The sequence below is a fragment of the Tenebrio molitor genome, chromosome 8 (assembly GCF_963966145.1).
Source record: "Tenebrio molitor chromosome 8, icTenMoli1.1, whole genome shotgun sequence".
Taxonomy (NCBI): domain Eukaryota; kingdom Metazoa; phylum Arthropoda; class Insecta; order Coleoptera; family Tenebrionidae; genus Tenebrio; species Tenebrio molitor.
The window spans coordinates 14,645,707-14,756,184 of NC_091053.1; the positions used below are offsets into that span (position 1 = coordinate 14,645,707).

The following is a 110,478-nucleotide window of genomic DNA, read 5'->3' on the forward strand; positions in this document are numbered from 1 at the left end:
TATTTTTACTTGAGCTGGATTAAATTTAAATACAGGGTGTTAGGTATGATCTGTCAAAATGTAAACAGTTCATTAACAGGCAAAATTGGGTAGATTTTTCCTCTACTATTTTTTATTTGGATACTAATTTCGTTCAAAATGGGGTGCGGAAAAACGGTATCCCATCGTTTGAGAATCACAATTAAGAAAAAGTCTCGTTTCCAAGGATGTTACTTACATTTTTTACGGTAGTAGTGGCTGCAATAATACAATTTTCAGTGGTTCTCAACGAGGTGGTGGTTTTTTTGTCAACAGATTTAAAATGAACTGTGCAGCTGAGCCAAAAACGACTAAGGACTTTTTGAATCTGATCAGCATTCTGATGCTCTCTTTAAAGTTTGGCAGGACATTTACCTAACACCCTGTATATGCCTGATACATTTCACAATAAAGAATTAAATGCCGGAAACTGCATAACGCTATCTCTCCTAATAATTGAGATAATTCAAATATATTGTGCAAAACTGGTGGAGGTGCCGGGATATTTATAAATTTAAATTATAATTGATAATATCGCGTGTTTAAATGAAATCCTGGGCTGCGAAGGCGTTGGAAACCGTCAATTGTTGTGCTTTTTTAAAGCGTAGATTAATTGGAGCATGTTGACAGCTAACCTAAAATTTAGAGCCAAAAAAATTGTTCGTTTTCTTTTTTTGCAATGTTTTACATTAAAAATAGAATAACTTAATGATTCGTCTTCTCGAAGCAAATATCTTGAAAACAAACATGTTCAATCATGTCCCGATTAAACATAAACAAATGTCACTCAGCTAACAAAGAAAAGCAATATATTTTTTGTGAAGGTAATAACGGTGCCAGTATGCGTTAATTCAGGGTATTTCACGAGTGATAATAATAAGCCCGACTGAATTGCATTTCCAAAGTTAAAATAGATCCGTTTTTTGATTTAAAAAACATAAAACAAGGTGGTAATCTTAACCTAACAGGTATGTGCATAAATCAAAATCCTGTCTGTTTTCTAATCGTTGGAATACATTTTAATCGTTGCATTTTAACTTTTTCGTAAATGTCAGTTGTGACAAATTAAATTAGTGGAGGCAAAGCCATCCTGGATTCACAATTTCATTTTAAAACATTACGATATTTAAAATAGCCACGCCCACTTTGGAAATGTATTGTGGGTTGCATTTTCAATTCCGCTAGGTTCTCTTTTTGGTTGAGATAAATTAAATTTTTAAAGTTTTGCTTAATATATTTTACCAAAGGGAATCGATGCTGCAGACTGCACGACACTGTCTCTTTTAGTAGTAAGAACAGTCGAAATATATGTATTTTGCAAGAATGGGGGAGGCGCCAGGACAATTTTAATTTATACGTCGATATTTCTGCTTTTGTGAAAGCCAGATCAAGTCTATTGTATAGAAAAGACTGTTCTCTCTTTTTGAAATCTGGTAAATAATTTACAAATTTTCGAAACAATTTGTCAGCTAAGACATCAAAAGAATTATTTGTTTTTCCCGGCGCCTCCACCATTTTGATAATCCTTTCGAATAAAAGCTCTAATGAAATAATCAAGACGTCGTAATCGGTAATTAACACTTTATTAAAATATACAACTAGATATACAAATATAAATTTTATTATCACATAAAAATATTAAGTGAAATACATTTTAACATCATACAATGCTTAATAAAGTAAACAGCTCGACCTCTCCGGAACGGACTCCGCGAAGTTTCCTTCGACATTATTCTCACCAAATAGACCGTTCTAATGTATGTACAAATGCAACTTCAACAACTTACATTAAAGAAAGTAACAATATTGACTAGAATAACGTGAGCAGCGGACAAGGAGCGGCAAAAACGTTTAGCGATCACTCTTTCCAGTGATTGACATTCCTGTAATGGAAAAGCTTTTCGAAAAAAGTTCTCCCGCGCAAAATTTGATGATAGCATGCAATTTACACCCGGTAAAAAACTGCTTTATGTACACCGTGGACAAGAAAAAATCGGAGTGTCCTTCAATCACTACAACAAAAGCTCGGATTTAATGTAAATAATGCAAAGTAAATAAAAACAGTCACAAACTTTGCACCCATTATTTGAAATAAATGATGCAAAAAAAATATTACTGCAGTCAATCCGAGCTTCACCAGGACAGATTTACGAGATACAGAAATTATTGTTTTGACAGCCCGCCCCATCCCCCCTCGTCACCACCCTGGCGCCGTACTGCTAGCTGTAGTACTCCCTCCTCTTCACCTCCTTCATGTAGGTGGTGAGTTCGTCTTCGATGGCGCCGTTCTCCACGTCCTTCAGACTGCTGTTGCTGATCTCGCAGGGGCTGGTGCAGCGCGTCGGCGTCCTCTTCGGGCTGGTCTCCAGCTCCAGGAGGATGTTCGGTTCCTTGACGGGGGAGGCGTAGTAGGCCGAGAGACGCTTTCCGTCGTCGAAGGTGCGCCGAGCTATGCACTCGAAGTACTGCCAGAACTTGTTCATTTTGCGGGGCGGCTCCGAGGGGTTGATCTGGATCGAGATGAATTTGGTGCTGGGGGTGGTCGCCTCCGAGTGGGTCTTCCGCAAGTCGGCGTTCGACGCGTCCTTGATCCAGTCCACGTTTTGCAGGTTCTCCTCCTCGATGTCTGCCCCGCGGAACGTCGAGAAGGTCTTGTTCCTGCAAAGGATTTCGTTAAAAAAGTTGGAAAAATCTCTTTGAGAAAAAAGTCCCGTAAAAATTAACTGAGCATAAGATTGTGTTGTGGAGCACATCTGGGGACTTTTTGTAACATCAGGATACCTGAATCCTTACGACTCAATAGTGGGAAAAGCGCCAACAAAAAAAGCTCATAAAGCTCTGAAAAGTAATTTTACAAGGAGCACGAGTCTGCCTGACTGATATGAATCTAATTTTTGTGATATTTGCAATAACGTATTTACGCCGTATCTCCATAAAACTGAAAAACGAGACGCTTTCAAAATAATTTCTCTTAAAAAAATCCATTTTGTGGAGCTTTACACGACATCACGTCCCACCGATTCCTTTTCTTACAAAAAGCTGCGTAAACCATTCGTCGACACGGTCTAAAAGCAACGATTCCAACGTCCTGGCAAAGCTTTGTGTCAGCTTTAACATATTCGGTGCTAATTCATCCGAAACGATTCTTCAACTCGTAACCTAATAGTCCTGACCCTGAGCTTCGCTTCCGTGTGCTTAATTAATTAGCATCAGGTATCTGATTATCCTCCCCAGGACTGAATCGAGCTTCGACATTTGTCCTGCGGGTCCTTTGAATCCCTCCGCTTCATTCGCATAATTCAATGATCGACTGAGTTTTATTGACATCGAGAATATTCTCGAATTTCAATTTAAAATCCGGAAACAAGCTCCGGAATATTGCGAACACTTTAGAGCTTAGCGCTTAAGTTTGTCTTTTGTTTTTATTCTCTGGTGCTCTGATCCTGGCACGAAGTTGCTCGACGCTTCTTCTGTTAGGAAAAAAAAGTGCGATAGAGGAATTGTGAAAGCTTGGAGTGTACTGAATAAAAAATATTGAAAGTATATTTGCAAAATTGACGTCAGTAAAAAAGCTCAATTCGGTTTATTTTTGAAATATTTATTTGATGTTTTTGTGCTGGAAGCATAAGCGCAAATAAATTACTTTCAAATGTGAAGTGCTGAAAATGTGATTTGTAGCTTTTTGCGGATTGAAATAAAGCTAAAATAAAATCGTGACACAGTAGTTGCTCTTCTGCAGCTTGCAGATATAAATGTTTCATGACGAAGCTTTCAGACTTTAAAAATGTTTTATCTAATGAATGGATTGATATATTAATAAAGTATGACGATTAGAGGAAATGGGAAAAGTTATACTTTTATAGACTTTGGCAAGAATATGAATTTTTACACAAGTTATTAAAATGAGAAAAGTTGGGAAAACGATCTTGCAAAACATTTTATGTAGGTATATGTTTTTAGGTTAGAGTTCAAATAAAAATAATATTAAAGAGGCTTTTTTATGTTAAAATACAAAACAAAATAAAGAAGAATGTAAAATAATATTACCTGGTTTACTCCAATAACTAAAACCTTAAAGTGTGTCAAGGAGCCAAGGAACAGAGGAATCAAAGAATCAATCAAGAAAGTAATGAAAAAATCCAAGAATCAAAGAATCAAGGACTCAAAGAATTAAAGAATCAAGGATTCAAGGAATCAAGGAATTAGGAAATCAGGGAATCAAAGAATCAGAGAATCAGAGAATCAGAGAATCAGAGAATCAAAGAATCAAGGAATCAAGGAATCAAAGAATCAAGGAATCAAGGAATTAGGAAATCAAAGAATCAGAGAATCAAAAAATTAAAGAATCAAGGAATCAAAGAATCAAAGAATCAAAGAATCAAGGAATCAAAGAATCAGAGAATTAAAGAATCAAAGAATCAAAGAATCAAAGAATCAAAGAATCAAAGAATCAAAGAATCAAAGAATCAAGGAATCAAGGAATCAAGAAATCAAAGAATCAAGGAATTAGGAAATTACGGAATCAAAGAATCAGAGAATCAAAGAATCAAAGAATCAAGGGATCAAGAAATCAAAGAATCAGAAAATCAGAGAATCAAAGAATCAGAGAATCAGAGAATCAGGGAATCAAAGAATCAAAGAATCAAAGAATCAAAGAATCAAAGAATCAAAGAATCAAAGAATCAAAGAATCAAAGAATCAAAGAATCAAACAATCAAAGGATCAAGGAATCAAGGAATCGAAGAATCGAAGAATCGAAGAATCGAAGAATCGAAGAATCGAAGAATCGAAGAATCGAAGAATCGAAGAATCGAAGAATCGAAGAATCGAAGAATCGAAGAATCGAAGAATCGAAGAATCGAAGAATCGAGGAATCGAAGAATCGAAGAATCAAAGAATCGGAGAATCAAAGAATCAGAGAATCAGGGAATCAAAGAATCAAAGGAATCAAAGAACAAGAAACCAACGAACCAAGAAATCTAGGAATCAAAGAACCAACAAATCAAGGAATCAAGAAATAAAGAAATCAAGAAGTTTCTGATTCAAGGAATCCAGAAATCAAGGAGTCAGAGAACCAGAAAGTCAGGGACTCAGCGAGTTAAGGAATCAAGGAGTCAACGCGTCAAAGTATCAAAACAATTAAATAACCACTTAATGAAGTAAACAACTAATCAAGGAGTGAAATAATGAACTAATTAAAGAATTAGTAACGAATTAGTCAAGTGAACACGTAATGAAAGAATAGAGAATAATAATGAAATCAATTAATTATAGAATGAATTAATCAAGAAATTAAGGAATTAAGAAATCAGTAAACCAATGAGTCACAAATCAAACTGCAAAGGAATCAAAAGATTCCACGAATCTATGATTGAAAGAGTTGAGGGATCTAGGAATGAGGGATTCAAGTATTCGAGGAGCCAGGGTATTAGGAAACCAGAGAGTCAGAGAGGCGGAAGTCTAAAATTCAAGAAGCCAAGGAGTCAAAGAGCAAAGCAATTAAGGCTTAAGTAACAAATAATCAAGCCTTAGAGGAATCAAGGAATCACAATTTAAAGAATTGAAGGAATAAAAACATCAAAAAAGACAGTTATATCATTACAGTTTTAGAGGATATTTGGATTTAGAGATTTAAAAGGGATCAAAGGCATCAATGAATCAAAAAACGTCAGAGAATTGAAGTTTAATGGAGACAAAGTGTGAAGGGAAATCGAAAAAGTCAAAGTAAAAAATTAAGGAATAATAATCACTGAATTAAAAACAGTATAATTCTTTCATCTGATTTAATTTAAAAATATAGTAAAAAGAGACGCGTTCTTGTTAAATTCAGTAGAAACTGTCTAGACCATATAAGTTCCACAAAGATTATTTCAGACATACGGAACCCTAATCAGCTTAAAATAAACAGCAAACTTGGTGCAGAACATCTTATACACGACATTCTGCATTACCCAGCATCTTTGAAAGCAGGTATGTACGTCCTGAAGAGCTCAACTTAATAATTTCATCTGAATCAGACTTTACAAACTTGAACGTTTCATTCATACCCAATTTAGAATTTAGATTCTTATAAAACTTTTGAAAACAACTGAAGGAAAGGAAAACATATTGTCCTCATATTCTCGAATATAGATAATATGTAATTGGGGACGAATTTTTCCAATTCCTGAACGAATTGCTCGACAAAACTTCCACAGAAGGAAGTATTATTAAAAGAACGTAATTGCTCCCACCCGGGTGTGCTTAGCGTTCTTTATCGAACCGTAACTCCGAAAACTCGTGTAAGGATCAGATTGTTGAGTACTGTCAAGGTTAAAAAGTTTGCCGAACTCCTTGTTCGACCTTGTTTGACATCTGTCAAAGATAACCTCAAAATTTAAAATTGATTAATGTTTTTTAAGACTTTGCCCAGACGAACATGAAAAATGTTATTCAATATTCGTGCGCTGTCATTTTTCAGGTTGAGGCCAAAATATGAAGCACGAGGCGTCAGCCGAGTGATGCAAAATAGGCCGAATGTGACAGCACTACTCATACGAAAACAACCATTTCAAGCAAAATAAAAAATTACTTACTCAAGAAAGCCTTCAACACTCAAACTACACTGACTATTTTAATAGTTATTTGTATATCAAGGTCGCGAAATCATTCTTTTACATTCTAAACGCCAGTCTTAGATGGAAACTCTGATTTGTATCAAATATTAAAATAACGTTTACTTTAACGGCCGTCGTTAAAAGCAATTGTAGCGAAATTGGATTTCGCGGTCTGTTTTAGGTACGCGAAGTGCTCGTTTCGCGTACGGTTGCTCAAAAAATTTATTATTTGCTCATTTATATAGGTATCTATCTCATAACTGTGAGAGAAATTAATTCGAGCAGCAGGAAATTGGCCCATAAAGGGAGGACATCTGTCCCTTTTTCCGTCCTGTTGACGGTCTTAAAAGGATCAGGAATGGGAAAAATTCGGGCTTGTATCGACTTAACCGGGATTTCTGTTGGCCATTAAACAACAGAATTTATCCCTTCAGCTGACACGTTCACCGATTTATGTGCACCAGGGTTGTTCTCTAAATTTACTCTCCTGTTGTATACGAACAGGACACAAAGGAAGTTTAGGAGTCTATAATCAACGCCCGAAGTGAATCACTTTTACTCAATACTCTGATTCGAACTTCTCTGTACAAATCAATAAACGATTGTTCAAATGAAATTCTGCAAATGACAATTCAGATCCCTAGAAAGACAGAAAAGAGATTTATTTTTTATTTTTGGCGTTTTTAAATCATTATCTGCCAATTTTACAAGCTTCAACGCAATATCGATAAAAGGGAAGAATTCGACATAAAAAAAATTACTAAGAGCTTACGTAAGAAGAACAAGAGCCCTTGAAATGAAACCTTGAATCTGTAAACCGTTTTTCAAACACTTCCCGAGATCCATCGTTGTAATTTCCATAATATCGGTCATTTCCATTCGCCGCTTTGCGCAAATCGTCATATTTTATTCCCTCCGTGAAACATAATTGCTGATCAATTTGAAAAACAAATCATTAAAATCTACTCACAGTCGAAGTGAAAACTCCCACGCTGCAACACGCAAAAGCAAATCCCTGTTTTCTGCATTAATAACGCATTTTCCCTTGACACAAGTCTAGTAATCGAGAACTCAGTTTATTTTCCAAGTAAACTTTTCATTTTTGTTGCAGCGCACACGCATTCTACATCTCTTCCTGCACCCTCTCCACATTTCCTGCATAATACACAAATCGACCGCCAAAACGGCTACATAACTGCCGAAAAATATCTCCCTATTCATTCTTTAATTTCCTAACCGGGTTCATTTCCAGGTGGTGAAGTTACTTTAACCAAAATATTTATCACCGGTCTATCTTCATAAAGTCACGCTTTCGCCATTATGTGCGTTTATGAGACCCGAGCTTGCTAAATATTACATTCTTACGTATCAGTTACATAACGTAGTTCCGGTAAACAGGAATTTAATGAATTTTTTATCGAATAATCCGTTTACTGTTTGGAATTCCTTCGATCGCTATTGCCATTATGCCTATGGGCCCCTTAATGTAAGACAGGAAATTGAACATTTAAAATATTTACGGTTGACTTAACGTTAACAGCCTCACAAAACTAGTTCATCTGAATTTATGTTGGAAGCTTCAATGGGGACGATTCAGTTCATTCATGAAGTTGATAAGTGATGTGGGATGAAATTGTTTGCCACTGCACTACAAGAGAAGTACATGATGTGATGTTTCTGGCGTAAAATGGAGTGGCGTGTGTTTGGACAAGCAACCGCAAATTAATTTCTATGTTAGTGGAGGAAGTCAAGATTTTAAGGGGATTAACAATTTTTCGAGTCGCACTTCATCAAGCTTCATTTTAAAAAGCTTCCTCACCTAGTGGCTCTCCTAGTCTGTTTGGCTACACTGGGTGAGAGTTATGATGAGAGATGGGTTCGTAGGTAGTTTACCAAGGTGTGGAGATGCTGGTTTGAGCATTGCCTATCTGCGATAGGCACTTATTTTCGCAATGGAATTAGAAAAAAACTCCACACCTCGCCTGGCGGTGCTGGGATTCGAACCCCGGACCTCCCGAGTGCAAAGCGAAACCGCAAGCGCTTGTCCACAACACTCGGTAAGCTTTGTTACTTTATAAACTGATTTCTTTTTACATCATTGCCTCACGCAGCTTTCACCCTCTTTGATCAAACATCTGCGCGGTTTTCCCTTTGACAAACACGATCGGCACCCTCAGGAGCGCATCCGCCCCTCGAAGCGACCAAGTCAAAGACATACAAACCTCCTCATGCCCGGATGGACCCCGTTGATCGACTCTACCGAAGTTTTCTGAGTAACGGAGGAGTGCGAGTGTAGAGTAGGGTCATCCCTCCCGGAGTCTGTAGAATCAGGGCCGCGTTGAGCAGAACGAGAGAGAACTGAGTAAGATCGTTGCGGTCGGGTCGTCTTGAAGTGCCCCAGGCCGCAACAGCGGGAGAAGGTTTCCTGAAAAATATGGACTAGAAATGCTTTAAGCTATGAGGCGGCATCGCACAATTATAGGTGTAGCTCACCTTCCAAAAAAAAAATAATGAAATAAATTAGTTATTGCGCTGATATTAAAAGTATAAGTTGGGACGTGGCGAGCCTTAGGGGATGACGCAGGTCACAGGTCAATCTAACTTTGAGAGTAAAAAATTAAATTCGTCGCGTGTTGTTGTCAAGTTGCAAATTATTATTTTAAAAATATTTTTTACTACAGTCCACTGTGGATATTTTTAATCAAAACAAATCAAAGATAAAACCTTCTTAAGGTGGACGTTCTCAACTCAGCAACTTCCTAATACTCTAAAATTTAATTTACATTTTTCGGAAACCCTGCTGCGGCGAGTTGACGAGGCATGCGGCTTTTGTTCGAGTAGAAAATTCTCCCTAAATGTCTACCCACTGAAAACGAATTAATCTGATCATACTATCTCTCCTAAGCCAGCCGAGTAATAATATTACTGACAGTTTCAGTTACATTAATCATCTCGGTTGGATGAGAACTAGCGCGTTTCGCTTTTCACAGTTTCGCTAAACTAGTACTGAAAGAGTTTTTTGCACGGTTTTAATGAATCCAAAAGAGAAATTATTTAAATGATTTATGCCCGAAAACGTCAGCTGTGAATTACTCTTCCACAGAAAAAAAATTAATCGTTGCTGGTACCCTTCATCCCTTGCACGTCTTATTTTTGTTGGTAATTAAATTATCCAGATGTTTTTTTAGCTAGAGCTGCTTAGGATCTCTCCGGGAGGGCTCACAACCGCCTCTTAATCTACTTACATCGATAAAAAGCTTACCTTGAAAGCTTCCCGGAATTTCACCGACATGATATTGTACAAGATTGGGTTTATTGTTGCGGACATGTAGTAGAGAATTCCGCTTATGTACGTTACGATTTCATATATTTTCAAGTAGAGGGAGTGGTTCTCGGCGTCGGGCTTCGTCAGGGTTGTGTACATGCTGTACAAGCGCTGGGCGTGGAAGGGGGCCCAGCAGATGAAGAAGGCCACCACTACCGCCACTGAAAAAAATTATTATGTTACTCAAAAGAAGGTAAAAATATGTTTAAATACAAGTGTTCGTTTATTCGCTCATTCGCTAATTCGTTCATTCGCTCGTTCGAAAATCAAATAAAAACTTGATGTTGTTGGCATTATTAGATGTTGAAGATGTCATAAATGCGAGATGTAAAATCGAAAATTATTATTTTCTTTGTATAATGAAATAAAAAAAAATAGAACTTATTAGCATAAATCACGGATTTAGTACCAGAGCGCCCCGTACTAACCCTTTCGGAGCGCTACCGTCGCCAGCGAGAATCTAATCGCTGGGCCCCTACCATCATCATCAGCTGCGCGCCGTCGGAGCGTGCCGCATCATCCCCAGCCAGGCTATAAAAGGGATGCACGCATGGACAAATCAATCATTATTCATATGATCATTCGAACTCCCTCAAGAGTCTCACAACAAACCTTTATTAACTTTGTTTACCTTTATGTAAATAAACAATTTACAACACAAACACTGTTAAAAGTGGCTCCACAACGTGGGGCCTGCTGTTAAAACTTTATAATTTCGTTTTAATTCCAACTAAATATAAATCTGACATTTGAAGAATACTTATTGATGTCAAGTGTTTGTTAAAATGCGAACATAACATTATAAATCCTCTGAACGACGTTTGTGCTTAAAGTAAATTATTTCAATGGCCAAATTTATTTACAAACTAATGCCAAGGGCATCTGTGCAAAACAAGTTTTAACAATAAAAAACTAAGATCTTTGTCAATATACCAAATTAAATATTCAGAAGAATCAACAGGAAATTTTGTACTTGGGAAAAATAATGATTGTGATATTTTTTAGTAAAATGGATCAAAATGAAAAATCGTAATAAGAATGGAAGCGCAAGCGAGAAAAATGCATCTTTCAGAGGAAACTTTAACCTCATTCTAAGGGTGATCTGTCACTCCAGGAGTCTTCTATTCAGGACGATAAATCCTTCGTAAATACATAATGCTGAGTTTTCATCGCGAGTTGACCTTACATTGTACAATTCCATTTAGTTTAATCTTAATTTAGTATTCAGACTTTTTCACACGTGTTGTATTGTTTTCTATCCTCTAATAAATTTTAAAAAGTACTTCGCGACGAATTATTAATTAATTCGCATGGACGTATCCATTTTGCACACTAATGCTAGTTACACCGATGACTATGCAGAGAGAAGGTGCTAGAAAGAGTATTTTTCACAATAACCCGTTTAGAATTATTGTTCCTACAGTAAAAATTGTTACCTAGCTTAGTAAATTTTTTTTAAAATCTACAAGTTTTTTATCTTCAAGCGATCGAAAATCGCTCATTTGTGTATCTCCACAGAGACGGTTAAAGTGGCATTTTTTTCTGAGTAAAAATACTTCAAGTCCTAAGAGTATTAAAAAAGGCCTCTAAAAAAGTGAAATAACGAAATTATTACCCAATATTTAATCGGTTCCACTGTGGCGTAAGACGAGTCGTCCATTGTGGGCGTGTTCATTGATGTCAAATAGCGCAAGATGGCCCTTTATTGTTAAAAAGTAAACAGTTGTAAGTTGTAATCGTGTGCTATTCACGTTTTGATAATTTTTATTATATTTAACGAATATTTGAAGTATGACCGATGCCATTGAAAACGAAATGCATTCCACCCCTCGAGAATTGACGCAGATCGCGGCAAACTATGTAGGATCTAGTTCCACGAAAGGCCCCGAAAAATGTATGATTGCTACATAATGCTCATGATGAAAAGAATCTGGCTACAAAGTCCCTAGAGGAACAATTATAAATTATTATTGTAAGTTATGTCTGGCCGGCGCTTCTGATGCGATGAATTCACCAATTTGACAATGAGAGATATCTAAGATTTGGGCTCTGGTATCTTAGTAAAAGTTCAGGATACTAAAAATTACAAATCGCGATCATTCACTATTTTGGGGAAGTTTTACCTGGAAATTTGCAGACTTCTCTAGGCTTAGCACAAAAAGACTCACTTCTACTCTTTATGATATAATCTAGTATTGTACGACTGAGACTTTCTGAGATCCGACGGCTGATTTGTTGATTTGTTTACGACGCCAATGTAAACTCACCTTTGGTAACGGCGCCCGTTATTCGTATTACTACCACATTTATTACTTAATTTTTAACAATATGTATGTTTTCGTATCTAGATCGAATGCTCTTTATGATTTGCGAAATTGTGATGGCGTGTAAATTGTAAAAGTTATAAAAAATAGTTAGAATTTAAACGATAAAATACATTTTATGAATGATACACAATTAGTTTTCAAACCTTTTGAGACGGATAAAAAACATTCTATTAAGGAATCCATAATGTATGAGTCTTCGTAGATGAATTTCTTTCGAACTTTTTTTATTTCAATTATTGTTCGATTTTGTAAAAAACCAAAGATGGATATATCAAGGCAAATAAACATGTCATTTTTGTATGTACACAAATTGAAAGATATTTGAGTTAAAAAAAATCTAATTTGTCTTGTTATATGTAGAAATGAAAGCAGATGGAAAAAACTCGAAGCCTAAATATGATAGAAAAATGTTTCACAATAACAAAATAACAAATAACAAAAATTGCACAAAGTTTATTACAATTTCAAAATTCAAAATTAAATAAAATTAAATTAATTAAATATTGAAAAAAAAGATTTTATTATTTTTGTCTTTTAAGTCGATGTAAATTATAAAAAGGAACTTAACGTTGTGAAAATAAGTCATGTTGTTGGATCTTGTGTAACACAACAAAAACGTTCGAAAAGAACGAGAAACAAGATGACACTGTAAGTATCGAAGTAGATAAATCGGATAATGAACTCAAACATCCATAAATGATTCGGTCCAATTATTATCAAATAAAAGCACTCGACTGTGTCTCGTGCTCTTATTTGATAATAAAAAAGTGCAGAACACTCCAAAAATAAGGATAAGATAATAATTCAATTAATTAGAGGATGAAATAATGAGAGGATGAGATTCTGAGATGATGAGATGACGGGATGAGCAATTGAGAAGATGTGAAAATAAGATGAGAAGAGAAGATGACAACAAAAAAGATGTGAAGAAGAGATCCGAAAATAACACCACGATATGATGAGTAAACAAGGAGATGAGAAGATGAAAAGATGAGGAGATGAGAAGATGAGAAGATGAGAAAATGATAAAATGAGAAGGTGTGAAAGCAAGAAGGTGATAAGGGCAGAAAATAACAAAAGAGAGAGAAATCAAAAAATGATCCCACAAGAAGAGAGGAAATGAGAAGGTGAAAAGATGAGAAGGTGAGAAGATGAGAGAATAAGAAGATGACAAGGTGACAAAATGACAGGAGATGATGAGATCTGAAGATGACAAAATCAGAAAATTACAAGACAACAAGATGAGGAGATAAGGAGTTGAGGAGATGAGGAGATGAGGAAATGAGGCTATGAGGAGATGAGGAGATGAGAAGATGACAAGGTGACAAAATGACAGGACAACATAACGAGATGTGAAGGTGACAAGATCAGAAAATTACAAGACAACAACATGAGGAAATAAGGAGATGAGAAGATGAGAAGGTGAGACGTTGTGAAGATAAGAACATGAGAAGAGGAGAAAATGAAGATATAACAAAATGATCAAATCATAAGATAATCATATAATTTAAGAGTAATAATTTATTTACTCCGACAGATTCAACTTTAACTCCTTGTCACTTGGAGCTAAAAAAAATCCAATGAAACGCATCAACAACGTTTCGTACTCTATCGACTCCTTAACGAGTTTTTTTTAGATCCCAGTTAGAAGCTTCTTGAAAATAACTGTCACAAAATGTGTTGTTTCGTAAAATTCATTTTACAGTTTAAATTCAAACTGTTATAACTTTAGCAATTTGTGAGCCATTACAATTTTACATATACTGCCATAAAGATCATTCATCGTAGATGCTCAAACATGCATATCGTTGAAAACTGATTAATAAATGCAGTAAGGCGAATTTAACGAGCGCCGTGATGAAGAGTAAGTATTCGGTTGGCGTCATAAACAGACTAACATATTAACGACCGTATTGCAGAAACTGTTAATTAATTAAATTTTTGTAGAAGAAACTTTGTTCAAAATTTAGTAAGCTACAAGATTAGTCTGAACTATTTTATCATTGGAACAATTCTAAATGTGTTTTTAGAATTTGCGTCTCTAATAGCTCTATTATTGTATTCAATTTGGAGTCGTTTATGGCTATCTATTAAAGCACTCGTAGTTTAATAGATCTCTAAGAAAATTTTTATCAATATTTCAGTGTATTATTGTCATTTACACCAAAAAACTTCCAATATTAATGTTCAAACTCTACTTTTTAACATCTGTTGCAGATGTAGTTGCATCCGTTACCTTGAATAACCAATTAATACAAAATTCCCTACAATTTGAAAATTTAATTTTTTTATTTAAAAATTAAAACAAGGTTGCAAATTCTAAAAAATAACATTAAAAACTCGTTTTATAAGGGCATTGGCGCACTCGTCCCATAGAAAACTCCCCTACGGCTCGTTTTCTACACCTGGGACTCGTGGGCCAAATCAACTCTTATAAAACTCGTTCTCTAATATACTATATTGTTACTTTTTACCTGCGCCACTGGGACGTGTTATGTGACTTATGTGAACATCTAAGTCAACAAAACTACCAAATAACATTTCTCTGCCACTTCTTGTAAAGCAGACCTGGCGACTGACTTTTTCTTTATTTATTGAAACCATTTCTTTCTCACCTGGTCACATATGATACTAATTTGTTTGAATTTTTCCCCCTCCCCATATCCTCTTTCCCCCCCCCCCCCAAACTGTCCTTTTTGCAACCGAGACATTTAAACTTCACTAATTTTGGCGTTTAATTTAACAATGGACTATATTACGACGAGATAACGCCGGAGCGAGGAAGCTTTTATGTGAAGTTTAACTTCCAAAGCTTCACCGCTGACATTGATTGAATTATCTGCAGCTTAACCCTGTTTTAAGTCCTCAGCTTACGTGTGTGTCATTTCACGTGGGGGGTCACCCCGACTAAATAATTCCAGGGTCTCATTAACCGCACTCTCTACCCTAAACAAACCCCCAGAAATTAATAAAAGCAAATAACGAAATATTTATTACCTATCACACCAGAGGGAAAATTCATTCATTCAAACAAGTGACCGCATTAATGAGATGGGGACACTTTGTTTTACCACTTTACGAAATTCGTTTTCCTTGTTCCGGGGTACTTTTTGCTGGGGTGGGGAAGGGATTGCTTCCGGAAGGGTGGACCGCTGGAGGCGTAATTTAAAATGGAGGATAATTTGGATTAGTTGTTTCCAGTAAAAAGGTGTTTTATTCGTTTGTGTCAAAGCTGCACAATTGTGAAATAAACAAAAATAATAAACAATAAAGATAACAATAATTAAATAATAATAATAAGGTGGTCGTGTTACCTGAGGGTACTATTTTATCATTCGATCATACAAATTAAGCAATGCTGCTTGCGGTTGTGATATGGATGGGAGGTCAGCACACAGTAACCACATCGTCTTTTTTTATTACTTTTTTACCTCTTTGTGAAAATACGTCGCACCACCTGTTCATTAAAGATGCTACAGAACACCCCTTTACCTTTGATCTCCACAGCACAGCACAGAACAGTTATTTAAGCACACCTTAAGATTAAATTAAATTTCATTCCAACCAAAAACAGATGGTGCCTAACTAATTGCCTCCATTACTGTTAAATACTTAACTCCGATTTTACATTTTGTATATTTATTAATTAAATTTCTGTAAATTGTCTTGAGCGTCTAGACGCTTTAACAGCTTAATCAAAATAATTTCTCCGTATTCTTCGACGGTGTTGGTTAAGGCGAGGTTAACAAGAGCGCAAAATGACACGCGATAGTCTTATTAGAAAAGAGAAATGTCAGGATCGAGGCACGCAATACAAACGACAAAAAATAAAAATGGAAAAAGTTGTAATGTCAAATCGATGAAATGTATTTTCGAATAAATACTGTAATTATGAAGCTTGTTTTTCACATTTTAACACGATGATCTGTATCTGGACGTAAAAAAGCTCTTGCAGGTATAGACATGGGACGAGGTTAATGAATGATAAATAAGCAATGGTTTAAATGATTAATGATGTTTTAAACAAGTTTTTCGGTGCATCAACAATTTTTTCATTTAGCTGCGAGCTTGGGGGATGTCGGATATATCACATAAAAAATTAACAGTGAAGGTTTCATCAATAAAAACGGTGGAAAAGCTATTTGATGTAGTGGTCTATGAATCAAATATGCCAGAATTTATTTAATACTAGGCATGTGTAAATCGATGGATTTTTTGTGAGGACTTTTCATTTATAAATGAATGTACTACATTTTAAGTTTATTGAATATAGATGTTTGTTGTTTTGAATGATTAAAAAAGTTAATTGAATTTTGTGTTTGCGTCAGTGTCATTGTTTTTCATCCCGTGTTGTATTTTTCACAAAAACAGTTTATTGTAAAAATTAAATGGTTTACTCAACTGAGCACAAAGCATTCACGATCGAAAGTTATTTTCGCAACGGTCATAACGATGAGTGCCATGTTGTTTTCAACAATAGTTTCAATTTGTACAAAATGTCATTGATTAGAAACAATTTAGGAAGTGTTTTAGGCCTATTGTGAAATTGTGTTGGCACACTGGAGGCAGAACAAATAAAGAAGTAGCGAAAGATCAACAAAACGTACGTTTTCAAAGACACTGCACAAGTGAAAAATTGTTTAGTTGTGTGTTCCATCAGAATTACTAAAAAAAAGTATGTAATCCCATTTGAAAAAAAATATTTTGACAGTTTAGTCTTGAAGCCCTTAGAGCTATACATGAATTTAGGAAGCCGTTTTGTAGCCTATTAACAACCATTTAATTTGGTGTACAGATAATTAAAATCCTCCGATAAATAAGGAAGCTATGGACTCGTCTTTTTTTGGGGACACCCTGTATGAATTCACAAAACTTGTAAAACGTGAGAAGCTTGGTGTGTGGTAAGACACTAATAGGACGAGTTCTCTTTGATGGTAATAATGCAAGTCATTGCAAGAAGAGACACTTTGGATGCACTAAGACATTTTTTTTCATAATTATCTTATCAGTAGAAATACATAATTCCTTGGCCCCCACGTTCACGTGACTTAATTCCTTGTGATTTCTATCTCTCTAAAAAACAAACTCAGAATGTGTTATGAAGAAGGCGGTGCACACTGTCAACACCTTTTACGACAACATACAGTTTGACAAAAACAGCTTGGCACACGAAATGCCCGGTAGAGGAAACGAAAGAGTGTCTGTAAGAGAAGGATATGGTTAGTGTTGTAGGTACGGTACACTCAATGAAGCAAATCTGCTAAACAACCCGGAGATGCTGTCCACTTGAAGCTTGAAACGGTTTATTCTCTTTATATTTTTTTAGACCTATGAGGTTCGTTTAAATTTAGATAAGCAACACAGAAAAAGCAGTAGCTCTGAAAAGAACAGATTTTTATCTTATCAAGAAGCTCTGATTGTCGCCTGTTTGTACAGTTTTCTCAATTTCGTTGTAGGTCGTAAAATTGTATTGTATATTAGGAGCGATTAACGGTTGGGTTTGAAAAGGTTGGAAAGCAGTGCGTGTCATTTGCCGTACAATGCAAATATGCAAAATGTACAATACAACTCTGCATAAAATATTACCTGCAAGATCTTTAATAACATTTTACGACCTACAACCAAATTGAGAAAACAATAAATACCTTGACACGCAACTAACATTTGCGCTCTTCTAGTAGGAGTGATTTCTTCCTGCTTCATTTCCTAATCTTGCAATGTTTAATGAAGTTATGTTTCCCTTTGACATAATTTTCTTTTTTTATTTCTTAACCAGTTTTATTTTTAAACGCCCGTTAGATTCACCTATTCACAATTTTAATTAAGAAATTGTATTTCTTATCCTGCCACGAACGAATTCTGTTTCAGTCATCTTCTCAAAGTATTCTTTTTGTTGTTACTGTGTTAGATAAACACTGAAAAGCTCAAGTTTATCTCGACTTTATGACACAAAATACCCGAGACCAGACAAGAATTCCTTCCAACTGTTTCAAAGTATATCGCAAAGATATCACATTCGTCTCTGAACAAATTAAATACTTATCCTGCCTTGAAAGAATTTTTCTCTTCCAATTCAGCTCCAACCCCATTTGCATCAGCCGCGATTACACAACTGAAAAAATATTCAGATACGTATTATTGAAATTCTAATTGGCTCGCTCACAAAATTTAATCGCCCCAACCGAATTCCGATCCGGATTCCTTGTAAATAATTCACCAATCCCGGAATTTTCCTATCGTTATGTAAATAAAGACAGAGCTGAGGCACAATTTTTCATGCAATATACATGACTGTCAATTACTGGGGTGTCATTTGGGAAATTGTGAAACACCCTCCCGGATTTTTGTTCAGGGACGAACACTTAAAACAAACCGAAAAAGGAATTTTCCGACTGAACGGAGGCCAACAGGGTTGTAAAAAAAATGATCGGGGTGGATTCGATGATGCGAAAACAAATCGAGACTATTGTTTAGCGAGCCGCCATTTTACCGCTCTCACGAATTAAACAAATGGAGATTTTTCACTGTTTACATAATTTGATTGCTCTTTTTATGAGGTGAAGCGAAAAAATCTTCGCCTGGCTGGAAAAATTCACACAAACTTTTCATGATCGAAGTGTCAACTCGCACCCCTTCAGGTAATAAACGACACTATAATTGAATCAGTTGCACCCTCTACACCCGTATTGATGTTAAACAGAAAACGGCGTGTTAACAATGGGACGAGGGTGGACTCTAAAAATTAATCTGAGAGGGGTGATTAATTTTAAATATTAATCAGGACAGATTAAAATGCTTTCTATTGTTCCGATCTAGAGACTAATTTAAGAGAATTAAAAAATAATTAAAAGACAGATTGGGATTGATTTTCATTTTCGCAACCGACGAGTTCGTTGGCCAATTAATATTTTATGTCATTTCATCAATGTTCTGTAGTACGAGGAAAAAGCGCGCGGAAAATGCGTGTTAAGAAGAAAAGAAGATTCAGATCCACCACCAGACTGGAAACAAGTATGAAAAATCTTTGTTTGAAATAATCTCATTAAAACTGTTAACACAGCATGAACATTTGCACTTGAGACTTTCGTTTCCAAATCAAACAATTTTCCACACCAGGGAAATCAACCTACTCGAATTAAACGCTTTTCCAAATCAATTCTGCTTCTGATGCAAAAACTAACGGGCCTTCAAATAAATTTATATTTAGAGCAACTTATGGAAATTCAATTGTTTGCAACATTTTTCCAGCTTATAAAATGACACAAGAAACGTTTGACATTTTAACGAAATAAAATTAGGTTAGAAAATATTTTAAATTTTTGTAGTGCATTCTCCCTATTCCCCCTCCACGGAATATGACAATATGAAATTGGGAAAAAGCTTACTATGGAACCTGTGTAACTCCGGAGAATAATTGGTTACCTACAAAAATTACTTTACACTGTTAACAGAATTAGAATGTCGCCTACGCCTACTCTAAATATATATTTATTTGAAGGCCCGATACTTCGTTTTTTAAAGCGACTTCGCTGAAAATTCATCAATAATTTCGTTCTAGTTTTACGTCGTAAATCACCTTGTGATAATCCCACAACTGTCAAGTTTGCAGATTTACGATGCACCTTACTAACGTGACAACTAAACATTCTCCCGAAACTTTGACAACTTGACAGCTGGAATGCGCATAAATAACGCCCAATCGAAATTAATTTGTCCATCATTTCAGTAGTTAGGTAGTGTTCAATTTGACCCAAAAAGCAAACAAATTTGTCTGTGTTGGAACCAGCTAAACGCAAATGTTGTTTGTTTTATGTGTTTATTTAGATAGGACCTACGAACATAATGCCGGGCATGCTGCATGTTTATTAATTGGATTGCACTGCACATAAATCCCACACTTTGAGTAAACTTCACTCCAAATAAGTAAAGTGCTGACAGCATTTTCAGGATTACTTTATTACCACATCGATTACTTACTTTGTTGTGTACACTACAATTGAGCAATTTTTTCTAACTTTGTTTGCACTCTTTCTAAATAAATGTTGTAAGTTCAATTCAATTTCAACAATTACTTTAAGCCTTAAAATAACATTTTACTTTCTAACCTAAAAATGACATGATGCAAACTAAACTAGTTCGTTTCAACATGTATGCAACCAGCATTGCAACCCTGTTGAAAGTGTTGCCGGAGCCGGATTATCTAAATGCGAGCAACACTGTGAGCAACTTCTTTTTCCACTCTTCGCTTTCCAAACTTCCATTTCCAAATTACTATACTGCAACTGCAAGTTGTGTTATTAATTTAAGACTCCACTTGTGCGGGTGTGTTCCAAACAGAGCCTGAAGACACCACATGTAGCAGCTACCTTACTGCTGTGAGCTTTAAGCTGCAAGGAAATAACTTTGAACTTCTGCCCTAAGTCTTTGTGTGCAACAAACAAAGCGACTCGATACAAACACAACAATAAATCCTTTTTGCTGAAAAGTTCTTGTATTGAATATATTCGCCTGGCAAAAGAAACTTTTCGAGTAGCTAAAAGACAAGATTATGCTCTCAAAGTTCAAAGTTTGTGCCATTTTAACATTTAAATCGAAATCATCTCCGCGACAATATTGTTCCAGGCAATAAAGTGCTCGGCGTAGGCATCCCCTTCCAGAAACAAATTTTCATAAAAATATTTTAACTTTTTAATACAACTCCGGAAGAAATGTCAGACTGGGATGTGAACTCTAAAGTGAAGCTTAATTGTCACAACCGCCTTGGAACGAGCAACCGGTGGCAAAAAATGTCCTGTAAGTAGTCGCATCCCCGAGAGCTTTCGTTCACCAGGTTCATTTACAATTTCTCGTGTGCAAACAGCTTCCGTCGGCAAACAAAAACCTTTCTCTGCGGTAACATTTCTGGAGGCGTTCCACCTCTCTGTCCTCAAACAGATTCCTTCCGATATATTGCGCTTTTGTGCTCGCACAGCAAACAACGACTCTATCAAAAATTTATCTCGACTGCGAATGATCGGAGGACATGGTGGTGTTATCAGCGCTTAATCGCTCCCCAACACTAAAACCACCTGTTGAATCGGTGGTGAGATTTTATCAGCGAACACGACGACCCGCCAGTATTTTTAGTTTCACGAATGACAGTCCAATTTAAGCTGACGAAGAGCAAATTCCTAATTAAATTTGTTCTCAGATCAACGCTGCAAAAAAAGTTAATTTAAATTTTCGAGGGGGTGTGAAAGCTGTTTTACTTAGTGAGAGGGGGAGGGGAGGAAGATGTTTTCAAGTGGATGAGAAAAAAACAATCAATAAAAAATGTCGGGAAGGTTTTACAGTCGACCATTCGTATGACGACGTTCACCAAGTTGTACGGGAAACTGTTGAATTATTTGGGGCAAATTGAAGTATTGAGAGAAAAACTAAGAGCAAAAAGTCTTAGTATCATTAGACAAGTGAAGAAACAAGTTAAGACATACTATTCTTTGTTGATAGCCTACCTTGACAATTTTTTTGATCCAGAAACAAAATCGTTTTAATGCAAACTAGAAAAAACGGTATCATTATTATTATGCGAGGACTCATTATTACAAAGAAATCCGGCCTAGATGCCGTGCCCCCCTTATTTGTATTAGTCGTAGATTTCTTCTAGATGAACTTCTACAAATGAGAAAAATATTAATGAGACTTTATCACATTACCAAGCAAAGTTTTCCTCCTTCCTTGTGTTGCAACTTAACCGTGATGGTGTTATAATGAAAGGATTTTGTCGGGCGGAATGAAAGTGTCTTTAAACCATTATAAGTTAATTAAGAACACGTCTTAGGCAGTTTGCATACCAATCATTGTCTCTTTAGTAAATAGATTCAAAAGCTTTGATGACTTTGCACGGTTCTGAACTACTTTATCTTGACGAAATTTACCTAATTTACAACTCCAAAGAGAACTTCTATTTAGCAAAAACAATTTGAATTATTAGCAATTTGTTAATCTAATTAGTAATTAGCGATATTTGTTTAATTAGATTTTTTAGGCCTGACTTGTGAATAATACATCAGTCATGATGAGCTACAGAGACGAAGTTAGTTTCGAAGAGCAACAAACTTTGTGCAATTAAGGACAAATTGAGGAGGACCCTACTTTACCGATTAATCTAAAATGTGCTAATTAAAATTGAAGCATCAGACTATTGGCTCGGCAAGAGTTTAAAAAATATTTTTAAGTGTAGTTACTACATATCATGCGTTCAAATGAAAACCTGATCTGAAATAGGCGTTGAAAAAGTAAACCATTTGGAAGAGTGTAAAGTTTGAATTTCCCGCCGTTTGCCACGAATGAGATTTGTTTGTTTCATCGGCACGTGATTGAACATGTTTGTTTTCAGTAAAAGGTGCCGTTAGATATTTCCTTCGAGAATAGGAATAGCTAGTTATTCTATTTTTACTGTAAAACATTGAAAGATCTTTTAAATAAATTTCAGGTTAGCTGTCCAAATCTTCTAATTACAACTGTCAATTTACACTTTAAAAAAGCAAAACAACTGACGGTTTCCAACGCCTTCCCAGCCCAGCATTTCATTTGAACGCCCGATATTTTGAATTAGACAAATTAATTGGCTAGATTTAAATTTTTTCGCACAAAAAACCCTCTCTGTGTTTATTTTTTTGCATCTGACATCAAGAAAATATTCGTCTTAACATTCTCATTATATTTTTTTGTGTGCACCGCACAAGAAATCTTGTCCTGGACGATATCCAAATTCCAAAACTTTTTCGTTTGTAAGCAAAACGAGATTTTTTACAAAAGACGAAGAGATAAAAGGAAAAATTTTATTTCATCGTCTTGACGCCTGTCTCTCGCATCAAGTTTTTTATTCACGTGACAACCACATCACAGCCATTCTTCTGTTAAAGTCTGCAAAAAAATTCCTTTTCGTAGGACTGATAATAAAGCTTCAAAGGATCCGCCTGTAACGCCTACTTCCTCTTCTTCTACATTCACATTTTCTCGACAGTAAGGTGTTGCCAGAAACAGTTTAAAAAATCGCATCGAAAACGTGGTCTCATTTAATTTGATGTATTGGATATGTCAATACTGTCAGATCTACTGCAAAGAGAATGTTAAATTGTCTATTCTGTTTACGTTGGTTTAAAATTAATGCAAGCTTCAACTAAATAAAATACTTAGTGTGTTTAAGATTGCTTTGATCTGTTTCTATCCAGTTTAATTAGTTAGTTTGATGTTGAAATCTAGTTGACAAAGCTTCAGCAAACAATACAGTAATAAATAATTAATATGCTACTGAATATTTTAATTTCTGATTAAGAGCTCTTTGACAGAAATTTTCTCGTGTCACGTATGTCGTAACTTACAAAGTGTCAGAGGTCCAGTTTAGCCTCAATCCTTGTGTATTTATCAGTGTTATTGTTTTTTTATTATGTCTCATATTTCATTAAAAAAATTTTTTTTTCAACTAAAATCATTGGTAATTGTTCACTTTAACTACTTCTGGAATTTTTGCGTTTTTTCTGGCTAGACAGCCTCAGGACGTCCTCCTACATCGTTTCCCACCAGTCAAACCTTGTGCAAATGAAAATTTTCCTTACCCTTTAGTTATACTAAGACTTGGCGCGACCTTGAAACACAACAAGAGAGAAAAAAAAGGCATTTGCACAAGGTTTGAATGGTGGGACACGATCTAGGAGGACGCCCTGAGGCTGTCTAGCCAGAAAAAACGCGAAAATTCCAGAAGTAGTTAAAGTGAACAATTACCAAATCATTTAGGTACTCAACTGAGCAAAATGAAATTATTTTTTGCAAGAATTTCAGCTTCAGTTTGCACAAGTTATCGTTGATTATAAACAATTTGAGAAGTATTTAGGTCGTACTGTGAAATTGTTTCGGCACATTCGATGTTCTTCGCTGTTTATCTCAACAAGTGAATACTTCTGTGCAGCGCAATATTACAACATGTTTTATATTTATATTCTCACTGCATGACTTCTCTTCCAAGACTGTTACATATCTGGGGCACTTTTTGCACTTTTTGCACTAAAAATCGTTGTCAAAGTTGACTTTTAGTGAAATGACAGAATCGTGCCATAAAACTTTTAGTGCACGCTTTTATGGCACAGAACTGTCAGAATATGTACAACAATACAATTTGTTGGAAACATTATTTAAAAGTAGGTTACTAAACGACGTGGTTCTCAAACGACTTTGGTTATTCATAAAATTTGTTGCACTCACATCCTTTAAAATACTCCCTCGTACTTTGGTCGTATTTTAAACCCGTTCGTGCAATAAAGAATAACTTACTGGGTGTCTTAAAATTATCGTATTCCGAGTTCGGGGCTTAGTAGGGGACATCCTGTTGACCAAGTAAAAATGTTTAAAAAAAATTGCACTGTGACTTTGGAAAAAATATCAAAGTTGCCAATATTTGTTCAAAAGTACCTGATTAATATTCTAGCTATTTTGTACTTCCCATTTGAACAAAAATTGGAAAAACAAAACTTTTATTTTTTCGAGATAAAGCTGTTTTTTCAAGAAATGTCTTTTCATTTATATTTTAATATTTTACATAATCATCCTCACCATATTTCAAAATGAATGTCAATCATTTATATTTTTTATTTGAAGAAAACATGATGAAAAGTTTGAATCTTCCGACCCATATATCTTTGTAAAGACCCCCCTATATTTTTTATTTTATTTTTTCGAGATTCCTGATTTTTTTTCCTACAAGACCCCCGACTTGGAATACGTTAATTTTGCGACACCCTGTATATCTTAAATAACTATTAAATACACAGAAAGATGATTACAATACTTTTTACTGATGAAGCTTGGTTTTATATGGCTATAAATTCACACAACGTGCAAATATGGAATACATAAAAGCAATATTCTACGTTGAATTCTCTTTACACCCAGAGAAACTTAGTGGTAAGAGACCAATAGAACCAATTTTATTTATAGATACATTTTGAATTTTACTGAGTTGTGACACAAATTGTACAATTTATAATATTAATCTAACAATAAAATTAATTACAGTGAGACATCTTAGGCGTGATTTTGACCTAGAAGTAGCGCATGGCTCTCTATTAAATTATTCATCTTATCTTAAAAAGATAATTGTATAAACCCTGAATATTGCATTTTGTAATGCTTTATTAGGGCATAGAAATGGATAGTTTCATTAAAGAAGAAAAAAAAAGACTTATTGCTTTTAGAAGTGGCAACTTTAACACCAGTTCGGTATAACTGGTTGCCGCCCACGCTAAATTACATTTTCATTTGAAAACTCTTTTGTGATAATCTCAAGCATCAATCCCCGTTTAGCTCCACCATTTGGCGTCGAATTGCCCTCAAATTAACCGCGCTCAGCACCACCCCCTGCTGCTTACTCAAGTGATTTCGAATTTATTCCTCCGCTGGGATAGTTCTCATCGCGAATTCCCTATTCCCATTTTAATCATCGCTGCATTATTCAGATCGTGTGAATTTTAACCGAAGCACGCATTTTAGTTCCCGATTTATTCGTTTTAGGTCTAGTACTCGGGGATTTCCCGAACTAGCCAGCGATTACAGAGCAACGAAAAAGTAAAAGAGAGTCGTCCATCACGGAATTTTCCTCGGTGAGAGTGGACAATCGAAGGTCAGAAGACCCGTCGGTCCAGCTCATGACCTACACCAACACCGGTTCATTTAAAACACAAAAATAATGAAACGCCTGAACGCGAGGTAAGCGAGCAGGGGGCGTACAAGGATGTACAGATAATTATCTTTTTGTGGAGATAATTCGTGCCATCACCGTTTCAATTCTGTTTATGTTTTGTCTTCGGAGGACAAATCCAGCAATGGCGAGTCTAATTAATAAGGATTACGGTGCAAGACACGCTTTTCTGTGAGCTGGAAGGGCAAAGGATCAGCGTTCGATATGATAAAGGTGGTCTCAGTTGGCCCTGACAAACGATATTCGATACCTACTATGCATTAATCTTACACGAAATGACACTTTGCTAGTACTAAATGGGACAAGGGTTGCGGTGTACATTACCTTCTAGACCTCGAGAGGTCACGAAGTGGATATGTTTGTCGAGAGGACTCGGCTTTTAAAAGATTTTTTCGAACACACTGTATATTTGAGTTTTAGTTTCTGTATTTAATTGTATCGTGTGTGGAAATGTTTACAATGTGGACTCACAATTATTGTCATGTCATTGGGACAAAACTATCAAGGTAGGTATAAATTAGTGTGTGTAATAAAATGCGTGTGTTGTTTGTTAATAGCATTTTATGAATAGTAAAATGTGTGTTCAAGTTTTAGAACAAAGTAGGGGGGATTTTTAGAAAATTGGAAATGGCATTTTGTTGTTAGAGAGGGATTAAATTAAAGAATAGAATGCAAATAAGAATTGAAAGAAATTATTTTATAATAAGTAAGAAATGAAGAAGAAGACTACCGAATGAAAAGAATAAATATAGAAATAATAAATAAATATTAATGAAGCTAATGACAATGTTTTGCTATAAGGCTTTTTGCAAATGAAGGAAAAAGAACTGGGATAAATTGAGAATTAAAAAATTCGTGTCAAATTAAAAAAAAAAACTGAAACCAACTAGGTACATTTATGTTTAATTTTTTTTTAAATAAATATAAATGATCGACGAAGGCGATGAAAATGTATAAGTGGTTGCGTTTCAATGTTTGTAAGGCCCATTATTACTCGTGAATTTCGGCCGGTTTCATAATGTATTTTAAAAGCGGTTTTAAATTTAAAACCACCTTTAACTAAAAATTGTGTTTCATATTCATTAAAGGCGTCTTTAAATCCTTAAAACCCCCTTTAACTTTAAAAGCTCGTTGTCGGCCTTTTATCTCGTTAAAGGTGGATTTAAATGGGGAACATAACCTCAATTACATGACAAGCGACATTTCGCTAGGCTAGTGCATTGCCACAAATTGCTGCTTTTTTTTGTGAATTAGTAGGTACTTACCGAATAATTAAATCAATATTTCGGAAACTTATAGGTATTCAGAAAATAAAGATATTCCATGAATTCATTAGTTTTTATTGCTCAATTGTTTTCTTGCTAATTCAATCTAAGTCTAATAGGTAACAGTTTTTTCCTTTCATGTTCTTCTCTTTCCTCTCTTCTCTTTAAGTGTAGGATCTTATTTTATACAAGTTTTGTTTTAGATTTATAAAATTCCTCCTTCACTTGAAAGGTTGGATTTGGCATTTTTGGTCGCAATCTTTTATTAATCGGATGTTTTAATTTGGCGCTGCTCCACTAGCAAAATGTAAAATGCAGAATGTAAACAAAAATTAAAATACCTACTCGAAATACAATTCAAAGTCCGAGGGAAACAGTTGCGAGTTACCAAAACTTTCAAACGTTTACTGTAAAATTCCCTAGAATTCCCTAGGAAAATGACTACGTACACACGGTGAATGATTCGTTTTCGAACTAATGCAAATTTTAACTAATGTTTCGATAGTCCGTGTTTATGAAATGCAGTCTCCTTTATTTTAGATTTAAAGTCGCATTTACCTTAAAGGCGCATTTTATTAAAGGAGACTTTAGGGTCGGATTATGAAACCGGCCGTAACCCTGTATATAGCCAGCCCATCCATTATACCGGGTGATCAAGAAGGACTGTTTAAGTTGGCAGTACAATTAAGAAAAATTTTTAATTCGGTTATTTATAACACTGCAACCGGATATGTTTTGTTGGTTTATTTGACAAATATCTGATGTAGGTATAGCATTAACAACGACAAGCCATCAACAACCGAAAGTTACTCCTGTTATACGATTTAAAATACAATTCAGTGTTACCAACTTAAACAGTCCTATTTGATCACCCCGTAGATCTGAATTGTTCACTTCAAGGTCAAAGAAAATTTAGTGACTGTACCGAGTAGGTACCGTTTATTTAATGCATACATATACTTTGCTGACAGTGTACTCATGTGTAACAAAAATGATTTGTGTCAACACTGACGTTATGACACCTTCAATAATTTGTTTTGATCATAGAAGCGCTTTGTAGTATCAATCCGAGAAGTTATTAATAAATTAGATATGGTAGAAAACAGTTGTCAAATTTTTATTTACAACAATTATTGCAAAAATTAAAAACGAAAATGGAAATTCATTCAAACTCAGGCAAATGACGTAAAGGATTTGTCAAAATCTGAAGTTTATGTTTGTATTAAATTGCCGTTGAACGGCAATGGTGGTTTTCGATGCAAGTTGTTCTCTCTGATTTTAATAATGCATATTTGGTTATATCAAGTTTGTTTCAAACAGTTTTAATAGGTTAAAATAATAGTTTGGATGTGCAGAAATCATTAGTGAATTTCATTGGTGGTGATAATAATTGATAAATGTTAAAATACGAATCCTCGTGTTGGTTGTGTTATTGAGGTTATGTTCAAGTGATAGACATTAGAGTTGTGACCAGAGCCCAAGTGTAATACATTTAAAAAAGTAGGTAACTAAGTAAGTAATCTTCAAAGTTTTCATCACGACCTGCTGTATAATAACCGGCCTGTTCATTTCATTAAAAAAGCATTGCGAAAATGTTTCCGAGAAAGAGCCAATTTTCGCCGATGAGGGCGCCACAGTACGGGCGCTTCTGAAGAATAAAAATGCGGAAAAATAGGTTTAGACATGATTTCAGAGTTAAGATTGAGCACAGTAAGTTCATATTTTCTTTCTAAAACAATACTGAATACAATTGCATTTTTGTGTTTTTGATTTTAAATTCGAATGTCATTTGAACCAGAAAAACTCTCGGTGACAAAAACTTAAGATGAATAATATCATCCCCAAAAAGCGCCCGTTATAATACAGCAGGTCGTGGTTTTCATTATGCCTAATAAATGCTGCGTACTGTAACCTTTCGACTTCCTTGACCTTTCCTCGATGATTTTTTTTCCCTCATTTGGTGTATTGTTGGTTGCCGCATTCCCTCGGATGTTGTTTTTGCGGAAAAATACGAAACAAAAATAATGAGAAAAGAAATATTTATGGATCCTACGTTGTGTTTTATTGTTCATTTTGTTTAATTAGGTTCTAACGAGAGGCCGTACCTTTGGAAGGTTTTTCCAAATAGAATTAAAACGATTGAGCACACTTCACTTAAATTTTATTTAACAAATAATCGAGTGTGGTGGTGTTTGGTCCCAACAAATTATAGAAATAAATAAATGAATTTAATAACAGAAGTTGGTGGAAATTTGACCCAATGAAATTTGACTCTCGGCCCACGAATTGAGATCTGACTCATGAATAAATGACTAAGCTGGGCAAATATATGAGTTTGTGGCGCGAACAGCATTATACGAGTTTGAGATGCGAACTATGTGATCCCATTTAGATTTCAATTATTTCCCCAATTAAATTTAACCCGACGCGATGCCCTGGAATCTCATAGATCACCCCGGTCTACTCCGGTGGTCGAAAATAAAAGGGAAAAAAGGTTCTAACAGGGCCAAAGGGTACCTCTCTTCACGTGTCAGCTGGCCTAGTTTGGTCTCTGGCCCCCTTGGGGGTGACGCGGCTAATTTTGTGCTCTTACGCCGGACCACAGCTTATTGAGTGCGACGGACACTGGCGGTAGCTTCCCGAACTCGAGAATCCAAGACATAAATAATGAATGGAAATGTTTTATAATAATTGCATACTAGTTCCCCTTGACAAGAGCACGTTTCCCCAATCGGTAAATGCAAGAAGATCACATACTTCGCGGTAAAGAAATTACTATAAGATTCTAAAGAGTCACGTGGTCATCAAAGCTCAAAGAAAATAATATAATCTTTACTTTAGAACGATAAAGAACTAAATGCTGTTTGACTAATTAAATCGCGACTACAAATAATGTACAAGAATTAGAGAAATAATTTACCTTGTGAATGTAAAGAACGTGGTCACAAAATGGCTGCTGGAAGTACTGAACGTACCTCCGGCTACTTTGGAGATCAAACCCCGAGTGAATCAAAAAAGCCCTGTTTCCCGTCCCGCAATCGGTTTTATCATTTCTGGCGCACCCCACTTTCGCAACCCCTACTTGACCAAAGTGACCAATCAGCTCGGTTCTACTTTACGCCGACCGCGACACCCTTTCGATAACTCTAGAATTTTTGAAATTACAGTCTCCGTTTTCCACCATTAATTTAAATGTTTAAATTTAGACTTTTGTTAGGACCAGACCGAATGTACATAATTTGTTGTTGAATTAGAACTCTGAAAAAGAACACTAAATTACTGACTCTATACAATAATAAACCTCAAGATCAAGAAACAAACACAATTAAAAATGGAACAAATAGAATTAAACAGGAACACTGAATTACCGACTCTATACAGTAATAAAAATCAGCACCAAGAATTAAACAGAATAAAAATGAAACAAACATAATAAACATGAAACCAACAGAATTAAAATAGAACAAATTAACCTTATTTTGAAACCTAAATTGGGCTTGAAACGCTATTACGTAACTGCTACTACTAAAAATTGTTCTACATTGGTTTGATTCCCCAAAACCGTTCTAATTAATAATTACTTCGTAAATTTCATTCTCTCTCTCTCACTCACACGTCTGATTTCTACGATTACCTGGCTTTAGCGTTACCCGGTCCTCTGTGTTTTCTACCGACTCCCTTTCTACTTTGCTTTGTTACTTTTCTAACTAAAAGTGCAAACGATTCTAGTTCTTTTCTACGATAAAGCGCTCTGTTTTTAATTTGCAATTCTCGCCCTTTAATTACAAATATGCCACAAATTTAAGAATGCTAAAAAAGTAAATTAACCTAATGAACATTAATTTTGTTGTTCTCTCAATTTGAAACCTGCTAACATCAAATTCATTAATTCAATTATCCCCTGATTTTAACTGGACCACCCAAATTGTCGAACATGTAATTACAGTAAATTTATTGCAACGCTTCTTTTCCCCTGAACACTTGTTCCCCTTGGGCTATGTTTTGCCCCGGACGCGTACCTGCATTTTCAAAGAAAGGTTGGCAGATTTCACTTGAGGAGTGTGGTGCCACTCTTGTGAACAAAGCAACAATAAAATTTACAACTGACCAGCATTTCCGTCGCAAATGAACGGTATTTAAAATATTTCGTTGAAATTATTTTAAAATTAAAATTCTTAATTTATCGAACCTATTCGGACCGTTACAGTACCTAATTGCCCCAGCAATTACGCAAGTACCAATGTCGGGACCTCCAATGCATATACGACCATGTTTTCTTTTCATAAAGATGATAAATCAAAATGGATTAATAAATCCATTCATAGGGAACAAAACATTCGGTAGTCTGCGTGAAACATTTTTCAGAGTACAGTTGGTTGCAAAAAATACGGGACCTGTCAGAATAAAATTGGCACCTTTTTACAATCTTTTCACGGTGTGAAAACTTCTTACGATTATAGGGAGTAATACTACGAGTGCTTAAAAATTGTCGATAATTTTCATGAGTTCGAAGAACGAGTGGAATTAGACAACAAGCTTGAATAGGAATATCCCGTTAACTTTTAAACACAAGTGGTATTTAGGGAGAATATTTCTTGAATAAAAATACAAAACATACACAAAAAATAAAGAAAGGTCTGACAGAATTCCTGGTTTTAATTCAAATTTGATGGAGATGGTCTCCTTCAGGGCCAATGCATCAATTAGAGTACCTCTGAGGGGTCTGAGGTGATGTAAAACACCCTTGTCAAGTTATTTATCATAATTATGTACTTTTCGCAAAAATATTGATCAATATTCAATTCCTCTTACTGCGTTCTGTGAGTTAGGTACACAGTAGCCGGCCAAGGAGTCGGCCTACTAGTGTGACGTCACAGATGCTTGGTCGAGGCCTGTTATTCACGTAGATCCCGTTGAGATATACAATGGATGAGTTTTAGTATTTACTTAGTGATTTTTTAGACTATCCCTCTCGTATAAAAATTTTTTTTTGTCCGACACTGTCAGGATTTGAGAATTTTCTCATATGCGAACGGATTTTGATAAATGTAACAACTTGTCAAAACAAAACGTCAAGCTGATTTTAAAGATTTCAAGCGATTTGGAGCCTTTAGGGCGTTCGTCGAACTAAAAAATATTGTATTGAACTCGTTCGTCTGTAAATGGGGCTTTTTTGGCATTCACTCAATTTAGACACGAACTCGTTAAATAAACGACTATTATTTCAGAATTTTCAGAATTAGCAACACATTAGATGTTGATATACTCGTACTTAATTTATTATAAATGTGGATCTTAGGCGGCTATGGAAAGCTGATTTTAGTTTGGCAACCCTGGCTAAAGACCTGCATCTACTGTTTTGTTTTGTTATGGTTGCCAACCATGTTATCCAGTCCGAAAATATGCTATACTTAACAATTATGGGTCTGTCACAATAGTGTTAATGTTAGTGGTAATGTTATAATGTTAGTGGAGATGGCAATTGTGATGTTAGTAGTCCAGTGTTCACAATAATGTTAACGGAATGTTACTCTTACAGCTGTCAACGTGGTGTGAACTGTCACTGCGCCTGCGCGTGCGTGAAATTCTCGATGGTGATTGGTAGATGTTAACGAAGATGTTAAAGAACCAGACATTTTCTGGATCTCTTAACATCGTTCCTAACATTAACATCACCATCACCATTATTGTGAACGGTTGAACGTTTCTGTTTCTGTTTCTGTTCTGAAGATTAACATTCTGGCTCACACTAACATTAACATTACCATTAACACTATTGTGACAGATACATTAATTTGTATTTTCCGTGGCATTTATCAACATAACAAATTTTGAGCAAAAGTGTATCATTTTAAGGTTAGAAGCGGGGGCCAGTCGCTCGGGCTAGTAAATAAGAGAAAGCTATAGGTGCATTTACACTTCCATTGCCTCCTAGATGCACGTTTATAATGTAGGTATACAGTATATACCTATTGTAAAACAAAAATAAATACGTAACGCACAAATAAACAGAATTTTAAAAAATTGATGAATGTAGTTACTTATTTTCCTTTTTTTTATTCTGTTTATTTGTGTATTATTTATTTTAGTTGGAGGAGAAACTTACTTTGTCTGTTGTTAAGCAACAAAGGAGGATGTTTATATTGGTTGTTTATTTAAATGTATCCTCAAAGTTGGCGTTGAAGAGTCGATTGTGAACACACAACGGATTACAGATCACGGATCAGCTGTTTAAATTTAACCTCGCTTTTTGCGTTCTTTTAGTTTTTACTATGCAGACGGACAAGTGGTGAGTTCACAATTGACTCTTCAACGCCAACTTTGACGATAAATTTAAATGAACACCCGATACGAGTTTGAATTCAAAGTTATAATACCTAATAATAATTAATCATTCGAAATGTGAAACTTAGGTATATCACTTTTACTAAACTAGTTAAAACAAAACATTCGGTTTTAACTTTTGTTTACTATAAATAATTCAAGTTGGAAACGAACAAATTGGTTTGAATTATTTATACTACTCAAACTAATTATGTAGTAATTACACCAAAACATTTGGTTTTAATTTTATTGGTGTTTTACAACATCTTTTTGCCGTTAAGTCTTACGTAAGCGGTAGTATTTAAATACATAATAATAAAAGTTTTAATGTCAAGTTTTTAAATTGAATTTTTTCTAATTATCCTACGACCTAATCTTCAAAAGCATCAATGTGGAATTTTTATTAATTACTAAATCAATTTACTTAATAAATGAAATTAATTTCAAAAACACCAAAACAATTTCTTTGATAAATCAGCGATTTGTATTTACAAACCTTTTTTGAAACCGACAAGCTTGAATTTTTTTCTTTCGAAAATGATCAATTCAAAGTTTCTCCAAATTACGACATTATTTCTAATTAGGAACCTACTTCAAACACTCGTGGTTTCATCGAATCAGTGTCATTTTCAGTTGTAAACTAGTTGCTACCTTCACGCTTGAAGTCCCGAAGAAGTGTCTAAAGCTCGACGTGACGAGGGACCAACACATCCCGTTGGCAAACTATCCAGTTCTCCAAAAAATAAAACCCAACAATTTTTTAATCCTCGGATAATTGCAAAGTGGATCTGCCGATAATTTGTCTTCGAAACTTCTGCAAAAGACAACCGGAACAGCAAAACTTTCTTGTTTTTACAAAACGTCGAAGAACTTCGTCAAAGAATAACTCCATCGAGTTCGATATTAAAGCAACCTGAGTCAGAGCAAATATTGCAGGAATGCCTGGCTTAGACTCAATTTTGACTTAAAAAGTGCTGGAATTTTTATTTAGATTGGTAATATGAAACGAGTTTGTTATGATTAGTTTGCAAAGAGAAAACAAATTCCAACGTTGTTAATATTCTGGAATAAAATGTTGATCCCAAGCGAAATATTGTTTTTTGTAAAAATAAAGCAAATCGATTGATTCCCTCTTCGTTAAATGTGATTTTCGAAGCGTAATTTTGGTAAAAACTTCTCTCGTAAAACTGATGCTTTTATTATCGTCTTCTCTCCATTACCCAACTTTGGGATGAGTATCGATAAAAAAAAACCCGAAAAAAAAATTGTCTGGAAAGTATCATCAAAATAAAAAACAATTTTTTCGTTGTACAAATTTTGTATGAATAACAGTATTATTGCTTTCGGTTATAAACACACGAAATGTTTCTATTATTTTATTCTATCGACGAAGGTCCATTTTCATTGGTTCTCTTGTCCCAACAACACTAACCCAATCGATCCTCATCGTTAACTCCCAAATCCGAACACTTAATTTCTGGAACTACTTCAACTCATCCAGACTAGTCAAGAAGATAAATTCAAAACGTAGATCCCGAGGTTGTTTACCACTTGTTTATGGATCGAATTTTTTCCTATTTTGCATATCCTTTGTTTTTTGGCCTTTTCAAATTCAGGTGATCGCGAAATGAGGCCGTGGGAACAGCTCTAGACAGAGGCGGGGTTTAAACACCGGAACGTAGGATCACGACATGTTTACATGTGAGGAACGAAATCATAGAAGTGCAAGAAAATCGAACGCGACATGAGATTGGACCGAAACGAATCGATCGAATCTGAAATTGGATCTTGCAGGATGCAGATTGCATCAGGAATCGACGAGGAGTGGGTGGGTCACCGGGAGCAAGCAGATATGATCTAACCTAACTAAAGTGTCAACTCTCCCATCGTAAATTTTCTTTTGCCTTGATGTAGACAGATTGTTCTGATTTACGCATTTTGTGGCTTTACACGAAATGTCTCTGATCCACACAACCATAATTAAGATGGACAGATTACCACATTGTGAGACAATTTCAGTTTCCAAACCGGAAGCTCCAATTATCTTAAACAACTTTGTAGCCTTGAAACATGGGAATCTTTTATATGTATTTGGGAAGATCGAATGCAGATTTTGAAAAGTCGAAACTGTTTTTAAGTCACAATATTTTAGTTTCTGTTGGGGAGTTAAAATTCACGCAAAGTAGTATCTGCTGCTCATCAAAGGTCCTTTTTAGGATCATTGCTGTTTGATTTATAATGAGCTTAATGCAATTTGTGATGCAACCAACAATACACTTGCACTGATTATGTGGATTTAAACAATATGGGGGAGTATATTTAATTTTACACAACATAGACAACATGCCCGACATTACCTGTACGGAATACACCGTATCAATTTGTTGTCTTGATATTAAATGATTAAAAGTGAAGCAAAGAGTGACTATAAATGAGTGAAGAGAGTTCCCAAGATATGAAGAGTACTGTTTTTGGAAGTTATTGCTGCTGACAAGTCTTCACACAAAGTTCCAAAGTCAACAGTGTTGATTTATTATTACTATTATTATCAGGTCCTCCTAATTTAGAAGGAGTGAAATGTTGGCAATAAAATCGAGACGAGTACACTAATAAATGCACAAACATGATAATAGTCGTTAAAATGTAATTTTAAAACAATTCTTATCAAGAATTTAGGCTAATTCCTAACCTCAAACTATTGTTACTGTTGACACTTCCGTCAACTTTGACAGTTTTGAGTTTTGTCGGCGCCATCCAAACACGATTAATTTTTATGTTGTGTTGTCCACGTTATGATTGACACGTGTACGACTGTGGTGCTGACCGATTTATTTGTGCTTTACAAACCTTTCTCGCGGCAATTCCAGCGGGAGAATTCCATTTTACCCAATAATCATCGCCATCACGCCATCGGTGTGAAAGTTTGAGGTTATGTCGCAAGGGATCGAACAACGGAATGAACGTACACAGTGATGTATTGTTTAAACGTAAGCCGGAATAAGTCGGTGTTGGGATTTGATCCTTTTCATTGTCCTTAGAATGATGTGCCAAGCGTGTTGGACAGTCATGGGCGTCTCATCGGGGCAAGCGTGTAGGGGGCAAGCGCTTAATAAATACCGGTGCTAGTGTTGACAACCGAGTGTTTTGTGTTATTGTATTAAATTCCAAATTTAGAATGTCGAACATGGTAAATATTCAATTCGATTAAATTTTTTATCAGTTTATTAGTATCAGTTTTGGCGTCAACCAACTATCATTATTTTTGTGATCTCCAGTTTATTATCGACACGTGTGGTGTGTAGGATGATTTATTTATATTTTACAGACATGATCAATCCCAGTGGGACCACTCCATTTCACACGCAATCATCGCTGTGAAGTTTGAGGATTTGAGGTTATGTCGAAAGGAATCGAACAATGGAGTGAACATTGAATATATTGTTTAAGCCAGAAATGAATCGGTTTTCCGATTTAGTCGTTTTAATTATCATCAGAATGACGTGCAATGCATCTTTGCATTAATTGGATGGTCAGGGGCGTATCTGCGGGGCAAATATCAACTGTCTAGGAGCACGCCCAATACCAGTGCACATTGTTTTACCGTCTCCTAGATTCTACCACACAACACCATCTTCAATTTCTTTCTCCCCTTCCTGTACTTTCTTCTCTTCCAATTTTTTTTCACTGCTTCTCATTAGCTTCTTTTCTCTTAATCCCCACTTTCCTGTTACAATTTACAAATCTACTTAGAATATATTTTTTGTTTCTATCCTTCCACATGCTTCAAAATTTCTTTTGGACTTAGGAGAGACCCTTGTTGCGCACCCGGACGCTCCACTTCCCCAATTCATCAAAATTTTTCCCAGATTTCAGTAAAATGTCCTCCAATAACTTTTCATTTGATCTTTGTCCAAAACGACACCGACGAAGTTCGCGTAAAGCAAAGGCTCCAAACACAAACACCACAAATTGCGCAAAGAATTTTTCATCAGCGGTGTTCCCCAATTTGCACGTCGGCCTGGCAAACACCCGAAAATATCTCTCTTTGGGCGTTTGGGGGCGGCACAAGCGACTAAATGGAATTTTATATTATTTGCTTGGAAAAAATCTATTTATGGGTCGGCTCTGTTTTGAAAAGAAATAAAATCATCCTCTTTAAAGCGGATTATTTGTTGATTCTCGCAGTGGAACGAGTCGAGTGCCTTAATTTACTTCGGCGGGATTAATTCGGCACTCATAAATCCCTCAGCTGTGCCATAAATTCGGCAAAAATTTCAACTGCAAGGACGACATGCAAATCCAGAAATAAACACCGATATACTTAATGAAACTCTGGAATTAGCTTTATGTCAAGGCCACGGGATGCGACCGATCAATCACGACTGGAATAGCTTATAAATCCACCAATTTAATATGCGATATGTTGATTAACTCACCGTTAAAAAGTCGCATCAAGTTTGGAGATATGAGTAAACAGCGCCGCACGTGGACGCTTCAAATTGGGCGAGTATACAGAGTGAGTCGCTGTAGACGCTCGCAAAACCTTCCCACATCTCTACTTCAAATCTTTGTTTGTTGCAGACACAACAAAAACAACTAAAATGCGCGATTTTATCCAAACAAACAAATATACGAGTATTTAAATATGTTGCATCGTTTTTCCTCGAGCGATACGATCGTGAGAATGACTCTGTGTCCATTATTACATTTATCTAATCTGCAAGTTCATGGTTATTAAGGACCCGCCGCGTTATCTCCATTACCATATTACATCCCGAACAGGATCCGGAACCCTTTCCTGTCGATGTTGGCCCCGGATCCCGAATCCCTAAAAGCTTGGAGGATTTTGGCCTCAACAATCGTTAGTAAAAGGATGAATCCGTACTCAAACTACATTCAAGTTTTCACTGATTTTTTATTGTTACCCTGTAGAGCTTTCAAAGCAAGTTTTGACAGGCTCGCGTAATGAGGAAGTTGTTTACAGGACTTCTAACCTTGTCGCGCGCAATTAGCACAGTGATGGGTAAAATTAAGAGAATATTTTTTCACTCATCAGAACTCTCCGTCCAATCAGCGCAAATGTATGAAAATTAATTTCAGTCAATTACGTCAAATTATGAATTCATGTGGGATAAACAAAACGTAAATTTAATTAAAATCCACTGGTAAAGAGGAGCTAATTAGGAATTAATGGGGACAAGGTTTGCTGATATGCCGGAATATGTATTTTCTGGTCAGTCTCGTATACTCTACATATTTATTATTCAAATTACCCACCCTTACACTTATCTGTAAATTAATAATCAACTATCCCACCTCCACCCGGCGGCACGGCAATTTTGCCGGAGTACATACACTATTACGGATATTACTATCAAGTAATAGTGCAGTGCTTATCAACATAATTACCGGCGTCTTGCCTCCGCATTTTGACTTTGTTGTGTATTATGTTCTGTGTCAATGTTAAGGAACTTCCTCACGATGTGACATGAGTATAATAATATACCTTTTTGAATTTCAACTACCAATGTGTTATCTAAATCCAGAATTTTAAAATTTTTAAAAAGAGATTGCGGTACTATTCCCGTTGCTGAAATTACAAGTGGTAAAATCGAATTTTTTTCTAAACACCAAAGATTTCTCATAGCAACGGACAGCTCTAAATATTTATTAATTTTTGTTTCTACGGGATTCACCGTAGAAATTTGCTGCTTTCACGTTGAATGATTCAAAGAGAAGGGAAGAGTGATTATACGACTGTAAAGGGTTCCCAAGATATGAAGAGTAGTGTTTTTGGAAGTCCCTACTGCTGGCAAGTCTTCACACAAAGTTGCAAAGTCAACAGTGTTGATTTATTATTAGTATTATTATGCGATATTAATTTAGGAGTGTTGGGAATCAAATCGAAACAAGTACACTAATAAATGCACAAACACGACAACAGTCGTTGAAAAGTAATTTTAAAACAATCATTATCAATAATTTAGAACAAGTCCTAACCTCAAACTATTGTTACCGTTGACACTTCCGTCAAGTTTGACAGTTTGGTTTGGCGCCACCCAAATTCCATTATTTTTTCATGATAGTCTGTCCGTGTTCTGATTGACATGTCTACGACTGCCGTGCTGGATGATTTATTTGTGCTTTGCGAACCTTTCTCGCGGCAATTCCAGTGGGACAATTCCATTTTACACAACAATCATCGGTGTGAAAGTTTGAGGTTATGTCGCAAGGGATCGAACAACGGAATGAAGAACGATGTATTGTTTAAAGGTTAGCAGGAACGAGTCGGTGTTGGGATTTGGTCCTTTGCATTGTCCTCACAATGATGTGCAACGTATATTGGACCGTCATGGGCGTCTCGAGTGTAGGGGGCAAGCGCTTAATAATACCGGTGTCAGTGTTGCCAACTTTGTTTTATTGTGTCGTGTCACTTTTAACTTAGTAAAATTGAATTGGGTCAAATTTGATCTGGCGGAAGAGAATTCTTGTATTGTTGTGATTCGCCCGTTTAAAAATATTCCTGTCGTTCGGCATTTCAATAACCTATTTCCATGACAATTGCACGCGTGGAAAAATCCCGATCGGGTTTATTGTGGCGTGGGGTCGCGCACTTTCCTGTTGACCCAGAGAGTCGTGATGCCATCTCCGAACGTAAAGAGTAAATTGGAACTGTCATCTGTGGGTTATGTGGAACACGTGTCGAGCAAATTAAAAAGCGTCGATTGGCGATAACGAAAGGAAAAATTATGCAAGTCGTCAAACGACCGCGTCCTATAGCTATTATTAGGCGGCTGTTGCCATTTTTAAACCATCCAGCTGTGCCCATCTACGACCGTGTGTTTTCCATTGACATCAAAGCACCAACCAATCATTCGAATCGACAATTCGCCGAATTAATTCACTTATTCGGTTTAAATTTAAATCGGTCGGACGCTGCCAATATTTACTTTAATAAAGTTGTTTACGGAACGGGATTTCTCGAACGGCCAATGAGTCTCAATAAGTCACCCAGTTTGATAATAATAATAATAATGACTGTGATAAATTGGAGATGGTTTTGGGTCATTTTAAGTGATTTGGAAAAAAAAATCAAAACATGTGTGTCTTTTGTCCTCGCCTGTTTTCAAGCCTCGGCTGCGCCTCGGCCAGAAAACTCAGAGTCGGATGAAAAAGATACACTATTGTGATAGGGCTTGTTGCATTTAAAATTGTCCTGGTAGCGGACGTGTTTTGTTTTTTGTGAAGCTCTACTTGATTACAATTTCAAATTGTGTTATGCTTGGAACGCAACAATTCCGCTGTTTGGAAACACTTTATGTTAAACCTCGTGAAAATGTGTTGGTTTGTTTTCTATGCTTACATTTGCATGGATCATCAATTACGGCAATTCGCTGATGATTGGCTGGTTTAAAAATATTCCGTTGTTAATGTTTCAATCACAGAACAAATCAACAAATTTCGATATAAATGAAATAACTTAATTTGTACTGCGAAGTGCACATGAAAAAGAACACGAAAAAAAAAGTGGATGAAAGTGGAAGATGAAAGTAAAATTTGTATCGAAATGGAACTGTGAAGGATTCCATATCTAATAATTTTTTCCAGGACAAACCATTAATGTAATTACATGTTTGAAAGCTGCCTAGAAGGACAAATAGTGGGATTAAAATGTAAAAGATGAAAATAATATTTGTCCAAAAATGGAATTATGAGAAGAGCATCATTTTACATTCGTAAGAATGGGTAATTTACCAGCTTTGTTACCAAACGTGATGCCAGCAGATTTTTCAAGGAAATGTTAAACAAACGTCAATGATGTGCTGTTGTTAACCTAGAAAAATTAATTAATTCTTAATAGATTTTTCGACAGGTAGGCAACCAATAAAACGACTGTGGGAGCACTCTTGATTTGTTTTCTTTTTGATCACTCGGTACATGAAAGCATTGACTTGGTTGATACTGTTAGGATCACAATTGGAGAAAATTAAAAACTGTTATCAGAAGAAAACGAAGAAAATCAAGCTATGTCTATATTTTAACACGCTTAGATATCTTTATAGATATTTTTTTGGATGTTTTATTTGCTGAAAAACCATCTTCATTGCATTTTAATTGAAAACAAGCATAGATATGCACAAACCAAGAAAGCAATTGGAGATACTACAGTGAATTTTGTCCCCTCCGCACTGGGCGGAAGATTTCGGTAATTACTTCTTGGTATCTTATGCAATAAGCAATTCTGAATATCAGCCAGATCATCTTGAAGCAATCACGCGAAGACTTTGCCAATTACTTCTTCGCATCGCGTAATTAACAAATTCTGACTCCTGAAGCAACTTGCGCGCCAAATTCTTCCCGACTCGAGACAATTTCCTTCGGCGCCACGACGCGCCGACCTCATCCTTGACTCTTCCAAATGAGTGTATATTTACGGCGCTTCCGGTCACCTCTCGACACCGCTGCCCGAAACCGTTTCGAACCCGGCATTGAACTTGATCGAGCGACGCCCTCGACCTCTTGCCGCTTCGTTCCGGCTCGCCGTCACCCCGTCGGCTTGTTTGCCACCGAACAATCCAATCGCCTGATTAATAATTAATGACCCCGGAAAGCGGCGACTTTTGACACGTATCGTTGCGAGGAGCGCGAATGATATTGATCACATTCGCGCCACTCGTCTTGGAATGTGTCCGTGATGGTGCGCAGGGGTCCACCTCGCCGGCCACATCCTGGTCGCCAATTATCCAGGCGCAACAAAAGGAGAATAATTATGCGAAAAAATTAGGAATATAATGGTCCTTCGGTAATTGGGTTTTTTGCGCTCCCGCAAAAAGTCCACAATAAAATATTTTGTAATCGTGTGAATTAAAAGTTGATGTCAAGGTGAGTGTGTCGTGACCATCGGAGGTCGATATCATGATGGGATGTTGCGTCGTTTCTGATGCCTTTTGCTTAAAAATTCACTACCAAGGTGTTTTTTCCTATAATTCAGAGAAATTGATTGGAAACATTATTAATGTACGCAAAACGACTTTGTTGGTTTCTGTGTGTTAAAAATAGCTTGAAAATAAGGAAAGAGCGAAGAATCGGTTTGACAATTAAAATCGCTCAGGCAACAACAATGCTGCGGTTGTCTACAAAGAATCTGCAGGGTTTTCATTGAAACAGATTCGATTGAAACTCGATTTGAAAGCAGCCGAATGAATCGGATAACAGGAGTGTTTCGGAGGCGCTTTGCAATTTTTTGAGGAGGAAAAATCAGAGATTTAGGCTTTGGCAACATTTGGAACAGATTGTCCGACCACTGGAGATGCAGGAGCGTGCAGATTTATTAGAACTGTTCAGGAAACAAATATCTCTACTTTTTGCATTTTTAAATAGTTATTTACGTTAGAGTACGGTAGGGGTATTTTACAGCCCGAAAACTAGGTTTCAGGCACGACGAGGCGAAGCCGAGCGCCTGATTACTTGGAGCGCTGTAAAATATCTACCGTACGACATTTGTATTAGATTGTTCGGCTGATCAAATGTTTGCACTTTTGCAGATTATTGTGAAATAACAAATGTCAAACTTTTTGCTATAGGATTAGGATTATTTATTAGTCAATAAAAATTAAAAAAAAACACATTTATCGGAAAAAATGTAACTGTAAAAAGAGTAAATTAACCGTGCGTACTACCGCACTCCCCAGAAATTTACAACAGAAAGAAGACAAGAAGAAATGGACAGAATTGAGATGAAATTGTGGTTTTGTGAAGGTAAGCAGTGAGAAAAAAAGGAATGAACAATGTGGAAAAATGAAGCAAATGGGAATAAATTGTTTTGAAGAAAAAAGATGTCAAGGAGTGTGAAGAGTACATAATACAAAAGGAAAACATCCAATGAAGGAAGAAATAAAAGAAGGAAACGTAGAGAAACAGAAAAAGTAATAGGTCTTTTTTATAACCAAATTAGAGGAATTTGTGTGTAAAAAGACGAGGAAATATTTGAAAATTTTTACTAAAAGAAAAAGAGAATAATGGAGTAGATGTGATGAGAAATAAGGAGGAGCGGTAAAAGTGTTTGGAAGGAAGAGTATATAAGGTAGAGAATGTATAGACAGAAAAGAAGAAGAAAAAATTGAGAACATGGAAATAAAAGTGAAACGTAAAGAAAAAAAGAATAACGGATAGTGATGAGAATCTGTAAAGATGAAAAAAATCTACTAAACGGCAAGAAATGGTTGATAAACTGATAAGTGATAAGTATTATTTCAATTTTTGTTTTGTTTGCTTTATTTCTGTGAATTTTTATATATGATCTTGATCTATCTCCCTTTTTGTCTATTCCGCCCTAGCTAGAAGTTAATAGAAAAATGTATTCTTCTCGTTTTAAATAAATACCTAGAGATAATTGACAAGAAATGATTCTACAAATGTTGGAAGAATGAATAAATCTACTAGATCGAACAAAAATGGTTGATGGAATGTTCAAAAGAATAAAAACAGGAATATTTGGGAAGTTAAGATGTGGAAGTTAAACTAAGATGAAAGAGTGTGAAGGGTGAGTGGATGGTTTTGTCGTTTAGAATAATAAAAAGAAGATGCAGAAGGAAGTCGTTTAACGAAAGAGGCAAAAGGCAATCGATGACATGTTATTTCTGATGTCACGTCCAGAAGACTTTCTTATGGAGGAAGGTTTAGAAAATCAGAAGAAGAGGATGTTCGAAAATTCACATAAGATACAAAAATGTAAAAGTGGCTGGAGAGTAGATGAGAAAAAGTGATACAAATATTTGTAAAAAAGAACTACGACGTAGAGAATGAATTGGAATGAGTGTGCAAAATTGTGTTATTTAAACAATGTGTTGTAAATATAGAAATTAAAAGAAAGACAGATAAGGGAAAAATAATTTAGAAAGAACTGCGAAATGGCTATGGTGAAGGAAATTGATACAAGGGAATCTACTGGAAAGACAAAAGTATCAGGTAGCAGCTTTATAAAGAGTGAAAAAAGATTTAGAATGTTGATATCTGAAAATCAAGCTAAGGGAAATGCTTGAAAGGGGACGATATAAAGAACTAGAGAGTAAATGGAACTACTCCTCATTTTAGAGAATATAAAGAAATGAATATGGATAAATGTAAAAGAAAAACATTAAATGAAGCAATTGGCAATCGATACCATTTTTTTATCTAATTGAGGGCTTTTGGAGGAAATGTTTGACGAAGCAAAAGAGGAAGAACGGAGAGATGATTGGACGTAGCAGACGAAAAAAAAACAAATCACTTTTGTTCGTGTTTTATCACTGTTCGATCATGTAGGCTATGAGAGAAGACCTCCAGGAAAAAAATTGAATCTCGCAAAAACTCCAACGGGGAGAAAAACATCACTTAACTTTACAAAGAGACGACTATTGATTTGTCAATACCAGATGTGCCCCCGGCAAAAAATCCTTACCCAACTCCTTACCATCACTCTAAGTTTGCTCAAACTAAATCCGTATCGGAAAATCTTGCTCAAAGAAGTTTTTCGCCGATCTTCATTTAATAAGCGAACCTGAACGAAAAAAGATTTATATTTAGACAGCTGAAACCGGTCCGCATATTTTTCATGCGCGACCAATTAGGAAATGGCTTTCCCAGTCTCCGTTCAAAATCGATAAAATTAATATCGTGGTTTGTTGACGTTTGACGCGGTCCGGACCTGGACCAGCGACCAAGCGACATTTATAAACCCGTAAAGTCGCTAATTGCTGTCACTGACAGCATAATCTATCGCAGATACATCAGGAATACCAGTTTTTTGTCCGCGGTAATTGCTCGTGTGGGCAGACGCAAAGAGCGGTGCCAAATTCGCGAACCTTGAGCGAAAAGTGCGTTCGACACAATAGATGACTTACAAGTGGAAAGGTTCGACAGGGAAAATACCGCGGACGTCACCAACATTTTTCAGACCTTGTCCATTTCACATTATGTGAAAATGTGAACCAGTTAAACGTAATCCAAGGCAAATCTGTTTTTTGTCGGCGTCTGTTACGATCTGGCGCCCGCCGCGAGGTGTACCCCAGTGATCGCATTTGGGTCCGTTCTTTATCATTATTTTGTCCTAAAGTGGCGGTTTGGTGGGAAAATTTGTCTGCTCACATTTTCTATAGAATAACAAGATGATTTGACGTCACTGGAAGTTCGTAGGACGTCACTGGAAGTTGGCATGACGTGATAGACCGAGGTGATCACATCGAAAGGACAGTAGTTTTCTTGCCTTGATACCGACTTGTCTGCGCATCTTCGATACAGGCAAAAGAAATTACTGTGCGTTTTTTCTATTCGCTTTAGAAAAAATTTGATAGATGAGGTGTAAGTCCAGTGTGAAACGTTATAATAAAATGTTTCGTTTAACTTCAAGAGTTGAGTGAACTTGGGACTCGTAGCCTTGACATAACATAAAATAATAATTAACGATTGTCATAAAAAAATATTGCAGCACAAGTATTTTTTTTCTTTGTGAAGTCCCCAAAAAAATAGCTTGTTAGTCATGAGAATAATTGTTTTAAAGTGACATGATAATTAATTTGAACGGATGCTCGTGTGTAAAATGTGTAATTAGCTGAAGGATTTCTCTTTTGTCGGTACTTTTTGATGTTGTAGTCCTTCGGAAAATGGCAGTACCTTTTAATTTTGAAAGAAAAAATTTCATACTCTAAATTTACTTAGTTGTTTCTGTCAGTAAATGGTAGTAAATCTGTAAAAAGGAGATGCATCATCGTGAGTTAATACTTTTGCATATGGATGCCATTTATTATCGTCATTCATTACCCTAATTGCTACTCGTGTGCAATGATCATGTGATGCAGCAAAAAAAAAATAATCAAAATGTCCTTTTCGTTACAAGTTATAATTGAAATGTCAATTCTACGATGTGGGTGGTTACAGCAGAGGAGAGCGAGAAAGGAAGTCGTGAAAAATTGGATAATTTATATAATGAAAGAAAGCTTGCTTCAACGTAAATACTGAAGTATATAATGCAAGAGACAAGTTGGAAATCGGAACGAGAAAGTAGACCACGAAGTTTGTCGGAGCATCGGGAAAAAGTCGGAAAATGAGTTTCCCGGTGGATGCTGATAGGAGGAAGGTAATTAGTGTGTCACTGGGAAATTGTCGATTGTTTGTCTTGAGAGGTTGAGTTATTTTCGTGGTCACAAAAAAGTATAAAAAGATGGAAGGAAAGAAGTGGGGAAAATTCACCGAAACAGTTTTTCCTGCGTCGAATTTTTCTTTGGTAACATAAGCGATCTAAAACTGGTAAAGCATGAAAAATTGATCTGTTATATTTATTGTATTCTTCCTTGTTTCTTTAAGTCCTGAAATATTTCTTTTTTTCCACGCTGTAGATTTTTTAATTTCTGGAAAAACTGTTCGACAAATGCTCGTTCGACAAATGCTCTTACGGAACTGATGAATTAATAAATAAAAATTTATTTGGTGGTCTACTATAGCCGGCGCGGCGACTCAATGCAGTAATAAACTGACGTGATCTTCACGTGATTTTCGGGGGATGGCTTCCTATTGGTTAAAGGGCGCTCGTTATGAGGAATAGTGGAGCTCAATGCACACAGCCGAAATTTCAAGCTTCCAAAGTCTCGTTGCAAAGCGCGTTGCTGCCTCGTTGATGCATAAATTTAATTCTTATAAACTGGTAAGATTTAAATTTCCTGCACAAAACTCAAATTTGGCGAGGCAGTGTAAATCAGGCGTTTTATGACGTCCCTACGAACGATCACGTGAACACCTCGTGACTACTGCACTGGTTCGCCGCGCCAACTATAGACTCGATATACCACATATAGGCCAGTATTGCAAAAGCTAGATCTTGGTGTTTTCAATTCATTCTTTCTTTAAGTTGATTAAGTTTATTTCTTTTTTCTTAAGTTAGGTCCCACTACATATCTTTCTTCTTTTGCTACATCCAATCATCTCCACTTTTTCCTTGTACATTTTATATTTTTCCTTTTCTGCTTCATCAGAGATTTCTTTGAAGAAAGCATTTCTAAAAAATTTCTGTTGATACCGACTGCTCTAGTGGGCTTTGAAACTAACCTTCCTCTTTTTTTATATGTTGATTTAATGTTCTTCTGCAGTTATCCGTATTTGTTTCTTTATATTTTTTAAAATGACGATTAATCCCTTGTACTCTTCACAGCTTCCCACTGGCTTCATTTTCATATCTTAACCTCATAAATCTTCTTTCACTATTTCTAAATATTCAACATGTCCGTCTAGTAGATTCTCTGATGTTAATTTCCTTAAGTACAATTAATTACTTCTCAGTTCTTTCTATCTATTTTTCCTCTTTCTGTTTTTTTTTTTATTTCTATATTCACAGCACATTGTTTTTCCTCTTTGTTCTTTCTTACAAACATTTTTGTATTTCTCCTGAATTTTCAAACAACCCCTTCCTCTGTTCTATTGTTCTAATTGGATTTGAAATAGCATTTTCTTTGCTTTTTGCTTCCCCCATTCATCATTCAATGCCTTATGCATCTTCATTTCTATATGTTTTTGTAAATAACGAAGCGATCCACTTTAGTTCCACACTCCTTCACCTTAGTTTTCTTTTCCCATCTGAATCTCCAAAGTGTTCCTCTTTTTCTTCTTTTTAAGTTTCCATCAAGTATTTTTGTTCGATCTAGTAAATTTATTCATTCTTCTAACTTTTGTAGACAATTATCAGTTATCAACATCATGTTCTCTATTATTTAGAACACTACAATGTATGCAAGTAAAGTGCATGAAGAAAAAAAAGAATACATTTTTCAACCAAAACTTAAGAAAACAGCAATATGGACTTAAGTTAGAACTTTTGCGATTTAAAGTGTACTTTGAAGATGTGTACTTAAGAATAATCATCTCTTTAAGTAAGCTAAGGCAAAGAGTAGAGAAATAGAGAGATATAACACAAAACTTGAAGCAATATAAATAATTTGCTAAATGGGTCAAGATTGCGATTTCTATGCAGGAAATTATGACTGTTCATCAAAAACGTGTACATTTTTGTGAACAAAATTCCATTTTCAAAATATTTTTGTAAGCATATTGTGTATGTGGATTTCAGTATTTTCCTTACTATGTATGTAATTTGCATTCTACAATGTTGCCACCTAACTCTTGTTTTACGTTTTGAATATGTCATTCGGACAAAGTTACCACAGCATAAATTCTTATGTGTCGTAAAATTTATGTAGCGGACTAGTACTTTTCGCAGGTTGCATTTTATGAATAGTAAAAGTAAAATATTTGATACTGGACCTGTGCCACGCGGGTGATGATCAAAGTGGGGTTGCTTTTTCACATACCTGCAAAAGAAGGAAAAAATATTAGAGCAAGAAGCAACCACAAGAAAGTACAAAAAAATTATTGCATTGCCAGAACAATTTTCCCTTTGGATGATTTCCAAATTTTGCAAATCAGTTTAAAAACTAAAAACAGGTCGGAATCAAGAATCAGCCTATTATGTACAGGGTGCAGCTTTTACCACAGTAAGAGAGTAGGTAGAAGTTTTAGAGAAGAGGAAAAGAATGAAATACGAGTATTTTGGAAGAGAAATGAAAACAAGAAATCGTTATACATATAAAAGGAAGAAAATAAATAAAATATCTTGAAACGATTAAAAAAACATAAATTTAGGAAAATATGTCACTGAAAACCAAAAACAGGTTATGATAATAATAATAGTAGTAACAATAGGAACAAACTCGGACATGGTAGTCCTGTAAAAGTGATAATGATAACGTAAATAACGCTTTCAAAGAAATTATCATTACTTTGTAGATTTATTCGAGAGAAATAAATGCGGCCTGGATGCCGTGTTCCCTTCTTTTTTACAACAATAATGAAAGCATTTTTATACCAGCGTTGATCCTTTTACGTATTCACAGATCACACCCTGTACAAATTTTCTTGGTTAAAAAATATATTTAGATTTTTGTTTTGAATGATTGACAATCCTTATCACTCAAGACACCAACAGGTCGGGTATCTGCAGATGACGTCAACTCGAGAGTAAGTAAATGAGAAGAAGGATATTTATATAAAATTTATATAAAATATAGTTGATCCTTGTGGCGCACCATCGGTAACGTGACCGTCTGTGGAGAATTCTTAATTACTACTCCCGACTTCGTCTCGGTCATCAATCTCTGGGCTTAGCACAAAAAGACTCACTTCTACTCTTAATGATATAATCTACTATAATCAGAGATCCAACCGATTCCAATTGTTACAAAATTACTAAAATTGAACCATTACGCTTTGACCTAATACAGCCATAAAAGAAACATGTTGGCATTTATTTTTTTGTATGCTTTTAAATATATAAACGGTATATTATTGTTACGTTCGATATCTGTCACCATTTTCCCGTCATGCACCACAAAACATATATTTCGAACGCGACTCTCTTTCCACTTTTTACGACAAATCGAACATGCCCTATTGTGACACTGCAAAAGGGCAAACATGTCGCATCTACCCGGAGCGATGCAAAGCAGCCTCTCAAAAAGTTTATCGAATTGGAAATCGGCGGTTTGACAAACGCATTTGTTCTGATTTCCGCGAATGGAAACGTTTCACAGATCATCAGATGCGATTGGGAGTTTTCTTTTAAACGCATTCGCACCGACATATTCATGCGATTCCTCTTCATAATAAAATCTCATTACTGTCAACAATGGGTCCATCGTATTCGATATTTTCGAGATTGTAAAACGCAAGACCCAATAAAAGGTCGCTTACGCATTCCCCTAATTTGACTTTTTCGATTCAAACAAATTGTCGTGTACGGGTTTTCCGTTTGTTTCGGTTTGTTCAAGTTCGTGTTTGTCGGGTTTATTACATAATGTCAAAAGACCAAAAGTATCTCCAGGAAATGAGCTCGCTTTGATGGATGTTTGCACTTCAAACAATTTTTATTTTAGTGGAACATTAATATCGAATTTTTTGCATATTCTCCTTCACCTAGATTTTCCCAAGATTTACATTTTAATAGGTACACGATGAAAATTAGTCGACTAATGGGAACGCATTTACGATATAAAGATGACTTGTCAGAATTTTCAAGAAAAAAATGGTAATTACACTCGCAGAAACTCGTTTCGATGGTCTTCACCTATTAATGTGCAATTTATTGGATGATTTATTTGCTCATGATAATAAAATTGTTACATAAATATACCTCTTCCACATAAATATACGAGTATAATTTATTATTGACTCATTGGGTAATTAAAATTTCATTAATATTGTCTCGTCTGGACAAATTTCATTTCTTAACAGGATGGCCATCACACGACAACATTTAGACAATCAAGATTTTGCATCTTATACACATGGGTTTGGTGGTGCGAAGTTGCTTTAATTTATTTAACAATAATTTAAACAACAACTTGAAAGCGCGTTGTGAAGAAGAAGGAAGAAACCGGAGAGAGTATGACTCCGGTGATACGCTTGCTATTGAGAAATGGTTTATATACTTTTCATTGAGATAGAAAATTTGAATGCGTCGAAAATGAGAAGTGGTTAATATACCTTCCATTGAAGCAGAAAGTTTGAGTGCGTCCTAAGAAACGTTCGAAGAGCGTCCTAAGTGAGAAATGGTTTATATACTTTCCACTGAAGCAGAGAGTTTGAGTGCGTCTTAAGAACCGTTCTAAGAGACTGGTTTATATTCCTTCCGTTAAGGCAGAGAATGTGAGTGCGTCCTAAGAGACGTTCTAAGTCCTAAGAGCGAAATGGTTTATATACATTTTATTCAGACAGAAAATTTGAGTGCGTACTAAGAAACGTTCTAAGAAACATCCTAAGTTCTAAATAAGAAACGGTTTATATAACTTTTATTCAGACAGAAAATTTGAGTGCGTCCTAATAAACCGACTAAGAGACGTCTTAAGTCATAAATGAGAAATGGTTCATATTCCTTCCATTGAGGCCGAGAATGTGAGTGGATCCTAAGAGACGTCCTAAGTCCTAAGTGAGAAATGGTTTATATATCATCCATTCAGACAGAAAGTTTTACTGCGTCCTAATAACCATCCAAAGGAACGTCCTAAGTTCTAAATGAGAAATGGTTTATATACCTTTCATTCAAGTAGAAAGTTTGAGTGCGTCCTAAGAACATCCTAAGTGAGAAATGGTTTATATACCTTCCATTGAAGCAGAGAGTTTGAGTGCGTCTTAAGGATCGTTCTAACAGACTGATTTATATTATTTCCATTGAGGCAGAGAATGTGAGTGCATCCTAAGAGACGTCCAAGTCCTAAGTGAGAAACGGTTTATATACCGTCCATTCAGGCAGAAAATTTGAGTGCGTCTTAAAAAACGTTCTAAGAGCCGTCCTAAGTTCTAAATGAGAAATGGTTTATATATTTTTTATTATGATAGAAAATTTGAGTGTGTCCTAAGAGACGTCTTAAGTTATAAATGAGGAATGGTTTATATTCCCTCCACTGAAGCAGAGAATGTGAGTGCGTCCTAAGAGACGTTCTAAGTGAGAATTGGTTTACATACATTTTATTCAGACAGAAAATTTGAATGTTTCCTAAGAAACGATGTAAGAGACGTCCTAAGTTCTAAATGAGAAACGGTTTATGTATCTTTCATTATAATAGAAAATTTGAGCTCGCCCTAATAAACCTAATAAAGAGACTCTTAAGTCATAAATGAGAAATGGTTTGTATTCCTTGCATTGAGGCAAAGAATGTGAGTGCATCCTAGGAGACGTCTAAGTCCTAAGTGAGAAATGGTTTATATACATTTCATTCAGACAGAAAATTTGAGTGCGTCCTAAGAAACGTTCTAAGTGAGAAATGGTTTGCGTACCTTTTATTCAGATAGAAAATTTGAGCGCATTCCAATAACCGTTTTAAATTCCTTCCAGTGAGGCAGAGAATTTGAATGAGTCCTAAGCGACGTCCTAAGTGAGCACGTTCCGGTGTGAGGAATTAAGTATAAATTCCCTAATTCTTAATGTAATTCTTTCCTCTCTCCAGCAAGCTTCGAGTTCTTTGTCGAGACAGTTTATTGCACTTCCCTATTTTCTGAATTATCTATTGGGTTTGTCAACATCATCAGGAAACGGCTGCAGGTTCACCCTTCGGTACACACCCTTATCTTTCATCCACCTACTCCGCAGTTTAATTTAAGTTCCGATTTACCGATTCATTTTTCCCCAATTTCTTCCAACCCGAAATTCCTCCACGATCGAGAAGCGAACAACTAAACCAAATGAAAATATTTCGCTGCAATAGTAAACCAGATTTGTTTCATTAATTAAAAGGCAAGACGCGGTTTTTCGTGTGGAATTTTAGTTACGTTCCGAAATTATCTGGAAAATTTCTCTTCCCGAATATTTTTCAGGCGCCCGTTCCTAATTGGATAATCAAGTGGAATGCGTTGCTAAAACGTCCCCGAAACGTTTTCCAAAGTGAGTTTTAAACTTAAGCTAATGTAACCGAATTAATGTTCATTTGGGTGTTGCGAAATACGTTGCGTTTGTTTCTGAATATATTAAAAGGGCAAGAATGGAAATTTAAGTTAACGCGAAAGGGAGATTTTCAGCTTAAATGGAAATTTTTAAATTAATTAAGCAAACATACTGTTGCTCTTAGCGAATTTTTCCCGTTTAATTTTTTATATTTAAGTTTAGAAATATATTACCTCAACATTCTTATTGATCAGGGTTATTGAATGGCGCTGTAGGTGTGGAGCTTCCCAAATTGATATTTGTTCAGCAAGAAAACCAATTCGCACTTTGTTTTTCCTTTCTTTTATAAAAATATGTTGCAAAGTTTTACACGTGGCATCATGACGCTAGAAGCGCCCCAACGCCTCTTTAATCTAATTTTCGACCAATCGAGACAGTCTTTGACTGTCTTGTGTTTATTGGAACAAGACATTGTCGATTTTAATGAATGCGAAGAGGACGAATGTAATTTACAGAGTCACATTTAATTATGAGCCGGAAATGCCTTGGCTGAGGGAAGTAATCTGGTGCAGTTCTCGAAGAACAAATAAATAATGACAAGAATCCGATTTTGTAATGAGACGAAGAGGGATTGCGAGATCAAAAGGAAGCCAACGTGGCTGACTGAAGACATGGAGAGGGATTTTGCACTGAGGGAGCCTAAGGCGACCCAAGAGGTCAAGGTTGTTCTCGATTATTTGAAAAGGGGGTTTTGTTGACACAAGCTTCCTACTTTGTATTTTTGTAGGTTGTCAAACGTGGGAGTTAAAAATAATACGTCTAATAATATGTGCATCAGGATCTATAATAAAAATAATAAGTATGGGTTTTGGGTGGGACTTTCACTTGCGATGAAATTTAATTTCATCCCGAAGATTTTTTAGGCATCGTCCTGCATTCGTAACGAGCAAAGGATGAAGCTTTTGTCCGAATTATCGTCTGCCTCGATTGTTTCAAACGCCATTGTCTTGCTAATTGGTTTTTTCATTATCACAACGAAACGCGTGGAAATATTTAATTCAAAATAATTAAAAAGTAAATCCGCACCTACATTGAAGTTAATTAAAGCCGTTGCGAATATTGTTAAAAATAAAATCGATTGGATTATTAATTACGTGGTAATTAGATGGATAGCAGCGGCGATCGCATTCGCTGGGTTGTCCCGTGCGCGCGGCAGAGATGACCCAGTCGGGGCTCGCTCCAGTGAAATGGTGACACTCGCAGGGGGCGTGGCTTGGGAGTCAACTGAAACGAGTGTTGCCACCTGTTGGAGATCGCACTTGTCGCTCACCAGGATTCATTTTCTGGAGTGACAATAAATCGTAACAAGCTTGGCAGTACTAATGTCCGCCATTTTGGTGAGATATATAGCGAAACAAGTCGCTGGAGAAGATAATCGCCGTGATTAGTCGCTTCGTTATTCCACATTGTCAGCTGAATGTCTCATCTAGAGTAAAATTTAAAATTAAGGCCAATCAAAGTGCACTTCATGTAAGAACATGAAAATTATTGCAACGAGTAGACCACGAGCCAGAATCCAAGACAGTTTCATCGACACGACATTTGTGTCAAAGTGAGCTTTCCGTGGAAATCGCTCGATTCCGGTCACGTGACGGGCGCTTTTCGCAACAAAGAAGTTTGTATTGTGCGGTTTTTCGCGTTGCGTGTGTCCTTTCAGGTCTGGTTTTGTCTGAAATATGAATAATCGCGAGATCCTTTTTCATCCTGACATCTTATTATTCGGTAATTCGCACAGAGACGGCGGTAATGAAAGTGCGGCATAAGCAAACGAGGAAACGGAAGCGAAAGTGTTTTTAGGATTAGAGGATTCTGCACGAAAACCGTTTGGAATGTGGCTCGCTGCGCCAAGGGGTGGAATTGGCGGCGGAAAAACCCTTTTCATTAGGGTTTATTAGCGCCGCCTTCATTAAATTAATGAATTATAAACACCTGAGTAGTTTTACAGTAGTAGAAGTCCAGTTCAAGGTCAGTCAAGTTTAATCGATTCCGTTGATGGATTTTTTTCGGTGTTTGTTTTTTGTGCGATGCACAAAACAAAGAAAGATTCTTGTTTCGTGTTTGTGAGATTTGGTTCAGTCGATTTTGTCTTTTTAAACGTGTTTACCTGTCCAGTCTGGACTAGACAATTGTGTCAATTAAATTTTTTTAATACATATTTCGTTAAGTATCGAGCGTTCAGAAAATTCGTGGTCACGCGGGACGCGCTTGTCTGGCGCTTTTACAAACGCACGTTGCCTTTATAATTGGTACGCATTGACATTTCTCTCTGATACTTAACATGAAAACCGGCGTGTCGTACTAAAAAAAGCTGGAAAACTCGTGTTGTTGTTGTTGTTTCTAAAAATAAATGTTTTTTTTTTTTTTTTTAATAAACAACTCGCAGCGCTGAATAATAAATTAGTTTTGATATTGCGTTTTGACAGTTAGGGAAACTGCGCCATATGTTATTGGAAACAAAAACGCAAGGCCACTTGACCACAGTTTTTTTTAATGCTGCATTAAGAGATATTGCGTCTATTAATTCTAATAAAAACGTAATAAAATTCCCAATAATTTCGCTCTTAGTGGTTTTAATAGACAGGGTGCGGCAAGTTTTATTTCCACCCCAAAATCACGACCAATTAAACAACACAATTTTTTTAAGCACCCTGAATGAAAACGGTAATTTTACGTACACACAAGCGGATGAAAAGTAACTCATTTTTGGACGCACTTTTTCGGACGCTCATCTGTTGGTCTGCTTAGTAAGTTAGCAACGAAATCGACAAAACTGATAATTGCCCTGCCACCATAAATTATGTAAATAAGTGACTGTATTGCAAATACATAGTAAATTTCTAGTTTTCTTAGCCAGCTGGTACTAAATACTAAAAAAAATTATTAAGTGTATTAATAAATTTATCTATTGATAAAGGTAGATATTAATAAATTTATCTATTGATAAAGGTAGATAAAAAATAAATTTATCTATTGATAAAGGTAGATATTAATAAATTTATCTATTGATAAAGGTAGATAAAAAATAAATTTGTAATTTTTCCAGTAATGTCTTTTCCTTTGTAGTTCGTGATGTCGTCTAAAAAATTCAATGGGCATCTCTGCCAAAAAGTGCCTTTTATGCTCGCCCATTTTCGAGCCTCGGCTGCGCCTCGGCTAGAAAACTCAGACTCGGACCGAAACGATGCACTTTTTGGCCTTGACTGACAAATAATAATTAACCTTATATTTTTTTCTTGGTAATTTTTCGTTTTGGCGTGAATAGTTTTTAAAATTTTCCTTGTGGACTCTGTTAATTTCTCCATCACATATTTTTGTTCTTAATTGTTCATTTCTCATTCAGGTCTGCCAACACAGACATCTAAAAAAAATTCTTCAAAACCTCTATTTAATTCATTGTTTCCCAATTTTTTGTTGTTTCACTAGCAGTGTTTAATTTAATTAAACACATTTTTTTTACATTATTCCCTCAAGCACTTATTATGTTTGCCTCTGGTTTGTTAATTATAATTTTTTCTTCTACATTTCCCAACGATTTGTTGTTTCTTTTCCTTTTCTACTTCCAATATAAATTGTCCGTCTCTTAACGAACGCAATCATTTTTGCACCCAAGGACCTCCCCTAATTGTCTTAAATTGTTCCACCAATGATTGTTTGCTCTGGAGTTTCACTTAACATTCACAATTAAAATTAATTAACCAACATCAAGAGCGCTAAACGCATTAGCTTCAATCTTACCTGTTGAGCTAGAAGTTCATTACCGGGTCCGGTTTCAAAGACGAAAATAATTTTCTGCGTCTCGAATAAAACAATCTCGACGAAAATATATTGTTTTTGTGATGTTGCACCGACACTTTTGCCAACATCAACACGCAAAAAAAACAACTGTCTATTAGATTCTTTGATGTCGGTGCAAAATCTCCGCTAAATGTTAACGAGACTAGTCAAATAAAATAAAATAAAATAAATGATGAAGGGCGGCGTTTATCCGGAAACGTGTAGCTTGCGTTTACTTTAAAGCCCTTTTGATGTCACATAAAATTTATTTTACAACGGTGGGTTCTACATTGTTTTGTGCGAAGCTGACGAGTTTAAAGCTTCCTAAAAAGTAAAAACATCTGTAAAATGTATTTTTCCTAAAAGCTGAAGATTTTCTCTTTGTTTTTGTTTCTTCACATGAGTTTATCAATATTTGTAATGAAACATGATAAAGTCAAAATTGCAGCTGCGAGTTATGAAATGGAAACATTTTATTAAAGCTTTCAGCCAGAGCAAAGTGAGCTTTAAAGTTTCTCGCTGGAAGTTTGTTACGGAAGCTTCGAATTACAGCTCAAAAGTAATAACGGGTGACTACTAAAATTTTCACTTGGAGTTGGCTTTGAACGAGTTTTTATTTTTTCTGTTACTTTAGACACACGCAAGAACGAACGACAAATGTCAGTCAGTACAATTGAAAACATTTATTGAAATGTCAAACTTGTCAGTGTCTAAGGTGCAACGGAAAACAAAGAATGATCCATAGCCAACCCTAAGTGAAAATTTTAATAGTCACCCGTTATTTATATTTTAAATATTATCGTACCAGTAAAGTGTAATTACTATTATTATTATTATTATTAGCTTGAGGGGGGGTCATATAATTTAACTGTATTTTTTGTGTGTATTTTCTTTGTAATTGGACCTTGTATTATTATTATTTTTAAGTGAGTTTATCTCCCTGGAATTTACTTAATTTTAAGTCAAAATTACTTGATGAAAGAAATTAAAACGTCAGTGAAACTGGAGATGTATCGGTGATAAAGAAGAGATAAAAACAAATCAAATGTAAAAACTTTTTCGGAATCAATCGTTCCACGTTTTATGCGCAAATAAAATAAATAAATTCGTGATGATAAAATAAGGTGGAATAAAAATTCTATTGCTTCGTTATTCGCAGTTTAAAAGTGTGTCCCTGGACTAGGCAGAAAAAATAAAATCGAAGCTAAACCTTGAATCGACACCGCTTTTACGACCTGCGGAGCGCGGCACGAGTGAGATTCTGGCGATAATTTCGCAGTGCACACACTTCGATCACAAACTACACTTTCAGTGCATAACTGACTAATGGGATTGCTCAACGTCCAATGTTAACAACAAAACAAATTCAGAAGGTTGTTCTTGAAAACGTTTAATGCAAAATGTAAGTACGCATCATAAAAACAAAACAATTAGCCTCACTTGATAATCTTCGATGATTAATCGATTTTAATATTGTTATCGTGAATGTGTTTTGCATGTTTCCACTACGGTTGTTTCCGTCGCGACATTCTTTCGCTTCCTTGAAGCGCGCCGGTAAATCGAACGTATGAGCTTTGGCTCGAGCTTTCGCCGGGAAAATGAAAATTTTTGAGGTTCCCATCACTGTCACGTCGCATTCTAAATCCGTATCGTTTTGATTTTGTGCCCGGTACGCTGGATTCGTCACTCCTTTGAGACGTCCTCGTTTCCTCCTAAATCCTGGATAAATCCACGTCTCTTTGTCTCTTTCCAGGTGGAATTAATTTATTTGGTGATTAGGCACAAAATACAGACGGTACTATACCGTATCAAGCTGTGGCGGTTTACAAGACAATAAAGTTTACTTCAATCCTGCTCGTCCTGAATCCTGCCGGCAGACACGAAATGCGTTAAATAACGAGGACGCCGCGGCAATTTTTCGATCAATTGAACGATTTTCTCGCCACTTTCGATCAAATCAATTTGATGTTACAGTTTTATGTAGCTGAGACATGTCGAGAGCACGTCGATGTTACATCTCTCCGGGATGTTACACTGATGTTACTCTTGTAATAAATTCGGAAACAGTCTGTTTTGTTTCTAGAATCGTGTTTTGCTGTGTACCCAGTGTGTAAAAATAATTACATAACAAGGAAGAGCCTCACAAACAACTATTAACAACCATCTCGTTACATTCTCTGTAATTTAGTTTTACAGTGGCGTAGACCTTGCGGATTGAACAATGCTCGTAATGGTAGTGTAGAGTTCTTTAGGAAATGGAAGGAGCAGTTGTTTCGGGGCCGTTTATTGTAGAAAACTACCCGAACTAAGCTTGTACCTAGATGAGGAAATTAAAATTTATTTCTGCTTCCCTCTGGAAGGCAAACGTTACTGTTCAATTTTGCGGCAGAAAAAAAATTAAACAATTAAAATGACATTTTCTGTTATTGTTTTTTACATTATTCAGGTGCGAAATTATTTTGGACAAACTAGCCTTGGAGAGCATGTGATTATAACGGGAGGATAGTTTAGAGTAATCATTGAGATTACCACGATTTGCAATGATGACCGATCAACCTTGCAAAAATTGCGCGAGTGTAATCGAAAAAGAATTTTTAATGCCAGCGAGTGCTCCAGATCTGAGTCTCGTTGAATGCTTGTGGGCGCTGTCCAGAAATGTCTAATTGATAGTTGATTTGCGTTAACACACATTGTGCAGTCGTGATTAGGATTGAAATTACATAATTGTGAAGATAAGGAAGTTGGCTGCCAAGGATACAGGATATAATCAATGAAGCGTATTTAGAAAGAAATTAATTTTGCCAATTAGGCGAAGATCCAAGATCAAATAGATCTGCCTCCAGCGTTATTAAGAGACGGCATTAGTCCTGAATGGGAAAGGATAAAGAAAAGGATTATTCGAATTACATTATCGTGTAATGGATAATTTGTGTGTAAACAAAAAGGATAATAGTTGGTAGTTTAAGGCTTTTAGTAAAAATTATTCAGTGAATTTGAGGAATCGGGCGCTAATGCGAGCAATTTGTGGTGCATTAAAGCTGCGAAACAATTTTTTGTGGCACCAAGAAAGGAGAAAAATGCACTCGAGGCTTGAAGAAATTGTTACGAAATTTGCATCCGATCAGAATCTAAACGCGGATTACTGTTAGGTGAGAGAAAAAACTCATTTCCATAACGAAAAAAAATTGTTGAGATAATTAATAAATAATAACTGTTTAAATTATAATAATTTTACATTTATAATTTCGGAGATGATCCGAAACGGGTTCAATTAAGCGAATTTGCTCCCATTACTTAACTGAGATTTAAGACGCCCTTTCGCTTAAATTTATTCGCTCTGATTTGCATTTTCCAATTTGGCGCGACATCTGCCGAAGAGAAAGGAACAAAGTGATAAGTGTTGCCGCGGACAGGCCCAGAATTTTTATCCTCCAGTTTTTCGATCCATCCAAATTAAGTGTTGAAGAAATGTTTAATAGAATCTGAGAAACATTTTTGTTGACGAGAGACATTCAGAATTTTTGTTTTGTAAGGTTAGAGCAATCGAAAAATATTGGAAACAGAAATTTTTCTTTACGAGAAAAGTCCAGGATTTTTATTTTTTGGGCACTCATAATGAAAACGGTATTTTACGTACTCACAAGCGGACGAAAAGTAACTCTTCTGCGGACGCACTTTTTCGGACGCTGACCGTGGCGCCATCTGTTGGTCTGTTTTGTAAGTTAGCAACGAAACCGAACAAAACCGATAATTGTCCTGTCACCATAAATTATCTAAATAAGTAATTGTATTACAAATAGTAAATTTCTAGTTTTGTTGGCAAGCTGATAACAAATACTAAAAAAAAAACTGTTAATATGTATTAATAAATGTATCTACATATTTGAAAACGAATGATACAAAATAAATTTGTAATTTTTCCTTTTGCTTTGTAGCTCGTGCGGTCGCCAAAAACTGCCTTTTGTCCTCGTCTGTTTTCAAGCCTCGGCTGCGCCTCGGCCAGAAAATTCCGACTCGGGTGAAAAGGATGCACTTTTGGCCTGATACACAAACAACTATTCTAGCTGGGTGTTTTTTGGCAAGGTCAGAGCAGTAAATTTTGAATACAATCGAAGAAGAGACTTTTGCTTATGCAAATTAGGTTTGTTTTTCCCATGTTGGTCACTCAAAAAAATACAAGGTTCATTTTTGTGGTTGTTAATGCAAATCAGACGAATTGCGTTCCAGATGTGGTTAAGCAAAGTTATTGTGGGGTTTCGCATAATTATAAATTAAGCTGTCTAAATGTAAATGAGACATCGATATGGCTAGCCGGGACTAGTTTTCCCAAAAAAAAAAAAAAAAAATCTAGTCCGTTGCTTTTGAATTTATGATCATCAGTTGGTTTGTTTATTGTGAGTGCGGTATCATCAAGAAGTTGTTAATTGTGCTTTCGGTGTTGCAAAAATGAGCCAGATCTATCGCACACCGCTGGTTTATTTTTATTGGCCGAACGCAACCACGAACTCATAAAAACACATTTAACACCGGCGAATAAACTAATAATAGAGTAATTCGTGGCTGATTTGCATACGAGTTTTTTATTGTTTGTTAGAGCACAAATATTTTGGCGATAAGAAATTAATAGTCCGTTGACTAATATGGTTTTTCACAGAGGTTAAGCCGATTAGGACCAAGAATTGTTTTAGACTGGGTTTTTCTCTTTCATGCTAAAATAAACTAATCAAGGTGAATTTTCTTTTCAACTAAGAAGCAAAAACGCTCGCCTTTTTCGAAAGCTTAAAATTATGGAGAAAATCATAAATTAGCGACAGGTCTCTGGGGAATTGTGCAAATCGGATTGTACCAACGAGAGAGAGTTGCCACACCTCTAATAAGCCACGCGAAGAAGTAATAAATTGTATCCCTAGGGAACCTGTCGAATGAGACTGTTACGCGTAAATGAAAAATGCTCGCGAGTCCCACTGCAGACAGGAAGCAATATAAAACTGATTTATTTCGGAATATTATCACTCCACCCACCTCTATTGTGACGCAAAGCGTCAGGTGCGTTTTGCAAACCGAACGGCATCCACCGATAATTTTGATGGCGCAATTAACCAACAGTTTTTTGCAAGCGTCGGTAATGGTAAATCCCAATCCACATTCTCTTCGCAAAAACTAGTTTGTTCACCTTTTGCTGGAAATATCCGGACTTTGGCTCAGCTCGAAGAGCGTCCAGTTCCTGCTGGTCCAGACAAGAGTTGTCAAACAAGGGTGCAAAGAGCGTCGATACTGCTGATATTGATGAAGGCATCTGTGGGCGGCAAATAAATAGACGCGAAAGAATAAAAGATCCGGTGCGAGCTTTCGCTTTCAGAGCGAACTAGAAATAAAATTTTCGCGGACTTTTACAATCGAGTTTGTTAGGACGAATCAAATTCGGGAAAGTCCTGAAGGATCCGAAAATACTGGACACAAATAATGCATGTGGAAGAAGGCACCAAACAAATTAGATTAAGCTAAGAGGACAAGGTCGTTTTGTAAGTTCGCGTTTGTTGACAGGATAATTGCGGATTCCTGCTGCACCGCTGCAGCTTTCGCCTGTTTCATATGTTACGTTTCTTCGCGCTCAGGGGATTTTATATGTGTTCTTTTGCGTCCATCAAAAGCTGATACGTGCCAGCATGAAAGGGAGCTTTGAATAGGATGACAAGAAAATGAGCTTATTTGTAGCTCCGTTTACAGGGAAAGATGCGAAATTATTTTTAAACGAAGTCGCAAAGTTCAATCGCGGATTACTCGTCGAGAAAGATTGATTGAATTGATGACATGTGGGGCAATTAGTCTGTCAAACAAATATTTGGGAGAAATAAACAATATCAAAACCAACCAGAGCTGAACGAAATAATTTCATATTTGAGTTATTTCGACACAAAAAAACTAGATCGATTGACAGTCTACCGCTTGACGTTTAATTTAGTTTCGTCTTGTCGGGGGGTGCACCATCCTGTTCATTGCTTTAATTATGTATCTGCCGATGGACGAAATGTGAACACTGTGGAATGTAGAACCTCCAGTCACAGCTGGAAATTAGTTTCCAAGTGTTGGTAGGCATAGTTGGCTGATCTTGGGAATTACTAATTAAGTGAATAACTGGTGTGGAGAACTTTGTTGAATTGTCTTCACTTGAAAAATACTGGTGCAGACTTATCTAAAAAAAAATGTACTCCAGAGGGAAATTATTGCCGTGGGCGTTTCAGACCAAGCTGTTTAAAGAGGAATAGAAAAGAAAATGTAAAAGACGTTAATTAAAATTTTGAAAACTATTGAATCGTGTTCGTTTTTCTTTTTGTGTTTGATGAGAGAGTTCTGTCTGTTCTAGTAAAAAGCTTGAGCGAAAACTTTGAAATGAAAGAGTAGTCCCTTTTCTATTCTGGAAAGTAATTGAATCTAGACGAGATTTAATTTGTACAACGAAACCATGTTTTTATTACTTGTGATGGCTAATGAAGTTATGAAGTTTTGTTGAATTATTGCTCTTGTATTGTAGTTACATTTGCTTTGATTTGGAAGGATCCAAGAGAAAGTTTTACTTTTTTAAACAAGCTGATGAAATGAAATTTGAAATGATGATAAAAAATCAACAAAAAAAGATATAAAAAGGAAATGATCACAACAGAAAAACATTTCAATTTCGTTTTTAAATATTCACAATTTGATAATTACAAAAAACTGACAAAATTACAATTTTAAATCTTAAGGATGCGAATAAAGTAGAATTTGTTTACGCGTTCAGCACATACCAGGTATGTGTACATTAACTGCGATTTATTTATTGACAGAAAACTATTCAGAAAATTTACGAAGTGTACAATGAGTTTCACGGAACCGGTTTTCCGCCAGGATTACCAAACGCAAACATCATCAAACTCTCATCATTTCGCCTCAGAGAAAATCTTCCACACCCGGCGAAAACAACCCGGGATTCGGGACAACCCCTGAGGAATTCCACGTCGAACGACGCTGACACCGACAGTAATAAATGGACATATTTTTCTTGCTACACAAATGTGTAGCACCTTGAAGGAAAGCCTGTGACAGTAGAACCAAGAGATTCACATTTGGGGGTGTCGTAGAGGTATTGGATTCTCTCGTGGGCTATGACCTTGGAAGTATCTGCGCGAAGGCAGTCGAATAATTTACATGCCAAGAGATGAGAGAGAGAGACGACGCTAATGTAACAAATGACGATGTTTTCCGGTCGGTTGGTAGCGCCTACTTGACCGATATTCGTAGATATGATTCATAGCCCATGAGAAAATCCAACACCTACACCTTATGAATTCTTATTGGAGGGACCAGTAGTAAAGTACTGGCTGGAAGCACTGTGGCACTCTCGAAGTACGTAAACACCTGAGAAAAAAATTACGGTACAGAAATGAGAGAAGCACTTGGAACCTACTGAAAACCTTGAGCGACTCCCGAACGATTTCGATCAGACATGGATCGCACTTTGCTCTGTTAGAATTAGTTCTTTTGTACTTTGTAACTAAAGCGCTACAAATAAAATGTGACGACTTGTTGAAAAAATTTTGCTGATGTAGACAGTCTAGTAATAACCTTTCTAGACTCTCTGGAGACGCCTTCACGCACTTTTCGTTAGTCGGTCACTTTGTCAAATTACTATCTAACTAACGGACAAATTCCTCCAACCGTTTAATTATAATCCGTGACCCGTCCGTCTGGTTTTTTTCACAAAATTCCTCAATCCTCTGCACACTCACGTCGATTAACAAACCAGCAGTCCCCGAACAAACATCAGGAATTAATTTGACAGGGACGCGGCAGATGTCCGGTCTCTGTTTGGACAAGGAAACCAAAAGAGAAGGATCAAAATCAACATAAACTGTATTTGATAGAGCCGGCTTTGTTGCAAACCGACAATCAGTATCGTGGATCCAGGAAGAATGGAGAAGGGAAAGCATGAATGGAAGTCCTTGCAGGACTAGCGGTTTTTTGTCGGAAGCTCGAAGGAAGTATCGAACACGCGAATCTTTGACCCAATTCGTGCAGTTTCATTTTTGTCGGAAGTTGCGATCAAAGCCTATCAACGAGCAATTTCCAGACCGGACTAAAATGCACCAGCCGGAAAGTGCTAAGTCGGATTTGCTTAAATAAATTGTATTTTTCAATTTGGAAGGGCAAGGGATTCGCTAAATCACAAATAGACTTGGGAAATTTCCTGTCAGGTAGACAGATTATTTGATTAAAGCCAGATGTGACGCAATAAGACTGAGAGCACAATGAAATTTTCAGCAGCTGAATTAATTTGGGAGCATCACAAATGATTAGACAAATGACTGATGGGGTGGTATCTGTGGAGAATTTTCCGTAGAAAATAATATCAAATTAATAAACATTACTTGTTTGGATTTAATCTAAAAAAATTAATACGACGCTCTGATTTGTATTTTTTATCCTATCTCGGAGGATGAGCACGACTGGCAATTGTCACATCTAAAATGCATACATTGAAGGCTCTATCTAATCCATCACGAACTAAAATTTTGAGTTGTCGATTTAAATCTGAACTAATCCAAGCATGATCACTACAAAATAATCATCACATTGTTAAAGACAATGAGGAGAAAGAAAACGTCTAATATTTATAAATTGAGTCAAAGAAAAACACTTCTAAGATCTGTGACTGTTAAAATGAAGAAATATTATTAGTTTTTGATTTTGGAAAAAAAATTATAATTTTGAAAATTAATATTTTGGTGGTCGAAAAAAGGAGGAAAATCGTATTGCATTCATTTGCAATCCAATCAGTCACAAACAACAAACAGGAAATGACCATCTGGTGGTCCGGATCTGACACCTGCATACATTTCTTGGGTTTGCGATAAAAGCAGCGCGTCCAAAGAACTCAGATTTTTTTGCTGGTTGAAGACATTATTTACTTGTCTCTAGCGTGTACATCTTTGGAGGACAATTTACGAGATCACCCAAGTCGTTTGGAAACATTACGAGCATGTACTTCCTCCCCATTGAGCAAACAGCCGGAATCAATTTTACAGGTCTCGGCAATCTGGAAGGGTGACTAACAGACAAATAGCCCCTACGACCGCCGTTATCCTCGCGATGAGCACCCGACACACCCCTCGCAAGGAGCGATGTTCCGGGAGGGATTACGAGCGAAAGCAGCTCCGGGAGATTTCACGTGGAAGGGTGACAATCCACAACAACCGGTCGACCATCTTTTGCCGAATAAGCTAAGATTAGGCGTTTTGATGGATGTTGGAGTTTACTCCTTCCAGGATAATTTCGTCGTACTCAAGGATTGCCGAGTTTGCACAAAATTAAACGAGATTTGATCCGGCTGATTTATTAAGTTCGAACGAAAGCGAAAGCTGGCGGAGGCCATCCAATTTTTTTCGGGGAAACTTCCGGAACCGTAAGGACCAAAGTTTTTGGTCTAATTTGTGCCGGACGACTTGTAACAACTTACAAACTAGCAAATGTCCAGTTGTTGGAACAAATAATGTTTTTTTTTTTTTGTAACTCTGATTTAATCAAGTTGGAAAAGCTCAGTCGCGAGAAAATTGTAAGTGAAAAGCTCGCAAGCTGCAGTCTTTGACGACCTTCGTTGACAAATTCAGGATCTTCCACTTAAACTACGCGTCCTGGGTAATCCCAGCTAATCTGTTTTCCGATGCAAGACTCGGAATGTGATAATCCTTCGCAAGCAATGAGTGGGAGTGATTTCCAATGACTGTTGGCTTAATTATTCCGATGAGGCAATAATTATAAATTTGTAAATTTAAAGCAGGATCTGAGTCGACCCAACGTTCTGTTAAAATTCACGATCTAAAAAATTATGCAAACAGGTTTTATCACACGATTTCGACGGCTTACGAAGATTAACGCTCGGTTGATTTTCAGGCGCAATAAAATCAGGAGTTTGTGGTACCTGCGGTACTTTATTGCTCGTGCAAAATAAATAAACGGTGTTTAACTGGCTGAGTTTATTTGGCGAATCGATATTGAATGAAGTCAGAAAAAAGAAGAAAAAGTGGGGTTAATTGCTAAAATACAGTTAACAAAGCTAAAAGTGTGGAATCATCGGAAATATCTAAAAATCAAAACAGTCATTTTACGTACTCGCAAGCGGACGAAAAGTAATTCTTTTTCGGACGCACTTTTTCGGACGCTAACACTATGTTGGCCTGTTTAGTAAGTTAGCAACGAAACCGACAAAACCGATAATTGTCCTGTCACCATAAATTATGTAAATAAGTAATTGTATTGCAAATAGTAAATTTCGAGTTTTGTTGGCAAGCTGATAACAAATACTATTTAAAAAAATGTTAATATGTTTTAATAAATTTATCTACATATTTGAAAAAGGCAGATACAAAATAAATTTGTAATTTTTCCTTTTGCGTTGTAGTTCGTGCCGTCGCCTAAAAAATTTAATGTGCACCTCTGCCAAAAGTGCTTTTTGTCCTCGCCTGTTTTCAAGCCTCGGCTGCGCCTCGGCCAGAAAACTCAGACTCGGGCAAAAAAGATGCACTTTTTGCCACTGATTATTTTAATTTAAGGAATACATTAATGACAAGATCATTTTCAGTAAAAGTATAGGTATAGTTTTTTTAACACCCTGTATAAAAATGGTGTGGTGTGAATAAACTTGCAATCTAATTCCAGGTTACTTTGCTTCCGAGATCAAAAGGGTCACCGACGACGCCAGCAACAAAAACTGGCAATTTAAAAAAGGAAATAAAAAATAAATTCTCATTTCTGTAATGTAGCTACGTTATGGGGGAATACCAGAGAGGATTTTATTTTTTTTTTAACAAATAGAGTACAATTCTTTGATGGGTACAAGATATGTTTTAGAACATTTTGAAAACAATTCTTTTCTGAAAAGTATCTCAAAACAAGTTTGAAGGATTTGATCGGTAATCTCCAAGACAATTACTTTATTATGGCTTTTGGTTCTCATACAATTAAATTATTTTTTAAATTAAAAATTAATTATTCCGGTTTTTTTTATCAATAATAATAAGAAACCCACAAGGTCGCAAGCAGAGAGAAACTAGTTTGCAGAAAGAGTAAAAAAAATCAAACTGCATTTATCAGTTTTTTTAGACACCCACTGTTACTATGGATGAATAAATGAAGAAAAAGAAAAAAAGAAAATCTTCTCACGGAAGTTTGTAAAGAAATAATGTCTCAGCCAAGAAAAGTGCATTTAACAATTTTAAAAATTAAATTTGCGAATCAAAAAATTTTGACAAGTTTTAAAAATTTCTTCACGACCTTCACCACATCCTGTACATTACATGGCGTTAAAAACTGGGTCAGAATTCATTTTGCATTCATTTACAAAATTGCTATGCAAGTTAATTGGTTGAAACTGTACTAAATTACTGAGTTGAAAAAAAAATGTTCTAAATTGGGACACTCGTGCAAGATATTTTTGTGAACTTATTTTTTCAAAAATTATTAAAAAAAAAAAAAATTTAATTTGCATAAAAAATGTTTTGTAGAGAAACGAATACACTCTTTTTGACGCTTTAATCTTCATCGCTGTAATTTTTTTAATAGTTTATCTTCATTTTTCATTTTTAATTGTCTTCATTCAATAGCGGAAGGCAATTTTACTTGTCTATTTATTTTTTGTTCGATTTTATTGCGTTTATTATTACTATTATTATTACTAAAAAACTTGTCCGCGGTGTATATTTAACGTGTGCCGAAAGTAGGTCAGAATCCACCTTGCATTCTGGTAAAAAATCGCGATCTAGCCAAATTACTAAACTAGATTCGTCGTAACGGCACGGCGGACCGGTTCGTCTGACCGCACTCACCTAGCATCTTGACCACCTTCCTCGAGGACTTGTTCTGGATCCTGGCGTTGGAGTTGCCGAGCACGTTCCTCTTCTTCATCATGGTGGACGACTTGAGCTTGCGTCCGATCAGCACGTAGAGCACCGTGATCATGCTCATCGGCAGCACAAAGAACAACAACGTGGACACTTCGAAAGAGTACTTGAGGATGGCGGAGGTGCACACTTTGCAGTTCGGAGGGCCCACCAGCTGCTGCTGCATGGCCTGGGGCACGGCGAGGCCGAGTGCCACGAGCCAGATGGCCAGGATGAGCTTGACGGCTCTGGACAGCTTGGACATGGTGTGCGAGAGGAAGGGGTGGCAGATGGCCAGGTAGCGCTCCACGGTGAAGGCCGTGATGGTGAGCACGGTGGCGTTGGCCGACGTCTCGGCGAACATCCCTCTCAGGAAGCAAAAGGTGCTGCCGAGGACGTAGGGGTAGCGCGAGTAAATCAGGTAGATCTCCTGGGGGATGCCCGAGAGGAGCAGCACCAGGTCCGAGATGGCCAGGCTGAAGAGGTAGTAGTTGGTGGCGGTGTGCATCGACTTGTTCCTGGAGATGACGATGCAGGTGCTGACGTTGCCCACGGTGCCGGTTATGAAGATGACGACGTAGGCGGCGATGATGGGCACCACGATGTAGAGGCTGTCCCTCTTCGGGCCCATCACCTCCTCGGTGCACTGCATCGTCGCGTTCTCCAAGAGCATTGGGGCGGCGGAAGTGACGCACTCACAGATCGGACGCTTTCCGCAAGGGGAAACTTCGCGGAAATTTGCAGGACATCGCAGGAATGGCGCGCGCGGTTCGAGCTTTCCTGCTGGTGCTGTTCAACGCGAGCCGGTCACAGGACTGGTGCAGAGAAGACTGTTTACTTGGTTCATTCAAGAGCGCGGGTTCATGCGCGCTGTCATTGGATGGGTCCTCCACGGTCGGCATCGACGAAGCGGTGTATTTTTGCCAACTTAGGATTTTTTTCTCAAACAAACACAACCAAAATTAAAATTTTACACTAGTCATGCAAATTGGAAAAAAATTCAAATTGCTTTCGCTCCTGGTAAAAGACAATTGAGTCTTTTATTTCGGTCAACGATAAGGCAGAACGAACAAGACGTTTATGTACAGGATGATTCGAAAAAAAAATAGTTTGTCTTTCTCTTTCTCGTTATTTCTTCAGTTTATAAGATAAACAATTTCCAATACTTTAAGAAGTGTTTTTTATTTAAATTTTTACATTTTTTCTCTATACAGGGTGATTTTGAAAGTTGTGCAGATATTTTAATCACGAGCTACTGGCTTCATGTAGAACTCGGAAAAAATGTTTAAAAAATTCTATGTCAAAAAATAAAATGACATTTATTTTTTGAGCTACAATTTTTTTAATTGCTTTTAGTTTTCTACGTTGTCATACAACCTCGTAGGTAAAAATTCGGCACATTTTAAAAATACACCCTGTATATCGTACAACAATGCGGTTTCCTTGTTTTAAAGCATATTTCCAATAGGTTACTTCGCATTGGCGTACATTTTATAAAACATGATATCCAGGGTGTATTTTTAAAATGTGCCGAAATTTTACCTACGAGTAGAAGACTAAAAGCAATTAAAAAAAATTGTAGCTCAAAAAATAAATGTCATTTTAATTTTTGACAGAATTTTTAAGATATTTTTTTCGAGTTCTGCATGAAGCCAGTAGCTCGTGGTTAAAATTTCTGCACAACTTTATTCTCTAAACACAAAATTTACACGCTCTGTAACCACACAATACAAAAATCTTATTAAAAATGATTTTCAAATTTTTCAAAATTCCTTGATTTTGTTAAACTTCACTCTATTTAATTCTGGGAACCTCAATTTTTTTTACAAGAATAAAAAAAATAAATTAAAATGTGATATTCTGGCAAACATGATGTTGATACAACTCGCTGCTAATTACAAATTTTCCTCTGTATTTACCAGAAGTTCTATTTTGTCGAAATTATAAACAACTCAACTAAAACCGTTAAACATTTTTTTCCATTAGCAAACATTAACATTGTAATTTAAATGTAACAATTTGTGTGTTTTATGCGCTTAAAGCATTTAATTAAAATGTACTCGTAATAATCAAATGAGCTGTTATCATTCGTAGAACGCTTACTTGCCGCCTCTTTCGCCATCCTCAACATCTTACTTCACAGCTCAACCTCCTTGCATGACAGGGCGATGATACTAACCTATGTCAGTCTCGAAGAACCGCCCCATCTAACAGTGAAAAGTTTTAACAGATCGGTCCAGCGGTTCTGGAGTTTATCGAGAACATACAAACATATGTACGAGCAATTTTCGAGATTGGAATAAAAAAGTTGTTTGTTTTATTGTTTCAACCAAATGTTTGTTGTGTTTTTCGATTCCTTTCGAAGCTGATGCCGGTTATTTTCATTCATTTGTAAAATTGTAATAACATTTTTAAACAAATTATTACTTTGTGCAGCAAAATCTGCAGATTTAACTGTAATTATTCGCATGAATAAATTATTGTCAATAGTTAATTCAGTGTCATTATTGTTTCTGATAATTTCAACCCTGCGGGTTATTAAACAAATTAATAAATTTAGATAATCATAAATTTTTCGCTGTGTCGTCGGTTTGTCGAGAAAAAACAATAAATTAATTTCACTCAAAATAAATTTGCAGTTTAAAAAGAACCACAATTTGCTTCGAGATATTTTACAAAATGCAGTAAAAAGCACAAATCTTCGGAAATTAATAAACAATTAATTAATTAACAGTTATTTATGTTATAAGGACGAAAAAGAAAATATTTCGGACGATTTGTTGGACGAGTCAAAGCCGAGTCCAGCAAAGCAATGAGTCCGAAATATTGTCCTCATCCATACATTATTTTTTAGTCGATTGCAATAAAAATACTAGTAAAAATGTTTATTCCGGTATCAAAGTGACGTTTGATTCATAACAATTTTGAAAAAATGCGTGTTATTAAAAACTTCCTTAACAACCCTGAGTGTTGCCTGTTGTCGATTGTTGAACGTTATTCATTGCGGACGAAAAACATTTTTCGGCCTAGGACGAAAAATAATAATCCTTTGACGAAAATATGATGTTTTCGTCCAGATATTCAATCCGAAAAATACTGTTTTATGATACAATCGACTAAAAACTCAGTTCTAGTATTTTCTTTGAAAAATCAAAATTCAAATTGTCGTCAGATTAAAAAAATAATCAAAAAGGAAAACTGCGATAGGTATAGGTTCAAAATGTGTCGAAATTTTTCTCCACCCTGTATATATCGAGCATTAATTAATTAGGTGCAACAAAAGATAGGCAGTGACTCGCTAAACTTTTTATAGACATCATTAACAATTCAACATTGTACTCGAAGAATGACCATTACAACACACAAACAGAATTAGTTTGTATTCAAGTGGCAATTGTGTAATTAAAAGATTAAATTTCAATTATTCGCTGCAAGATACCACAGCGATTTAGAATTATCTAGGGAATTTTCATTTTATTTTATCACCAAAGGACACCCGACTAGCACTGCGTAAATTGTACCCATTAGTGATGCACTTGCCATGCGAGATTAAAGTGTTTACTTGCAAATTTCCTTCTGTTCCAGCAATGTAAAACGATTCATAAATCACTTCTCACTCACGATCAATACACGGATCACAGACGAGAAGCAGACAGGAGAAAATTAAGTTTTCACTTAATCCCAAATTTAGTAACTGATAAAAAAGATGAGGCGCATTCAGGCGTATGATTGCTTACACTAGTTAACAAAGTTTTTGTCACATGAAAAGTGACGTGGAGAGATAACGCTTATCTTGTGCCTGCACAGACTTGTCTTGTCTTTACTGTTTAGCCATCACGCGAGTATGAAGCGAATTGCATCTAGTACAATAGTAGAGGTGTTGGATTTTCTCATGGGCTATGACCTTGGAAATATCTGCGCGAAGGCGGAGCGATAAACCAGTGAAAAATCAAATGAAAATTGAAAACGTAACGAACGACGATGTTCTGGTCGGTTTGTAGCGCCTACTTGAGACAGATATTCGTCGATATGACTCATAGCCCATGAGAAAATCCAAGACCTCTACTACAGTGACTTAGATAAGTACTTTCTGTACGTGTGTGGCAAGGTAATTTTGAAAGCCAAAGGCGCAACTTTACACCGCTCATTAAACAGCGTTTTCATCTTTATTTTGGTTGGAAAGTGAGAAACCAAGACAAGAGTTGGGTCTATCATATGTACTATGTAAGATGTGTTTGGCGTCTTAATAACTGGGCAAATGGTTCTCGTTATGTACCTTTTGCAGTGCCCATGGTGTGGAGAGAAATAAATTATGACTCAACAGACTGTCATTTCTGTCAAACAAACATTACAAGAATTGGAGCAGAAGTTGAACAAGTGTTGCTAATTTTTTTTGGAAAATTTTAAACCAAAAAACTCTCGAGACTTTAACTACAGTACTCGAACGAAGTTTTGGGATGCAATGTGCCTCTTAAGATCCATTTCCTGGATTACCACTTAATTTTTTTTTCCTAAGAATCTGCACAATGTGGGCGACGAACCCGGAGAGAGAGTCCTCCAGGACGTGTCGAGCATGCTAAAGCGGCATCAGGACAAGTGGAGTTTCAGTATCTTAGCTGACCACTCCTGGACGTTGTTCAAGCAAAATTTACTAGCAAGTCATCAACTTCTATGGCCTTTTAGGCCATTTATACAGGGTATTTCACGAGTGATAACTGATAATGAGCCCGGCGGAATTGAAAATGCAACCCACAATACATTTGCAAAGTAAACGTGACTATTTTAAATACGTATCGTATTGTTTTAAAAAGAAATTCTGAATCCATGATGTTGATGGCTTTGCTTAAAATAATTTTGTTTGTCACAACTGACATTTACGAAAAGGTTAAAATACAACGATTGAAATGTATTCGAACGATGAAAAAACAGTAATGATTCTGAATGTAAAAAAAAGCTTCTGCCGTTGCGCGTTTATGCAGACAATTTTTCCGAGAACTTTTTCACGTTTTTTCACAATTTAATTTAACCAAGCCACTGACTTTTGTGTCAAAATTTACAAAACTGCACAGCTAACTACGTTTTATGTTTTTTAAATCAAAAAACAAATATCCACGGTAACTTTGCAAATGTATTGTGGGTTGCATTTTCAATTCCGCCGGGCTCATTATCACTCGTGAAATACTCTGTATTTTGTAAAGTAGTGTTATCAGAGCACTATTTTTTTCTAAAGATAAAATTATCGGTGATTAACGTTCAATCCAATTACGTCAGATCTGAATGGATGACACCGTTTGTCCTCCGATCCAATCACGAGACATTGTTTCTGGATTGATCGATTTTTTTCAGCGATTCGTCAGGACGAGCATTGTTGTCGAAAGGTGGTTCTTTCGAAAGTAAAATATTTAAGAGTCCACTTGACGATTACTTTGGATGAATAATTAATCAATCCAATTCCACTTAAATTGGGGGTTGTTCCACAAAAAACCTCGTCGATATCGCCACTCCTACAAGAGTGTCAAAGTTGACTCGATTAATTCACATAATATTTTATCAAGAAGAGATTATTAGTGGAGACAGCTTGTCAGCAAAAATAATCTAGACGAATTGAACCACTCTTTTCCGGCGAGGTAATCCAGATTCGCTAAGCTCCGACATCTGTCGGTGAAAAAAAATCAGTTTTGCGATCACACAGAGGTGCATTTGAAATGGGGGAATCGCTGTTGTTGCCACTTCCAAAGGAAGTGGCCCGCTTTAGAATTAATAAGCCAAGGGGAAAATACGCGGAAACGTTTTGAATTTAATTGAATCGGCTGAAATAAAGTAGAAATTTAATTAGAGTGTTTTATTTGTGGCGTCCGGAATCGAAGAATTGTCGTGTTTACCGAAGATATTTTTAGGAGTCTAGTGCAGGTTTGCCAACACATTGCCTCAGTCTGTTTGGATTTCGCTGTTGCAAGCACTTGTTGATCGACCAATTTATAATTATATACTAAGTAAATAAAAATTAATATCTATCGAAAAGAGTGCTCCGGTTGACAGGAAGGTTTCAGGCAATTTGCTTTATAATACGTAGCCAAAAAAAAAACTTTTTACGTTGAAATCCAACTTATAAACTTCTATATTTTTTATTTATACGAGTATTGTGGAATTTTTGTCCCCTAAATGTTTTCTGCTTTTCATTTTAAATATTACTGTATAAAAAATAAATGGAAAAGTAAAAAAAGCCTTAATGAATTTAATTTTCTTGTAAGTACCTAAGGGAGCTTTTTTTGACTTTTGCATAAAGCGTTGTTTTTGTTCCTCGGGAAAGCACAGTCGATCAAATTAATTTGTTGATGGTGGAATTATTGATTTGATATATTTTGAAAAGCATCAATGTAATGTACGAACATAAAAGATAAAAGTACCCTCGAAAAACAATAAAAATGTTAGTGTAAGTGTTATCGTGTAATTATTGGCCTCGCTGCGCTAGTGCAATAAAGCTACATTTGGGATAAAAACATGCACTTTGGTCCTTTGTGGTATAAAATACAATTAAAATGTTTATTGTTAAAAGTTTTTATAAACAATTTTACAGTAAATAGTTGTAGTATATTCTCTACATTTTTGCTCATTCGGCACAAATTTGTTTTTTTTAATAAAAAAATATATATATCTTCGAAATTTTATTTGTTTAAAAATCATAAAAAATTGTTTTCGATTCAATCTTGAACCGAAGTATCATTAGTAGCAACAGTTTCTTGTGTAGGATTGGTGGGCTTACATGATGATTGTGACAGCTTTAGGAGTAAATATTTATGCAAAAATATATTGTTGTAATAAAAGACCTTCTGATCTTTTGTCTGAATTTTTCGCACTCGTTTTAAGATTTATCCGGCAATAATGTAACTTTTTTTTATTTTTTTTTAACTCGTTTATTTTCTAGTTGCAAACTTCCAAAGCTGACATACTCGTATTATTTATTCGCCCTCGCAGATTTATTTTTGGTTATGTATCACTTGGAAAATAATTATAATATGTATGTAAGAAAAACGTACAAGACTCGTCAACAACAAATCGTTTTCATTTCTTAACGGATTTTTTTCCATCTCCTTTGAAAGGTTTTTACAAGTTGTCACAAATATGAATTTTCCTTAAAATTCATTTTATCGTTTAAATTCAATCCGACATAACAACCGTGATTTTTAGGTCAGACAATTTCACAAGTACCACATGAAAAGTATTCGATTTAAATCAAATTAAAGTAATTAAAATTAATCACCTGTAAGCCGGATTTATTTTTCTTTTTATTTATTTTTCTTTAAGAATTTTCTTACATTGATTGATTGCTTTGCTCTATTTTATTCCTAGTGTGGTCTAGTCGAGACTCGCTGAAGGAAATTCTGTTGTTCCAACCATTTTGGAATTCTTTCTTTCAAAATGGAAGTATAGGTAACGAACGAAATCGTTTTTGTTTGTAATAGTCGAGTAATTCCGTATCAATTATTTTTTTTTTAATCAAGCATCATTTTATAGGTGTTGGATTTTCTCATGGGCTATGAGTCATATCTGCGCAAACGACGAATATCGGTCTCAAGTAAGCGCTACAAACCAACGGGAAAACTTCGTTACATTAGTGTCGTCTCTCTCGTCTATTTGCATGCAAAGTAGTCGATGTTTTCAGTTTTCATTTACAGATTTTTCACTGGTTTATCGCTCCGCCTTCGCGCAGATATTTCCAAGGTCATAGCCCATGAGAGAATCCAATACCTCCAAGCTGGATTTGAGACACATCTCATTTATTTTGTATATTGGGAGAACTATACATATATTTTTTTCAAAATTTTCATTTAGAAATACCCAAAAATCGGAAAAATCCCAAAAAATTCGAACTGAATTGTGAACATTTAGGCCACATTTTAAGATGTATCTTTCTAGCTTCAAAACTTCCCTATTAATAATGGGAATAATTAGTAACCAAGCAGTGTCGAAAAATATTTTTTGGATTTTTCATTAGTGGGTCATTCTTGCAATCAATACTGAATTGTCGTGTCATTTGCGGCAAGAAGGCAATTTACATAAATTCAAGAAAACAATGGACTTAAAATCCATTCTTGTGGGACACCATTCGAAACGTGATACCACTGGAGAATTTTTTATTATTTAATTTTTTGTTGGTAATTTGACGGATAAACTTCTGGTTTTGTAAATAAACCAAACAGTCTTATTAATTTAGTAATTTTTATCTATCTACCTTCTATAACTTCAGAATTTTAGATCCACCTTGTATTTTATTTTTACCAGGAGACCGTTGAAATATCTCTACTTCGTGGACCTCCACTTACGTTAGTGTTGGAAAATGAGCAAAGTAAAGGTGATGCATTTTGATTAAAAACTGCAGCATGCTCTAGGTCTTCAGATGTGACCCCAAACTTTTGACAACTTTCAGTAGAATAAAAACATTCAAAACTTTGTCATTCAAGTCGGATAAACCGAAACGACCACCAAAGAGAAGGGACAAGAATCAGATTTCATTTGAATCGGCAGGCCAATTTCTTGCACAGCAGCAGCACAGATAAATGAAATCTATAGTTTGATTGTCTGGAGCGAGCTGAAGCACTCTTTATCGATCGTGACCAACTTTAAGAAAATTTATCCCCGCATTTAAAAACTCTTTCCTGTCTACTAATTAATTATCTATACAAATAAGTAAAGGAGAATATATCTGCAGGGTATTTCACGAGCGATAATGAGCCCGGCGGAATTGAAAACGCAACCCACAATACATTTCCAAAGTTAACGTGGCCACTTTAAATATCGTATTGTTTTAAAATGGAATTATAAATCCACGATGGCTTTGCTTCCGATAATAATTTTATTTGTCACAACTGACATTTACGAAAAAGTTAAAATACGACTATTAAAATGTATTCGAACGATGGGAAAACAGACATGATCCTGATTTATCGCGAATGAAATAAAAATTCTTCTGCCGTTGCGCGTTTATGCAGACCATAAATATTTTCCCGAAAGCTCTTCGTTTTTCACAATCTCATTTAACGAAGCAACGAAACAAATCCACGTCAACTTTGGAAATGTATTGTGGGTTGCATTTTCGAGTCCGTCGGGCTTATTATCACCCGTGAAATACCATATAAGTACCGTGCGATCAACAATTTCTTAGATAAGGGGCGGCTATGACTTTGACAGTGTCGATTTTTCGTATCTTTGCTAACTCAACTAATAAACGTCAAACAGCTGTCACTATGAATCAAATTTGAACACAAAAATGGTTTTTACTTCAGAACATAAAAGACTCATCATTGGATGGTAATTGTGTTTTCAATGACGGACATTGCTGTTGCCTGTTTCGGTAAAAATTTTGAAATTTAAATTGAAACAAGTATATGCAACCACAAATACCTCCGTGCATTCAGGGCATCTGATTGCCTAAATTCAGACGTACGTTGAAAATTCCAACGCCTTCTTTGATCTAAACACGAATTGTTGATCGCACGGTATAATGAATGATCGCTTTTGTTTCCAAACTTAGGTGTTGTCTTTTTTTTGTGCTAAACCTGAGAAATAGTAAAGATGGGAACATCGAATGAAAAACATCGATGTTAAGACTTTTTCGATGTTAGTAAAAAAAATATCGATGTACAATACAGGGTGTCTTAAAATTATCGTATTCCGAGTTCGGGGCTTAGTAGGGGACATCCTGTTAAAAAACAATTGCTGTCACTTTGAAAAAAATATCAAAGTTGCCAATATTTGTTCAAAAGTACCTGATTAATATTCTAGCTATGTTGTACTTCCCTTTTGAACAAAAATTGCAAAAATAAAACTTTTATTTTTTAGAGATAAAGCTGTTTTTTCAAGAAATGTTTTTTCATTTATATACATTTTACATAATCATCCTCACCATATTTCAAAATGAATGTCAATCATTTATATTTTTTATTTGAAGAAAAGATGATGAAAGTTTGAACCTTCCGACCCATATACAGTGTCCCCAAAAAAAAAAGACGAGTCCATAACTCCCTTATTTATCGGAGGAATTTAATTATATATACACCAAATTAAATGGTTTTTAATAGGCTACAAAACGGCTTAATAAATTGACGTATAGTTCCAAGGGCTTCAAGACTAAATTGTCAAAAAAAAAATTTTCAAATGGGATTACGTACTTTTTTTTAGTAATTCTGATAGAGATTTTAATTCTAAAAACAACAATGTATCAAAAGTATAACTTGACATAAAAAAAAATAACACTAACTTTTGAAACAAATGACGAGCACCAAGCGAAAAGCTATCAAAATGCATTGCGTTACAATGTAATAACCAAATTAAGGTAGCTAGAAAAACAAATGACAAATAATAATATGTGGGATTGCGCAGATATGCCCCCAATGTTTAGCGCAAAATGGAACATAGACGATAGTAGTGTTTTTTTACATTTTTTTTGTGAATTTTTGGTATTTAAGTGTATCCTTGTGATACAGTGTTATTTTCAGAATAAAAATCTCTATCAGAATTACTAAAAAAAATATGTAATCCCATTTGAAATTTTTTTTTTGACAATTTACCCTTGAAGTCCATGGGGCTATACTTGAATTTATTAGGTCATTTTGTAGCCTATTAACAATCATTTAATTTGGTGTACAGATAATTAAAATCTTCCGATAAATAACGGAGTTATGGGCTCGTCTTCTTTTTGGGGACAGCCTGTATATGTTTGTAAAGACACCCCCCCCCCCTATATTTTTTATTTTATTTTTCGGGGATTCCTGAGATTTTTCCTTACAAGACACCCGACTTGGAATACGTTAATTTTGCGACACCCTGTACAAAAAATCGATTTTGTATCGATGTTTTAATTTTTTTTTATATTTTTTATAAATGTAATTATAATTCTGTTAACACTTAATTAACATTAAAATTAATAAACAGTAAAGTAAATAAGAACATATTATAAATTATAGTAAATATTTTGAACAAAACAAAAAGAAAAAGCATTATTATAAACTCTTGAGAAACAACAATAATGAGTTGTTACAGGCACCAATCTTCTTTAGCAAAGTACTTAAAAATGATATTTTGTTGGTAATGGTACATCGAAGCAATAGACATCGAGTTTGAGGCGTTACATCGAAATTTCAAAACTTCGATGGAAAACCTCGATGCATTGTTCTTAACATCGAGTTTTTTAAGTTCACCGATGTATCGTCCCATCTCTAAGAGATTACCACATAATTTCAAAATTAATATGGAATGTGGTTGCCTAAGTTTGAGTTTATCTGTGCAAGTTTAACATGTTGACCTTTTACCTCAAGCAAACTAGACCCAAAGTGCTTTAAATATTTTGAGAACAAAAACTACCAATTTTTACTTGTTTAGTTTATTCAAAAAAAATTGAATTCTTTTTTCAATTTCAATTACTGTGTTCTAACAGACATAATTAGCCCACCGGTGCAGTATTAACTCTCAAACCCATTTTCTCTGTATGTGAAAATCAATTTAATTTCACAATGAGCAGTGATGTTTGCGATTTCCGCTTTGACGTCAAGCGAAAATGACCGTCAGCGATAATTTCCGTAAACATTGTTAAATTACAATAATTCATCTCCGCTGCTGTAATTTGCACCACCAAGAAGAGAAAATGTGTGAGTATTAGTTCACGCTATGACTCATCAGAACAAGAAATTACTTTGGGTAACGCTATTTTATTTTATTCTATTATGGCAAGAAAACTACAACTACGAGTATTACAAGCTAGTCTCAGTCTTAGGGTTGGCTAGTCTTCCACTTGGAATGAGGGGGTGTTTCCGCTGTAGGGGTGGATGCCCCCGAGGAATTGCTTGTAGTGGCCGAAGTGGCGTATCCGGTAGGTTCCCGGAGGGGTGTCGAGAGGGATTTCCCACTGGATGGTGACCTCGCTGCCCCCGATCAGGGTGGAGGTTCGCTTCCAAATAAATCTAAAAAAAATCCAAAAGGGTTACCACTTTCTCTGTCATCAAAAGTGGGATTTGTCAAATGATAACAGAGCTGTGAATCAATTTTTCCGAATCCCACCCCCTGTAAAAAATCTGCGCACTTTCCCTGATCAAGCTGAACAATTTTCCTCCGGAACGAACGAAGATTAATCATCCAAATCAACATCAATCCCGATTAGTCCGCTTTAACAACAGAACAAAAACTCACTTTGTATCCCAGTCGGCATCTGTGGCCGCGACGCTCCACTCGTCGCCGCCAATTAATTTCTCCACCCTCAAAAAACTACCCTCCTGCATGATGTCGTTGCGGGGGTGCCCGGCGACCTGAAACCTCCGTCTTAAATCTCGGCGACCATCACTCCAAGCGCGGGACAATACACATTCATCCCTCGCCAGGGGTTGAAATTATTAATTTCGGTGAAACTCACGAATTTGGCGGAGACCGTTGTCCCTCGCTTCACCTTGGAGGGGGGGTGTTGGAGGCAGTCCCCGAATCGGTGCATCAAGCCGGCGGTGTCGAACAACACCCCCGGCACGAAGTTGTGGACTTTGTTGGAGAGGTCCGGGGGGGTGGGACCTGAATCTGGGTGCTCGCCCTGCGGGAGCAAATAAAAACGTTTTAACTGCACTGCAGACCAGTTCCGATGGCATCACCTCCGTTCGCGACACAGGTACGGATTTACACAGAGAAAAAGACTCACCTGGAACATAGCTTTGGTCAGATCCTTGTACCTCTTCAGATAGAGGGCGAGAGTGTGGGGACCATAGATTGTGGACGCCCCTTCGTAGCGCTGAATCTGCAAAAAAATTGTTTTGTTGTTTCAGCCCTGCCCTGCCCTGATTTGCCTCGATTCACCCAATATATTTGATCTAAATCTATTAAATTGACTCTGGTGGTTGCGTAACGTGCGTAGCTTTCCGGATACGTGTTTAGTGTACAGATTATCTTGAAACGTTTTCAGATATTGAATCTGAACGGAAGTGTGGCCCTATTTGGAATATGGATGTATTCAGAAGTGGGATAATGTAATTCGGGTGAAATTTGCCGCAGGAACGTGCCCGCGAGAAAGACGTAGGCAGTGTTGGATTTGAACGTGAAGATGGGGCACGGTATGGTAATGCATGTGGAGATGCGCCGAGGTGGCGTTGTAAAAAGCGTGGCCCAGATGTATTCATTATTTTCTCTGAAATGTTGACAAACTGTTTTATTCTGCGCGCTCTCTTGATATTTGCAGTTTTGTACATCAGAAGATACAATTTGCAACGAATTTGTCTAAAAATTATTAAATTGACGTCTAAGAGAACAAAGTTGATGTCAAAGGGAACTGTAATAAAGTTGAACAAACTATGCAACAAGCGACATGAAAGTAAAAACTTGATTATTATTTAATTAGAGATTTGTTATAAAATAAAAAAACAAGAATTAACAGTTTAGAGCAATCTGGAGGAAGCTGGAGGCTGTCCTGCATTTAAAATACGAAGAAACATCGGGAGCACCACAAGGATCCCACTAAGGATCTCGGTGATTTCAAATTTCATCGATGACCAATTTTTGACATTTTTCCAATTTTTGTCTGTCTGTCTGAATCCATTTAACCCAAAAACCAACAGACCGATTTTGTTCAAATGAGGTTTATTACAAAGGTAATATTCTTGACTGTGCTCCAGATTTTATTTCATCGCGATACGACGTCAGCGAGCCGTGCAATATCGATAAGTGTGTGCCGAATACATGCGCTGTAGTGAGCTCCCCTCTAGTACTTTTTTCTTAAATTAGAAATTTGTTATAAAATAAAAGACAAGAATTGCCAATTTGGAGCAATCTGGAGGAAGCTGGACGCGGCCCTGTATTTAAAAAAATTTAAGTTCCTAATTAAGTGCTTATCGCTACTTTCCGATGCGTCTCAAATGTTCTAACTTTTGAGATAGAGTCCAAAGAGTACGACATCAACAGACAGTTCAAAACCGTACGAAGAAACATCGAGAGCACCACAAGAGTCTAACTGAAGACTTCAGTGATTTCAAATTTCATCGATGACGAATTTTTAACATTTTTCGAATTTTTGTCTGTCTGTTTGAATCCATTTAACCCAAAAACCAACAGACCGATTTTGTTCAAATGAAGTTTATTACAAAGGTAATATTCTTGACTGTGCTCCAGATTTTATTTCATCGCGATACGACGTCAGCGAGCCGCGCAATATCGATAAGTGTGTCCCGAATACATGCGCTGTAGTGAGCTCACCTCTAGTACTTTTAGAGATTTGCTATAAAATAAAAAAACAAAAATTGCCAGTTTGTAGTAATCTGGAGGAAGCTAGAGGCTGTCCTGTATTTAAAAAAATCTTAAGTTCCTAATGAAGTGCTTATCGCTACTTTCCAATACTCAAGTATTCTAACTTTTGAGGTAGGGTCTAAAGAGTAGGACATCAACAAACCAGTTCAAAACCGTACGAAGAAGCATCGAGAACACCACAAGGGTCTAATTGAGGACCTCAGTCTTTTCAAATTTTATCAATGATCAATTTTTGACATTTTTCGAATTTTTGTCTGTCTGTTTGAATCCATTTAACTCAGAAATGAACAGACCGATTTTCTTCAGATGAAGTTTTTTAGAAAGAAAATATTCTTGACTGTGCTCCAGATTTTATTTCATCACGATACGACGTCAGCGAGCCGCGCAATATCGATAAGTGTGTGCTGAATACATTGCGCTGTAGTGAGCTCCCCTCTAGTACTTTTTTCTTTAATTAGAGATTTGTTATAAAATAAAAAACAAGAATTGCCAGTTTGGAGCAATCTGGAGGACGTAGGACGTTGTCCTGTATTTAGAAAAATCTTAAGTTCCTAATTAAGTGCTTATCGCTACTTTCCAATGCGTCTCAAATGTTATAACTTTTGAGATAGAGTCCAAAGAGTACGACATCAACAGATAAGTTCAATATCTTACGAAGTAACATCGGGAGCACCACAAGGGTCCAACTGAGGACCTCAGTTATTTCAAATTTCATCGATGACCAATTTTTGACATTTTTGGAATTTTTATCTGTCTGTTTGAATCCATTTAACTCAAAAACTAACAGACCGATTTTCTTCAGATGAAGTTTATTACAAAGTAAATATTCTTGACTGTGCTCCAGATTTTATTTCATCACGATACGACGTCAGCGAGCCGCGCAATATCGATAAGTGTGTGCTGAATACATTGCGCTGTAGTGAGCTCCCCTCTAGTACTTTTTTCTTTAATTAGAGATTTGTTATAAAATAAAAAACAAGAATTGCCAGTTTGGAGCAATCTGGAGGACGTAGGACGTTGTCCTGTATTTAGAAAAATCTTAAGTTCCTAATTAAGTGCTTATCGCTACTTTCCAATGCGTCTCAAATGTTATAACTTTTGAGATAGAGTCCAAAGAGTACGACATCAACAGATAAGTTCAATATCTTACGAAGTAACATCGGGAGCACCACAAGGGTCCAACTGAGGACCTCAGTTATTTCAAATTTCATCGATGACCAATTTTTGACATTTTTGGAATTTTTATCTGTCTGTTTGAATCCATTTAACTCAAAAACTAACAGACCGATTTTCTTCAGATGAAGTTTATTACAAAGTAAATATTCTTGACTGTGCTCCAGATTTTATTTCAACACGATACGATGTCAGCGAGCCGCGCAATATCGATAAGTGTGTGCTGAATACATTGCGCTGTAGTGAGTTCCCCCTCTAGTACTTTTTTCTTTAATTAGAGATTTGTTATAAAATAAAAAACAAGAATTGCCAGTTTGGAGCAATCTGGAGGAAGCTGGAGGCTGTCCTGTATTTAAAAAATCTTAAGTGTTCTTACTTTTGAGATCAACAGACCAGTTCAAAACCGTGCGAAAAAACATTGCGAGCACCACAAGGGTACAATTGAGGACCTCAGTTATTTCAAATTTCATCGATGACCATTTTTTGACAATTCGCGAATTTTTGTCTGTCTGTTTGAATCCATTTAACTCAGAAACTAACGGATCGATTTTCTTCAAACGAAGTTTATTACAAAGGAAATTTTCTTGACTATGTTCCAGATTTTATTTCATCGCGATCAGCGAGCGGCGCAGCAACGATAAGTGTGTCCCGAATATATTGCGGTGTAGAGAGCTCGCCTCCCGCGTTTTTATTTTATCGATTTAAATCTAAGCGCAAATACTTTTTGTTTGTAGCTTGTGAGTTTTAATTACTCATTAGCTTAGATTGATATTCTTGATAATGATTTCCGTTAAAACATACTACTCGTACGTCACCTGATAAACATCGCTTTACAATTTGCAATTCGGAAAATTGAAAATTATCCACTTTTCCAGTTAGCAGCTTCGACAACCGGTTAAATCGCGTAAATCTCTTTCCAATTAAGCCCAACAAACAGTCCATCGACGCTTCCACAGCTCGTAACAAATTACCACCGCTGACGCAGCCGCTGCGGATGGAAATTTTCCGTCCGAATTTTCCGAAACGCCGCCTCCGTTCCATTTGCCGATGGGGCGGTTACGCAACCGACCAAAATAATAATCGCATACGTCTAATTCGGTACTCACTTGATATTCCTCGAACGTCGTTATGTAGCTGGTGTAAACGTTGCTCAGGCCCGTAACGATCGCTTTCGTGCCGGCAGGGCCCCCGCTCTCGACGGCGGCTTCGGTGACGGCTTTCCGCAGCCGTCTGCCAGACATGGTGGTGAATTCGCCGGGGACGGCGATTAGGATCACTTCACCCAGACGGATCAGCTGCACCGAAACTATGCTGGGTTGCCACTCCCAAGGGGTGGAAATCTGGAAATTAACAACGGAGGGAAACATGAACAACTGTCAGCTGCATAAATCGCTCTCCAGTCTTGTAAAGATTTACTTTGTCTTCATGAGACAATCCACGTGCTTAAACTGCACAAATATGCATCCAAACAAAACGTTTGGAGGTTCGACCTGCAGTGGTGTCGTACTAGCTACACGCGAGCATGTTGTCGGATAAGACAAGGAAATTAATTTTGAGACGTTTTATTTTCCGGAGCAAACTCTTGGCATACATTACGTACATTTCTCTTTTGTCATCTATTTTTCATTAGCGCCAAACTGGAAAGAGAAGTTGTTTGCACCCCTGACAGATTCCCGTCACGTTTCGCCGATACAAAACTTTTTAATCTCTCTTCCCATCATAATACCGCGATCATGTCTGCAAGACCTTCATTTTTTTTTCTCGCTGTCACCATAATTAAATTGTCTGCAGCCTGTAGCAAGACGCGGTTGTTCACACAACGATCGTTAATTTATTGTCAAACTCAAGGTGGACGACACAAATGCTAACGACCTGTTTATAATTTTTACAAATAATAATAACAGGAACAGATAATGCGTTATTTTTTTACAACCGATGGTAAAATGTAAAAGTTTCGTTTTTAACGAAAATTACCTTGAATTTTGCTCGCGAGTGAATGAGCTGGTTTTAAAGAATATTTTGTTGAAATAAATATTAATCAAGTTGGAACAACAGCATAAAATGTTTTGGAATTCTTTTGTTTCCCTTATCTGATTTTTAAAATCTTCGTTGTTTTTTGGAATATTTTTTTTGCCACAACATATTTGTTTTTTGTATATTGGATTTTCCAATAACAGCGCACCCGTGATTGCTGAAGTTTATTACTATTTTTATTATTATAAAAAAAATTAAAATGCTCCTCACTGAAACAGCTCACGTTCAGTGTTACAGCTTGCAATTATTTCTTTAATAGAACATTTAACCTAGTAATTTTCCAGAAAATAAAACTATCATCTGTTCTTAACGACGTTTCCTTTACTAATGACAAAGCGTTGATATCTCTAATTATGCAGTCCGCTGCATAATATCCCTTAGGAAATATAATTCCGTCCACAGTTTTATACAGTCTGTTCGTACTGTCGCTATTTTATCACCCAGTTACACAATTACGTAAAATCGTATATGTGCACTTTCGTAATTGTCATAAATTGCACACGTTGTCGTGTCCTAATAAGAACTTAAAAAAATAATTACCCTTCCACTATTGATCAGAATGGGCTTGGGATGGTGACAGTCGATGTCTTCTTTCGTCGGTGGAAACAGCAAATCTCTCACTGTGTTCCAGTAGATGCTGGAGGATTTGGTACCTTGGGCGAAATTAAATTCGCCGTAGCCGTCTGTGGTTCCTGCAGCGAAGCTGTAGCCCATGGCGGGACGACAACCTTGAACCTTCAACGTCACGATTTAGAAATTGCGGAGGAAAAAATTGATTTGGGTACCTGGAGTACCGTTCCGTTGGGTAGATTGATCGAAGCGCGCTCTTCCGGCATGTCGACGAACTGCTGGACGTAGTTGACGGGTCCGGTGAGTTTTTTCGCATCGGGGGTGTCCAGGAGGGTCTGCAGGAAACACGGAATTTTAAAAATGATCATTTGAAAAATTTTTAACTGAATTTTTTCGAAATTTATTTTAAACATAAGTAATTATATTTAATTCATTTCGAGCGATACAATTTCACAGTCGCGCTGTCAGATTGCATATTATAAAATTTTGAAAACATTAGAGAAAATTGCGAAAATTTTGAATGTATTTTTTTCCAAATGTGTTTAATGTTTAATTAATCGTAGATATTAAATTTATTTGGACTGATTATATTTTACAATTATGTTTCCAGATGGTATATTGCGGAATTTTTAAGACGTTAAGGTGCTAAAAAAAATTGCAAAAATTTTGTCCCACGAATTAATGTTTTTCGAAATTTATTTGATATTTAAGTGATCATAATTAATTTATTTCGAGTGATTAAACTTCACAATTGCGTTATTAGATTGCACATTTGCAGATTCACAGAATTTTGAAAATTTTATTACGGGGCTAAAAAAATGGTAGAATTTGATTTTTTTCAAACAGACAAGACAACAGCAAGATGACCTGAAGTAGAGAAGAAAACAAGTAGGGAAGGAAAAGATACTAGAAAAGTTGAAAGAAATGAAAGTGGAAATATATAAAAGAGGAAATAAAGGAGATGCCAAAAGAGGACCAAGAAGTCAAGAGAGAAATCGAAGAATAAAGGAAAGGAATGGGAGGAAGAGAAAAACGGGCTGACTGAGAGAGTAGCACGGCTGGAAGGGGAAATGGAATATGAAGAGAGGAGAAGAAGAAAAAGTACCACGGTGATAACAGTATAGAGAGTTGAAGTAAAGAGCAAGCAGCAGATTAAAGAGGACATAGAAAATTTTATAATAGAAAACATAGAGGAAGTTATGGAAATGGAGGATGGTGTGGAAAGAAAAAGTGATGAAACAAAACGAAAAGCTGAGAGGAAAGAAGGAAATAGAGAAGATATTCATAGAGAATTGCCTTACAAAGCAAGAACGAGAAATACACAAGAAACTAAGAACCATCGTGAAAGTAGAAAAAAGGGAAGGGAAAGAAATGAAAGTGGGATATAGGAAAATAACAATTGAGGGGGTTCAGTGGAGATGGAATGAAGAAAGGGGTAGATTAGAAGTTTTTCAGTAGGGGGAGGAAGATGGGTTGGAGAAAACGGAAATGGAAAGAGAACAAGGAACAAGGTAGATGGACAAGGAAAATGGAAACCGGAAAAGAAGCGCAAAGGGGAACACAAGAGAGCAAATACGAAGGAGAAGGCACGAGCAAAAAAGAGACAACGAAGAAGTAAAAGGTGAGGGTATTATATTGGAATGTAGCGAGTTTAAGAAGAGAAGAAGAAGAATTTTGGGACTACGTGAGACAATTTGAGATGAGAGACATGAGTAGAGGAACGGAGCTGGGAAAAACAGGAAATGTTGTTATCGAAAGAGTACAAATGGACATGTCAAGGGGCAAAATGAGGAAAGAAGAAAGGAAGAGACAAGAAAAGGGAGAAGAAGAAGGATGTATGGAAAGAGACGTACATATAGGTAATAAATCGTGGAAAATAATGACAATATACAGCAAAGAGTTGTCGAAGATACAATGAAAGAAAACAGAGAAGAAGAATGTAGGGGACTTCAACGAGAGAATAGGAGAAAGAGGAGCAAGAAATTGGGAAGAGGAGAGGGGGAGAGACTGATAGAATGAATTGAAGAAAATAGGTGGGAAATTATGAATGGAAACAAACAAGGGGACGAAGAAAGAACCTTATAGGTAGCAGAGGGGAACAATGATAGATTACGGAATAGTAAACGAAGAAGCATGGGGAAGAGTAAAAGAACTCAGAATATAAGAAAGAGTAGAGTCGGACTATTTCCGGCTAGAAATAAATTTATATAGAAGAAACGAACCATGAAGAAACGAGAAAAGGAAGAGCCAAAGAGGAGCTGAAGAAGGTTATAATAAAAATATCGGATGACCAAGGAGTAGACGAGTGTAGGTGTACAGGAGAAGACTAGGAAAACCCAGATTCGAAGAGCAAGAAGTAGAGAAGATCGCGGTAAAATTGAAAGAAGTAATTGAAAAAGCAACGACAAAAAAGAAAGTAATAGTCAAGGGAGCAAAAGGAACAAGAAAGAAAAATTAGTGGTGGGACAAAGAATGTGAACAACTGAACAAAGAAACAGTAAAGGCGTTAAGAGAATGGAAGAGGACTAAAGTACGACCAGAAATATAGTAGGAATATAGGTTAATTGCCCGATTAGCTTTTCCCAGTTTTTACGACACGCAATCACAACAGACTGTAAAATGACCAACAGAAATAGCTTTGTAGAAGCGAAGGGAATGGAAATAACAGAGAAGGAAAGTGGTGGGGCATAGGAATTAAAGTGTTTCTTTTATGGAATTGCTATTTTATCTTTAAAGAAAAATATAATCAGGAATCCGAAAGCTTTTGGGGCAAAATAAAGCATTCAGTGATTTTTTTTTAAGTGATAAAATGTCAATTGCATGTTGCAAGTACACAAAATTTTGAAAACGTTAGTTAAGATGGTAAGAAAATTGAAAAAAATTTGTCCCTCGAATTTGATGTTCTACGAAATTTATGTGATGTTTAAGTAATCAGAATTAATTCATTTTAAGCGATTAAATTTCATAATTAATAAAATTAAAAATCATAATTAAGGTGCTAAGAAAATTATAAAAATTTTGATTTTGATGTTTTTCGAAATACCGTGCCTTTAAATAAATTCGGCATTAGAGTATGCTGTGATTTTATTATGAAGTTGGTAGGTAACATGTAATTTTTAAACGCACAGCAGTGACCTTGGACAGCACAGTACACGTGCTTAAACGTCTATTACCAACCGTTACTAGACAAAATATATAAATCACAGACTACTCTAATTCCGAATTTATTTGAAGGCACGGTATATTTAATGTTGAAGGAATCACAATTAATTCATTTCGAATGATTAACTTTCATAATTACGTTATTAAACTCCATGTTTGAAAATTCATAGAATTTTCAAAATGTTACTTAGGGTGCTAAGAAAATTCCCAAAATCTTATCCCCCAAATTTGAGGTTTCACGAAATTTATTTTTTCTATAATTGATTCAAAAAATTGATATTCACGCATAGTTATCCATGCGTGAAGTGGGTCATTTTCTTACGTGTATTTTTTTTTACATTGTTAGTACTATAGTAACTATAGAAACAACACATAACAGTGTGTGAAATGCGATTTCACGCGCATAATTTTTTCTGTTTTTCACTTCACGCACTGTTTTTTTTATTAGTTACCTAGCAACATGGTCACTGGTTGATATACTTCAGATTTCCTTCAAAAATTTGAATTTTAAAATTTAGCTTTGAAAGCAATTATAGAAAAAATATAGTTTATACAGGGTTATTCACGAGGGGTACTTCTGAATTTTTATTTTGCCGCAACCAACAATACCAATGGCAGTAAATACTAAATCAAATGTGTTATTTCTTTTAAATTAGAAATCAAAGTAAGTTGGATAGATGAAAAAATGTTTAAAAAATAACACTACATTTTGAAACAAATGACGAGCACCAAGCGAGAAGCCATCAAAATTCATTGCGTTACAAACCAAACAACATAAACATACATACAACATAAATTAACCAAATTAAGTTTGTTGGAAAAACAAATAACAAATATGTAATAACATTTGGGATTATGGGATTGCACGTACAGAGCGCAGTTTAAGCATCGACGATAGTAGCATGTTTTAACTTTTTTTTGGTTTTTGGGTAAGTAAGTGTACACTTGGGATACACTGTTCTTTTTAGAATACAAAATCTCTATGAGAAGTGTTAAAAAAATTATGTGTTCGCATTTGAAAAAACGTATTTTGACAGTTTAGCCCTGAAGTTCTTGGACCTATACAGTGAGTTTTTTTTTAAGACTGACCATAGGGTTTTACATGCTAATTTTTCAACCCCCTGCTAACTTTTGTTCCGATAAAAATATTCAAACCATTTTTCGAACAAAGTTGGAAGATTTTTTAAACTATCGGATAGATTACAATTTAATATCCCAAACTGTCGAAAAAGTTGTGAAAAAAAAATTTTTTAGAGCGCCGAAATGATAGTACGCCGAGCGGACGCCAGAGTAGCGCCATTGTCGGCTCAACCAGCACCTGACGTTCTCCACTTTTGGACGCTTTCCGCGCGCTAAAAAATATTTTTTTCACAACTTTTTCGACAGTTTGGGATATTGAATTGTAATCTATACCATAGTTTAAAAAATCTTCCAATTGTGTTCCAAAAATGGTTTGAATATTTTCATCGAAACAAAAGTTAACAGGGGGTTGAAAAATTAGCATGTAAAACCCTATGGCCAGTCTTAAAAAAAACTCACTGTATATGAATTTATTAGGACTTTTTGTAGCCTATTTAGGGCCATTTAATTTGGTGTATAAATAATTAAAATCCTCCGATAAATAAAGGAATTAAGGACTCAAATTCTTTTTCGGGGACACCTATGTACATAGTAAATGCGGAGTGAATTTGGAGCGAATGCGGAGTGGGTGATTTGTAATTGATTTAATCCCCCCCTCAGTGAAATCCACCCAAGAGGGAGTTTATTTAGATTATTCATAAAAAAAAACTCTTCGGAATGAAATACAAATTTTTTTAACTATTAGTGGTTTGCCACCACATAAGTTAGTATTGAAAGTTAATTGCACGTTTTACCGATCAGAAACTTAAATACAAAGGAAGCATTAGTCAATGGAACAAGAATGCAAATCAAGTTAATGCATCGCAATGCTACTGATTGCGAAGTTTTTGACTGGAACCGAACGCAATAAGAGAATTTTGATTCCACGTATAAATTTAACATATTCAGGTACTATTTTACCATTTAATTTTCAAAGAGGTCAATTTCCAATTATAGCTGCATTTGCGATGACAATAAATAAATCTCAAAAACAAACATTCGAAAAAATTGCAATTTTACTGAGGCAGCCAGTTTTCAATTAATTGTACATCGCAGCTAGTAGCGTTCGATCATCATTCAATGGTTTGAGATTTTATATTTCTGAATATAACGGCCAGGGCATTTAGCAAACGATGAAATTTAATTTTTTTTACCGCCCGGTTTTTTTGTTTCAATAAAAAATATAGGCATAAAAAATACGAAACACGTGTCCTTTATTTCATTTTTTATTTTTTGTATTAATTTTTTATTTCAATTTTATACAACGTGTAACAAAAATAAGTACATTAATTTTAACTGGTAATAGAACTCGTCAAAAGGAACAACTATTCTATCTACCATTTTGTCGAAAAACGATGTTTAATTCCAAAAAAAAATTGGAGAGATTTTTCACTAAAATAGCCCTACGCCACTAAATACTGCAATAGCTAATTGAGATCAGCGCTAATATGAAAAAAACATTCATTTTCATCCAGAAAACGTGTTTTAACGCCGAAATCGAAATTCAAATAAATCTACCCGTATAGCAAAAAATCCACTTCGTAAGAATCTGGTTGTTTCACGTTTTTAGTTAGCTTAGTTTTGGAGATATGAACGGTTTTAGGAAAATCTTCCCTATTTTTTTAAGCCACTACGCAACGTTTTTCGCCAAAATGGCAGAGAGAAAACTTGTTCCTTTTGATGAGTTCTATTACCAGTTAAAATTAATGTACTTATTTCAGAAACACCCTGTATAATTTGAAAAAGAAAAGGCAAATTAACTGTGTAGCCTTGGCGAAACCTGGCCAGTATAGCAATAAAAAACCTAACGGAATGTCAAAAAACGCGTTTTGTTTTTTTAATATGGCATAGCCAAATTATACCTCATTTTTCCTATCGTTCGTATTTTTTAAATAACTCGAAAATTAGTGCATAATGACGTTTGTAAACGCTCGCAGCTGACGTAATAGAACAAAATTAAAAAAAATGATATGCGATAGTTATAGAGGTATACTTTTTGATAAAAAAAAAAATCTCAGTAACATTCAAACTTAAAAATTTAATGAAAACGGTCGAATTTCGACCGCTGGGCGACCTCTAGTTAAAATTAATTCATTTTGAGTGAGAAAATTTCACAATTGTATTGTCAGCTTGCATATTGCAAGTTCATACCGTGAGTTTTTTATTTTACTGAACATAGGATTCATGGATCTGTAAGTTTGGTTGCCTATTTCAAATGAATTGACTTGTCCATTTTAGAACTGAACATAGCAATTTTACGTTGTATGTTCAGCGAAATAAAAAACGCAATGTATATCTAAAAAAATGTCACTGAAGGTCCTAAGAAAATTTACCTTTAAATTGGTGACATAAAATTGTGTTTTCTACTCAAAACCACCACTATATTCCTGGTCGCTTTGTTTTTACCTGTTTAAAAACACTGTCAAACTTTTGGGACAAAGTTAGAGCTGAAACTCTCCCGAGTGCCTCTTAAACAAATGCGATCAATTTATCACATTAAACATCTGTTTATGTAATAAACTTTGTTTTTTATCGAAGTTGGGGTAAAGCGAAAGTCGGTTTTGTTTAAAGCCCCAAGCCTCACTCGCCCATTAAATTATAAAAAAAAATTTTTTACCTTGGCCTTGTTGGACAACTTCGTGGCTATAATTTGCGTGCTTTCGAACATATCCTTCCCCGGCCCCGCCGCCACACAATACTTCGCCTGTCCATCGCAGGTGCTCGAGACCAAATCGCACTCTTTTCCCGTGGTGACGCATCTCGGCCCCCGCGTGTTGGGGGAGACGTCCCCCAAGTTGGTGGAGGCGAACGCGCCGACGAATCGACCCTGAGAACGAAAGAATTATTTGGTGTCGCGAGGAGATGACTAATGACCGGGGGAAGTTTCTTTCGGTGATCTATTGTGGGGTGGAGGAAGTGAGCGACGCTCGGGATTGGGGTTGTTGCTCACCTTGCCCGTTAAAGAGTTCTTGTTTAGATGTTTTTCTAGCAGGAGGGCAGCGTAACCGACGTTGTCGGAGCTTATGAAGCAGCTGGTGTAGTTCATCGAGGTGGGGTGGACGGCGAACCAGTTGATTGCCCCGATGAGGGTCCTGTTGACTGATTCTACTATCTTGAGCTGGACCATTTCCTTGTCCACGTTGTAAGAGTATCTACAAGGTGGACAAAAAATTATTATTATTTTAACACTAGTTAGGAAATGTTATATATTTTTTTTTTAATTGTATTTCACATCTAAATTGCAAAAATCACATTCTCTTTATTTTTCTGTTAACACCCTGTCTGTGCCAATTGTTATTTATTTCCCATCCCTTTCATAACTTTTTGGGCTTACTTGTCACGTTCTTCCTCCGGATTTAGCAGATAAGCTGTCGGACTGCGATTGATATTTGCCTCCAAGAGTTCTCCCGACGAAAGAAAGATTTCAGCTTCCAGCATATTTTCGTGAGCCCTCACGATCGACTGCAACGGTATCGATTAAATTAATTACAAATTTATTTCAGAGGGACTCACTCTCGTGATCCCGGCCACGAGGGCGTCGAAAGTTTGCCGGACGAACCCCAACGTTGGAATGTCGTACAAGAAGTACATCAGGTATCCCCCGGGAGCATTGTGGGTGTGCGTCCCGCTCAAAATCACGTTCTCTTGGGTGTAAGTGTCCTGGTAGAGTTTACGTAATTGAGCGAGTACCTGAAATAAGAGTGAACAACAAAAGAAAAATATTAGAGGGAGCGGAGGAGATTGATGGCATCTTAAGCAGAGGATTTCTGCAAAAAATGCAAATTGAGTAAACGAGGGAGGAAGGAAATGAGAAATTTATACAGCCTCGAGCTGTTTTTAACATTGCTCTTTTAAGGGCATTTAATTGAAAAATTTATGCGCATATGTAAAAAATGCGAAAATTAATTGGGAAAATAATTCGGAAATGTTCGAATCGGTGAGTTTGTTTTGGTGTACTTACGGCGTAGTGGACTCCATGGGCCATCATCCCAGCATCCACACTAACAAAAACTGCTCTTTTGGTACCATCGTCGAAAATAAACGCCCTGGAGAATTGTCTCAAGTGAATTCCGCATCCTTTTTGGCTTGATTTACCGTAACCCATCTGAAACAACATTTTCAAAAATTATAATCAATTATCATGATGATCAAGGACTGTTTCAACTCAAGGATAAATTCAAGTTTACCATTCTGTTGTATTTTTCGTAAAAAAACAGTTTTTTTTTCAAAGTTAAGATGGATTACTCAACTGAGCACAAAGCAATATTTTCCGAAGTACCATATTTTGCTTTTTCGAAAATTTTCAAACTCACTCAAAAGATATGATACTTACGAATGCAATTTCGGCAGCCGGCCCTGTGCAATCAGCCCTTCCAACTCCGACCCTGTACTGCCCCCATGTCGACGAAACAGCAGCCAACAAGATTACCAACACCTTGACCCAAACACATTTGTTTATCATTGTTCCTTCTCTGGAATAAATTATTTGTTAGCGTCATTATTTGTTGTATCAGGAGGGAATATTAAGCAGCGGAACAAACAGCAAAATGCGCCCTGAGCAAGATATAAATTTAGTTCGATCACATTTTACAACCGCCGTTGTGAATAACATTAGGTAAAGAGATTTTTTCCAAGCAAGAAAATATTACTTCTGGTGACATATGGTAGAGTCATAGATTGAGATGGCCTCTTACCCTAACGGAAACTTGATGTTACTATAAATTTCCCGCATTTATATAACACCGGCGAGATGGTTTCCCAAATTTTAAAATATCGAATCGATAGAAAACACTTGTTAGGGGATTTCTTTTCACTTTCTTTGATCGATGAAATTCCCTCGACTCATCTCAGCTTTCTATTCTTAATGGTGGCAATTAACAATACAAGGAACAAGTACAATGCTTTACACAGCAGTAATGACAAAAGAGTGAAACCGATGCGTTATGTATGGCGATTGCAAGAATGTCAAGTTGTATTTTTATTTCGCTGCTAGTAGATAATATGTTAATAGTAGTTCTGGCAATGAGGGTACCTAATCATGCCTATAATTCATTTCTAAACGAGGGCAATTGGACACATGAAAAAAAATGGTTAAACATTAACTAATTATACTCGTAATCCCAAAATACATTTATATTTCTGGACCCATGTGGTTCGGGTAGTTAAAAAATTATTAATAAACCACCAGGGAAGGAGCTAATTACCGTACAATTGTCTCATTATATAAATGGAGAACACGCAGACAACTAAAGCTTCACTTCGTGAATCCAAAGTTGTTAAATTACCAGCGAATAAACTAGGTTCATTCCTTTTCCATTTAAATGTTAGGAAATAACTATTCTAGGTTAAGACAGCAGATCGTTGACGTTTCTTTGCCATTTTTCTGAAAAATCTGCTGACCGAGAGAATACAAGAAAAATGAAAAATAGATAGTCAGAGCATAAAAGAATATTTTCTAAGCGGAATGAATGAGTCTAATACATATTAGGTTTAAAGAAAATTATTTTGAAATAAGTTATTCTGAAAATTCTGTTAATTTATCTGGATTAAAAGAAAAAATTGACTTAAATAAAGCAAATCCCTGGTGGAGCTGGGATAATATTACTGAAGAGTATAAAAATACTGAAATTAAATACCGGATGGTGTGCGATGTTGCTTATAAACAGAATGAAATCAGGAAAGATGGTTTTGCACATAAATGGAAAATGTTATAATTACCAAATGAAAACAAATCAGATAATCCTATCCAAGAATATTTTTTTGTCATTTGAAACACCTCCATTTTATTTTCATTTAAATTATGCCACCCAGGAGGTTCCGCGACAAATCGGCGCGCGATGATTCAGCGTACGACGATTCGGCGCTACGACAATTAGGCGCAGCGACAAATCGGCGCAACGACAAATCGGCGCTAATTTCGAATATGCATCGTTCACGTTGGATCGAGCATTGCTAAATTGGCATTGTGTTACTTCCCTGCATGTTACTATTTACAAGACATAACCACATAGCCAAAAAATAAAATAAAATTTGACTTTGAAATACCAAATCCATACTGAATTTACTACGCTAAATTCGCATTATGTTAGTTCCCCGCATGTGGCTATTTTAAGACATAATCACACAGCCAAAAAAAGAAATCGATAAATAAGTTCTATTATTAGACAAACTGAAACTGACATTTTACAATTATTACTGTGCATACTTGACACCATTACATTAAAATTTGCGACTGGACTTCATAAACTAGTTGATATAATATTTGCCGTGAGTTTTGAAATTATTATTCAACGGACCGTGGGTAATGAACCCTGTTATCTAATGACAATGAAAAAGACTACACGCCAATATCTTATGTTAATTTATAGATACTGTTACGTTTTAAATTCCATGTAAAACCTAATCCATGTGCAATATTCAAACACCGCGGCCCGGAAAGGTAGTTTTTTTTTTAAACCCCACGTGAGGTACGAGGGAAAAACGGGAGTACTGCTGACAGAACGAGGCAGTTAAAGTTTGGGGCTCAGAGAGAACGGAAGACGGGCGATAGGGTGCGAAGACGTGGCGGGGTCCTGAGAAAGTGGGTCCGGTCAAGAGGGTTTAGGCCAGGAAGACAGTTCTCCAACGTCTCACACGATAGCTTTCCGGGAAGTCAAACCCATGCGTGGCCACCGGGACCTTTCCGGGAAGGACGTCCAGGAGTTCACCTAGGATCTCCAGCACTCCCAACGCAGCCCTTCCTCCAGGACAGCGGTGACAGTATTATACTACTATATTTACGTTGCTGCGCTCCTTGTATATTATTACTTTTAGCTATAGGATATATTTTAAGGATTTAACCGTAATTCGTGTTTGTTAAATTTACCTTCCGTCCTTTTTTTTACACGTGAATCGTTATCAGTCAGTCTGATGTCCTGCTAGCGAGCGGCCAACTTATCTTGTACAGATAGCGGCCGCCGTAACCTCATCGCGGTCAGCGTGGAGGTCGGCCTTGTCCTCCTGGGATAGGATAGGTTAGTGAGTCAGTAGGGTGGAGAGTTAGGTCAGTTTAGTGTACAGTAGGATTTGTTAACTGTAAGGCGATTAAACTGTTTGTTTATTATAAGTTATAAATAACCTTCTACAGAGTATCTATGCATAAATTATTGTCGGGTCAAGGCAGCTTTGGAAAAAATATTATTGTGCCGATTTTTGATCCAGACGATAGTCGAGATCAAAAACATGCCGTGTACGGAAAAAATGGATTTCCTACGTATTGCACAAATGATTTTTTCTACTGGAGTTTGGAAAATACATAAAATTTGGATATTTTTAATATTCTATGAATTATTTCTAAATTAAAAGCGAAATCAAAATTGTTCTGTTTTCATTACCATAGAGAAACAATTTATTAATGAAAAATTGTGAAGGCGTTTAAGCTTTTCTCTCAATTAAATACCACTTTTTACGTTACGTATCCCAGAAAACGACCAAAATTGAACTTTTAGTGTTGAAATTTTTTTTTTGAGGAAAATAGGCGTTTGCATCACTAGTGAGGAAAATGGAGAAAGTAAACTCACTAGTGAGGAAAATTTATTTAACAATCTACTACCTACTTATTAATATAAAAAAATTAAAACACCGTTATTTGCATTAATTGAAACTCCAGATCCGGAAAATTCAAAAAATAGGGGAGTAAAATAATTATAAAGAAATTTAAAATTGAGACTCATTTTCATAAGCGACGTTGGAAAAAATAGTATACACAATTCGTGATCAAAGTGCGATTTTTTAATATACTATTGTTCGACACTGTCAGAATTTGAGAATTTTCTCCTGTGTGACCGGATTTTGATAAATGTCACAACTTGTCAAAACGAAACGTCAAGCTAATTTTAAAGATTTTAAGCGATTTGGCGCCTTACGTGCTGCATTCCAGCGGCAATAGGTGTAAGCATCGATATCAGGTGCAACTGGATATGCTGGTACTAAATAAGCTCAAAAAGCTTTTGGAGCTGATATGAATGACAGGTTTGATAAGAAAAAAGGGTTAAATAATGTAGAAATATCTGATACAATGAGTAATAAAAAATAATAAACTCTATATGTTTTAGATTTGAAGATATGGGGGCTCAAAAGGTGCAGATTTGATCTCATTTATTTTAAATTTTAAAAAAGATTTTGACTGTTTGTTTTTTACGAACCAGTCCAATAACTGTTTTTCTTTTGGTTTTTCCTCTTTTGTCAATTGTATGTCACTATTTCTCAAAACTATTTATTTACGTCTCTTTAACATTCAAAGAGATAGGAAATAGTTTTGAGAAATAGTGAAATACAATTGACAAAAGAGGATACCCAATAGAAAATCACTGTAATTCTGAATTATTGTGATTAGGTTTTCAATTATTTACTTCATTATTTACAGCATTTCCATTTTCCATTTTATGTCGGTTTTATCTCAATAACATAAGGCAAAATGGCATTGAATGTTGTTTCGTATTTCCATGGATGCAAAAAAAATTGGAGTATAGTATTTGCAGTTTATTGAGATAAATCGAATAAATGTTGTCACATTTAGTGTAACAAAAAGGTCCATATCTTCTACAAAAAAGAAGATAGAATGTTTTTTAAATTTTTACCTGATATTTTATGACTGCTCAACAACGTACTGTTAAGCTGTTTCACGAATTTTGGGGCACCATATATGCATTCCTATTATTTATATCATCTTCAAATTATAACTAAAAAACACCGGTGGGCTTAATTTCAGGTAACTCGAATTTTAGCTAATTATTATACTCGTAAAACAGTATAAAAAAGAGCCCTGGATTGTTGCATTATTAAACAGTTCTTTCCTAACGTTTAAATCAAAAAGAAATTAACCTAATTTATTCGCTGGTAATTTAACAACTTTGTCTCCTTTTTGGACTTGGGAAGTAAAGCTTTAGCCGTCTGAATGTTCCCATTTACATAATGGGAGAATTGTATGTTAATTATAATTAACTAATAAGAGCAGCTATTGAAATTAGAAGAGATATCATTAAAATTCCACCGCCTCCAGATGGAACCGCTGCAGAATTAGAAAATTCAAGAAAATGTATTATCAGTAATTAATACACACCATCATCGAGTTCACCCGAACACTTAATCGTATGCAACATAAAATACAATTTAAAGCGCCGTGATTTGATTTTAAATAATTTTAATCCATGTAGAGTCTGACTTAATAAAACAACTCGTAGGTCAGTTTTTACAAGATTTTATCATGTATTCAAACAATGAAAAAAATATACATGTTTACTCGCAAAGATACCCAAATAGGCGCTCAAAAATGTTCAGAAAATTAGAGAAAAAATTATGCAAAGTTTGGCCACCGCTAAAAAAAACTGCGAGAGACGAGTCAGTGGTCCAAATAAAGAAATTGCGTTAATCGAAGCAATTGACGAAAATCCTCATATAGGACAAAAGTCACTAGCTAGAGAATTGCAAAATAAGCCAGTCATCTGTTTGGTACAATTTTGCCAGTTTATTCAACAAAAATTAAACGAAATTGTCAATTTTTTAGACTACATTTTATTCAGTGATGAAGCTAGATTTAGCAATAATGGAGCAGCGAATCGGCATAATTGTCATTTATAATACCACGAGAAGTCCAAATTATGTCGATTATTTTTCAAACTGGTCACGAATTATCAATTGTGCTTGGGAGTGAATCCACGAGTGCGTCAGCACGAGTGAGATTCCCAAGCACAAATGAATGAGGGAAACCAGTTTGAAAAATAGTCTACATAATTTGGACTACGAGTTGTATTTGGAGGACTATTCCATGAACCAACTTTGGCAATTTGGCAGCAAATCAGAAGAAGAAATTAACGCAGAAATCGAAGAAAATGTTTCCAACAACACCAAAAAGACACGTGAGTCTATTTGGAAGCAATTCTCAAGGCTGCATTCATTAGTGGTATTACCGATACAATTTCCACGAGTGGGAATATTCAGTCCAATTTTTTGAAACGATTGTAACAAATATGTAAAATTGTGTTTTTATTGGTCAATTTTTAACAAATGACAGGTGAATGGAATAGTCATTATTATGCACAAGTAAATCCGCAATGGATTCGCGAAACTCGTTCTCAAACAGTTTATTCGGTAAATGTTTGCTGTTGTGTCATAAATCAGCACGTAGCTGGCCCACATTTTTTTGAAGGCAATCTCAATGGGGAAATGTATCTCAATTTTATACACCTGGAACTGAATCCACTGAGGAGGTGGCTTTAAAAACCAGAGAGAACCTAGGGTTTCAACAAGATGGGGCACCTCCTCATTTTCACAAAATAGTGAGAAGATATTTAGATATCGCATTTAGAAATCGATGGATTGGTCGGGGATCTGTCAATATTTGGCAACTCCGAAACCCGGACTTAACGCCCTTTTTATGGGGGACGCTAAAACAAAAGATCTACGAAAGCCCAATTTTAAACATTGATCCATGTGTACAAGCGGAAGGAAGACACTTTGAACTTTTTTTTTTCATTTGTGCTATTCTTCAGTTAAAATAAAAATGTTTCTAAAATTATTGTCTGACAATATTTCTTGTCCAATATTTCTTCTTATAACCTTACATAGAGAACAAAATGTCATTTTGACTTTTAAATGAAACTATTGGGTGATTCAAAATGGTTGTGGATAAATATGGCAACTATGTACATACGAAAATTTATGTGGCAACTGTGTGAGTGGAATGGAGTTCACATTTGTATGACATTTCATATGCGTGCACTTGATTTTCTATACTATTACACATTGACTTGACAATTTTCAAAATTTCGCGCCTATGAAATGTCAACTCTATCCTACCTACAGAGTTGCCGGATAAATTTTCATACAGAATTGACATACCTATTTGTCCACAATCATTTTGAATTACCCAGTAATTTGATTCCTTATTTGTAAAACATGGTATCTAGCAATTTGAGATGTTTGTATTTTGTGTTGTATATCATAAAATTTTCCCGGGAACTCTACGGTAAATAACTGTGTTATATACAGGGTGTATCTAAAATGCGTGGGTGAATTTTAACACGTAGCAGAGCTTGTTAAATGAAACATTTTTTCTATTTGAATTAAAGCGTTACAATTTTCTGTAATGGTAGAAACGGAGCCTTGTCAAAAAAGTTACGTGTTATAGAAAAAAATAAATAAATAAAATTAAAATTCTTATGGATAAAAAAAATTGAGAGTATAGTTAAACACACAATACGAGTCTTTTGGTAAAAATTGGGGGGCAAAAAATCTTGGAAAACTTTTGCTAATTTTGTAAAATGTTACAGAGAAAAGTTTCATAAATTCCAGATACACCCTGTATATAATTTTTTGTTAAATAATTCATTTCTAGACCAGACTAAAATATTTTTATATCTCTGGATCCATGTGGTTCGAGTAATTACAAAATTATCGAAAACTCACCAGGAAAGGGGCTAATTACATTAAAAACGAGTCAAAAACTCTTAAAATTTTAACTTCTAATGATCAGAAAAAATGTTTTGAAAAAGAATTTACATGACTACCCTTATAGCCAGAACCGGTATTAACATATCTACTGCTGCTTCAGTATTGATTGGAAATCGAGTTGAAAATTGATTTGGTTTATTCATAACAGATCTCACATTTCGTATGAATTAACTCGTTAAAAAAATATTTTCGGCGAAGGGAAAAACGTATTTGATTCTCGATATCCTCATTTGCTTAAAAACCGGAACACACAGTTTGTATGGTTTTGTTTTGGTTTCATTTCCTTGTTCAAAAATTTTTCACTTATTGCAGTAACATGATAACGCAACTGGAGATAAAAATTGTTATTAAAAATATTTTTTTCGAAAGTCCGACATTAATTTGTTTTCGATTATTTTATAGGAATAGTAGCATAATAACTACGATGTTGTAAATTACAAGTCAAACTATGTGGAATATACACGGTGATTTAAAAAAATAATTTAAATATCAACATGTTGACAATGACGAGGTTTACCAGTTGCTCGGGGATGCCAACCCACTAAATTTGTTTAGGTCATTTATAGTCACGTGGTATATGTTATAAACGTTTACTGTGAAACTCTTTATAATAACTTGTTTATCAAAATCTTTTATTTATAAACAAAGGTTTTTTATTATTGTTTTCTTCGGTGACAAATCAATAATAAAATTCATAAACTTAGAACAAAAAGCTAATCTACTATCGATCAGATAACGAAAAAACTACAATTTAAAAATGAATCATGATTTTGCCATAAATAGTACACGCCAGACAACGCATACAAAGAAAATGAAAACGATATATGTATGTATTTTCAATGTTAAACTTCGAAAATTGTAAATTACTTTTAATTGTCAATAAAAGCTGCTTTATGGTGTCTAGAACATTCGTGATTTTTTTTAAATTTTAGGTTGCATAGAATGTATAATCTTCACGTCACGCAAAATTGGAGTATTTCGCGGCGCGCTTTTAAACGTCTGTCCCAGCATCAGCAACACGACCGTGTGATTTTTATTAATTGTTTACACAAGTTCCCGAGTTATTTCTTTCGGGAAAATGTATAATGAGTCTAATGAACCACTTTGTACCAGCGCATTTGTTGGAGGCGTCACTTGTGAAAATTTGACATCACGAAATTAGCACGAGCGGAACACAACGTTTGTGAATAAAAAATATCGCGGAGCTGTTATTATGATGTAACAATTAAGAATATTTATGATCAAATAAAATGTGTTGATGTTGTTTCGGAGATAAAAAGTGTGAATTACAACTGACGAGCCTTAAGTCAATAAACAAGGAACGTAGTAAAACGCGAACAAAGAGAAATGAGTTGAAGGGAACCAAATCTAAAAAGTCTATTAATTATCAAAAATGTATATTTGTGGCGGTACCAAAAATTTTGAAAAATTTGGAGGTTCCGTTTTGGTTCATTTTGTAAAATTGGAATGAAACGTAGATAATATAGCACTGCGACTTACCCAAAACGATGTTGCATGCTCCCACACCAAATCGCGTTTGACAGTAAACAACAACACTCTTGTATTTCACTGTCATGGTTGAGTCACGACATCTCAAGAATTTTTCCTTGGGACAGATACACCGCACCGAACGTCTATCAATGACAGCTCTCTAATCGCACAAAAATTTTGTACTGTTAATTGTTAGCAAGTGCGTTGCCAAAGACTTCTACCTCATCGCCTAACTGTACCGTCCTCTAGTAGTAAAATGCGAGCGAAAGTACTACCAAAACCGCCTCATCTCGTTGCGTTTTTCATGTCGAAACGATCCGTTTGCGGTTTAGCGATAAGCGACGGCGTTGTGTAAATTTGGAGCGCAAATCTAGATAACGGAGTATTTTTAGGTACTTACCCCGATGGAGTACCGAAGGGGCAACGGTCGAGCGCCAAGGTTGACTCATCGGAGGTATTGGCCGCACGTACATAAAGAAACCTAACACTGACCATGACAAGCGTTCAGATGTCAATGATAACTACCGACTTCCGCACAGGTTGCGACATTGGAATTAATCCAATGACGACGGATTTTACGCTTCGCTGGGCAAAACGCTACGAAGAAGTGGAAGATGTGCACAATGGCTCATGTCGGGGTTTCTCCATGTCTGAGGGTGTTTCGGGCGTGGCGTGTAGGGTCGGTCTCGGTGTGCCGCAAGGCTCCCATTTAGAACACCTTCTATTCCACACTGTACTACTTTTTAAACGTAACAATGTTTCTCTGCTGCTTTTCGTTACTAATGACTAAAAGTTTACTGGAAAAAGCTTTTGGTAATTGTTCACTTTAACTAACTTCTCGAATTTTCGCGTTTTTTCTGGCTAAACACCCTCAGGGCGTCCTCCTAGATCGTGTCCCACCATTTAAACCTTGTGCAAATGCCTTTTTTCACTCTTGTTGTGTTTCAAGGTCGCGCCAAGTCTCAGTATAACTAAAGGGTAAGGAAAATTTTCATTTGCACAAGGTTTGACTGGTGGGAAATGATGTAGGAGGACGTCCCGAGGCTGGCTAGCCAGAAAAAACGCGAAAATTCCAGAAGTAGTTAAAGTGAACAATTACCAAGCTTTTGAAAGGAGAAAATTTTGTTGGTTTTAATTATTCATTTTTTTTAACAACCAAGAAAATGCTTAGAAGGTCTTTTTTGATCATTAGAGTAGTTCTATGATTCTTGTTTGGGAAACTAGAATCATTCTAGTTTCTATAGTCTTTGCCAAAATCAAATAACCACCAACACTGCATTTTACCAAGAAAATCAACCGGCAACGTTGTGTACTTAGATTTGATTGGTCTAGCATTTTAGTAATATTAAAATTGCCATTATCCACTTAGTGTAATTTTGTTTTCACCAACTTAATTCAACAGGTGGTGGTTATTTAGGTTTGGCACGGCCTATAATTTAGCAATCACCGAATTTAAAAATGTATTTTTGTTAAGTTATGGGAACGATCACAAAGACAAAATAGTGATAATAACAGTGCTAGAAATAGGTATTTCAAAATAAAATCAGGGAAGAAAGCAATGGCGGTTTTAAATTAATTTTTGAAATTATAATATAATAATAATAAATAATAACATAAGTAGGCGTTGAACTGTCGATTGTGAACGCACTACACATGTTGCGGATCTTACGCTTTTACACGAGTAGTGCGATCTCAATCGACTCTCCAACGCCTACTTCGACGCCAACTTAAAAAAAAAAAACACCCTTTATCAGGTGTTAATTTAAATTTCTCCTCAAAGTTGGCGTTGAGGAGTCGATTGTGATCGCACCACGGATTACAGGTCTGGGATGAGATGTTTAAATCTAACCTCACTTTTTGCGTTGTTTGTGATTTTACGCTGCAGACTGACGAGTGGTGCGTTCACAATCGACTCTTCAAAGCCAACTTTGAGGAGAAATTTAAATGAACACGCGGTACATAGTACACAAAATAATTGGTAAATGGTTTGTTTAATTAATGTAAAAAAAAATACCACTGGGAGTTTTTCGCTAATTTATTTTGTAACACAATGGACTGCTTGATTTTAAAGGGAACGAGATGATATTTTTAACTTTTAATTTAATTTCCTGCAGGGAGTTATTGGCTTGGTACACAAAAACAACATTAAAGGTAACAAAAACTTCACCAAACACTGATAAATCTGTTTGTTTTGTCAACATGTCCTCACATACTTTGCACAGATTTTAAATCAATTTCAGTTTTTTTTAAAGCCGTAATTTTTCAATTTTTCCGCTTTATCAAATTCGTTTATAACAAACTTATAATGACACCACAAGTGGAAGACCTTAAAATTTATCTTAAAACTGTGCTAATTTTTAAACAATCATTTTCTTTGCTCCGTTTCAGTACTGAAGAAAAAACGTGTTTTAAAAAAGTTTTTTCAGGTACTCTTAATGAAAATGTACTTACAAACGGACGAAAAGTAACTCTTTTTCGGACGCTGACCCATCTCTTGGTGTGTTTAGTAAGTTAGCAACGAAACCGACAAAATCCAATTGTCCTGTCACCATACATTATGTAAATAAGTAAGTAATTGTATTGCAAATAGTAAATTTCTAGTTTTGTTGGCAAGCTGATAACAAATGTAAAATGTGACAACAGTTAAATCAATAAATATCTATAAATAGTTAATACGTATTAATAAATTTGTGTCTTTTGCTTTGTAATGTAAAAATGTAATGTGCACCTCTGCCCAAAAGTGCCTTTTGTCTTCGCCTGTTTTCAAGCCTCGGCTGCGCCTCGGCCAAAAAACCCAGACTCGGACGAAAAATATGCACTTTTTGGCTTTGATACACAAATAACTGTTCTAGTTTGCGTTTTAATAACTCTGTTAAAACACCAAAACAGCGTTTTAATGAAGACTATTAAGATACTGCTTTTGGAAACTTTTATGTTTGTCATGTTGGCAGTACCATGCAATTTCTGTTAGTGGACTTTGAATATCCAACAAAATCAAACGTCAGTTGACCAATAATAACAATCAGAACAGAAGTACCAACGCAAACATCATAGACAAAAAAATCCCCCATGTGAAATGAAATTTCGTTCAAACAGAAATTTTTATAAAACCAACAGAGTAAAATAGAAAAAATACTGTACTCGTTTTATAAGACATTTTGTCGCACTCGCTATGGTCGTCGTGCTTTAAACCTGCGCGTGCGACAGTATCCCGTCTTATAAAACTTGAATAATAAATAATATAGAAGGAGAAAAAATTTGTTGGTTCTAATTTTGCAATTATTCTTAATATTTAAAAAATACTTAGACGATCATTTTGACCATTACAAGACAATTTGGTTCGATGATTCTAGTTCAGGAACTAAAATGATCCTTTTCTTTTAGATCAAAATTTTCCAAAAATGTGACGTCTCGCACGCAGACAAAATGTTGATAATAACCATGCTAGAAATACTTTAAAATAAAATCAGCGAAGAACACAGCGGCCCCTTCAAAATAATTTTCGGAAAGTTATTTTCCTAAACCCTGTTTAAAAATGTTTCACTGCTTTACATAACAGAGAAAGTTAATTAGTTAAGGCAGATTTAATGATTTGTTAAGCAGGTAATTGTCTTTTTTTATTAAAGAACAATAGTTAATAAGTAATTTCATTTGTGTAATTTATTTCGTAACACAAAGAGCTTGCTTTATTATCAAAGAAAGTGAGGAGATGTTTTTAAATTCTAATTTAATTAGCTGGAGGGAATTATTAGCCGTATACAAAAAGCACAAAATTAAAAGTAAATAAAATTTTCATCAAACAATACTAATTCTCTTTATTTTATTAAGATGACGTCATATACGAGTACGTTGCATAGAGTTTGGAGCAAAAACTAATAACTTCAGTTATTTCTGAAAAACGCCAACTTTCAAATTTGCCGCCTGTTTTCAAATTCATATTATGATCTTAACGCGGGAAATTCAAATTTGGTTAGAATCTGATCCTGAGTTAATTAATAATCCCATCAAGAGTTTAATTATGTGATGTGAAAGGATTAAAATTGGATCACGTGTCCACTCACCTTAATTACTAATTAACAAAGTCACTGGCTCATTGCAGAGACTTACACTACCATTTAAATAACATAATTACGCTTCACGATTTTGACCACTTGCGTGATACCTGTTGAAATGACGAAAACACCAGCAGTTTAGTTTGTTTTAATTTTCATGTCATTAATATTAACGCTCGCTGTAAAACACGATTTCGTGTAGTTTATAGTAAATATGATAACCTAAACAATGCCGATTGGTTCGAAGTCCGTTAAATCTTATTTCACATTATTTCATTCCGATTCATTTCAAATGTTGTGGTGAGCTGAAGCGTGCCAATTCCACTACCAAAACGAAATTGCACATTTAATTTCCCTAATGGCGCTCAGCTGGACCTTGCCGATAAAACAAAAGCACGCACGCTACCCCCAGATTGTCACCCTTCGAGTTGCTGCATTTGATAAAAATATCACATTTTCCTGTGTAAATACAATAAAGCTTCTCATTCCGATGTGGAACGTTCGGCGTCCTCCAATTACTATCAAGAGCGTGCTTCTAATGTTAATTAAATCTAGCATGATTTGAAAGGAATTTTTTTGGTGTTCTGGAGGGGTAGAAGAGTTCGAGAGGGTCAATACCACCTGCAGCAGTGCGAGATAAGAAGGGAATGTTTTCAATAAAATCAGAGAGGCTGCGAAAATGCAAGAAATTTGCGTTTTTTGATAAAGGAATTTAAATCATCTCGTAAATATTTAAATTATATTATTAAAATACATATTTTTTTTATATCAAAATTTTGATTGAACGGAAATACATTTATTTAAATTGAAAAAAATTGAATAAACAATCAGCATCATTGTTGATATCTTTACTAAATAGTTGTCAAACTGTAGATTTTTTTAATTAATGCCTGGTTCTATTTCCAGGACCCCTCTCGATCCTCGTTGGTTAAGATCTTGACTGTACTGTACTGTACTGTACTGTCACTTTTACACACACACAATAGCAGAATATACAGTGCATTTTTTTTAACTGTTGCCATAGGGAATTGCATGGTAAAACTTGTACCCCCTGTTAACTTTTGTTCTGATGGAAATATTCAAACCATTTTTGGAACAAAGTTGGAAGATTTTTTAAACTATCGGATAGATTACAATTCAATATCCTAAACTGTCGAAAAAGTTGTGAAAAAAATATTTTCTAGCGCGCCGGAATAATAGTACGTCAAGCGGCCGCCAGAATAGCGTCCCTGTCGGCTCAACCAGCACCTTACCATCTCCACTTTTGACTTTTGTCACTTTCATTTAAAAAACAAATAGCGAGATCTACTTCTCTTGTTGAAGGTTCAATGATATTAGTAAAGCCTAAAGTTTACTTTTTATACAGGCTGTCTTAAAATTATCGTATTCCGAGTTCGGGGCTTAGTGGGGGACATCCTGTTGACCAAGTTTAAATGTTTAAAAAAAAATTGAAAGAAATATCAAAGTTGCCAATATTTGTTCAGAAGTACCTGATTAATATTCTAGCTATGTTGTATTTCCCTTTTGAACAAAAATTGGAAAAATAAAACTTTTATTTTTTAGAGATAAAGCTGTTTTTTCAAGAAATGTCTTTTGATTTATATTTTAATATTTTACATAATCATCCTCACCATTATTTCAAAATGAATGTCAACAATTTATATTTTTTATTTGAAGAAAACATGATGAAAAATTTGAACATTCAGACCCATATATCTTTGTAAAGACCCCCCCATATGTTTTTTATTTTATTTTTTCGAGATTCCAGAGATTTTTCCCTAGAAGACCCCCGACTTGAAATACGTTAATTTTGCGACACCCTGTATAACGCTATTTTTGATATTGACATCTGCCATCCATGCATCTGGGCGACTCGTGTTACGCCTCAGTGACATATTGGGTAATAATTTCGTTATTTCGCCTTTTTAATTAATTTTAATTTTAATTTAATTATTACATATTTCGTGTAATTATTGAGAAATAAATCGTGAGAAATGCTTCAAATGACCTTACATTTGACGCGGTCGAGCCGCCTGTGGACATTTCAACTCCTCGGATTTGAAGTGTTTCAAGTCCGGTTACAAAAAACAACCCTCTTCAACCGTTTCAACAGAGATACACAAAGGTGTGATTTTCGACCTCTCAAGATAAAATATTTTTGTGGAACGTCTTAAATTACATATTTCACTCTGCGAGGTCGTGACATTTTATAATTTTTCAACCCCTAATCGGTCATTATTATCCCCCACAAGCCAAACCGCACTTGATCTGCACACCGTTATCGATCTGTCAGGCATCTTTTCAACCCCTCCATCACATTT

The 110,478-nt window shown here is 35.8% G+C and overlaps 2 protein-coding genes across 2 annotated transcripts; both read right to left on the reverse strand.

Annotated features, from left to right (window-relative positions):
• Positions 1–1,582: 1,582 nt before the first annotated feature.
• LOC138136203 (pyrokinin-1 receptor-like) lies at positions 1,583–70,124 on the reverse strand. The gene is made up of 4 exons (XM_069055261.1): positions 68,742–70,124; positions 9,877–10,100; positions 8,837–9,039; positions 1,583–2,676 (listed from the first exon to the last, which is right to left on the reverse strand). The coding sequence occupies exons 1-4, from the start codon at positions 69,466–69,468 to the stop codon at positions 2,238–2,240; spliced, it is 1,593 nt and encodes a 530-aa protein (XP_068911362.1). The 5' UTR covers positions 69,469–70,124; the 3' UTR covers positions 1,583–2,237.
• A 10,356-nt stretch (positions 70,125–80,480) lies between these two features.
• Positions 80,481–104,654, reverse strand: LOC138136202 (neutral ceramidase-like). Its single transcript, XM_069055260.1, has 14 exons — positions 104,506–104,654; positions 95,458–95,596; positions 95,086–95,229; positions 94,638–94,814; positions 94,459–94,586; positions 94,075–94,276; positions 93,742–93,951; positions 87,059–87,178; positions 86,814–87,008; positions 85,346–85,579; positions 81,472–81,567; positions 81,199–81,366; positions 80,979–81,094; positions 80,481–80,752 (listed from the first exon to the last, which is right to left on the reverse strand). The coding sequence occupies exons 1-14, from the start codon at positions 104,598–104,600 to the stop codon at positions 80,572–80,574; spliced, it is 2,205 nt and encodes a 734-aa protein (XP_068911361.1). The 5' UTR covers positions 104,601–104,654; the 3' UTR covers positions 80,481–80,571.
• Between the last annotated feature and the right edge of the window lie 5,824 nt (positions 104,655–110,478).

Coding starts and splice junctions, on each gene's coding strand:
- LOC138136203 (XM_069055261.1), bottom strand. CDS start 69,468: ATGCTCTTGGAGAACGCGACGATGCAGTGCACCGAGGAGGTGATGGGC. Junction 9,040..9,876: donor AATTCCGGGAAGCTTTCAAG/GTAAGCTTTTTA, acceptor CATATTTTTCAG/GAAACCTTCTCCCGCTGTTG. Junction 2,677..8,836: donor GTCCATCCGGGCATGAGGAG/GTTTGTATGTCT, acceptor AATCCTTTGCAG/GAACAAGACCTTCTCGACGT.
- LOC138136202 (XM_069055260.1), bottom strand. CDS start 104,600: ATGGTCAGTGTTAGGTTTCTTTATGTACGTGCGGCCAATACCTCCGAT. Junction 94,587..94,637: donor TCGTGGCCGGGATCACGAGA/GTGAGTCCCTCT, acceptor ATACCGTTGCAG/TCGATCGTGAGGGCTCACGA. Junction 87,179..93,741: donor AGTTGTCCAACAAGGCCAAG/GTAAAAAATTTT, acceptor TGTTTCCTGCAG/ACCCTCCTGGACACCCCCGA.